The sequence below is a fragment of the Zosterops lateralis genome (assembly GCF_965231275.1).
Source record: "Zosterops lateralis genome assembly, chromosome: 1".
NCBI classification, from domain to species: Eukaryota; Metazoa; Chordata; class Aves; order Passeriformes; family Zosteropidae; genus Zosterops; species Zosterops lateralis.
Genome location: NC_139762.1, coordinates 59,960,538 through 60,065,611, shown reverse-complemented (window position 1 = coordinate 60,065,611; position 105,074 = coordinate 59,960,538). Strand labels below are relative to the sequence as shown.

Sequence of the window (105,074 nt, the reverse complement as noted above, 5' to 3'; positions counted from 1 at the left end):
TACCAGAGCACTGCTCACCTTAAAGCAGCCTAAAATTGGTGGAGAAAATCTTTGTTTTCCATCTCACCTAAGTACAACCACTGAGCAAAAGCTAAGAAAAGGTAAGACCCTTCAGTCCATAATAGCAGTGCCTTGAACTATGACAATTTGCTCCTCCTAGCTTTTCCAAGGTCTGACCTTTTATTCCCACTGTTGTTTCACTTTGTTAGCAATCTCCTGTCACATTCTCAACAGCAAGAAGACAAGCTGCTGAACCTACTGACATGATTAAGATGAATGCAAAGACACATAATCTCTTTATGATGGAGCAACATGAGACCTGTCATCTTGCATGAGGTTGGTGCATGACTCGTCATCTGTCAGGTTGTGTGTCAGGATCCCCTGAGGTCACATAAGGAGCAAAACATACCATAATGTTGGGGGATGTGATGAGAGCAGAGCCATGGCATGGTGTAGCATCAAACAGGGTCACTTTTTCTGCACCAGAATGTCATCAGGCCTCTGCCATTTCAGAACCAGGAAGGATTTTGGAGCTTGTTGCAGGGCCTTGCCAGCTATGCTCAGTGACAGCAAACATGAAGTCATGAAGACAGAAATGTCCTAGTGTTGAAGAAAAGACCAACAAAATGGACAGAATGGAAAAGGATAAAGCTTCTAAGCACAGAATGAAATTCAGCTAATTCTATTGCACACAGTGCTGTGAATCACACTTAATAACTGCACATCTGTGCAGTTTATCAGAAAAATCAGACTAAGCAATAGCAGCTACTTTAGTCCCAGCTGTAAGTCTGAAGTAGCCAAACTGTCTGCACTGGCAGTTTAAAGCACATAAATACCAAGTGGTTCAGCTCACATGCACACACTAGGAGAAGTAAAATACCGAAGCAGTTGTAAATTTTAAAGCCCATGTTATAGCAAATTCATCTACTTGTTCAATTGCCAGATGGAAAACTCCTTAGAATACCATGATCAAGTATTTTTGCTTTAAAAAATACCTTAGACAATCACAGTTTAAGCTACAGCTTTTGATCACACAGGTCCTGTCAACAGTATTCTTGATACAGCCAAGATACTGAAGGATTACATAGGGAAAAGGCTTTAGCAAACCCTTAGAGGCACAAAAGGAAATAATTCTCTGTGGCAAAACAAATTCCAGTGGGTTACCTTAAGTAAGGAAAAGGTTGAAAGATACCTTCCATGTGGTCTTGGTATAGAGTAATGAAAGTGAAGTCATCCTTCTTAAGCAAAGATTTTTCAGTGTGTTACTGTAGCTACCTTTGATCCAGGGACCTGAGATTATCACTCTCTGATTCATTCATGTAAGAGCAATTACTGTAAACATGAGTGGAGTTTTTTTGGTAAGTTTTATATGGGGTCTTTTCTATCTCTTTCTTCTTGTGTTGAGCTTCGCTCATCATCCACTAAACACTTATGTACTGTCTGGTAGTAATCGTGGGGTTTTTCTTAATCTGGCTTTTTGCTTGTTTGTTGTTCTGGTTCTTATGTTTTTCTCAATGTGAATAAAATTGGAAATTTCTTCTAGGAGAATAAACAGGTCATAGGTATGGGCACATATTTATATATCAAAAAAAAGATTGATCAAATGGACAAGTTATACACTGAGAATTGTCTGTAGACTGAGATGTCTTTTTACCATAATTTTACCAAAAAGTTCTCTGTGCTTTTCTTCAGTAGAGATCTATTAGGACCCCTCTGATGATACCTATGATTTCCTTCTCTTTCTGTGTATTTTTCCTTGGTGTTTCTCCTCCTTTGCACAAAGCCCAGCTGCAATCAGAGCAATCCCCCACGTCTGCCCTGACATTCAGCTGGCAGTGGAACTAGTTGCTCATGTCATTCAACCTCACAAATAGCTTCTGGTTTGGATGGCAGTTTCATAACCAAGCAAGTCATGATAGCTGGAGCTATCCTTTCATTTTTTGGCTGAATGAGGAACAGCCATCATGCCTGTCCTTGTCAGTGAGCCTCTTCAACAAACAGCAGATGAGCTTGGCCCACTATTTCTTTGATGAAATTCAGCAAACCACTCCCAAAGGTCAGCACTGCAGGACAGATACCTGATATGTGCTTAAGTGGAATACCCAAGCAGCTCATTGGTATTTAGAGCTACAATAAATAGATGTGAGTTCTAGATCTCCAGTTATCTTTTGCCAGCAGCAGTGTAAAATCAGACATTGTGTGTGTGCTTTATGACTTGTCCCTGGCTGCCAGTGCACACTGATGTGCTGCCTTCACCTCAGAAGACAGAGGTGACACTTGGTCACCCTCCCAGGCAGTTCCAGTGGTGGCTGATAATGCAGCTGTAATGAGATACAATGCCAGTGCTTACTGATACTTTGGCCTGTTGGATCTTACATAGTGCAGTTGCTATCAGTACAGATTCAGTGTGAAGTTACATCACCTTATTTCCAACACTTCTGTTGTCTTAGCAGCCGGAAAAACAGATAAGCAAAGGAAAACAAATAGATCAACCCAGCAGCTTTTCCCTTTTTACTGAAGAGTGTGAAATGTCAGCTGTGTAAGACTTACTGCACATTCATTAAATGTAAATTTCTGTCAGATATCCTTTAGATGCTTCCCTAGTTTTTGTATTCCAACATGCAGAGCCATTAATTGCCAGCAGTGGTTGCACTGGTTTTCTGCCTTCCTGAGGTATTTTCTGTGCTGCCTGGTTTTCAGATATTACATATCTCTGCCATCAAAGAGATTGAATTAGTGTCGCACATACTGCCACCTGCTGAGATTAATCAAAACTAGAGCTAAAATACTCAATTTAGAATAGATTTCAGCTTTTTATCAAGTATGAATAGGGACAACATTTGTAGACAGGCGTGGTTACCCTGAAACTGAAAACCTCTGATGGCTTCAGTCAACATATACATTCTGTCCATAACTACTAAGGAACTTTTTCATTGAATTATTTCCTTGTGAGCTCCTTCACCTTTATGCAAGGTGTGCATAAACCATCCTTCTGATTCTGTGCATGTCAATCCACTTGGAACAAAGGCTCATCTATGTATGTTAATGTATGTGTGTACACACAAACATACAAATGCACAGGTCATCTGGAAACAAAAGGACAGTGTTGTTATAGATATTCTGATGAAATAATTGATTTAATCACATAAAAGAGCTATGATTACTAGTAGAAAATAGTAAAATATTAGGTATAGCAATGTTAGGAGTGCTGTGTTTAAAATATGCAACCATAGAAACTTCACCAAGAAGTTACTGGATTTCTTATGTTGTGTTCAAGAAACTATGGAGACTGTCATGCACACCAGTTATGCTGCTTGGAAATCCCCTCTCCTTCCCATCTTGGTTTGAATGTCAAGGATTCCAATCAGTAGAGCTCAGTAGAGATGATCAGTGATTGTCTTAGGGTAGGAATATTAATGAAGTTATGTGACTAGCAAAACCAATTATTGTAAAGATTAAATTTAAGAGCAGACGTATTATACGTAGTACATAAAACAACTTATGTAACGATGACTTGGCAGAAAAAGTATATAAAATGGATGGATTTTGTTTACTACGTGGGACACATTTGGAGGAGTAATCCTGTGTGTTCCCAGCGCCAAAAAAAAAGAAGTGTCTGCTTATTCACATCAAATTGGTGTTGGATAAGTTCTTTTATCCTGTTTGGTGACACCCTTGTTTTCGAAACTCAGACTGGTGTTTAGATTTGTGCCTTCCTCTTGGAGCAGCTACGCTTCATGGATCATTTCATTAATCACTTCCTTTTTTACTTCCACGCTGAGGATTAATGAGTACTCTAAGTACATTCTGATAACAGGTCCCCCTGCAGGGTTTGGACACAGGCTTTGCCTCCAGGCCAATTTACACACTTCAGCAGGACCAGTCAAAGGAAGGATAGATACCTCTGCTACCTGCATTGCCCTTTTGCACATGAAAGCTGCAGTTTCATAGGAATATAGAACAGTGCAAGCTGGTATGCTGCTAATGAAACTTTTACCTCTCAACCACCCAGGTTGTCTCTATCTTAGATACAGAAGTAGGGCAAGGAAATTTAATTCCAAGACATTTGCTGGGTACAAAATTGTACTTCACTTGGGAAAAAAAAAAGAAAAAAAGAAAGAAAAAAAAAAAAAAAAAAAAAAAAAAAAAAAAAAAAAAAACAAAAAAAAAACCACACCACCACTTGTTTTAATATTTTATAAGATCATCAGGAAGGGGCCGAATATGGCAGGGAAAATCCCAGCCCCAGTCAGGTATGCTGGCATTATTGAGTACTGCTGAGTGGAAACCATTTATTTGGTTTCCAGTTTGGACCTACATCCTTAGAGAAGCTTGGGTGAGCTTTATGGATTTCTTGGTTTTTTAGGTTTTTTATTTTCCCATTCTCACAAACCATATGATGTGCAAAACCCAGTTAATTTCAGTGGGGTTGAACATAGGCTCAGTGAGACGGTGGTGAGAAAGATCATGACTCTGTACACATACAAAACAATAGCTACGAACTTCCAGGGCGCCACTGAGTTATCTCAGAGCGATCAGAAATACAGAAGCGGGTCAGGAGCCGGCGAGGCCCAGACCGGCCCCACCGCTGGGTCGCCATGGCCGCGCTCCTCCCAGGCCCAGACGGGGCTCCCGTCACCGGGCCGGCCTCCTGCTCCTCCCCTTCACCGGGCCGGGCTCCTCCTCCTTTCCGTCACCCGGGCCGGGCTCCTCCTCCTTTCCGTCACCCGGCCGGCCTCCTGCTCCTCCCCTTCACCGGGCCGGGCTCCTCCTCCTTTCCGTCACCCGGGCCGGGCTCCTCCTCCTTTCCGTCACCCGGCCGGCCTCCTGCTCCTCCCGTCACCGGGCCGGGCTCCTCCTCCTCCTCCCCGTCCCCGTCCGGTCTCCTCGCAGTCCGGGGCTGTGCGCCGGGAGCGGTGCGGGCCGAGGGGCCGATGCTGCGGGGGGCGGCGCTGCTCCCCCGCGCTCTGGGCGCTGGCTGCTGCTGCTGCTCTGCCCGGGGCTGGGCTGGCGGCGCCTCCCGCCCTCGGGCCGCCCTGGGGCTGCCGCCGGGCCGCGCCCGGGACCGTCCCGCGGCCGTGCTGGCGGTGCCGCCCGGAGCCCGCGGGCTGCTGTGCCGGGCCGGTGAGCGGCGGGCCCCGACACTCGGGCGGGGCGGCAGGGCCGGGCCGGGCCGGGCCGGGCAGGGCCGGGCGGTGTCGGGCGGTTCGCGGCCTTGCCGTGACCGGCGCTCCCTGCCCTGTGTCACCGCGCGGCCCAGGGCCAAGGGCGGTGTGCTGGCAGTAGAGCCGTGTTCTCTCCCCGCAGGTAGATTTTACCAGCATGCCCCCACCGAGGCCTCCCAAGCCACCCTGGCCAGCGTGTCTCCTGTGTTTGCCGTGGTAAGTGCCTGCAGGCCTTTCCGCCAGCGAGGGCGCCTGGCGCGGGATGGTGGAGCTTTCTCCCTGTTAGTTATTTGGTTGTTTTTTAATCTTAAGGCGTCATAAAAACAGATGGATTTGTGTCTCGCAGAACATCTCTAGTTCTAAATTGTTGCTTTGAGCTACTCTGATACGAGGACCAGTTAGAGTACATAGTGTTGATAAAGATGCTTTTCTTAGGCCCAGCATCTGCTGGAAGTTTTCTGGCTCTAATTGTGAAGGCAAGTTAAGCCTTGGAAGTGCTGATGTCAGAAGTTTTTTCTTAAGTTTATCAAGGCTTGATAAATAGGCTTTTAGAAATAATAGTCCTGTGTCTTGATAGCTGCAATTCTAAACCAAGAGTTTGGTGAAAAACAAGCTCTCTCTAAGTGTTTTTAAAGGAGACTGAAAGGTGTTTGCACGCTGTTTGGTTTGCATGTATTTTTCTTTTAAATACATATATTGTGAAAAAATCATTTTTAGTGGCAGTGAAGGAAGCTGTGGTCTCTTTGTTGATAACAAAAAGCAGTCATTCTGCAACAAGGTGCCATGTAACCTCCACTGCACCTCTACTGGCATGCATAGGCTTAATTCACTGAAAGTTTAAAAGTCAGTAATGTTGGATTAAGCTACATTGTTAATGAGCAAAATAATAAACCTCATGATTAATCCAGACAGTGCAGTCTTTCCAAGAAAATGATTTTACTAGGAAATACAAGTGTTAAATGAATAATGTGAGTGACAGATGCCAAGACAAGTATTTGGGTGCAGGCTACAAGCTAAATAGCATGTCTTTGCAATGCTTGATGTGGGCACAAAGCCTAACTGTACAATCCGTGGTACTCTCCACTTTTTAAGTTTTATTTGTAAATTGCTCAGAGTGTTCCAGAGCCAATAGCTGAATTTCTAATCCCAGATATAAGATTCCCTGCTGGTCTCCCTGTGAGATCCAGTGATGGGATGCATGGGAATAGCTCAAAGCTGTGCCATGGGAAGTTCAGACTGGACATTAGGAAGCAATTCTTTATCAAGAGGGTAGTCAGACTCTGGGACAGGCTTCCTGGAGAGGTGGTCAATATCCCAAGCCTGTCAGCATTTGAGGCATTTGGACAGTGTCCTCAATATCAGGCTTTAACTTCTGGTCAGCCCTGAACTGGTCAAGCAGCTGGACTCAGATCACTGTAGGTCTCTTCCAACAGAAATAGTCTGTTCCAAGTCTGATCCTCTGTAAATCACCTTAACAACGTTTGTGGAGGAGCACAGTCATGCAGATGACACTGGTCACAAACAGAGTGAAATGTGGCCATTTCATGCAATTATTTTGCTTAATTGCGAATAGAGAGCATAAGGGTTGCTTTCTTTTCATAATGTGCTTTCCATTTGGCTTCTAGGGAAGTGCAAATAATTTTAGAAATTGATTTCTTGTTTTATAGTGGCTCTGTGAAAAAAAATATTTCTTTTTTCCATTCCTCCAGATGAAGTTTGACAAAGAAGGAAATACTACATATTTTGGTAAGTTTTCATTGTAGCTTTGTGTGGAGTTTGCTTGAGTTTTTTCCTTATCCAATACAGAAAAGCCCAATGGGAAATCTACTTGGTTAAAAACCCTATGTTTTCGATACTTCAGTGTATTTATTTGGGATGCTGCAGCATTTCTTCTGTTTTGCTGCCTTTCACTGGGGCTTCATTGCATCTTTATTGTTACAGTTTTTGTACATTTTTAAGTAATATTTTGAAAATACTGTATTACCATTTCTCACAGGAAGGTAATTTTTGCTTTGCCTTTTTTCTTTTTGACCAGCATGCTTTTTTCCTGCCTTGTCTGTCCATGTAGGATTACCTGTGCTTTCTCAAAGGAGTCACTTGTTTCTGGTGTGAAATTAATTGTTGTGGCCAACTTTTTCCACTTATATCTAGAATTTTTCCATTCAAGATACAGTCTTTTAAATTTTGTAGAAAACAACTTAGATCGAGGAGTCAGTGGGATGAAAACCTTTAAGAACAGCTGGGTTGTTTTGTTGTGGGACTTGGTAACACACTAGGAAATAATTTCAGAACATAAGTGTTTGTCCTCTAAATGTCTTCATCTAAAAATATTTTCATGATAGAAAAAAAGAAAACAGAATTGTACCAGGAGTTGGGTCTTCAAGCTCGAGATCTAAGATTTCAACACGTGGTGAGCATTGCAACCAGGAACAACAGGATCATCATGAGAATGGAGGTAATGGTTTCCCTACAGCTGAGTGTAAACCCTGTTTCATCCTTGCACTTTGATTTTCTTGCACAGCAAGAAAACAGCAGCTTTCTGTGACGTGCACTCCAGCAGTAAATGTTTCTTTGAGCTCTGCCTAGCAATCAGAGTGTCAGTTCACCAACTGTACACATTAGTGACCACTTTCCTGGTTGAACAGAGGAGTACATTATCACAGAAGTAAAGGCTTGTGAGGAGCTTCTTCTCAGTCCCTGTCACAATGCTGTGCCTGAGCCTCTTTGCTCAGTTAGTGTGAGACTTTGTTATTTTCCTACCTGAAATGACATTTGAAGATTGTTTGTATCAAAGCCCAAATCATCAAATGTGCTACAGAGTTATGAGAAATCTTCAGCGAGTTTTTTTCAGACTCCTTACATGCACTGTCTTTTTCAGTTCTTGAAGGCTGTCATAACACCAGAGTTTCTTCTGATACTAGATTATCGTAATTTAAGTCTGGAACCCTGGCTCCTCAATGAACTAGCATCTCAGCTGGCTGGGGAAGGTCAACTAGTCACATATTCCCTGCCCTTTGAATTCCGAGCCATAGAAGCAATCCTGCAGTACTGGGTGAGCTATCTTATTTTTTCAAATGTTTGAGAAGTTCTTGCTACACAGAAAGGGCAGTATGACTTTAGTCATGTGTTAATATTTACTTGTACATATTTTTAAATGTATTCTGCACTTTCTCTCTTTTTGTTTTGAGCCTTGTTTCTTTAGTTTTTACAGTTTCTTGTGTATGTGTTTTCATTCCCTTTCCAATAAAGTGCTGTTTGAATATGACAGCTTCACTACCATTTGGATAGTTAAGAAACAAGTCATAATTCCTTTCTAGAGACATGTTGTAGCTGAAATGAAAAACACAGAAGTGCTGAGGTTTTGGCCTCTTGAGCAGGAGTCAGATAAGATTTCTAGCTATCATTAGAAATCTGTGCTTGCTAATTCTAGTATAGCATTTATAGACAGTAGTGATTAGCTTTATCAGCCTTATTGGTGTGGTTGTCACTGGGTTTTGGTTCACTTTTTATTGAATACTGTATTGTGCACTGGCTTTGTGTTTATGGGGTATCCGTATAGGAAGTATTTCTCAGGCATTGGAAAGCAGGTTGTGTTAACTACCTATTACTGTGAATTCTGTGTTGAGAGACAGGAGTCAGTTGCCCTAATCATTCTAAATGAATTATTTTAATTCTTATGAAGGATCATGTTGTTATCTAGATCAGCAAACTGCAGGGAAGACTTAACACTTTGCAGCCTCAGATCCTTGAGACACTCGAAGCCCTAGTGGATCCAAAGCTTTTATCTGTGGATAGGAGTAAACTACACGTTCTTCTGCAAAATGGCAAGAGGTAACTAAGAATAAGCTGTGAAGACACTAGAAGATGATCATAGAAAATGGCATGGCATGCATTAAGGTGTTAGAAAAATGGTATCTGATGTTAATTTCTTAGATGACTGTAATGCTGAGTTGTGCATCTTATTTGGAAATGTAAAAATCAGTATATGAATCACCTAGTAATACGGGGAGAAGGGAAAGAAATTCTGAATAGTCAGAAATACTGTCATGCTCCTTAAATAGCATATGACAAAACAAAATAATACCAAAGAGAATCAAAGAATGTGAAAATGTTCCCCTTAATGTAAACCTTTGTAAATCTATGTACATCTGTGTTTTGACATTACTCATACAGTGCTACCTTCATGTATTGGCCTCTCTCATATGACAGTGCAAACATGCGCTTGCTATGTGCTCAAAGAGTGCTTGTTTCTTCTGGCTTACCAGTGCATCCAGAAACACACCTGGATGGCTTTTGGTGTGTGTCAGTGCCTCACTGGTCCCCAGACAGATCACTGCCACAGCAAAGTATGTGGCTTGTAGACCATATTTTGAAGGAGCTCTTACAATCCTGCAAGGAAGTCTTCCCTGGCCACTCCCATCTGGCGAGGGTGCTGAGTGGCAGACACGTGTAGAGATTACCTTTGGGCACTAGTGCCACCGGGGATTACTTGACCTTTTGCCTGTTCTTTCTTCAGCTTGTCAGAACTGGAAACAGATGTTAAAGTTTTCAAAGAAACGATTCTGGAGATCTTAGATGAAGAAGAAGTAATAGAAGAACTTTGTCTGTCTAAATGGACTGATGAACAAGTATTGTATGTATATTTTGAAACCACATACATTTTGATAACCATGTTTTATTTGAGGAGAACTTGAACACTAAACTGGATATTTACTGCTAAAAACCAGAAAGAAAAAGTATTCCTAATTTTTTTAACCCTAATGCTTGCTGCTTTAGAAACCCTTGTAGTTGCCATTTTGGAGAGGAACTCCATTGTTACACAGTTGCAAATAGTTCTTGACATAACAGGTTGGCACATCTAGTATGTGATGGGATGGGAGCAGGATGGCAGAAAAAGCAAATGTTATTTTTCAATATAAATCAACACATTCTGTGAGCGTTTTCCCCAGTTTCACCAAAATAAAAACCAGAGGCAGGTTTTAAAGCCTGTGTTGAATAGATCAGACTCCACACTTCCTTTACTAGAAGTGTTCTGAACACCTTATTCCTAGCTTTTTGCTCACCAGGAGAACCTGAAGGAAAGAGGCCTCAGAGCAATCTTGGGCACCTGAAGAATAGCATTACAGGAGATGCATGTGCAGAAACAATCCTATTGCACTCTGGGGTTCTGGTGAAAGATAGCACACAGCAACAGCAGCACTGGTCACTTTAATAAAAACTAAAAATCTGAAAGATAATGTATACAATTTACAAATATGTTTTGGGCTAAATTGTATTTAAACCTTGGGTGTAGAGATGTGTTTTGTATGTAAGCAGATAACAGAAGTTACCTTCCAGGGTACTTTGTGAAGTGCTGAATGATACTTTTGCTTAACTGCATTGCATGTACGTGTTAGTACTGTTCACACAGTAGTGTGGGTTTGCAATCTTGCCCTGCAGAGCTTTATCTAATAGTGCAGCAGAAACAAAGTGTTCCAGAAGTGGGATGTGGTTTGCATTTCTAAGGCATCTTCTGAGCAGTATCAGAGGTAGCTCTAAAACCAGCAGCTGGTCTTTTCCTGGTTTTGCTCACAGCCTTCCTTTAGACTTTAATATTACAGTCTGCTGGTAAAGCCTGTATTGCCTCATGGTAGACAGTGTGTAGGGGATCTAGGAAAGATCCTAATGTCTCCTTAATGCTCATGTCAAGAGAAACCCACAGGCATCCTTTCTTTCAGACGCCATTGCACAAGGGTAGGAGAAGTAGTAAGAGTCTGTGTGAAGAGCTGTGCTGCAGAATGCAGTGAGGCAGTCTGTGCACAAGGCACACCAGGAAACACAAGCCATGACAACACATTTGCAGGCACATTGGGCCATGTGTCAACACTCTTTTTTGATCCAGTATTGATACAGCTGGTAGGTGGTATTTGATGACTTGGGAATCCTGAAAGGATGTGTAGGAGCCCAGTTAGGCACATAGGTACCATCAGAGGTCTTTTGCAGCAAAATGGTGAGTTTAGCTCCGAGAGACAAGGCAGACCTCTTAATTTTGTGTGAAGGAAAGTCAGAATGTGGAGGAGTCATGAGACAGATGGAGGCTAGTTAATGAAAGTACATCCAGTGGCAGTTGTTCTCACGTCTTTATGGCTGTCTTTATTTTGTATATCCCCAGAGGAGCTGAGGTAAATATAAAGATCCTCATCAAATATGGCCTTGAGCTGAATCTCTTAGTAGTGCAGCTAGTACTCTAGAACTCAAGTCTGCAGCTCCTCTCATCTCCATGCAGTGAAAACCTCCAGGTCTGGAGGGCTTTCAAATCAGGTTGGCTAACTCAGTTTCTGCCTCAGAAGAGAGAAACTAGGTTCTCTGTTAAAGGTCCTCAGGGAGCTTACATGAGTAGATTTGTAAGACATACCACTTATTTTAATGGAAAACCATTTCAGAGATGTTCCTTTAGCAGTCAATAATGCCAGGAGGAGATTAATTAAAAACTTCAGCCTCTCTAGAGAAATGAGATCATACCACAAAACAAAGAAATTATGAACAATATTCCTGGCTTTGCTGCTTAGTTTTCAAGCTCTTGTGGACCTCAGATGCCTCAGTTTCATCTACACAGTGCTGGAAACATGTCAGAGGAAGGCTGCTGCGCCAGCAGTAGCACTCTGAAGATGAAAGTCTCTGACTTAAGAGAGAAGCATCTTTCATTAAGATGGTCACTCCTTGCCTGCTTTGGGATTCAAAAATGCTTTGCAGAAATTGCTGGGTGTAAGTCCAGTGCTTATCTACGAAGCCATTTTGATGTAACCTAAACCATCTCCATCACTCTGTAATTGTGTTTCGACTTTTGATTGTTTTATTGTTGGGAGTTTTGACTGCACTGTTACCAGCTCTCACCACTTGAGGGCACCAAAAAGTTACTGTCATAATGGTTAGCATTTTATAATCATACATTATTTTAAATTTCTATAACTTTTTAACTTTGTAATATTTGAAAAACTTAAGATTTGTGGTGGTGTGCTTACTTTGAGCACATCAGATGTTAACTTCATTACTTAAAATAATTGACTGCCTATGCTGAGGTGCTGATAAATATGAAAGTATTGGTTTTATTTTATGCTCTTGGAACTGATGGAAGTTCCTCACCAAAAGGTTGGATTTTGTGGTGTAGTGTCTAACAGCACTCTTGTTCCCCACAACTCCTATATGCCTTAACAAATCAGTAATACACTTCTATACAATATGTAGCTAACCAGGAAAATATAAATTGTTGCTCACAGTGAAGAGAGTACGTCTGGGATTGACCATGCAGAGGAAATGGAGCTGCTGTTGGAGAATTATTACAGACAAGCAGAAGATCTTTTAAATGAAGCTCGTGAACTCAGAGTACTGATTGACGACTCAGAAAGCATCATATTTATCAACCTGGACAGGTTAGCTACCATTTGTTAGATTACAAAAAACTGAATGGAATTTAGACTTTCTTGGCCTAGACTTTCTCAAATCTTTCTTCAGGGCAAGTTGTGGAATTCTGTCTTAGTGAGGGTCAAATGGACTTGGACAGCTGCATTGCACTTTTCTAATCATGAACTGGATAAAGCAAAGCAAGAAGATAGCCTGATTACTGTGTGTAATTAATAGGTATCTCTGCAGCTGGGCATCAGTCTTCCCTAGCAGAGAAGCCCAGCCTCTCCTAGACCCTTCAGGGGAGCTATTCAATATAGGAAATGTCTGCAAATTGAGAGGCATATTAAAATTCAGTTCAGAAAAGATTACTAGCCAGTCTGGCTAGGCTACTCAGGTTTCCAGTACAAGTTAAATTATTACTCTGTAGAATGATACAAAAATTAATAACTAGGTAGCGAGTTTTCTCTTTATCTCTGTATCCTACATTTTTCTGACTTTTAGTCAGATTTATTACTGAAAAAGAGTTGTAGCTTGCATTTGCAAGAACATGCCCCTCTGAGGTCGGTGTTTAATATTCTTTCTCCTCTACTGTGAGGAGTATCTGTAGAAGCACATAGTGGATGCTGTATCAGGAAACCACAAAAATCTTTTTGTGGAAGACTTGAATATGGAATTCACCCAAAAGGACTGAAGTTTGTAGTCTGCAGCATTTAGCAACTCAATTTTTTTGTAAAATCTATTAGTTTTCAAGGTAACAATAGATTTTTGTCTGTTGTGAATACAGACATAGAAATTCCAGCCAGATGATAGTAAGAGGTCACAAATTTCAGCAGAAATGTACTGTTTCTCTTTATATACGCACCTCTGAGAAGTGAGCAATGCTGGAAAGTCTGATGAAGATTAAGCAGAACCTGCTGCCTTTAGAGGTGTCCAGATGTAGCAATGTCAAAACTATAATCTCTTGGTACTGTTATTCCATGGTCTTTTCAACTGGTTTACCTAATTTCAGCATGAGTTCCTCTCTTTCACTATTTGTTTTTAGTGCATGCTCTATGGAATTTAAGAATTTAGGCAGCAAATAAATTGTTGGGTTCCCCTTACAGATGTTTCTCCCTTCTTTAGCCACCGTAATGTGATGATGAGGCTGAATTTGCAGCTGACCATGGGGACTTTCTCTGTCTCTCTCTTTGGACTCATAGGAGTTGCATTTGGTATGAACTTGGAGTCATCTCTTGAAGAGGTAAGGAACAAGTCCTGCATTTATCATAAAATGTGGGTCCTGCTCTTACAGCTTATCTCATATTTGATACAGCTTCATTCTTTCCATATACAAAGCTCCAGGAATTCATGTGTTCATACAGTCACTTCTTTTGTAAGCAAACTACTACACGGCAAACTGCACAGTATTGCAGGCTTTTTTCTATGTCATGTCCATGGAAAAGAAATGGGAAGACAAATTTTTGGTGGTATAAGTAGTTGATTATAAAGAGTATTAAAGTTTTTTTAATGATCATCTATTCTGACAAGAGCAGCTTTGTCTTCCAGATACAAGGGTATTTTCCAGCACATAAGAGGAAGTACTCTACTGCCAGTAATTGTTTATACCTAAACAGGGGAGGAAGGGGTACAGGCTGGGGGGCTACAACTTTAAAACTGCACATGACACCTTTAAAACAAACAAACAAAGCAAAGACTTCTTCCTTTTCAAATCAGTTAAATATAAGGGTTGAATCCTCAAACTTCCTAGTGAAGGAAGGAAAACTGCATGGAACAGTAACAGAATACAGTGATCCTAAATAAAATGCTTTGCTATGAAACAGCCCTTTTCCTAATGGAGAGCTTTGAATGATGAAGATGATGGTGAAGAGTTTACTGCTTCTTCCCATAAAGGAAGCAAACACTGGTGGGGAGTGAGAGATTATCTTTGGGTATCCATTTTCTGGAGAGATAGTTGGATGACTAATGGGAGTGTTCTGTCGGTAGGACCCCAGGATATTTTGGTTGGTGACAGGGATTATGTTTCTGGGAAGTGGTCTGATCTGGCGGCGCTTACTTTCCTTCCTTGGGCGGCACCTGGATCCTCCGCTACCTCCTCACGTACGTATGGCTGGCTGGGGCTCCTGCCTCACACTCTGTATGTACACTGCATTCCTAAGGCAGAAAATAGATGGCTTAGAGGGGTAGGCCACAAAGCACTGCAGAATTCAGCTCGGGGTCTGCTCCATGACAGAGAAGGTGCTCCCTAGCTGGATTGAAGGAGGTAGGGAGCCCCAGCACTGGGCAGAAGTGAAGCTACAGGCTGTCCCATGAGAAGTGCTGTATTTACTTTCACCTGGAAGCCCAGGGAAAGCTGAGGCTAATGGTAGAAGCTGTCTTCATCCTCCCACCCACATAATAACTTTGGATCCATAGTCCCTATCTTGTAACTGAGTAAGCAGAGCTAAGAGGATGATGAGGACAAGCACTAGCTGTAACATCTCTCTGAAGAACGATGCTGTGGTTGTGATGTCCTGACTCTCAGTCTGAAGTTTCTAATAGTTTCTCACATGCACACCAGTTATCTTTGTCATTGATGGTACTGAGCTGTAGAAAGAATTCCAAAGAGACCATGTTCAGATTAGCATGTGTGGGTCATTTTCCCTATTGACTACCCTTTCCTGGACTTGTGGGACTGTATTGTCTACCTCATCTCTGCACTGTAATATTTATAGCAGACATATCATTAGAATCAAAAGTTAAGTTGCTACAAGTGACAAAGGGAGGCTCAGATAAACTGCCCTTCTTCCCTCTCCTCTTACTACTAAGTGGCAGATGGAAGTAGTTTGTTGTGGATTGTTGACTATGGCTACAATTAACTAGAATATCCTGAAGTGTAGCTCAAAACCAAGTTGAGCACATACTGACTGACTTGGAGAAAGATACTAGAACATGTTAGGGAGGGCGAAGCCAAAGACACTTCTGAAAATAAGGGGAGCAAAATCAGGGTTCAGGCCTCTGTGGAGCCTTATTTCCTTCTGTCACATGTAGAGCAGCTTCTTATGTAATCACAGGCTATTTTGTTTCTTGCCTAGGTTCCTGCGGTTTTGAAAAAATCCCAACCAGCAGCTGGAAAAGTGGAGATAAAGACCACCCTTAAAGGAGAGACATTTGGGCTGAACAGAAGCACATTAACAAACCAGTAGGAACAGCAGGAAAGAAGAGACTTTCATTGTTACAGGGTGGACTTTGGACACTTTTATTTGTTCTTCCTTACTGAAAACTGCAAGAATTTCTAAACTTGCTAATTTAATCTATATTTTGTGCCAAAAACCTACAATGAAATTTATGTGCTCAAGCACATAAAGAGAGAAACACAAGGGGAAATAGCAAAATGCTTTCTACAGTAGTTTCACCTCCACCCCATGTATGTGCCTTCAGTTTTCTGTATCACATACATGTACTTACTTTTTGGGCATTCTCATTTTTAGTGTTTCTGTCAAATACTGCTTTGCTTAATGGCCTTTCTTAGAGAGAACAGAATTTTTGGCTTAAAGAAGAACAGCATTCAGCCTTCATCAGTAATTCTGGTTCTGAACTGCAGATTTAGGAATCCGACTTCAAAGAAAAATCCACCCCAAGAGTGGCTTCTTGAGTAGAGTTTAAGGCCCTATTTAATTGCAGAGAACAGGTTTTCCAAAGCAAAAAGCATACCAGCATCTCTTGTAAAGCATGACTTCTAGATTGGCAGCAGTGAGAAAAAAGGAGCAATAAAAGGCTTTGAAATGTAGCTGCTAATCTTGTATATTCCTTAACAATTAATTTAGGCCCAAAACAGGAGTTCTAGGAACAGGGCAAGCTGGCCTATGGATAATGCCCACTTGTGTTTTTCCATCTGACACTATTTCAACACACACTGATACAGCTGCAGTTTAATAATTCCTCATGTTGTCATAATTCAAATTCTGGTAAAAAAATCAACAGTCCAGTTGTTGGTTTTTCTTAAGGTGGGCTCTGCTTTGTCTCTTCCCTCCAACAAAAAGCATGGACTAGCCTGCACCACAGTAAGTAGCTAGGTTAGTTAAAGGTGTGGAAGCCTGATGTGCTGTGATAGGCTGAAGGGAGGCACAAAAGCCTTATGCCAACTATTTCTGTTTGTTCTTAGGACTTCTCTTTAAGGATGTAGTTCTCCACTGGTTTCTCTCAGGTTGTAGAGGGAGCATGAAACGTCTAAATCACGTATACACTGTCCATTTCTTTGGGATTTTTAATCTTTGTAATGCAGTGAGCAGCTCCTTAGGTGCCACCAAATAAATCATTGTACTGGCAGGGGTTGAAAAGACAGTAGCTGTAGCTGTGAACATTCTTCTCAGGACTAATGAGTCAAAGATGGAAATAAAAAGGTTCATAAATTAAAGTTGTCCAGGCCTGTGATTGTGGTTTGGTTAAAGTCAGTTGTACGTAGTTACTTTCCAGCAGTTCTTCTGTATTTGACTTCAAGTACAGATACTAATCGCATGAGAAGGTGAGAAAGATAATGGGGCTTGTAATACTTTTGAGTTTTTTAGCTATTGTTTTTTTTTTTTTGCAGCCTTCAAGTTTAGCAGGTAAAGTAGTAAAAAATCCCCAAACCGAGCAATCCAATGGAAAATAACAATGGCTCACATACCTTAGCTGATAAACCCCAGGAACATCTGTGTGTGAAAGGAGATGGATGTTGATGTTTTCAAATGAGCTGTAGTTGCTTTAGGCCAGCACTGATATGTGTTGGTGCAGCTGTTTGGGGAAGCTTTCTTGTAAACTTTTTTGCAGGGAGGCTTCTGTGAACTCGTTTTGACTCTTTACCAGTACATAGCTGACTCAAAGCAGAATAAAAACATGGAGCAACAGACATCTTCTACAAGACTGCTTTTTTATATAGACATATGCAAATGTTCAAGTTTTTCTTACAATTCAAGTAATCAAAATGCAGTCAAGTGCAATAAAATTGCATGGAGTTCATGCCTAGAAAAAAGCCAATGGAGAATGTATGTTCAGAATGGAATTGCTACAGAATATACTGGGTTTGTCAATTTTGATTGAAGAGAAAACCTTTATTCTGCCCTTAAAAGCACACTGTTTTGGCTCATACCACAGTTAACAGATTGGTAATGTAAGTACTGCAATCCCAGCTGCATCTAGTTACCTCTTTCATGAAGGTCAGATTTAACTTCTTTTTAAAAGTGTTTTGCTATTTGGGCAAGTCCTCAAAATAGATACCAGAATGCATTGTACATCAAGCTAATGTTCACCTTGCCTTTTTTGATTTGTTTAAAAAAATCCTTGAGAGAGAATTCCTAGGAAGGTGAGTTGAGGTGTTTATTTTTGGAGTATGACCTTTAAAATTCTGTGCAATTTTATTTAAAACAAAAATTATGCTTTGCCTTTGTGAAGAAGGCAAGAGAGAGAAAACACATGTGTCTACAGATTAGCATTGATAATAATAGTATCAACACATTCTGCTGCTCAAGTTGTTTAATAGATAATTTATGCACACTGTTAAACCTGCATCTTACAGAATTAGTGTTAGTTAGTTAAAGACAATACTGTTAATGATAAAAGCCATTAACAACTCTATGTTACCATGGAATTTTACAAAAAGCAGAAAGGATGTCAGAGTATAATCAGCCAAATTGTAAAAATATTTCCTAAAACTTCATCAGTCTTGCTTGTTCTTTTTTCCCTGGGAGATCTGAGCTGCACTACACCCTCAAGGCAGGCCTCAAGACTTGAGAGAGAGACAGTCCTGTTGATCAGCACCCACCTTTCTGTCAGTTTTAAAGCTGCCCCTGCTCCATGCTTCTTATTTTGACAGTAACTTTCCATAACTCAGAATCCTTATCACAGTATGTAAGGAAACTGTAAATGCTGTGCTGCAGTTTTCCCAGTTTTGTCAAGAAGATACTCAAATCTGGCCAGTAAAGAAGGTGGCCAGTGAACATTCCTTATACAGACAAATACTACAAAAATGCAGCTGCCTGCTCATTTCAACCTCTGAAAGGTTTTCAGACCAGCTTGCCTGTTCTAGATAAGCGATACTGTTGCCCACCACAGAATTCAGCAAAAGCTTGCTGCCACTGTTTGTTGGTTTGTGTGGGTTCAGGAAAGTAGCACAAAGATTCTTCAACAGAAGACCAGGTGTGTCTTTAAGGCTACTGTGAACTTTTACAGTGAGTAGACAAAAAGCCTTCCACTGAGTCGAGCTTTCGCGGAACTTCTCTCTGCTGCCACTACAACTTGTTTCTGCAGGGATAAAGAGCAAAGGTTAGCAAAATGCAACTGCAGGTGCATGGCTGCCTTAAGCTTCCCTTGTGAATTTTGACCATCTAATTACTGTCATATAGAAACGTGATGGGAAATGAGACAGCCCACCTCATCAGAGTAGCATTTAAGAAAATAGTTTGGCAAATAGTTATCATTTGGGGAACTGGAGCAAGCTGGAACTAAATGAAATTAGTCTCTTGCCCATACAAACTGCTTCTCAGGGCTAAGATCAATAGGGATGAAGCAGGAGTGTGGACTAGATGGTGCTGCAGCAACAGAACACAACTGCTTGGAGAATGAGCTCACTTGTACTTAGCAGTGCCTGTGTTTCAGGTGTTGTATTATGTACCCTAATCTAGCTGAGAAGAATCCCAGGTGTTTCTCCAATGCATGTTTTATCACAAAAAGTCAAACAGCATTTGCTGAAGACCACCTCATCCTGGTACTGAAGCTTCCTCTGTACTCACACAGATAACCCCAGTCCTCATGGAGTTGATGTTAGAGTGAGCAGAACATTGGAACTCAGCTGAACAAGCACTAAGTAACCTTCCAGATGAAAAAAAAAAAAGGCTGCTCAGTGCATCATAAAAATGTAGCAATTGGTGTTTGGTAAACAAATGGGCATGTGAGGGAAGCAAAGAGAAACAGGTACACAAATACATCCTAAATCAGTCAGGTAGGAACTGAACTTCTGTGCTTAGAAACACATGACATATGAACAGCATTCACTACAGGTGATAGCCAGGGCAGCAAGCCTGTAAAGACTAAATGAGACGGGTGGTTTTGGGTGCCTGGTTTGCTCCACAGCTGAGCATCCACTTTGCACACAGGTTGGCATAAGCAGTAAAGCTGGGAGGCACCTATGCTGCATTTCCCATGGAACCTTTCAGCCTACTCCTTAGCAGTTTAGAATTCAGGCTGCTTTAAAGTGATTGAATTTTTTAAATTTAGGTGCCAAAATTTTGGCAACTCCATAGGTCATGAGTCTATAAAATGGGTTTAGTCATCAGTTCAGAGAGTGACTTAATTAACTATGTAAAGAACTTAAGACTTGAAAATACATAAGATACATCTGAGGTGCTAGCTAGTATATGCAAGTGAGGTAGAAGGATGTTCTGAAACAACCAACCACAGTAATTTTTCTCACCTTCTTTTCAGATTTCACAGTGGTAATGGAACTCCCAAATTTTGATAGTTCCTGTAAAATAACATTGCTAGTTATAACACTGCTTGGGTTTTTTTAAGCAGGACTTTTTAGTGTCTCTCAGTAGTTCATTTTCTGGTTACTTACTTCAGGAGAAATCAGGACATACTGTGCCTAAAGAAAAAAAAAAAGAGGAAATAAAAAGTCAGTGGAAGAATGTAGAAGACCAGTATGATAACCCTGACTCCTAAACAGTAATTTAAGAACATGAGGAGCCAAACTGCAGACATTCGGAAACCTGAGAAAACCTTTACTTTTCTGGAACGAAGGCAGAACACACTTGGTATTTGTACTGGATATAATTAATTAGTTGTCATTCTAAAGTTATGTCCAGAATTCACTTTCATGTATTCTTACCCAGTCCTCAGGACAGGGAGATGTCCATGATGTGCAGTGGCTTGTCACATTCCCTGAGGATGCCTGTCTGCCATTGTAAATATAAACCCGGCCAGCAGCCCCACCGGACAGGACTGAGGTGACACCGTTAGATCGCAGTGGGGATGCCACAATCATTTCATCTACACATGTTACAAAGAGGACATAACACAGCAGAAGTGAATTAATGGTAGACGAAAACATGGGAGAGCTGGCATTTACATGTCTCTAGATGCCACAATTCCTATTAATGATGGCAACTAAAATATTTCAATTTCTGATTGAGTTGCTTGGGATTTTAGAGAGCCTCCCTGTAAGGCACAGTGGAATAGTGGTAAAATTCAATTGAGAAAGTTGACTGTGTTTAGCACTTGTATGAATATGTAGGTGATTAGTTTTCTTGTTTGTTGCCAAAAGTTAAACACTTCACTTCTGGTCTAGATTCATCAAGCTTTACCTAGCCCATCGCTATCCAGATCACTTAAGTATATGTCTCCTCCAAAACGAGAAAACCTCTTGTCCCCACTGAATGCACTGAGCAGAGAAGGCTTGGTGCTGTTTGACAGGTCATATACCAGAGCCAGTCCAGCTTGATGCAGCACTGAGGACACAAATAAAAACCTAGACAGGCTGTCTGGGAAAAAAAAACAACAGATGTTGAGCATTGGACATAGGAACTCAGGATTAATAGTTACAAATACAGGTAATACTGGCATTACATAAAATAAACAAAATTAATATAATGTATCAGAAAACATCAACAATTATTTGGGATTAACACTAATTAGCAAAAGAAAAAAATCTTTTAGTCCTAGTACCAGGGGAGAAATGCATTCAAGTTAGACTTCTGCAGTTTGACGTCCTCAATTTCTTACTGTCTACTGCCAGAGTGAGAATAAAATACTGTGTTGTTTCAGTTCTGAGAAATATGCAGTCTACTAGAAAATCACTGTTACATAAAAAATGCAAAGTAGTAATGCTGTTAAGCCCATTTTAAGGAAGGAAAAAGACCCGCAAGTTGAGGCACAGTAGAGAGGACTCTACATATAAGGCATATACAGGTGAATACAGTGATTTCTAATTTTTTTCTTTTAATTACATGGCAATTAAAAGGTCTCTTTTCCCTTAAACATTGTATCTCTCCTCAAGTCATGCAGAAACAAACATCCTAAAGAGAAATGGTCTCCAATTCTCAAGACATACCTGCAGTAGGTGCACCCACCACCAAAACTTTCCTTGTATTCCCGGTCACAGACAGTACACCACTGGCCAGAGACAAACCCATTCTGCCCATCTCCTGTTAGATTTTTAAAACACCTATGTAATTTCTACAGAATGCCACTTTACTTCAAATTATTCACAAGGTCCCATACTAAAGAAGCAGCCCTACCTTGTCTCCAGTTATCTCAAACCGGCGCTTTGTACTCGGTGGGTTGTACCCGTACACCTTCCCAACACTCTGTCTGACATCCGGCAAGAGGGGATCGCAGCTTGAATTACAATGCAAAATAAATTTGTATTTAACAACATATAATTGTACATGTTCTCCCCTTTTACTTTGGAATAATAGTGCCGACAAATTCTAGAAATCTGCTTTAGTAATTCCCACACTTGTTCTAACTAATTACACAATATTTAAAGCACAGATTTGGTGTGTCTATCCACTTTTTTATCATCCAATACATCTTCATGTTTAATTTGCTTTTAAAAATGCTATCTCAAAGTAAGAGCTATCCAAATGGTTATTGGCACACTTACCCATCAGCATTTTTCTGACCTCTCTCCCTCCCCAAGGAAACACAAGAAATTCTTAGGTGTCTTTAAATAGGGTCTAATAACTCGTCTTCATAAGGAAGGATGAGGACATAAAAATATTAATGTAACAAAAATATTCTAAGCAGAACAAAAAGGAAACTTCTAAAAAGCTGGAAGTCTAATCCATGGCAAATCATAAACCTTGCAGAAGTAGAGCAGAGTGGAGAAGACAGCAAGCTGTCACATGCAACACACCTAGAACAAGTCTTCCATGTAGGGCTACCAATCAGCAGTAATGTCCCATTCTCCAGCTGGCAGCTGGCAAGTGAAAATCCAAACCAAGCATAGTTTTCTTCCCCCTCCACCATCCAGTTGGCATCCTGTACTGACAGAAGTCCTGAGAGACCAGAAAAAAAAATGAACTAAATCTTGGTGTGCCCTGGCATTGAAAAACTCATTTGCAATCCTCCACTGAAGCACCCTATGACAGCAAGTTTCTCTGTGCAAAGTTACACTGTCCATGACATGGCATCAATAATTGTTGACTTTGCTTGCTCACCCTGCAGCTCTGCTGGCTGGTGAAAGCTTTTATTTGACACAGCCTGTTTCTCAATCCTTCCAATAGCCTACATGAAGTACATGAAAGCTACCACTCAAGCCCACCCTAAACTACTTACTGTTTATCAGAACTTGTAATTCTTCAAGGGTGCTGGGTGGGAGAGCTTCAGATCATTCTGGCTATAATTTAAATAACTCATTCTGTGCTTTGGTTTTACAAAAATGTCAGCAGTGTTTTGAAACCCATATTCTTGTGGTTTCTAAGTTTACATGAATTAGAATAAACTGCAAAAACTAAGCATTATTGTAAATCTCAATTGCATGATTCTGACAAAGCTGCTCATGCTTTATTATTTAGTTCCATATATGACATTTCCTCCCTCATTCACTAGAAACTTCATCACCTTTACTCATTAACTGTATTCACTTGCAGCATTCCTCTTTAGCCACATGAAGGAATGTACAGAATGATTAAGATTCATTTGTTGAGGTTCATTTTCAATTTTCCAAGAAAGAGCAGTGAGCCTACACTGGACTCACAATACATAGTTGAATCCATTGCTTTAGCAAGATTTTCAGCAGTTTCCCACAATTGTTCTTGCATCCAAGCTGGGACGCTGAAGTTCGGGTGGACAGAAAATCAAATGGGAAAAAACTGGTTGAGATGATCTGTCTGACAGGAGCAGAGAACCATATGTTATTATCTGAATGCCTGCAACAAGTGGAGTGCCTTCAGGGATCAATTTTTTGACTCATCCTGTTGGACACTTTATTATAGATTATTTAGACAAGGCAACAAGATGCTCTTTTGTGAAGCTGGATGATAACAGGAGATTTCAGGGGGCTGGTCTCATTCAGAGGCACACAGGCAGGCTGGAGTAACAGGCTGACAGGAACCTCACACAATTCAGTGAGGACGAATGCAAAAGCTGACTCTGGGAAAAGAGATGCCCTTGCACTGATACAGCTGAGGACAGACTGGCTGAGGAGCTGTCGTGTGGAAAAGGCCCTGAAGATCCTGGTGGGCAAAGAGCTGAGTGTGAGGCTCTGACAGCAGACAGCCAACAGCCCCTCAGACTACATAAGCAGGAGCATGGCAAAGAGACTGAGAAGTGATTGTTCCCTAGATCACACCTATAATATGTTGTTCTGTAACAGGAAAGATGTCGACAAACTGGAGCAAGCTTAGTAGGGGTGTTCCATGCTTTCTGTGCCTATGAGGTCACTATGCATGGTGGGAGGACAATGAATATAAACTGAAACAAGAAAGGTTCATACTGGCTGTAACAAGAGATTTTTTTCTTCAAGAGAACTTCCAAGAAGTAGAACAGCTGTCCAGAGTTGCTGTGCAATTTCTATGGAGGTTTTAAGATGTAACTGGACAAAGCCCTAAGCAATCTGGTCTGGCTTCCCAGCTTACTGAGTAGGAGGGACATCCTTTGAGATCACTTCAGACCTGAATTATGCCATGATTAATTAGGAACAAATAACTGGTCACATAAAATATGGGAAGGTTAATTTATTCAACAAATATTACCTTGGCCACTCCTGTTGAAATGAGAGTAAAATGCAACCACAAATCCTCTCTGCTTCCCACCACCGGGTGCATATGGAGAGCCCACAACCAGATCAGCATTTCCATTTCCATCAACATCAGCTGCCAGGAGGGACCATCCAAGATTACAGTAGGAATACTGCAATAAACAGTTAGTTTAAGCCTGAAATAGAACTGAAACCATCAATTCTGTAGCAAAACAGACCAACTTAATTCTAAAGAGCTAACTTTACTTCTGACCAAATTACCCTCCCACTTCCTGGCTTTTGGTTTTTTTTGGTTTAGGGTTTTTTGGTGGCTTTTTTTGGTTTTGAGGGCTATGCACCTTTCTATTCACCCTGCTGCCTTCCTGCACTGGGGTATAAATGCCTTTCCCAAATACAATCTAAACAAGCACCTGTTTGCTCCATCCCCATCAGTCTAAATTTCCTTCCTAATAAGTCGAATTTCAATATTCTTTTTTAAGCCCATAAGCTCTTTTCCTCTTCATCTCACTTCCTGCTTGTGTAGCCCTGTGGTAGCCTGGCTAACAGGATAGTATAAACAGGATATTACATTATCAATATACCTGACAGGTTATGGTAATATTTGGCTGAGGTGCCAAGCCTCTTCCTTCAGTTCCAAAGTAGACATACACAGCACCCTAAACAGCAGAAAAAGAAAATAAGGCATGAGAGCATCTGGAGGTCAGTATCAAGTATTAAATCCAAGGCAAATCACAAAGAGTGGAGCAGTTCTGCAAGGGTTATTTATGCAACTCCATTTTCTCTCTCAGAGCCTTCCCATAATACTTTCTTTCCCACCCCAAATCTAAGAATATCCATGGGTAATGGGTACTGCTGTAGCCAAGCAACAAAGTAGAGAAGTACATTTTCATCATACTGTGAATAAGGAACAAGGGCAGTACATTTATACTCATAATACACATGTTCAGATGCCTCAAATTTTGGTAATTATTATTTAATGCAATGGCAAACAGTGCCAGGCACAATAGATGCACACAATTTTCCAAGTCGTGAGTCCAAATAAAAGCAACTTAATTCTTATTTAGACAGGTAAATTAGTATCTAAAATTCTGAAGAGTTTTAAGCTTAATGTTTATCATTTCAATCAAAACATTTTACCCGTCAGTTTGCATGGTCTAAAAATACTCTGGGACCATTACACAGGTTTATCTGGTAAGCTGTAAGTCATTAACCCTCTGTAACTTGATTATTTTGGCAAGTGTGTCTGTGTTCATATCACATTTTAGCTATCATTTGTTGGCCTTGTGACAGCATATGACAAAGCTCATTGACCCATGAGGTCCATTCCAGACTCTCTGCTCCTAAACAAAAAGGGTATATTTGTATTTCATGAGTGGCCCCTTACATTTCCAGCATGTCAATGACGCAAAGTTGCAACCTAGTTTGGATTTCTAGTGTGCAAAAAGGCCACTGAAAGAGAAATACAGGTACCTGTCATTGCTCTAGTCAAAGTGCTCACAAAGGTTATAAACTTCTGTTTAAATTACAGTGCCACCTTGAGCAACAACAGAAATGCTCTTTTTCATTTCAGTGTTAAAAAAAAAAAGTATCAATAAAAACAGTCAGTTTGGAGAGTTTAAAAAGAGCAACGAACCCATGTTTGTAGCTTACTTTGTACGTAAGAAACTGAGATCCCACAGAAGGTGCTCCAATTGCCAGATCTGGCACTCCATCCTCATTGAAGTCCAGGACTGCCAAGGCAGAACCAAATCTTCCTGAGGGCTAAAAGAAAAGGGATTGCTCTCATGTTTTCAAGTCAAAACCATGAAAACCAAATGTACATTTGCACAGGGAAGAACTGGAAACAGATGACAAAAGTCTATCCAAACAATTTTTTTTCTTCTAAGTAACAACCCCCTTGACAATACACTAATTCAAAGTCAACTGTGTTAAAATGAAGGACAACTGAATATAATATGGTGCTGCTTTGTCATTTCCTCTTCTGAGTCCAGTGCACCATTGATGTTAAGTTTATGATCTTTTCTGTCGACAGCATTATGACTGGGAACCACTAAAACACTCTTTAAGAAGACAGCAGCTGTTAATCCACCATTTATAACCACAGAAACAAATTAAAAGGAAATGTATCTCATTTCTCCCTATAATTTTCTTTCTGAATAAAGGTATTTTCTACAGAGGATCATATTTAACACTCAAAAGGGTCATTTGCTCCTACTTCTTGGTTACAAACCAGCCACATTCATGTCAAATCAGAGTTTTCTCTCTTTTTTTTTTCCCAATACCCTTAATGCAAAATTATTTGGGGAGAAGTTAGCAATTAATGAAGAAATGTAGCCTCAAAGGAAATAAAACATATCAAATTAATAATTTTAGATTTAAAAGGACAGGAAACACAATATTTTCTTAAATGCAGGGACCAGAATGAACCATACTGTGATTTACAGAGACACAACCTGAGTTTTATTTAAGGGCACTTTATTTAAGGGCACTAATACTCACTTATCTGGTACAGTAATGGAAGTGGACCTACAGATTACCATCACTTCAATTGTTCCTAGGAGTTTAATAATGATTATTTTTCTTGAAATGCATATGACATCACATGACATCAGGAGTGTCTCAGGAATAACACTCATCCACATTAATGATACCACTGCTCATTCAAAACTCACCAATTTTCAGGCAAAAAAAAAAAATTAACTGACAAACATCTGCTTTGACCCCTTACCTGATGACCCTGCAGTACTTGGTCAGCTTTCCCATCCAGGTCCATGTCCTCTGCTGGTAAACCTGACTGGTTGCCATAGACCACATACACCCTTCCTGTCTGAACATGGCCCATGGTGCTGTACCCTGGTGCTCCAGCCACCAGATCTTCATATCCATCCTGGTTTAGGTCAGCTGAGATCAGTGCCCTGTACAGCAAGGGAGTCAACAAAATCAGTATTTCCAGACTTCCATAATATTAGTGGAAAAAATATCCCATAAACCAGGACCTGTGCTTCCCCATATTGTTTTGTAAAGATCTATACAGCATGTTTTATATCATATATTTATTTGTGTTTTCTTGAATTGAGTGAAACCAGAAGAATCATCTTCTATAAATGCATCTGAGATCTGTGGGAGCTGCTTTTTACTGACGGAGAGCAATCAGAGCAAGGAGCATGAAAAAGGGCCACTTGCATATGACAAAGAACATGGAAAAAAAGGAAATCAAGTATCTTTTAAACTGAACATCTGATTTAATTGATGGCCTTAACAAGAGAAAAGCAAAAGGATCACAGATGTCAGTAACATGCTGGAGTTTAGAGAGGGACCATGAAAAGAACTAACTACTGTTAATTTAGCCAGTGTGAAGTAAAATCTAAATTTTGAGACAGAATAAGGGAAATTAGATAAGCAGCAATGGAAATCCATTTTATTACTCTTCTTTGTAGCAGGTCAAAGTAGAACCTTATTGCCAAGGAGAGAGAATATGCCTCTCTCTGTCTTGAATCTATCTACTAGTCTATAGTATTTCCAAGAAGTCTCACTAGACATCATCAGTCATCAACTCATGATAGATGATGAATTTTGCACAAACATCATCCAACAATCAAAAAAAGGGTAGCAATGATCCTTCTCTGTTCAGAACTAGAGCCAATGTTAGTTCTAATGTTGGTTCCTTCCATTCCGAGCTTAATCAACATCTGGAAGAAAAATCTTAGAGTTAACTTGCTGTTCTGGACATACAATATAAGCCATTCCCCCAGATTTGTACCACTAATTGATTTGCACTGTCACCTTTGAAAAGTATCCAAAAGACTAACACTAATATTTTGGTAGGTACTCAAAATTTTCAGAAATAAAGAGGAAGGTGGAATGAAAAAAAATTACCAACCATCCAAGTCTAGCATAGGGTGAAGTCAGAAAATATGAAGCTGCTGGCTTGGAGATGTGCTTAGAAGATTTCTGATTTGCAGCTCCTAATGCTCTCCAGACATTGGTTTTAAAAGCATGGTTTATCAAGCGGAGGGATTTCTGAAATAAAAATAATAGAGGGACATGACAGTGGTTAAAACACAGGTTGAAACTCTACACCATTTTGGGACACTTCAAAAATCAAGTCACCGACAGTGGAAATCACCACTGGGATTTAAGAGGAGTTTGACTCAGATCATGAGCACCATTTCAGAAGGACAAAAATCTGTATGCTCTAAAGAGAGCACTACTAATCATTCACTGCCATACTTAGCTGGGAGTTCTTAACCCAAAAAAACCCTATCATATGTCTGTAAAATTAAAATACTAAATTCACATGTCTTTTTTGGCACTGCAGGATTTGTTCTAACTTCACTCTACAATGAGCAAAGTTTAAAAATTGAGTATTTATTGTAGAAGAGTTTTTAGAGGAGAGAGGCCACGATTTATTGATCGAAGATTCGAACAATCTTTGCTTTCAGGGAACAGGTTTTGTACTGTGCCTACTGCGTGCTGTGCTGTTCTTACTTTGCCTTGAAATAGCAAAAAAGTAGCAAATGTGATAGCTAGTTGGTCCCTTTCACCTACGCCTCCTCACCTCACGAAAGTTGAAGACATGTAACAAGTTGCTGTGCTTTCTCATAGATGCTTAATACAGAGATGCTGATCATAAAACAGAACAAAGAAGAATATTCTGCCAAAAGACATGAGCCAATGAACAATTGTTTAATGTAAGATTTTAACCAATCACAATTGTTTAATGTAAGATTTTAACCAATCACAAGTTGTTTAGCTGTGTCTGCTTCTACCTTGTAACCACATAAATATAGGGAATAAAGAATAAACAAGGAGATCAAACCTAATCATATTGGTGTTCATTTGATACTCGGACTCCTTCTTTGCAACATTTATGATGTACTTATATAGATTAACAATGGTACTGGAATGTCCATGAAGTCAGCTACTGTTAACATCCAGAGACCCTGCTCCATAACGCAGCATTTGAGATAGAAACAAAACAATTTTCTGTAGTGATGAATTTTACCCGACACATCTGTTACTTCTCACTTACTGTTGCCCAAGGCTGTATGCTGAATTGAACTCCTCTCTCTGTATAGTTTATATTCTTCTCAAGTGTTTCTGTAAGCAAAGAAGTTGTATTCTCGTGACGTTCATGTTTTGATTGTTTGTTTCCGCTAAAATAAAGAAGGCAGTGATAAGAATTAATATAACCGAAATAATGACTCGAGGTAAAAGCTGCTCTTAGGTCCTCAGTTCCTTTAGTTATTTATGCTAAAAGAATCCCTAATTCATACACAAAAAGATTACCCAAAATATCTCTAATTTTCAGTAGGTCATTTAGCAGAAGACTCTCCTTTCATCACTGAAGCTTTAAACCATCAGAGCTATACTTACATGTGGTTGTCCTTGTGCTCCTTTGTGCAGTTTATGAACAGAGGGTTCTCAGGTAGGTAGCAGTCACTAAAGAAAAATACACAGAATGCACTTTAAAGAATTTACCATACTGGAAGTGAAGCTAAAAATTCAACTTTTATCCTTACTGATTCTTCTGTTAAAAGTCATCTGTTTTCTCAAGAAAATCAAAATCAGAGCATCATCATAACCTTTAGAAACCCCTATGATGTTTATTTGATGATCTTGATTAGGTTCTGTATGAGTATCACATGTCTTTATAGAGATCCTGAAGGAAAGTTATTGTAAATTGCATGTACATGAATCTAAAGTGTTTTTAATGAAAATGCCATTCTGGAACAAAGAATGTAACAGATTGTATTTCATTTTGTATTTCAAATATAATTTCCCAAAATAGCAACAGCAATATTTTCCATATAAATGGATGGATTAATTGCCGCTGTTGGTCTTCTAAAGTTATTTACAGAAAGATTGTGTTTGTAAGAGAGCTGTACAGAGTTAAATTTCTATAAAAAAATGAAATTGTGATTAGAAGCCTGAGTTTAAACATTAGAATATATACTCCTACTCTTTCTAATCCTATTTGCCTGCAGAGTCTGAAGGTAATATCTGACTTCTCCTCAAAAGGGACATCTTTGCTGACTGATGGCAGCAGCCAAAAAGTGCAGGCTCAGGTTGCTAGGCAGAACCTTAGGGCATGGCTATGCAACATTTAAGCAATTTCTTGAGGATATCTTAAAGAATGTCCTAAATTTTCCCTGCTAAGTATCACCTGGGCATGCCAGAGGTGTGCCAGGGCAAAGGGGCATGAACATGTAAAAAGTACAAACTCAAGGCCTGTGTAATCCTGTGCACGCAGGTAAAAGACAGCCATGGAAATCCCCTTGTCCAAGTGAGGATCTAAAGCTCGGCACCTCTTCTAGGAAAGATCCTGCCTTAAGAAAAACAGGTAAGTGGGTATCAGGACTTGACTACTGCATTTCATAGTTCAGGACACACACTATACCTGGTTCCATTCTCTAGCATATGGCTCGTCAGCTCAAAAATGTTGTTGGTCCAGAATGCCATGTCATCCACTCCTCCAAGGAAATATTCATGGAACTTCTCCACCAGAAATGGAGATTTACTAGCAAATGTTGGAAAAAGCTAAGAGATAGGGAACATCCTCAGTAAGATGGATCACATTGTCTCCATGCTATGTGTTCATTTTTATAAAGTAAACAGAAAACCAACCTTGCCAACAAGAAGCCTTTCACCATGCCTGAAAAAAAATCAGAAATAAAACTTGCTTCATTTAATACCCAATTATTTAAATAGTTCTTTTCAAAAGTCCTATATGGTAAATACTATGTAAGTCATTACATTTCCGTGTAGGCTGTTAATGTATTTTTAAAGTTGTAATGCAAAAAGTAATGCTATAAACCTTATTGCCCTTAATTTTGAAGGATTCACAGTTTTTGTAAATATTGTGTGACTATTGTTAATTAACTGAAATACAGGATACAGCTAAGCTGTTCAGGATATTCAAAAGCAGACACTGCCAGATATCCAAAGTCTCTTTTGAATTATTCTTGGACTTGAAGGGATGTACATAAAGTCTAGATAAGGCATGTATCTAGAGACTCCTTCAGTGCATGATAATTATACTGCTAACTCAACACACTGCAATGGTATTTGAAGACACAGCTGTTCTCAAATAAATAGGTGTAAATACATTAAATGTATAAAATAGCCAATTAATTATTGCATCACCATCTGTGATGTAATAATTAATTTAACAGTCATTAAGTAGTCCAAATTTGAATCCCAGTCATTAAAAAATTCAGATGTGCTGTGATTTTGGGGTCTAGAAGGGAGTCTTCCTCGCTGACATCAATGTGTAAGGCATTTCAAATACAATTTCAAATACAATTATCATATTTCTCCAACATATGTTTCACTTACAAAAGCTCAGGCAGATATATTCAACTTACAGTTCAAAAAACAGCAGATAAGTGCATTCAGCAATTGTTCTTTCAGTTATGATCTCTTTTCCATAAAATTCCTTATAGATAGCTGCTAGGTCTTTGACAGGTACATACCTAAAAAAAAAAGAATATATTACAACAAAAGATGTTCCACATCACCCAAAAGACTGCAGTTCTTGTAATAACAACAGCCTAAAAAATATCCCAAATTTCAAAAGACTACATAAGATCATGAAAATTTACAAATACCAGAATCGCACATGCAACTGTGAGGAAAAATAAAAAAGGGGGATATCTAAATCTTCTACTCATTTTTATGCCTTTAAAACTTCTGAATTCAACATCTTCAATTTCCAAAACTTTAAATAAATCTGAGGTTGCCACTTAACTGACATTCCAGCAAAAGGTTTTCACTAGCTATTTTATATATAACTACTTTTAATTTAAGACATAAATAATTTAATATTTTTTGCTGTGTTCCTTTACATAAAACTCTCTTCTGCTTTCCAGTTTTTCGTGTCAGGGAACAGGGAATATGCATATAAGAAACACCAAACTCATAGCATTTAAAATAGTTGCAAAGGTTTCTTTTGACAGAAAAACAAAGGACAGCATTTTGTTAAAACAGTTTAATACAGAATTATGTGACATTATATGTAATATAATTATATATGATTTTACAAAAATACACATTAAATATTAAGGAAGGCAACCTCATTATCTTACCAACTCGATGCCAGATAACTGAAGTCCAGCTCATACTGACTTACTACATCTCCTCCTGAGGATGAAAGAATGAAAAAAACTCCACATAGCACAACAAACAAAACCTGTTAAGTATCTGTCATGGATAACAGTGTGCATGAAGCTATGTATGGCTCTTCTATATGCATTTATATGGCAGATCTTCCAGCTATATATTTAGAATAAACAAATAGTTCACCTGAAAGTATGCTGCACATTTTGTGCCTCTGGAGAATAATGTGCAATTTAAAATCACAGTAGTGACTCCATAAAAATCTTAGCATCCTTTGGTCTGCATTTTGGCTTTAATCCAGATGTTCATATGCCTTATCACATCTCCTGAAACCTGAGGAAAGGTACAGCAGGGATTTTCAAGCCATGGGGGAGGGCAAGAAAACAGTGTCCACAAGCTGTTCTTAACTCCTGCATTGTACAGGACAAGAGGCAGAATCCAGCACCATGGGTTTGAAGAGAACTAGGTATTCTAATACAAAGATCTATGACTGGCAAACAGAAACATTACCAAAATCTCCAACACTGTGAGCTTCTGAGTATGAACCATGAAAATCAATCTGGAGAAAGAGAAAAACAAGAGAACTGCCTGTTTCTTTTAATATGAGCAGAAACAAATTATCCAAGCAATACTTATGTTTACAGGTCCCAAAACTGACCAACTTCACTCTTATGAAATTTGTGACATCATGTCTCTCCAAAAATCTTCTTGAAACAGGGCTCCAGCTTTTCTCTTTCCTCCCCACCACAGTCCAAAGCGAAGCTGTCCATTCCAATAAATCCACTTGTATCAATAAACAAAATAATACATGCTTACTTCTCCCATGGCCTTTAGAAATCCTTGGTCGATGCCCAGGCTATGCCAGCTAACATCTGCCACCATATGTGAAGCAATTCCAAACAGGAAAGCCACCAGCTTCTCTGTAGCCTATACAACAACAATCCACTTGTCCATCATTTTATTCCTGCCTTTAAAAAAACGTTAGCATTTTCTGTATGTGCATTATGCAAGGACACAGGCGAGACGCTCTTACAGCCCAAGAGTTTACCAGGACTAAGTGCTGACTGCTCATTGCTTGATGCTGTGGTCAACCTTTGTAACTTCAGAAGCTTTAAGCAGTTTGTACAGCCCAAGACCATAGAATCATGGTTGATGTGAGGGCAATTTGCATGCTTCAAGTTAAATGTGTACTAAACTGTTTTTCTGGACCAAAGATAAACTTCCAAGGACTGAACTCCCTCTGTCACCATGGTTGTTGTGTAGGCAGATAGAGGAGAGAAATACATTCCTCTGCATGCTTACTTTTGACAGATTGTTTCTCCTTTCCTCCTACATAGCTCACAGACCGTTAACAAGAGCAAATCTGGACCAAGTTCAAGATTTCACAAGTGAGAAGTCTAAAAGGTGTCTGGTTTGCAATGGCAAACTCTCAACCAGATCTCACAGGAACACAAGACCACCAATCATATTTAAAAGTTTGGACCTATGAAATGTGTCATAAGCACCACACCACAGTCAAGAAAACTTACAGACTTTATATGGAAACTGTAAATTTTTTGTACGGTAAAGATTAAAACAGGATTTCAAGTGTTCCTACATAAGCAGCGACTTTAATATAAAAATGTTGGGTTTTTTCTACATCTCACAAAGGATGAAATTACAGCTAGTGAAGGTGAAGAAAACAGTTGAAAAGAAAGTCAATCAAGCAAAAGTTAATCAATTTTCTTACCTCTTCCCAAGGCTGAGGATAATTCCTTCTGATATAGTCAATACTTGCTTTGAGAAATGGTGACCAGTGAGTGTCTTCAGACACATCATGGAACATTCCTATTGCAATAAAATTTATATCAATATTTGATTTATTCTTTGGGGAAAATGAAATAGAAAAAAGAAAAAGAAAGGATTTTCTCCATTAAAAGCCTTACAGATTTTGTTCAATTTCATGTCAGAGAGATAATACTTTTTGCACTCCAGCTAATGAAAAGAGCCAAAAGAGACTTACTTTTACCTGATTTATACTATCAAAACAGATACTAGATTTACTATCTATGATTTTGGCTTGAAGCATCTGAAAATTTTGTGCCTGTTCCTTTTCTCTGTGCCTGTGAGTTGGTACAGTACAATGAAAAGCTGCCTCTCAAGCAGGAAGATAAAGAGAGCTGACAGAGAATCTGTTGACTAAATTAATGCATCCACTTGTATAGCAGAAAAGCTGCAGGGAATGGCAGGCAACTCAAAATGTCATGTTTTCTGGCAGGTATCAGTTTCCACAGGGCAGTGGAGGGCTATGTTATCATTATCACCACTATCATTTTCAACAGAAAGGCAAATTAACCAAGATACAATCAGTGTGGGAGGAGAAAAAAGTAGGAAAGCAGGAAAAAAATCAGGTTTTCATTTGAAGAATCAATTGCTACTCTCACCTGAATTTAGGCAGAAAAGATTGTGTAGGATCTAACACAAGTGACCTTGCCTAAAAATTTCTGTGTACCTACATAAAGCTAAGTGAAAAAGGATGTTGACATAAAGGGATCAAGCAGCACACAATATTGAATTCTCTCAGGGGAAAGAAGGCAATCAGGAGATTTTTCAGACCATCAGTACTCTTGGAGGAAGAGTGTATGTTTGTTGACACAGCAGTGTGAAACTGCACAGTGTTAGGGTAGATTTAACACTGAGAGAGCAGACCTTGGGGATAATTCAGTTACCTCTTGGCCTCTTGACGCTTTACAGTGCAGCTAAATTAGATAAAAGAAGGATGGTACTTGCTTGGCCAAAATCAGAGTAGCCTTCTACATCTAAGCTTGTCTCCTTTCCAAAGAGGCAATCTGCATGGCTTTGTTCTTCATGGCTTTGTTCTTGATCTTGTCACACTCAGTTAAAACACCTCAGGTCTGAAGGGGTACCTATTTCTTCCATATTGACTAAAGAGACTGCTGACAAGTGGTCCAACTCTAACAAGGCAAGATGGACTCCAACGTTAGTGAAGGAATGAAGATTGGATATTGCAGATAGAGAAGCTCTGACCTGGTATAAGGCAGGTCAAAACGGTTAGAAGAGAAAGATGAGGTAGATGGATATAACCAAGCTGAAGTAGGAACTGAAAAAAAATCCCAGGATAACATCAGTCATGAAAACAAGGAAAGCAAGACTGAAGTTTGGGACAAGAAGTTGGCAGAAAAACCGAGACCAGTGACCCAATGAGGGACAGAAGACAAAACCAATATTAAATGCCAGAAGAGAGAAGTGATCTGGATGTGAACTGAGCACATCAGGATATGAATCAAGCTGTAGTTGGCATAACCAACAGGCAGCATCAACAACCTCTGTCTAAGAAAAATGAGAACACTTAGGGTGCAACTGTGTGATTTGGCTCTAAACCAAACAAAGATCTTAAGCACACTTCAAATTTAATGGAATTTGCATGGCCCACTAAAATAAGTTACTTCCAATACTTTAAACTTCCACTAATATCTCCACAATACTGAAGCCAGTAAGGCCAGGTATCCTCACACAAAGTATTTATCACTGCCCTGTCTCTGGTATCTGCCTAAACACCCTAATAGATCGTAGCTGGAGGATAGGCTCTTTATACCATTTGCTAACTGCTCATTATCCAGATTTACTCTTTCAATAGCAAATATCCTACAGCAAGGCCTAGCTGGATGTTTTATAGCTCTAATGTTGCTGGAGAAGCTGATTATGATCAAGAGCTAACCTTCCAGAGCTGAAAAATCAGGGGACCACTTGCAAGTCAAGACATACTTTTTACAGCTATTGCAAGAGGGTGCTAATTTTGTAGTGCTGTCGTTTGATCTGCAAGCAGCAAAATTAAGACTGGCATTAATTTCCAACCAGAAGAGTAAAAGGCAAAAGACTTCACTCTGGAAAAAAAAGGCTATAAACTGGGATGTTATTAACACTTGCCTACCCACCCCCAGCAAGTCCTACACTATTTTGTTGCTGTGGGATTTTTAGATTCTCTTATCCTCATTTTGACTGATCTGATAGAACATAATGATTTAAATACAGAAATAGCTTTAGGCCTTCCCTAAGATTTATATAAAAAAAGATCTCTGAACTCAGCAACCTGACCTAATTTAGTCAAACAGCATCCTTTTATCAAATTTCTCTACTCATCAAATAGTTAAATTTACCAAAGAGGTACTTTCCAAAACATTTTCAAATGTGTTATTTCATTATAAAGTTCTACAAAAAGACTTCAACAAAAATGGTGGATAGTTTTTGCAGGAAAGTATTTTTGGCCACACTTCAATTCTTACAACATAACCATTTTTAGCCCACTAAATTCTGTACAATTTCCACATAAAAAAGCAGTTGCTATAATATTGGACTTATAAAGCTTCTCTTACCATGTTTGCAGATTGGAGGATAAAAGGCATCAGGATAAATGCTCCCAGCCTGAAAAGCATCTTGGTGATTCAGTAATAACTGGGGAAAGGATAGAGGGGAAAGGAATCAGAACGTTATTGCACAGAACAAAATCACATTTTACTGCCAACATCAAAGATACATTCTAAACAGCTAGCAAAATGTAACTATAATCTTGGAAAAATACAGCATAGTGCACAAAACCTTGCTGTCAAGTCTTCTACTGATTCTTCTAAAACAACTGCTCACATAGAACATGACTAAAGAAGATAGGAAAACATGCAAGAAACCACACAAAGTATATATATACACATTGGTGTAATTGCTATATTTCTGTAATAATACTTAGAAGGAGTCAAATTATTTTTAATAAAAAAGGTAAAAATATAGTCTGGGCACAATATTGATATACACATTACTGAGAATAATAAAGAAAGGCAAGAAGACAGAAAGAAAAATGTTCAGAAGAAAGGTGTACAAAATTAAGCAATAATATGCTTCCTACCTGTCTATAATTAACACTCCCTTCACGCTTAATGAAAAATTCCAGAGCTCTATGTGCTGAAAAACAATATATCAAAGTGTTGATTTATAGGTATTGTGTTCAGGCCCATGTTCTGTCAGAAGCACCAGCAGAACCAGAAGACACCACGTTTTCATACCTAAGCCAAGTGCCACATGCATGAAACATCATTTCCCACAGAACTTTGTACCTGTGAGAGGCTGTTTTCTCCCCTAGGGAGTTAATGAGGAAGTTCTCTTTCTGTGGCACATCTTCAGTCCCTCTCTAATCCTCAGCTCCCAAGCTGACCAAACTGAAATCACAGGGAAATGAATTCCTCGTGTCCAGAAATGAGCTACAGCAGTGAACTGACGCGACCACACCCAGCACATGTCAAGTGTGGACCATAAAGTTCTAGCTGTACTGTAGTCAAGCTTCATTGTTGCCCTTAACAGTGAAAAAGGTATGTTGGGAATCAATGTGGGTGCTTAACAGTTTGATTAATTTTTAACAGGCATGAAAAGTAACAAAAATCAAAAGTCAGCAAGGTAAATAACACTAATTATTCACTGAATTGGCAGATATTCTTACTGTCAAAATCTTTATTTAGCTGGCATAACAAGTGAATGAAATGAACGGACGTTCTTTTCTTTAATGAGGCCTCCTAATTAATATTAGATCTCAGGTATAATATATTAACACTATTCTAAAATTACCCAACATTTCCTTTAAAGCTATTTACAAAGATTGAAGTTAATTTGTTCCTTACCAAATAAATCACATCACAAAAAAACTCAAAAAACCAAACAGCAAAACAAACAAACAAAAACCTCCCTCCACCAAATCCAAAACAATCCCTATTACTATTCTGGAACAAGATCAGACAAAACTGTGGGAGTTTGAATGCTCTTTCACTTTGAATTTTACCCAATAATCTGAATCATCCTTATACAAATAAGATACCTTAAAGACCAGCCTTGCACCAGAAGAGAAACAACAACAAAGTAATAAGAAAAAAAGTAAAATTTTAAGGCTCAGACATTTCTACACACATCACATCTCTGATTCCAGTGTGGGAGAGCCTGAGTTTGGCAGTTTGCTTTTCCTGCCTCACACCTCCCCCACGCTTCTCTCACTACTCGAGTGGGTCCAGATTCTACAACTCCACCTCTACAAGGAATTTTATGCCAGATCCCCACAGTCCCACAGAGCCTCACAAGTCTGACAGGAACCCCCAGGGGCAAAGAGCCTCCCCACCCAGAGCTGTACTGCACGGGCCATGCAAGTAGGACACAGCACAGCTCTGCCAAGCACACTGAATGTGATCAACATTCTGAACAGGCAGAGCTTTTCACCATTTTAAAAGTACTTTCAAAACTCTGTCCAGGATTTCTTTGGTGCTGGCTTTGAGTGAGAGGAAATCTTTCCTATGGTTTGTTGTTTGTTTGTTTTTGTTTTTTGTTCTTTTTTTTTTTTTTTTTTTTAAATATTTTCGGGTGTTGTTTTTGTTTGGTTGGGGTTTTTTGCTTGTTTTTGTTTTCCTGGAGTACTCAGTGTCTGCATTTTGGAAATATTTTCATCTTATCGTCACAGATTTTTATCTGAACAACAATAAGAGCAGTCATTTTAGCAGCATCAGAAGTGATCAGTTTAGATTTCCAACAAATGGACAAAACTTGTTGTAAACTATGACCCAATAGTTCAGTGTACACACAACTCCCCAGACAACCAAGATTGTATAAATATATTATATTATATTATATTATATTATATTATATTATATTATCACAAGTTTTCTGCAACATGCTGCCTCGATTAGAAAAAGAGAAAAAAAAATACTGTTTTGGGACAGAGCTGTAAGCTTGTTTCTGTCTTCAGACTTTTTTTTTTTTTCAAACACACTCTATTCTGGCAAATCTGTTATTTCAAGTCCTCAGAAGCTCATACTCAGTAATTAGAGCCCTGAGCTTGCAGAGTTGTGTGCACTTGCCTAACCTCAGGCAGCATGACTTCTCCTACAGATTATTATGGGTTTCTTGACACATTGTTAGGAAAAACAAATTGTTCCAGGATGCTGACCATGGGTACAACATTCAGCAAGGGAACACACTCCAGTCTCAAACACCATGAACAATCCCAGTCTTTAAATTGTTCAAAGTTGCATGTATTCAGTACTTAAAGTCTGAGAAAATTACCTGAATAAAGCCAACATCCTACATTTTACCATCTGTTTGAGCAATGGATTTAGAAAAAACCCCAGAAGAATAAACAATTAAAACTGTCAGTTATTGTGAGCAGCTGTTTCAGAATAACCTCACACTGCTCATGTTTGTGCTTGCAATAACTGCAGAAGAAACCAGATTTTAAAAATAGCACAGGCAAACAAGGAATTCAAAACAGAAATATTTCTCCATTTTGATGTTCACTCAGTTCTCTTCCTCGTTCTCTACAAATTTAGACTGTTCTGGCTACAGAAAGAGACACAGAACAAAATTTTTTATTATGTTAGTTACAGATAGAAACAAATTACAGAATTTTATCTACTTTTGCAGGTATGGCATTATTGTTACAGGGAGATTTGTAAACAGAGTTACCACAAAGGACTTGTGTTATTCTTCAGTTTAAACATAACAATCCCACGAATTGCCTAAAGTATTCCTTTTCTATCTCCAAACCAAACTCTGTGTGCGTACAACTCACAGACAAAAACATTCCAGTTACATAATGACTGTGTCTTAGGAGACGGAAAAATACACAACCCAAGTCAATTCAAGCATTTTACTTACAAAAACAGTAAAATTTCAAACTCCAAAATCAAACAACTCATTAATCCTGCTTTCACATTTTTAAAATGATGCAGACTGCTCGTTACTTTAACATTACTTCCTCCCTCTGCTTTCCAGCTGAATCTGAATTTACTTCTCTTCACGAGAAATTCAAAACACAAGAAAATCCATTTTGAACATGTCTTACCTATTTCGACATGTGTTGAAATTCCACACGGGATACATCTTTGACAGAAATGGTAGAGGATAACCAGCAAGACAGACCAAGTGTTCAGCCCAACCATGATGCTGGCTCCAACTGTGGTTTTCAGAAGCCTGGAGCAGTAGCACTGTGACCTTTGAAACGTAGGTTACGGAGCATGCCTTTTCTTTCACACGTATTGCTGACACAGCAAGCAGACGACTGCCAAATTTGAAAGGCTATTTTATACCAATGCTTTATTTTACTGCAAATAAAGTAATTTATAGAAAGAAAGAAAGAAACTGTGGGTATTCTCCCCACTTGAATTCTGTAATATCTCCGGGATTTGAGCAGGGTAATCAGTGTATCACTGCACAGCAGCAGTGAGATTTCTGCTAAATCCAACAGCATGGCAAAGAGTGTTATCCTCTCAGAGTTTGTCCAGATCATGGTGCGCTTGCTTTGCAGCAACTACGTCCCATTTCATAAAAGAAATTAAAGTCAATTACCAAAGCAGTATTAATAGAAAAACTCTAGCTCCTGAGTTGCAGGTAATACACATTCATAACCTTTGGTGAGCTGATAGGATAATACGCACTTAAGTCTGGGTCTGATGATCAGTATTGAAAGCCCAGCTGATACGTGGGAGACTCATGGAAGTGGTCCTGGCAACTTCTGGCTGCAGAGGCTGGGCATCCTGCCTTCCCCAGCCACCCTTCATGCATGTGGCACAGCCACGCCAGTCCCCAGGGCGGTGGTGGCACTGGGCAGCGGCTTCACATGGCCCCGGTGCCAGAGACTGCCATGGACCCCTGTGGCCCCCAGGCCCCCATGGGCCAGTGCTCCTGCAGTAAAGCACAAGTCAGCCTGGGGAAGAGGAGACCGAGAGCCGGGAGACCTTATCACAGTCTGCAACCCCCTCACCAAGGGAAGAGGAGGGGCAGGTGCTGATATTTGCAGTGATCGGTGACAGGGCCCGAGGGAACGGCATGAAACCGCGTCAGGAGTGGTTTGGGCGGGGTATTGGGTGAAGGTTCTCCACGCAGAGGGTGTTTGGGCACTGGAACAGGCTCCCCAAGGAAGCGGTCAGACCACCAAGCCTGACAGAGCTCAAGAAGCATTTGGACACCGCCCTCAGGCACCCGGTGTGACACGGCCAGGAGCTGGACTTCGGTGATCCCTGTGGGTTCCTCTAACACAGGATATTCTGTGACTATAAATCTCCCCTCTCCCTATGCAGCGCAGGTCTCGATGGGGCGCAGGGAACGAGGCTCCGGGAAGCAGAAGCCTCCTCTCCCAGCCCCAGCCCCAGCCCCAGCCCCAGCCCCAGCCCCAGCCCCAGCCCGGGCAGGCCGGATGCCCCTGGCCCGACGCCATTCCCCCCTGCCCGGCGAGGCGCCGCTCCTGGCCCGGCCCCCGGCGGCAGCTCCTCCTCCGGGGCGGTGCGGGGGCGGGCCGTGCCGTGCCGGGGCCGCTCGGGGCTGTGCGGGCCCTGTCGCCGAGGCGCGGCCATGGCCACCCTCCTGCCGCGGGCCGCCGCCGCCGCCCGCCGCCGCCTCCTGCTGCGCCCCGCGCCGCGGGCCCCGGGGCCGGGGAGGGCCGCCAGCCAGGCCCTGTCCGCCGCCCTGCTGCGCCGCGGGGGCCTGGTGGGCGGCCGGTGGGTGGAGACGGCCGCCGCTTTCCCCGTGCGGGACCCGGCCAGCGGCGAGGAGCTGGGCCGGGTGTCGGACTGCGGCGCGGCCGAGGCGAGGGCGGCGGTGCGGGCCGCGCACGAAGCCGGTGCCGCCTGGGGCCGCGTCCCCGCCAAGGTGAGCGGGGCGGGAGGCGGCGGTGAGGGGCCCGGGGCGGGGCGGTCCGGCCGGGGGTCCCTGGGCCTCGCTTCCCCCTCCCTGCGTGCCGCAGCAGCCTTGTCTCTCCCTCCTGCCAGGAGAGGAGCGCCCGCCTCCGCAGATGGTACGAGCTGATGATGGAGAACAAGGAGGAGCTGGCGCGGATCATCACGGCCGAGAACGTGAGTGGGGCCGCGGGGCGGGCACGGGCGCTCGCCAGGGGAAACCCAGCACAGGCAGCCAGCACTGGCACCAAGTAAAACTGACAGGCGCCAAGCCTCTCCCTGTGCGCTTCACCACTTAGCCTTACTGTCCTTTTTAATAACTTCGGGCATATTGTGCACGCACATTGCTCTGCTAGGTCAGTGGGGGACCTTCCAAACATTCCTTGTCCGGACACACATAAAGTGCATTGGTTCGATGACGGTAGTACCTAATCAGAGGAAACCAGACCCACGTTGTACTCATGGCATGCAAAAGTATACATCCACCTAAACCACGGTCCTCAGGGCAGAAGTGTTTGTGACTGGGAAAAATCATGCAAGTCTTCAAGTTGGATTGACACAGTCTGTATCACTGAGTAGCCTGGGAGCTCACAAGCTGGTATCCTTTTGAACAAAACCCTGGTGGAAGATACTTCAGCAGCTCCTCTGTGGTGTGGTGTGGTGTCACAGCTGCTAATGGTCATTCAGTCCACGGGATCAGACCTGGGGGTAGTCCAAAGCAATACTCCTGAAAAAAATGAGCGCGGCATAAACTTGTAACTGTTTTTGTTACAGTTCTTTCTTCAGAGTGGTAATAGCAGCTAACCCTGAGTTTGTAAATAAATGCATACTACATTTGTGATTTTTCTTTCTTGTCCTAGGCAGGTATGAATCCAGGCACAGAATACAAATGATTGACTATACAATGATGGTATATTAAATCCACACAACTATTGCTGCTGCAATCATATAATCCTTGTTGGAGAGCACAGTGTATGGCAGAGGGAAAGGATCATAAAGTACTCAGAAAAGAAGAGAAACTCCAAAATTACTTGAATTTGTTTATATTGCTTCCATTTGCTGTTTATGTTGCTGCATTTGATGCAATGTATCTTCAATCTGGTTTAATCAAAGGGGAAGCCTCTGAAAGAAGCACAGGGTGAAATCGTGTATTCAGCCTCGTTTCTGGAGTGGTTTGCAGAGGAGGCTCGACGGATTTATGGTGATGTTATTCCAGCATCTGCAAAAGACAGAAGAGTCCTGGTGCTGAAGCAGCCCGTAGGAGTGGCAGCCATTATAACCCCAGTAAGCATAGCTGAACTCTTCTGAGTCACGTCAAGGATTTCAGCTCAACCCCCTGTTCAAAATGTCACTTACGTCTGCAAAAACAGGAGGCTAAATTTTCCCAGCTTTGATTGTACTATTTTCTCTTTCCTCAGTGGAATTTTCCCAGCGCTATGATCACCCGGAAGGTTGGTGCAGCTCTGGCAGCTGGCTGTACAGTGGTGGTGAAACCTGCAGAGGACACACCTTTATCAGCATTAGCTCTTGGGGAGGTGAGCTTTCAGTGCTAAGCTTTACCTCAGCAATGGACTGATACTGTAAACAGGGAGTCAGATGGGCTTGGAAGGTCGCTCTGGCCAGCTTCGTATGTGAAGAAAGGACAATTTGACTTGATGCAGGTGTTCTAGTTTAGTGAGAATCTTTGCATATTGCATCTACTGTGGTCTAGGGATTGGGCCATTTTGATACGCAAAATATCCTTATATCTTTAATTTGGTTTTTTGAACAGACAGCTTAAACTGAAGGTAAGCTGCTCTCTCAGGTACCTGTGGCTGAGAACAACCTGTTCCTGGTTGTGGTGACTCCTTTTGGCTTCTGTTGACTTACAGACTGTTTTCTTCAAAACATTGAACAATCATTAAGTAACTATTCCTCTTACAAAATGCACTAATAATGCAGTTTCTGTTTCTCTTTTGTTGCAGCTTGCAAACCAGGCTGGAATCCCAGCAGGAGTGTATAATGTTGTCCCTTGTTCCAGACAACAGACAGCAGCTGTAGGGGAAGTTCTATGCACTGATCCACTGGTATCTAAAATATCTTTTACTGGCTCTACAGCAACAGGAAAGGTACATACGTGGACAGAATACCCTTGAAGAGTATTACTGTGGTTATACTAGAAAGGTAGGGAGAAAGTGTGTGCCTTTATACAGAGCCTTCTTTTCTGGCTACTGTACACAGATTGTCCAAATAATTGTGTACCTCTTGAGATGCTGCTTATATGTTTCAGAAACAGTACTTCACAGAAGGAAGCCTGTCTGCAATTCTTGATAATTGCCCATTACTAAACTATAATGTGAACAGTCCTGTACAAGATATTCTTGGTTTATATCATAAGGTGACAGCATACTAATGAGAACACTGAAACTGAGTTTAAAGGTGCCACTCAAGAATGGCTTCAGCAGATGAGAGAAAGTATTAGAGGAGTGAGGCCTGGAATCTCTGCTGTCAGCCTTAGTCAATAAGCAATTTTGTAACCATCTCTAATTGAATCACTAAAGCTGCGGAGTTTGACAAAATGACAGAATTCTCTAGGATGGCTGTATGTAGAATGAAGAAAATGTCTGGTATCAAGGCAAATCATAATACCAAATTCTGTCAGATCTTGGAAAATTTTTGTAAAAGTAATCAAGATTTTATTATAAAAAAAAAAAAAAAAAAAAAAAAAAAAAAAAAAAAAAAAAGTTGACAATATTAGTGTATAAAAGCTTGACCTGATCTGAAGTTGATCAAAATCTTTCTCTGCATTAGTCCTTGGCCAGAATTTCATCTTTAAGGATTTTAATGGATGAAATTTGTTTTTGTCAAAGGAGATGGTCTAGCATTGTAGAGAAGATGCCGATTATTTCCTTGTCAGAGTTATTTTTTCACTGCCTTGCATCCATGATTCCACTGTTCACATCTGTTAGAGGTACAGACGTGTGTGTCTATTCTGTTGCCTGCAGATCTTGCTGAAACACGCAGCTGGCACTGTGAAGAGAGTTTCCATGGAGCTTGGAGGACATGCTCCTTTTATTGTGTTTGACAGCGCCAATGTGGACCTGGCTGTCGCAGGAGCCCTTGCTTCTAAGTATAGAAACTCGGGACAGGTGAGAATTTTTGTCCATGTTTCTAGACAATGAAGAGCTGTACATAAAGTTTAAGCTGTAAATAAGCTATTTTATGTAACAGGAGAGCACAGAACTCTTCATTGTGAAGAGAAAGGTGCAGCACTCGCATGGCTCTGGACACTAAAGCCAGTCACCAGCAAGTCTTAATACCAACACTGAAATCCCATATGTTTTCACAACATACATGGCAGTCAGTAGCATCACTATTAGAGAAGATGATGTTCTCTAGGACCCCTAGCAAAAGCTTGAGAAGTGACAAGGCATTTTTTCATATGTTTTGTTAACATTAAATCTGTTGGAGAACTAGAGCTGTGATTGACACTATCTTATTCAGTCTGTTAAGACACTCAGAGATAGTTTTTTCTACAATGAGTACCTTTAAAAAATTGGTAGACAAGATTCGAGAGTGTGTTGCTTCAGATGTATTTTATTTAGAGTAAAAAATATTTTAAGAGCATCACTTTCCAGAACAGTCAGCTGAGAAGGGTTGTGTGGAGGCTGTTCTAGCCTTACAAGTACGTGTGAACATGAAGTTGATGAACTCCAGCTTTTGAGAAGCACCAAATTTTCAGTGGTCTGGGAGGTCATTTGATAGGGAAAACTTTGCTTGAGTAACATAAGAAGACATGACTATGCTTGGGAAGAAAGAAGGAAAGAAAGGAAACAAAAGTGGACAAGGACCGCTAAGGGATCAGACCCAGACCGGACAAGATCTATCATAAAAGGCACCTCTGCTGCTGTAGAGAAACATAAGTAGGTGTTAATTTTCACATACTGTAGCAATTAAAATAGGATGCAGTCAGAGCAAAGGGTAGCACAAATAAATAGACCACTGAAAGCACTTAGAAACAACTTTCAGGAAGAAAACAAACTCAAACTCTATTAAGATAATGAAGAAGTTAGAAAAAAAGACCTCAGATCACTAATTATGATTTGAGTTTTTGCTGCCCAGTCGAGCATTCTGCAGTCTAACTAGAAAGGATTTCATGCAGCTTCTGGGCTTTGGTTGATACATGTATCTGAGTCCATAAAACTCACAAAACATTTCTCCAGTGTAAGCAACTTAGAAGTGTGATGTATTTCACACACCCACTAACAGCTTGTTGAAGTTGTATTTCTAAAGCGAAATGGGTGGTGAAAGAAATGGCATAGCTAGGTAACAGTTTGGAATGAGGGAGAAGAGGCAGGGGACATCAGTGTAGTAATCCAGTTCTGTGGCATGAAGGCCAGAAGGAATTCATGGATGGATTAAATACAGTATAAACTAATGGGGTTTTGTCTTGTTTGTTTTCAGACTTGTGTTTGCACAAACCGTTTCCTGGTGCAAAAGGGAATTCATGATGAATTTGTGGAAAAGTTTGCTAAAGCTATAAAGAAAGAACTACATGTTGGAAATGGATTTGATGCAAAAACTACCCAAGGACCACTAATAAATGAAAAAGCAGTGGAGAAGGTATAAGTAAATAGTTAATTTTTAACATCCTAATTTTCTTTTTATGATCCATAAAATAACTTTACATTTATGTTTAACATTTTTTCCCTTGTTTTATTAGAACATAATGCAGTGTGGCTGGAAATGTGTTCTGTCCCCCAAGTCCATGTGTACATACAGACAAACAGATGTGGACAGTTCATGTATCATCCCCCTGTTTCCATTAAGGGAAGGAGAGGCCTCCTTTAGGAGAAACTGATTCCTCCTGATTACTCCCTAGCTCTTCTCAAGTCCATTCACTGAAATTGGATACACTGTGAGAGCTGTACAGTGATCCTGCAGGTCTGAAGCACTGTGATTGACAATTTCTTTTGAGGAACAGTGTTTCTTTTTGGCAAAATCTAGGCAGAATAATTTATTTGGGTTAAAAAATCAGAACTCTGGATGTTGTAATCACTTAAAACTTCATGTGCAAGGTTTGGGTCTTCTGTTTTGGGTGACCTGCAACTCCAGGAATATTTCTCTTTTAAAAAATCCTAATAAGTTACAAGCTCTATAATATTTCACTCTTCCTAAGGTTAAAGATTATTGAGTCAAGTGGCTCATACTTTTGTAAGATATTACAGCTCAGCTGTATGCAGGCTTGGTTTGAATCCATTATACATGAATGCTGCCAGATTCTCTTTATGAAAGAATGGGAAAATATTCAGTTATTTGGGAGGCAAAGGATACAGTCTTGAATTTCTTTCCTTCATGCCTTCCCTTCTTGCATCAGAACAGTGTAGTATGTGTATCAGGTACAACGTTATGTACAAATAAACACCGTATAAAGTCACTTTCTATAATTTCTGTAATTTCAAAGGACAGTATGTCCTAGGTGGGGATTGCTACTTTAGTTTCCTTCTTACTTTGTTGTCTTTAGATGAATTGTAAATATAGGGGGTAGGTAGAGTCATAGATGCAGGAAAATTTCTTGCCAGTTCCATCTTGAGAGTTGTTTCTCTTTCTATGGCAGTGATATGTTTCCATTTCCATAGTGCTTGATCACTGATACATGATGTAGTTTTTAGTCCTGCAAAGACTTTTTCTCCCATTAGGTGCAGGCTTTTAATTTCTACAGAAAAGGGAGCTGGGGACCACGTTCACAGTTTATCCCTCTGAAATTATGTCAGACTGAGACAAAAAAAGAATTGAATAGAAATTAGATAATATTGCAGATGGTCCTCTGCAAAGTGTAAACCTCTCTTCAAAATTTTCTCTTAAATATTGGGAGAGTATTATTTCTTCATTGGGAAATGTATTATTGCTCACTCTTAAATGACTTTAAGATTTTGTTATGCATACCTCAGGTAGAGAAACACATTAAGGATGCAGTTTCTCAAGGAGCGTCTATTGTGACTGGAGGGAAGCGACACAGCTTGGGGAAGAATTTCTTTGAGCCAACATTACTTAGTAATGTTACAACAAAAATGCTTTGCACCCAAGAGGAGACATTTGGCCCTTTAGCACCAGTTATCAAGTAAGATTATTAATTCTACAGATTAAAATTAACAATTTTAAAAAAATGAAAGATTATTTTGAATAAACAAGATTTGAAAGACAGAAAATATTTTGTATGATCACACAAGTCTTGTAAAAAGACTGGGGTTACACATGTGAAAACATACTTTGGATATATAGCTTGTTTGTTTCTTTTTCTTGACCTGATTTTAGCATCTATGCAACTTTTTGAAAGTTAAAGTATCTCAATGGCTAAGCGAGGCTCGGTAGCAGCAAAATCTGTATCAGCTTCATGATCTGTGTTATAAAATAGGAGACAGGACTTTTGTCATGTGATTTGCTAGTCTTTAAGCTTTTCTGACACATGATGAATTGGAGCTGTCTGTTCTCCTTAAAGCCTTCCCTGCCTTTGTGCAGAGCAGTTGGATGTGATGGAGGAACACAGAGTTATCTGTGAGCTGAGAGTGCTGTGTAGTTGGGGAAATAGGTAGGCTTACCCATATGAAGTAAATGTCTTGGTACCATCCAGCTGTCTAGGGGGAATAAAGGCAATCTTGACTACTTAACTGCCATTTAAATTAAGAGAAGAGGTAGACACTTCAGTATTTCAAAATGAAAGTTAAATTAGCTTTTTACTGTACACTTTTAGAAAAAATAAATTGACATTTTAATCCCTGATAAGACTGCTTCTTGCCAGTAAGTCCACAAGACAGCAGGTGAACTGCGGGTCTCATTTTTATTTTATTCTCTTTCTATTGACAGATTTGAGACTGAAGCAGAAGCCGTTGCTATAGCAAATGCAGCTAATGTGGGTTTAGCAGGTATGCTTCTCTGTCAGATAAGTGTATTTCTGTGGTTTTGTGAGCTGTAGTGTTATGTGTTGATGATTTGAAATGTCATTAAGTCTCTTTTTCACAGTCTTCTGCAATTGCTCTTACTGATTTTCGCTCCTGTATCTCTGTGTCTGCACAACAGGCTATTTCTACTCCCAAGATCCAGCTCAGATCTGGAGAGTTGCAGAACAGCTGGAAGTTGGAATGGTTGGTGTTAATGAAGGCATAATCTCATCAGTGGAGTGTCCTTTTGGTGGGGTAAAGGAGTCTGGCTTAGGGCGAGAAGGTTCAAAGTATGGCATTGATGAATACTTAGAAATAAAATATGTCTGCATTGGGGGATTATAGAAGCCTTCAAACAGCACAATCCTCACAACTTGGGAAAGAGTGCTGTTGTTTTAATAAGCTTATTGAGCCAGAAATATGTATGAATGCAACTTCTACCTTCTTTGGAATTAATCAACCCTGTCTTGTGTGTGTATACAGGTATCTACAGTATTCTGTGCTGCCAAATGTTTTTACATGGTCTTTGTTTATACATCCAGTTTTTCAGCAATGTGATCAAATAATGTGTCCATTATTTTTAGTAATGAGTAGGGATGTACATTTATTGGTTTTGGATTATCCCTGTGTAACTGGGAGAACTTTGAGACTTGTGCATAATGAAAACAGATTGTAACCTACAGTAAGGGAAACTAGATCACCATTTTTTTACTACCTTTAGTATTTCAGTGTGGATAAGGGAGGCTTTGGGATGGCAGTCTCCCTGTAGAATTTTGTGTAAATACTCACACTTTCTACTGTGGTTATGTGACCTCCTTTAGAAGCAAGTGTGTGGAGGGGGTTTTTTGCTGGTGTTTTTTTTGTTTTGTTTTGTTTTTGTTTTTGTTTTTTTTAATTGTGGGAGAACTTGCTGCTTACTAAAGGTGAGGAACTGTTTTGAGCCATATCTAGGCATCCACATAGGCTAACAGACAGCTTTTTCAGCACTGATAATCCTCACTGCAAGGCTGCTGCCTGTTCAGCTTCAGGTTTTTGAGCAAAGAGGTGTACTTTGTGCCTAACAGCTTGCCTGTCTAGGATGAAATATAGCCCTTGTTTGATGCCTGTTAGCCCCAGCAGTCCTGGGAACAGGACAGTCCAGGACAAAGAATTGCTGTCTTAGTGAGAAGCAGGAGGAAGGTAAGATACTTACAAGAACAACTTGCAGAATTTTAAGGCCTGGTGAATAAAGCACAAGTGGTGACATGATGATACAGGTAAACTCCCTTCCTTCCATGAAAAGACCATGACCCTCCTTGGGTAGAAGTACAGTCCCTGATGTAAATATTGCTCAGTGTCTAAAGCTCACCCTCTTCAAAGAATAGGAGCAGATATCCATCTCTCTGGGCTTTGTGGCTTGAATTGTGTTTGTGGTTACACAGGTGAAGGTCCATTTGGGAGGAAGGTTTAAAAAACTTTGAACATGGCTCATTTGTGATCTAATGAAGACTTAAATAGTGGTAGTTAGAAGTGAGGCTTTGATACATCACTTCACTATTCTGTCATCTTCAAAAGATGATGTAAGGCTTCCTTAGTATGAAATAAACAATGTTGTTTAAACATTATTTTAATGGCAGTCAAACAAAGCACTTTAAAAAATGTGCAATGTCAATTTGGTGAATAAATCAGCATGGCAGAAGTTAAGTGGAGTATATTTTGTTTCTAGTGGTCATTATTAAAATAAATAAAGGAAGACAATGGAGTCCTTCTTCCTATAAAGTAATGAATGTACTCTGTAAAATGAAATATTTTAAAATATTTTATCCCATCAGGCAAAGAAGTACCAGGTAACACAAAACTTGGGAAAGGAGGGAAAAGCAAGCTGAAACTGAGTTTCACAGGGTTTTTGTTTAAAGTGCACATAAAGTAGCATTGATTGCTACTCCTTATTTTTAAATATTTTTTTATGGTTGTATTTGTGTGTAGCAGTTGAGACCAGGTGGGTCTGGAGCACATTATCTGTCAGTACTGTGTGCATCATGCCAACCGAAGGGCAGTTAAAGGGCATTTACTGCCCTTCCGGTAATTCCCAATGCACCAAACCCGCGTATTTGTGGTACTGAGGACTTAGTACTGTTATTTGTGCTTGTTGTCAAGAACACAAAAAGGATGGCCTCTTTCTACACTAGTTGCAAGAAACTTTCCTATAGCCAGCTTCTAAGATTACACTATTGATCACAGGCTGCCTAAATTTGGGAAATACAGTGTTGTGGGAGAAAGTTGTTTGCCAGCCTTGGCTGCCTTCTTTTACCCAGCTGAAAAAAATGGGTAAAAGAAGGTCATGCCTTGGTTCCCAGCTTCCACAACACAATGATGCAGGCAGAGTTACAGGTATTATACACAGGTAGAATATTTACCACTGAAATTCAATTATGTCTGCCTGTGAACTGCAGTATAAGGTCAAAATTAAAATCATCTTATTTACGGCTGTATGACAGTGTAGTATTTAATGTGAGTGTTCTTGGAACAGTGCAGTTGGAGGATAAATTATTTAACCCTTGCTCTCTTCACTGCAAAGTCACTGATCTGATGCATTGGTACATTTAAAATCTTAATTTCTTTTCTGATAATAGCAGTTTGAATGAGTGTTTACTTTTTTTTAACAAATAATACCTTTTACAATGCCTGATAAAAAGCACAAACAATAATTAATGTTTGTAAGAAACTTAAAAAATACCTTTTTCTAGCTTGGATTGTGGTTGGATTCCAGCATAATATCCTCATGTCAGTAAAGTCTATATCAGTTAAGCACAGAATAATCAAAGTTGTCTTCATAGCAAAAGCTGGGATTCTTCAACAAAAGACTTACTTGAATTCTCACACCTCAGTTGTGTTGATTGCACTTGTGATAGTTTAGCAATCTCTGGATATTAAAACTGTGATTAAAAAAATGTTTTCAGTTAATAAATCATTTCTGTGAAAGAACCGGATTTTGTGGTTTATTACCCTCTTCAATGCTGAACTGACAAATTGACAGCAGCCACATTAAGTTCAGTCTCTCAGATTTGCCCGGATTTTGTTCTGACAGCTTTATTACTGGAAAAGACACCACTTCTTTGCATCCACATGTTCATACAGTGTAAGATTTTGGTACCCTCAATTACAGTCCCTTGTCTGTATCTAAATTAAACAGATGAGACTACTTGGGCATAGTAATATGCCATCAGTTATTTTGTATGCCAGTCTTTTATGCTGAATCAAACATTTTATCACAAAATAGATCAGAGTGTCTTCTCTGCTTTTGTAATGTGATTACTTGCATAGTTCTTTATTTCATTCATTACGATTTAAAATAGAGTTTTGGGAGCTCTTTTATTTCTATTTATTCAATACAGTCTCAAAGCTTGAGAAACTCTTTTAATTTCAAACTTGACACAGTCATGGCCAATTTTCATTTTATTTTCTTAAGTTACTCTTTAAACAGTTGTTTCACACATACACACCCACCCCCACTGCCTCCACTGCCTGTCTTCTCTGTGTAACATGCTTTCAAGAAACTGTTTTACATGTTCTACTAGATATTAACAACTTAGCTATCTCAAAGTTTTAAGTGTGGTGTTCAGAAGCTCTAAGTTACAGTTTAGCACTTGTTTAAAGGGTTTCCAGGTCAAAACTTTCGCTTAGGTCCTTCCAAGGAGAACCATGCGAAGTTGGTGATTAGTCACTTCATCAGTGAATGCCAAAGCTGCTTAGTACAACTGGCTGAAGTTGTTTTGGAATCATGCCAATTATCTTCTATTGCACCACCTACTCACAGGGATGGACAAAGGCTACTGCTGTTACCAAAATGTACAGTTCAATAAGGGGCAGGTTCCATCCTTCAGCAAAGGACACATGTATCTCATCAGCTCATTCGGCTGCCAGTATTCCTTTGCAGTTCAGTGGCAGAGTTTTAAAGTACCACCTCTAGACTGGCACCATGTATCCAAAGACTTAAAAAGTTGCTTTCATGGTGTATAATTTTTTCGTTACAGAATTGTATCTCATAGCACCTTTTAGTATCACTATTCAGCACAAACATAATACACAATGGTGGAAAGATTTTTCTTTTCTGATTCAGAAACAAGCAGCACAATCTACCCCTCTCTAACAGCATATTTTGGGTTATATTGCACACCTGTATCTGTGATTACTGCTAAGCAGCTGACTCAAGTATGGAATCTGTTATAGAGTAAGCCACAACACCTGTGAAACCGCCACACTTGGCATGACAGCTGGAGATTACGTAAACACTGCCAATTAAACCAAGTAAGGACAAGCACCACATGACAACTTATCGTGAAGTGCAGTAAATTAATTTTTTCCCTGCTCTCTGATCTACTGAATTATGTCACATCTCTAGTAAAAGATGCTTCTGTCAGTAGGAAGGAATAAGCTACTGCATTGCTTTTATGTTTGAGTACAGACAAGCTATGGAAGACAACATATGTCAATTAGCCTGGCCTGACTGTTGGATCCAATACAGATTACCATGCTTAAAAGAGTACCTGACAAGCTTCTAAAAGGAAAGACAAAACTTTATTAATAGTTACATAAATGTAGTAATTTCAGCTCAGAAATGGTTCCAGTTACAATACAATAGCATTTGCAATAAATAACATTTTCTAGAAACAGATTCCTAATATAAATTCTGTAATAACTCACCCATCCACCCACAGGGAGAAGTGCTTTCATACAGAGACAAAATACAGATGCGCAGCTCATCTGCACCTTATTCATAACCTGTGAAAAAATCAATTGCCTTTGTTGCCTCCCTCTTAAAATTTTATTTCTAAACTTTATATTTCCTCCTTTGCCTTGGGGAGTTAAGGATATAAAAGGTACATGAAATGGGTTTTTCTTTGCTGCAGAAGTATGGGATTAGTACTCAAGTTGGAGGTCCCTGATAAGCAATAACTTACATTAAGAAACTATTTCACCTCTATCCTGTTTCCCTTCTCCTGGAGGAACGTTTTCCTCTCTCAAACCTCACCTAAATGTCAGAAGACCACATTTACTGTAATTTTATTACTACCATCCTGAAGCTCCACCTGACTACTGTCCATTACCAGTATACTGGAGGGCAAAAATAGTTTCACTTGAGGTTAAAAGCACAAATTGAACATTTGCCTAGGAACTCAATTATTTCAAAAACATCAGACTATATGAGGAAAGTTTGCACCAGCACAGAGAACACACACATGCATGCTCTCACTGTTAAGTTCCTTGCATGTGTGTGCACTTCTGTTTGCCCACAGGAGACCAAGGAAAGGAAAATTGACATCACATAAGCAAACAGCTGACAGCACAAAACAGAGGCTTGAACAGTACTTTTATCTGATGCATCTGACAGAGGGAGAGTAAGACTGTTTACTCAAAGGACAGAGTTGATAATCTATTCTTACACACAAAACAAGAATAACCTTTTTCCCTATGCAAATAAACAATTATCTGTAATTAGACATTTTGCATTTTGCTTTGTTTTCTCTACTTAATATGACAGGTTGAACCACAGGACAGAGAATTCGGATGTCGATCTCAACAGATTTGCCAAGGTAAACTTTGTTCCATACTGCAGTACAATTTTGGTTAGGAAAATAAAACCCACAAGACAATTACCTGTTTGCAGCCAGGGCAGTTTCATGCTGTGTATGTACTGTATTGAATACTACAATTGAATACTGAACCTGTTTAATGCTTAGGAAGTTTTTTCCAAAGTACACTCCTTCCTTAAAATGCAAACAAAAGCAGTTCTTTTACATAGCTGGACAGTCCCCACTTGTGCGTGTAAAAAACCAAGATGCAAATGACAATCCAGTGCTTACACTTCAAGGCAATGAGGCACTGCAAGTATCACCACACTCTCTGCCTTCAACAAGAGGCAGTATCTTAGCAGTGCCAAACTGAAATATTCTTTATTTTCAGTAGACTCTGAGCCACACAGGACAAACTATCTGATCTCCTCTGCTTTTCAGTGCAGATGAGTCTTTTGGGAATAGCCTCATCCCTATTTTACAAATCAGCTGCCAGTACTCTTTGTGTATTTGAAGGAAAACAGTCTGCAGAAGTAAATGTGAGGACTGAGAACCTGCTTGAAACCTATAATAACCCAAACCGAAGGGTTAGAATCCAAATTCTGCAATTGTGTTTGCACTGTTACAGCCAGTTTTCTGACCCTTTCATTCATAGTATGAGCTGACATTCTGTAAGAAAGCAGTAGTTCTAGAAGTAACAATTATACTGAATAAAGATACAAGGCTTGCTATAGTCTCTCATAAATTCCTGACACACATGCTTGGCCAAGTGACACAAATGTGATACCACAAATACACAGAGCCAGAAATTATTGCTTTCAGCTTCTGTGCAAGTGTCATATATTAAAAGCAAGCCTGCTCTTATGATAAAAGGAGTAACTTCTCTTTCCAAGCAGCTGGAATAACCAAACTAGTAGAATCAGAAGCAGCTGAAAATTTTAAACTATATTCAACTTTGAAAACATAGCTAAAATACTGTTAGCAACAAAGATGTAAAAGTATCATCTAGAGAACTGAATTTACCAATTCAACCAAACTTCCACTTGCTCGGGCCTTATACAATGAGAAATTGATCTAATATTTCTTATTTGTTAGTGTGAGAAACACTTAGCCAAATCATGCATACATTCTCATGGCCCATGAACTTACCAGAGACCCAAAGACCTGGGCCCACCAGTGTCCATCTGTGGGCAGGGAAATAGTTCTGGAAATTCTGCAGCATTAAGGAATGCAGGTTTATGATTTCTGGAGTTGTTTTACTAGAGAAACAGTTTTTCATTTTGGTGGGGTTTGTTTGTTTGTTTATTTTTTAAAAAAAGATATTCATTACCTTCAAAGAAGAACATCCTAGGTTTCAGCACTGGCTTTAAAACAGTAAATAAACCCAAAAGACATAAGCCACTAATTTCACAAAACTGACAGATGCTGCTGACTTCACTGACATATCCTAGAAGGTAAGCTTATAGATAAAGGCACACTGGAGACAGTATTTAGCAGAAGCATCGATGGCAGCATGGCACATACAAGCTTGAAATTATTTAAGCAACTTATTTGCTTGTTTAAAAAGGCATGTTTTCAAGAGAATAATTCCTGCTAGAACATTCTGTGTAGTTGTTCATAATGGATTAAGCCCAACATTTGGATTTCAAAGGAAAAAATAAATTACTATTCTGAATGGGCTTTAACTTTTTTCAGGAATGCTTTAGAGTGAACACTGTTTTTATTATGTTAACACATCTGGAGCAGGAACTGAAAGACATCAGAAGCTTTTGTTGACCAAGTTATTTAAAAAAATATATATATACATACACACACACTCTCAAGAAGAGGGAGAGTGCGATAGATTTGTTTCAAGAAATAGCCTAAACCCCCCATACACAAAGTTGAAACGTGGTTACTGAAGAAAGCAAATCATACCATTCATACTGCATTTTGCTGGTGCATATGGGAAAAACAGAGACAACACCTGTATTAGCCCTTTTTAGCTCTTCACAGCCTCTCCCACCACAATGACTCCTGCAGCCACACAAAGATCTCCAGAAAAATGCAGGGCTGGACACAGGGTAAATACTCCTCAGTGCTGAATTAGTAGCCTTAGGGACTGTTGTTGACTGCACTTGAGAATCAAAAGTAGTAAGTTATGAGCACGCTATGTTGCTGCAACTTTTGACCACTGATTTCTTCCAGCCTAGACAGTTCTGACTGTTGCCCAAGTCCATTAATAAGAGAAGCACAGAAGCCACAGTGTTCAACCCAGCTACTTCGTTGTGTCAGACTTCTAAGAAAGGATGGAAAAAGCCCCAAAATTCCCTACTACATTATTCCTCATGATGGAAATGGGCTATGTCCTCTTTCCACCCCTTCTAAACTGCTCCCCTTGATCTCTATACTGCTCCACCCTCTGATAATGGGCTCTCTACCACTGGATTAAAAAAAAAAAAAAAAAAAAAAAAAAAACTACCAACAATACAAGACCCCAAAACATAAAAAAACCCCCAACTCTTCAAAAATGCTCCCAGAGGAGCTATTTCTCCATCAAAACACATCATTCCTCCATCTCAGCCCTAGACTTCAGTACATCAGTAGAGGACCCCCAGGAAAAGCTGACATCATGGCTCAACAGTACCACTGACACAGATGTCCCCACAAGTGGGGCATGTGTATAAAAGCCAGGTCTGCAGTTACAGATTTCAAAAGCAGTACTGGGGCCATGATTTCAAAGCCTAACAAAGCAGACTGTAAAGAAATTACCCAGACTGTGAACAAGAATACACCTACCCTTGCCAAAGACCTACAAGGATCTCTTTAGGTCAACATATCTAGTCACTCAATAGCCAGAGAGGAAAAAGTCAAACAATCTAATTTTCAAGCTGAAACATTGCTTAGTACTGATTACAACAACAATGAAAGTACAGTGAACCTCCTGCTCCAGACAGGGTATTTGCCACAAACATTTCCTTGCAAAAGTGCCCAGCACATTGTTTAGTTGAGCACTTGATGCTGACAGATGTAAACTCACCTCAGCTGAGCACTCAGTCTTAAAATGTCCAGAGCTTCTCAAAGTGATCTAAAAAGGTTGTTTGGGATGCTCAAAATGCTTCTCAAGGTGCATCACACCAAGTCCTTTCTGCTACAGTTTCCTGGATGGACATGGCAGAGCCAAAGCAACTTGATCATTACAGAAGCAACCTAAGGCTGGATTTCCCTGCAGACACCACACCTCCTATGTGAATACAGGGAACGTTGCATCCTACAGGACACAGGTATGCCATGTTACACTACAGCTGATCCAGTGCAACTGCTCTAGTTGTTAACTTTCTCTGAAAACAAGAATGTTTTTACCCAATGAACACTACCCTAGAAAAGGCAGTCACAAAGTACAGTTGGATAAAGACAATGCACTAAAAATGCTCTTGGTGTTTCCATCCTAAACTGAAAATTAAGATGGAGCCTGTGGCCATATATTGCTCTCTATGGTCGTAAGGAACTTCATCTATATTGACTTTTGCTGTTGTAAACCACACCACTTCTCAAAGACAGCATCAGGAGCTCATATGAATCTGTATGCCACTGTTAGTTACCATAGTTTGTAGCAGAACAGCTCTGGCTAGTTTTGTAGCAGTGACAGAAGAAAAGGCCTTCTGAAGTTCAAACATTCAGCACAGAACATACAAAGACGCAAGATGTGCTTTTTCTTGTTCCTATAATGATGAAAAGAGGAGTTAGCTGACCATCTAATCCTTTCTCCCTCCTTCTGCCTTTCCCTACCTGTGCTAAAAATGTCTCCTTTAATCTGCAATTAGTTGATATTTTAGGAAGATTTTGGTTCTGGAAAAACAGAGGTGGGCCAACATGTCTCAGATGTGTCACACCAGTGTGTTCTGTGCTTTCACCCTCATTCAGTTATCTGTCTTTGGAGCTGTAGTTGAAGGAAACTCCATTTCTGATGGATCCATTTATAAGTGTTCTAGAATTCTCTCTTTCAATCTTTTCTCTGCTGAAGATAGTGTCCTGATCACTGTCAAACTCTGACTCAGAGACCATCAGACTGGAGTTGTGTTCTGTACTTCTGTGTTTTATACCTGACAATAAAAAGGCAAAACAAACTTATTAGAAAGGCTTGGATTTTTAGTAACACCTAACCATCTTCTCCCCAGCTGTGATATGAAAGGTAAGTGAAAACATTCTCTGCAGTGCAATGTAACAGGATACACCAATACAAAAACTGGCTTAAGAAGTATCATATACCATTTCAGATACTCTCATGACTTCATTGCAGACCCATCAGTTTATGACTCTGAAATGTGAATATATGTACTTAAATTTAAATGTATTTAAACAACTAGATTATCTTAGCACACACCCGATGTATTTTTAATATCTAGAATCTGGAAATCAGTCTGTCCACTCAATGTCCTTATTAACATGAGTGGCAATGAAAGATCATGGTTTTGACAGAAACATTATCTCTGTCTTTCTAGGACAGCAATTTCTCAGAATGATTTTAGTTCCCTGGATTTGAACATTTCCCCTGCTAAAAACTGAAAGGTAAATTAAAAGACATGTAAACAGCAGCTGAAATCTACTGATGTCTAACAGGACACTGATGGGTCAGGAGTGCTGCTGCTGCGCAGCAACAAAAACAGCTCCAAATTAAAGCATGTGCAGAGGACGAAAGCTTACACGTACCATATTTGGGCCGTAGCTCCATCCTCTCCTGTTCGTCTATGTTATCAAGGATAGTATATTTTGTTTTCTTTCTTATCTTTGTCCTCTTCCTGCTAAAAAGACAGTGACCAAAAAGACGTTTAGTTCTCATGTACACACATAAATCTGCCCTCCCTTCCTTTTCACATACATACCTCAATATACAGAATGTCATTGTATTTTCTCACCTCCACTTAAAAAAAATTACAGATTATACCTGCATAAGGCAGTTGTACAATATGGACAAGACAGTATAGTTAATTTTCACTGATATAGAAAGAAAGCAAGGCAGATTTGCTCTCCTAAGCCACAGTTTGTTCCATTTCAACATAGTAACTACGAACACAGTAGATGAATATTCATGTGTCCCCATAGCTCACAGTGGAGAAGCTACCTTACTGCTCAGCCAGCATTACAGTAACAGCCAGCCTTGGCCTCCCATCCATGACCTTCTGTAGAATTCATCTGGCAACTCAAAGTTTTTAAAACCCCCACATCTCCAGCCAAGTCTTGAGTCTACACTGTCTTTTTCACATAGCTTCCACAAGGCAAAGGGAATCTCTTGATATTGTTTCCCATGCTGTAATTCCCTCCTCTTTTTCACATGGATCTACATCAACCAGCCCTCACTCTCAGGCACAAGCCACATGAGGACAAAGGACAGAAGCAGCTGAACTCACTAAAAAAATCCCTCAAATAATCATCCAATACACACGAGCCTGTGAGGCTCCACCCCACACTGTGGGAGTAGAATGGAATATACTTTACTATTTAAAGTTTTCTACTAATAGCACTGTTCCTTCAACCATAAAAATAAAATTGGTATCGACTCCTACACATCCTTTACATATTGCAAAGACACCCTAGAAAAATATGAAAATCCAGAAAGATTTTGATGGCATTTTATTTTTGCTAACATCTGAACAAGCTATCTATTTGCTGAGCTGTTTGAGCTGCAGCAAAAACACTTGCTCTAGTGACAGAACTTACAAAGGCTTGTCACTTGAAAGAGAATTTCTTATCAGCACAGCTAGGAAAGACTGGAGGGGAGGCAGGGAGGGAAACAACATTCAGTAGTATGAATGCTCTCGTTTAAGGAATGAGAAAGCAAGAAGTCTGCATGACTGAGATCACTAGAGTACTCCTTGCCTGTGAGCCACATGCAGTCTGGCCACCCACCTTTCTTGTCCAAGGGAGAAACCAGACTGGGAGCAGATCCTTTCCCATGGCCTAGAACATTCCTACTTCAGTGACCTTCAGGGTGTGCCTTTTTTTTCTTAGCATGGAGTATCTGCAGGACTCAGTAGGAGACTGAAGATCTGCAGTATACTCTCAGCATTTTAACATTAATTATCACTTAATATGAAGGATACTGTAACATTAACTTTTTGGTTTTCATAATGCAGAAGAGCACAGACACACAAATGGATACTCCTTTTCTTCAAAAGAAGTGTGTGTCTACAGAAACAACTACAGGAAGCTCCTCGCATGTCCTAAAATGTTGGGTGCAAATGTTGTGTGCAATTTTTGGGCATACCTCATCAAAAAGAAAGACAAATCATGTACCTTTTACAGCAGCAGACGCAGAACCAGGCAAGCCCTACCATGACCACAATCAAAATAAAAATAGATAAAGTCACATAGAGTATACTCCACTCTGAAAAAAAAAACACAACAGTGCTTTGTAAGGTCATATGAATAGAATAACTTCTAATACAACTCTGTTAAAATAACCAGTCCTGAGGAATGGTGAGTGGCAAAAGGCATGTAGGAAAACTCATCATCAACATATTCTTTGATGAATTCCTAAAAATTTTTAGGCTTTAAGATTAGAAGTGCACATTAGAAAATTCTCTTCCTGTCAAATACCTTTTACCATCCCAAGATACCTGAAGTCTATGCGGGAACTGACAGTTCTGCAAAGGGTCATGGTTACCACCTCAGTTATCATTTCCTAGCTTAAATAAACAGAGGTACTCAGCATATGGCACTTTAGTGCTTGAAAAGAGACACTGATTAGAGGCAGATCCTACCTTTCACATTCATATTTATAAATCCAGGAAAACAGGAAAAGATACAGAGAGATGTGCAATATTTTGAACTCCAACATGTGTATACTCACAGTTGTAAGTGTTATCAGGTTCTAAAGGTCAGTATTGGTCAATCCAGAACACTAATGTTTTCTTTGCTTAGATCAGATCATACTTCTGGCACAGAAGCACCAACCACCCACTCAGAAAAACTGAAAATGCTCTCTCTTTCCCAGGTTTGCAACAGTCCTACTCAAAAGCTTTGCAATGCCCATGTTATTCAACAATCCCTCCAAGTGGCCCCGAATTACTGCAAAACCTCCTTCCCATGACCAAGTTTTCACTTTTTTTTCATCATATAGCAATTCTCTGTAAAAATTAGGCTACTACTGTTAAGACATAATTTCAAGAAATTATTTAAATATCTTTCTATAGGAAGGTATTGTTGGGCTGGAAAACAAAGACTTCTTTTAGTCCTCTCTCAGTATCTACCTCTTAAGTATTCCCCATTCTGAGAAAAAATAATCAACAGTCTCACAGGACAACTAGTTACTCTTGAAAGTCAACCCACAACACCCAAACTCACCACAATTACTCTCTCCATCATTCAGATAACGATGAATCAAGTTTTCCATCCACAGCTGGTAGCAAATGCAGCGCTTTGTTATGGGGTCACAGTGCCCATGTCCAGAGCATTTCAAAAGACAGGCTAAGAACAGAACCAAATACAGGGTCAGTTGTGTAAAGGGACAACTTGTCATACATCCTCTTAATGCTGGACTAGATTGGTGGCAAAGCATCTGGCTCATAACACTGTGATATGTTTTGAAACTTCCTTTCCTTTGGAATTATGTGTCAAATAGATTTACAGTCTAGCAGACTGCTGGCTGTGAGGAGAAAGAATGTAATCAGAATATACTTACAATAGAACAACAACCTTTTCAACCATAATAAAGACAGAATTTACTACACAATCAGTGACTATTTTATCACCAGAGCTTGCTTACTTTGTTTGTACTTTAATTGTTGTGTTCTGATTTTAAATTATGGAGAGGTCATGTCTCTCATATCTAAGGATCATAAAGGGTTGACATTACTAGTGAAGCTTAAAATAAGCCTAGAAGTCCAAGCATCTTTTTGGGCAAAATGAAGAGTTTGTTATATTAAACTCCAGTGGCCTGTGTACATTGCAAAGATTAGAAGACTAGGGGATAACACAACAATTATGCATTTTGCCTGATACAGGCAGACAAGAACAAGTCACTTTACAAGCCTATTTACTGAACTCTAGAAGTCCTGAAGGAAGCAGAGACATGAAACATATCTACTTTATGGCCATATTAAGTTTTGCACATCTTCTAAGAAAAGGTAGTGTGTAAGGTATCTTTATCCTCATTCCACAGGCCTTCCTGATGCACAGCAGATAAGGATGTGCTTTTGCCTGCTGATACAGATGATGCCTTTTAATGAAAAAGCACCAGTCTACCTACCACAAATCGTGAAGCATTTCAAGTATTGTCCTCAATATCATCTTTTGTAAAGCTACACCCACCAAGCCCAGACACCAGATGGCAGACAGAAAGACTTCATGCAGTGTTTCCAGGTGCTGTGTTAGCCAAATGCCTGCAAAGTTCTGAGATGAGCAAACACAATCCAAAACGTACCAGCCGTGTCAACTCTCAGGACTTTAAAAAGCAGAAAGTCAGCCTTCTGCTTCAAAAGCTGCATGTGCAGAGTCCGTGAGACATCCGATGCCTTGATCACAGTGGAGGGATGCCCGTTCTGCACATAGAACACAACCGCGGTGCTGCAGGAAGAACAGCCAAGGTCAGGACTGCTGTCACAGAGCACTTCTGTCAGGCACTCAGCAATAAGGGATAAAGGTGTACAGTGTTTAGTCTTTTTTACTTCTGGAAAGCCAACGTCACCACTGATAAAGATTAGGGAACTCTGTCTATGGAGACAACTGATCTTCGTTCTGAGCTGGGAGCACCAGCAGTTCTTGGGATTCTCATTTTCACAGAAGACAGAGGAGGATAACAGCAAATATAATTCCCTCCTTGGTCTTCCTGACTTTTGCTTGAAGAAGTATGTATATGTTGTCTTTTTCCACTCTCATGCAGAGCCTGTCACAAAACACTCTGAAGCAATTTCACTAACTTTAGGAAACTGAATTTAATAGAAGGAAAAGCTCAGAAGCAAGGGATCCAGAGAACTTCACGTGTAAGCCCTCCTGCCCTGTCATCCACAACTTTTAAGTTGGGTGGTGTTGATCTCACCTTGTATCGGTCACTTCAGGGAACATTTTAATTTGAAAAGCTGTGATTAAAAATATCATAGCTACAAATAGTAGACTTCCCACACTGTGTTTTTAGATTTTAAGAGGTTCCTCAAGAGCTAAATAAACAGCAAAGTGGGTTTTAAATTACCAAGTAGTTGACAAGAAGTAATTTAAGGCTAACTCATGTAAACAGATTCTACCACGCATGCTGAGAAGTTTCTTGGGGTACACACAGCCATCTCAAGCACTCTACACCAAGCAGAAGGAGCATTTCTTCTTCACAGAAATACTATGTTTAAGATAATCCACTGTGGAGTTTTCTGTGCAAAAATTGATTTTTTGTCACCAGTTACCTGGGAAAATGTTTTAAAAATATTAAGAATATCAAAACCATGGAGAAGAAAATAAGGGGAAATAAAATAGGTTTGATTAAATAGAGCTGGAACCTTATTTTGAATACATGCTTCACTGTGAGAAAGTCTGTTTATCTTGTTCCATACAGCATTTGGAAAAAATAGCAGCACTGTATGGAACAAAGACATTGAAATATACATGCATGCACTTCTTTTAAAGGAAAAAGAATAAATCTGTACAGAAAAAAAGGGATTTTTAAAAAACAAAATACTTCAGTTCTGAGCCTCCACAGAGTTTACTTCATCAATTTTCTACTGCAGAAGAAATTCACCTTCAGAAGTATATTCTGTTGAGAAGTATAGCATTTTTTGTAATCCCAGGAAAGATTATTTTAATAATTATTAATGGCAACTAATTATGAGCTGTGAGAGAGGCAAAGAAAATCACAGTTGTTCTGGCACAGCAGGAAATCTTTTTACCTTATGTCTGAGTAGGCTTGTATCTTCTGAACTTTGATATCTGAATCCAAAACATTCAGCAGTACAGCCAACTGTCTCACCAGAGTGTCCTTCTGCTGCTCACTTAGCTGCCCCACTCCAACCTGCAGGATCAGCTCCACCAGACCACTCCTTTTGGGATCTGACAGAAGAAGAAGATGTTATTCCTCAGAGCCTGGCAAATATTTCAGTACCAACATGCAGTACTTGAAAGAATTTATTAATACTACAGTTTTCTGTATGAGACCATATCATGATAAGCCAACTCTTTTGTGTTCTTAGAGAAATACTCAGCTTATTTTGTCACATTCTCTATGAAACAAACCTGGTGGGTCCTAAGATAGTGACCCATCTTATCAATAGAAATAAAGTACTTCAGGATGAACTTTCAGCATTTACACATTTCCATGCACAAGAGCAGCTTCTGGTCCCCTAAATGCTGCCATCCTAAAGTCAGAGGTAAGCATTAGATGAGTCCAATTACCAAGTTCCCTGCTAGTTATCTACTACTGACTACCACCCAGGAAAAGGGAGCCAAAGATGGACTTGTATTGTAGCATGCAAGACTATGAGCAGGTCTAAATGAGGATGGTAAATTTGAGAAATATCAGGTATGTCTACTCTGCCTACCCTTACAAACTGAGGTTCCTGTTATATGCTGCTTGAGCTTCCTGAGTGCCTAGCAAGCAAAACGAATTTCACAGATATCTCTGAGAATCATGATCCAATTACTATAACTACGTTCAACAGTAAACTGAGGAACAGAAATAAAATCATTGCCAAGGAGACAGATCAAACAAGGTATTTCTAACAGACCCAAGATTTCAGATTTTTTTCCTAGGATTTTAACTTTCATCATTTAGCTATTCCACCTGCATTTACAACCCCCTGAACTTCTTTGAGAATTTTTTTGGTGTTTCAGGATGAAAGAAGAAAACCAAACAAAGGCACACTTTCAACTATCAAACAGCAGCACTTGTACTTAAATTTAATGGTCAGCTCCCATCTCTTTCTATAGGCCAAACTAATTAACAACCAGAAAAAGAAACAAAAAACCTACAATGAATGAGAAACAACAACAGCCTAATGAAAATATTAACTACTAAGTATATATTTTATTTATTTATGGTCCCAACTACGGTGACAGTAGTAGCTAAGAATCCTGATGTCATCTTTTAACACACTTGGGCCTGGTCACACAACAGTAAGAAGGCAGAAAGAGAGACACCTGTTTTCTCTGTGTTTTAACTTGAGAGATGCTCATCAACATCTGAATAAGTAAGTGAAAAGGAAGACAAAGATGTGGTATTCACAACATGTCGATGACCTTTTAATTGTCATACCAGGCCGCACTTCAACAGTTGCTGAATCAACATCTGAGTCTCCCTTAGCATCCGTCACCTTCAAGTGGAAAATATAGGTTCCTTCCACAAGATTAGTTAGCTGTAGTACTGCCTCGTGGTCTGAGCCATGGATCACATCCTGCAAAAACAATGTCCTGAATTGTTACACCCTCAGAGAAAGATGCAGGTTTCATTATCAAGTCATCTACCGGGTATGATGCTGTGTGTTCTTGCTTTAACTTTTGGGACAAATGTGATCTACCCAGAGTTTATAGCAGAGTAATGAAATTTGGAAGCAACAGTTAATGAGGGTGTCTGCACACTATGGGTATTTTCATCAAAAATACCCAAAGAGAGAACAGCTGACAATCTGAAGAACTCATCTTCTTGACAATCCAAGGCAGTTAAATTGCTATTTCTCAATTTTATTCCGTATCTTTAGTTCTGCTTTCTTAAGTCCTAATTTCTTCTCCTTGAAGTTCATGCATTTTCAACTATCAACTCTTCCAGCTATATTTAAGCTAAACCTCTTCAATTCTTACACTGTCATGTGAATTGCTTCTGGAAGGTTTTTTTATGACTTTGCTTTTTTCTCCTCTCCCAGTACTTGCTGATTTATCACTATCTTCCCGAGACCAAAGAGCTGTCCACAATATATTTTGCAAATAGGGAAAAAACTTATCCAAGTTTTATCAGCTAACACATAATTGAAGTTTATCCTCAGGTATTTATGCTGTCTGCCCCACTCAGAGCAGAATTCCCTGCTCAGTGCCCCAGGCTAACCACCATCATCTGCCAGAAAAGGTACCTACACATGTAATGCCAAACATTTTTTTTTTACCTTAAAGTTTAAGTTTTATCTCATATGTCTACCAGACAGGATTGCTTAATCTTTATTGGTACTTGCTCTCTCAGACACTTCTTCCTTTGGAATATCTGGATTTCAGATACTGCTTTTTCTCTCAAACACGTTTGCTTCATACTATCACAAATTACTCTGTATTGCTGCACTTCTTAGTTACTATATTCTCTAGCTGTACCTAAAATATTACCAGCCTCTTGAACCACAGCCTTAGAGAGCAGGGGAGACAAACTAGAAACAGGCACCACACCTGAGAGCATCTTATGGGTTGTACTTGCTCTCCCTGCTGCAGTTACATGCATAACAAAAGCCAAATTTTGTTAAAACCTTCAAGAAACTTACCCCAGCTGCTGGACTTTGACCATCCCGAATCCACAAATATGACACAATTCCCTGGTCATCAGCAGACCCTGAGCCATCCAAGGTAACAGAGTTGTTTGGAAGCACTAGAACATGCTTCCCACCAGCATGTGCCCGGGGTGGACTGTTGTTTTCTAGCCATAAAAATAGTGGAGAAGGATTTGCTTTCAAAACACATGACATGCCATTGCCAATACACCCACACTGCAATTGCACCTGATGACTACAGACAACAATAGAACCTCATGTCAAAGCTACAGGGAAAGGATGAGTGGGTATACAAAATCTGGCTCTGAGCATATTGCTTTTGAGGAGAAAGATCTTTTTTTCAAAAGGCATTGTGGGATATTCTATTTACAGTCTCACAATAACCTAAGCATCAGATCTTCTCAGTCAAGCAAAAAGATTTTCTGCCTACTTAGAAACACAGCCCAGCGTGAGATCACCATGCTGGGACATTTTCATCTGGAAAATCACTTATTATCCAATAGAAGCTTGTGCAAGATCTTGTATCTTCAAAATGCCTGTATTTAGGCAAAATGCTATCAGGAAACTTAAGAGCAAGTCTAATTCCCAAATGTTTTTTGCTCACCACTAGCAGTTAAACTAAGGCATGCATTGGGCATATGGTGAAAAAAAGCCAAAGAAATATGAACATGTTCTCTTTCTAGAAACCAGGCATCACAGATTTTTTTTTTTTCAGAGCACAACTAGTAAGCCAGGGCTCAAGGAAGCTGTGGGGCTGAGTGAAATACCCCACTGGACACCAATAGTTGGACATAAATAATTCAGTCCTGGGCAGATCTCAAGGGCATTGCCTGTAGCAGCAGAGGGCTGTGTCTCTTCCAAGTAAAACCAGTTGACTAAACTTAGTTATTGGAAAATTATTATTTTTTATATCAAACCTGCAACTGCAGACAGAACTTACTGTGGCTACACTTCCCAGCACAAGCAAGATCATGGACACATTTGGGCAGAGCTGTTGCCGCATATTTCTAACTGAACAATAACTGAAACTCTGAAACAGTTCAAGCAATGACGCATCTGAGTAAAACAAAGTCCAGCTTCTTCTCCAAGATGCACATGGGTCACAGCAATCCCAATCCCATGTACAAGTTGGGTAGAGACTGGATTTGGAGTAGTCAGCATAACACCACTAAGCCTTGAAGAGAAGGACTTGGGGTGCTGGCTGACAAGAAGTTCAGCATGACCCAGCAATGTGCACTTGCAGTCCAGAAAGCCAACTGCATCCTGGGCTTGCTCAAGTCAACACATCACTGGAAGTGTCCAGGGCCAGGTTGATGGAGCTTTGAGCTACCTGTTCTAGTCGAAGGCCTCCCAGCCTGTGGCAGGAAGATTTGGAACAAGATGATTTTCAAAGTCCCTTCAAACCCAAACCATTCTGTGATAACATGATTATCCTAAAGCCTCTTCCACAGCATGCATGTTGGGAAAAAAAACCTAAAAAACCTAAATTACTCTGCACTACAGCAACTGTTTCTCTGCAAAATTTTTAAAAAACCCCAACCAACCAACCAAACAAAAACAAACACACCACAACAACACAACACCAAATTTAAAAACAAACAAACAAACAAACAAACAAACAACCCAGGTCTTCTAAGTGGAACTTGGTTCACTGAGATGTCACGTCTTGGATGTTACTTTAATAGCCACAGTAAAACTGCTTTTCTGCTCAAATTTCAAAAAAAACCCTGCTTTTTTTCTTAATTTCAAAAGTAAAATAAAAATGTATCTTCTTAATGATGTAGACATACAATTGTCAAAAACATTATTTTGGAGCATGTTTATTACAACTGATTTTGCATATATTGAACACTAAAACAGCTTGCATCAAATGAAATTAATTCTGCCAGTCACTCACAATACTACTTTACTACAAAAGAGCAGTTTTCTTTAAACACATTTGAAATATAACAACAATCATGTTACACCTTTCTGTTCTGATCTCCTCCACATTCCATCAGCGACTGAATGAATTGTCCAGCTGCCCACCATGCCCTAAGAAGCAGCAGCCAGGCTTACCTTCCTTCACAGTAATGGAGAGCACAGATGCACTGCTCAAGCCCTGCTGGTCTTTCACAGTCAGCCTGAAGTGATAGGTACCAACCTGGAGACCAGTCACAGTTGCTATTGCCTTGTCATCATTTTCCATCTGTACAGAGCTTGGCCCACTGAAACAAAATATATCACAAAAATAATTACGCCCCACCAGCCAAACTGTGAGTTCAGCAGCATTGCTCAGGCGTTTTGATTTTATGTGTCGTAGTTCTACTACTGTTATAAGCACTGATGGCTAAAGAACTATTTGAGACATGAGTTTAGTTTAGGGAATTCACTAATTCACTTTTTTCAAGACATTCAAAGCACCCAAGGACACATCCCCACCTATCAGAAGAGTAGAAAATAACCCCCAGAAGACCAGCCTCACCATGGTTCTATTTCATAAGAGCACGAAAATAGAACTGTAACTAATAGCTATTTTGTGCAAATTATGTTGCTCTAAGAGCTAGTCATAACCTGTACAGGCTACCAGCAGACCTCTGTACCAGGTACAACAGCTGCATGAGCTAAAAAACCTTGCCCTTTTATTAAGAATCAGTTAGGTTTGCAAATAAACATACAATTATAAGTTTTGTAAAATATTTTCAATCATCATTCAAGAGTGATTTATTCACCCACTACCGGAAGTTCAGGGCAAAGTGACCAACAGTTGTTCAATACACAAGTGACTGAGAAAACCTAGTTCTAAGCACGAATGGAAAAACTTTGTATATTACAGGATGCAACCCAAGCTTGCTACTTGCTTTTTAACAGGAAACACAGAAGTTCCTGTCATTTTCTCTGAATTTTATAAAAGTAGGCCTCAAAATGAAATATTGCAAAACATAGGCAGAGACTGCCTAAGCTTTTCAAGTTCAACTTAAAATTGCTATTTCTTATGCATCCAAGTGGAACTGTCCTGAAAGCAATTCTCAAACATCATTCATGATTCATCATTCAACATGACTGGATTAGAGGCTCTAGAAACAAATCACTTTTACTTTGTTCTCTATTTTAATGAGGATTAGTAAAATCTTTGGATACCTGATATTTTCCCAGTGATAGAAGACAATGCCTTGGTCATCTTGGCTTTTGCTTCCATCTAGTGTAGTACTTTCTACTGGGAAGGTCAATTCCTTGTCAGGGCCAGCCACTGCTACTGGAGGACTGTTATTTTCTGCAAAATTAGTATTTAGTGTATGACATTTTCTAGGTAACCACTACCAAGGCTTGCCAACCAGATTTTGCACAAAGTATTTTCATAAAATTTTGATATATTGGCTCAAAAGGTACAATCCACAAGTAGAACATGCGCAAGCCAGCAGGTGAAAGAGGTCAGCTCTGCAGCACGCCAAATTCCACAGCAACTGGGATCTCAAATCCCACATCAAGTACCTCCTTTTTTCATAGTCCTATCTGAAGGCACAATCACACTCCTGAAAATCTTGCTGTGTGCTCAATGCATTATATGAAATGTTACAAAACATGCATGGTGGGGTATTCTCCTGGTTCCACCAGGCCATCCTTTTCAAAACCTCCCACACAAATATGATTCTTTGCACACGGAGAAGATACTGACCCATTCTGTCTGCTGCTCAAGGCCACTAAGTTAATGCCAATTCAGAGCCTTTGAGAATTTAGTGCAGAAACATAACCTGTTACTCTGTTGTCAGCCTCTACTTTTGTGGTAAAACTGGCAACGCTAACATTTTCCTGGCTATTTATTTACCCTTGGGCCTGACTTCAGCAATAGCATCTTTCTAACTTCACACTATAGAGGGTCTAAAAGGCACCACCACACACCACACTTCCAATTCATGTTCTTGGTTTCTGCAGTGAATGACTGCTGTAAAGTTGCCCCAGAAGGGATCATCTACAAAAGATGTGTATTAAGCGGCAACAGGAAAATAAAATATTTCCCCATGGTGGAATGCACACGGGCACAAAAGGCTACTGTGGATGTAAAAGGCAAAAAAACTGTGAAAAAAAAAAGGCATTTAAAAAATCACAGGAGGCCCAGATCACTTGGGCTTATTCATCATTTGGCTCCCAAATGTCAATAAACATGTGAAAGATGCAGCTTTTGAAAAGTCCTTGGTTGACACTTTTTTCTAGGAAACACAATGCACTTTGAGTGAATTCAAATCACACAAGGACTCCAGCAGGAACATTGCAAAACAATAAGAAAACTGAGCAAAGCACTGATTGATACTCTGAGCAGCTTCCAGAACAGACTTTGTAGGACATTAAACTCAAGACCTACAATTTGGGTTTTAGAAGCACATTCAAACAGATCTCTGTTGCCTTACATAACCAGGCTGGTGTGAACCCTCAGGATCACCACCTGGATTTTGTTTGATTGATTCTACACTTAACTGCCTGCTTTGACAGAAAATGGAGGTGGAGAAGTCCTTGATCCAAGGGTACCAGGCATAGGGGCTGCCATATCAGTGGTGCAATGAGGGGAGGTCTCTCAGCCCTGAGGGACCCAGCTGTGGCTGCAGTGCCTTACCAGGCTGCACGATGAGCGTGACCTCGGCTGTGGAGCGCTGCCGCGCGGAGTCTGTCACAGTCAGCTGGAACGTGTAATCTCCTTCCTGCATTGCAGAGAGCTGCAGGTACGGCGTCCGCACTCCCTTCGCAGCATCCATAAGGACAGAGCATGAGACACAACAGAAAAGGTGCTGGGTAATGAAAGGTCTTACAGAGCAAATGTAAGGAAAAAGAAATGCTTAAATACAGTGTTTGAGGAAGGAGTTTATGCACCTTGCAGATAAGGAAGAGGCTTAAAATTTAGTGCACAGACAGCAGTAATGTGTTCACTATTGTAAGCATTCCTACCAACCCAGAGAAATATCTATAGGCAATAAATCCTAATTTCTTCTGTTGGTATAACTACTGCATTATTTTTCCACAACAATAATTGTGAAACACATGGAACACTACCATTAGAAATTAAAAACTGATGAGAATTCCTACAGTTTAATCAATTTCCTTAGGGATATTTTAAAAAGAAACATCATGACATCCTTTAGTACTTAAAAAAAACTGTTAAATGCAAAACCAAGCCTGACTTGAACCCAGACAAATAGGGTTATGGAAAACCATATTAAACAAGATAACTCTGTCCTGACTTTACTCTTCCAACAGCATTTGCTGATACCTGTAGAGGCTTATTAAATGACTGGGCCCAGCTACAGGTCCTTTTGCTAATAAAATGAACATTTGTGGCATCTCTCATATGAGGAATACCAAATCACAGTGCCATAATGCAAATAGGTTTGGCTTGCCTTTCTTTTTGGATAAAGATGACAATAAGAACAAATAGACTTGATATATGATTAACTAACCACCAGAGGTACTTGTTACATTTCATTCTAACTACTGGATATCATATAATACACCACAGACCACCATCCTCTGGAGTGGTCCAGAGAAGGGTCATGAAGATAGGTCAGAGAGCTGGAGCACCTCTCCAAAAAAAGGCTGAGAAAGTTGGGATTGTTCAGCCTTGAGAAGAGAAGGCTCTGGGGAGACCTCATTGCAGTCTTCCAGTTCCTAAAGGGGGCTTATAAAAGGAGAGGGAGGGACTTTTTATATGGGCAGATATAAACAAGACAAGAGGGAATAGTTTCAAAGTGAAAGGGGGCAGGCTTACATTAGATATTAGAAGAAATTATTTACTCAGAAGGTGGTGAAGCACTAGCACAGGTTGCCAGAGAAGCTGTGGATACTCCCATCACTGGAACTGTTAAAGGCCAAATTGGATGGGGCCCTGAACAATCTGGTCTAGTGAGTGATGTCTCTGCCCACGGCAAGGTGTTGGAACAAGATGACCTTCAATGTCCCTTCCAACCCAAACTATTCTATGATCCTCAGCTTCAGGCACATGAAAAAGATCACTAGTCTGTTGAAAAGAAACTGTAACATGCACTTGCATTTCCACATTAAATGCCCAGTGAATCCATTGGATATCTCAAGCAGTTACTCCCTTCCTTCAGGAAGGTTGCTTTAATATTGAACAGCTCTCAAAACTACAAGTTCAGTTTGTTTGGGTGCTTTTGAAAAGTTTTTGTCTTGGTGAATGATCAGAAGAAGTCATTATGTTATAAGTCCTTCTATAATTTTTAATTTCCTCTATGGTGTAGTCTTGCATTAATAATATTAGTTCTTTCCTAAATAGATCTACAGTGATCTCTTTTCAGTTCTGAAGGTCTAAAGCATTTGCCAACATGGTAGAAATCAAGCCTCATAAAAAATAACTGCTGAGTTTCAGCTGGATTCATTACATTAATTATCTCAACCACCTAGAGAGCTGTAAGAATCTCCAACTTGCTAAATGCAAATCCAATGAAAATATTTCTAACTTCTCAAATTAAAAAAAAAACGAAACAACAGAAACAGTAATGAAAATTATAGAGAATAAGTTCTCTAAGGCCTCACTGAAAATCCCTGTTTTAGTGAGCATAAAAATCCACCATAGAGCATGGCTGCATAAACAGTGCCAAAAGATTTTGTCATCTTTCACTCAGAAAATTAAGTTTCTGTTTGTGTTCTACTCTCTCCAGGAGAAAGTGTTTCAAGAAAACTCTGACTATCCCCACATTCTCCTATAACCAGTTTTCAGCCTGCACAGAGCCTCAGAAGATGGCTGAGAAACAGCCTCTAGGGTTCAAGGACAGACAATGTCAACTTGAAGTCTTTCCAAACCACCAGGGAACAAGCAAGTTTGTTTGCCCCCAAAGAATTTGAAAAAAATATGAAAAGGAATTAAAAGTAGTATCTAAAATAAGAGCTGAATACATGTGAGAGAAAAACAAAAAAGTAATAACATCACTCTAGGTATTTCATGTTTCTGAGCAGTTACTTAGGTATGTGTTTGCTTGTGTTAGAGGCAAAGATAAAAGAGCTTTTCAATCCTATGCAAGGAGAAATACACATACCTGCATTGCTACAACCTTGCCTTTGCTTCTGGGACTGAGTGACCACTCATAGCTGACAATTTCATGGTCATCACTGCTCTGGTTTCCATTCAGTGTGATGAAGTTCTGGGGCAAAGTGACTGCCTGATTGGGTCCTGCATTAGCAATAGGTGGATAATCCACGGGCTTGTTGACAGTCAGAGATGCAATGGTGGAGTTGGCTGCTCCATCTGAATCAATCACTGTGAGTCTACAAGAGGAAAAACAGTATCTGTTAAGATGAACTTCTGCCAACTTCTAAACTGAAATATTAATCTTCTTCTGGCACTTTTTCAAACACCACCAAAACAGAAGCCACTGATTATATGATATGAACTTCTGCTTCAGACACACATATCCCTCAACTAAGGCAGGAAAAAAATTCTTTCCTTTCCTTTAAGAAATACAAAAAATACCCAACCTAGTTATTCGGGGTCCCAGATTAAACCCTTTACCTGCTGTCAACGGTAACTTCACCATTCACTATAATTTTTTTTAGCAATCTGCTCAGTAAAAAACAGGGATTTTATTCATCACATATAGTGAAACAGTATCATGAAACATCTAAAACTACTCTGGATGTTCAGAAGCTCTGCTTATAGAACAGCAGCAGATCCTCATTTCTTATTTCTTTGTTGCACACCATTACTAATTTTAATGGAACTTAATATCAATATCAAGTTACAAAACTAAAAATGTACAGGGTTTTAAAAAAGTCCAGATATTACTGCCTCTCAGAAGCATAAAATAATCTTAAAATGAGACTACTTGCAGGCACTGCAAAGGGATGAAAGCTGACCTCTGCATTGTGGTGACCAACTAATCTCTAATCTACCTCTGTTATGAAAACTGCATACAGCTGACCACATGGAAAGGAACCTGAGCAGGAACAAAACTAGTGCTTACTACCTCAGGCACATAGGGAACACATACATTTTGCAATGGGTGCACATCCATGTGTATCAAGGGCACCGGAATTTTTGGCAGCTAATTTCTTGTAATCTTCAACACACTGCTCTACTGTTCAGGTAAGTCAGCCTCCCCCAAAGGTGCAGAGATGTAACTGACTTCTTAATTGCCTAGGGCTTGGAACACACTTAAAGCATTGCTTGCAAGCAAGACTGCCATTTTCAACATGGAAAAAAAATAACACTCATTTCTGCTACTGCCCGATATGGAACAATTCCAGCAAAAAATACAGAATTAGAGTAGAAGCTGCAAAACTTTTGGTGGAACTTAGGCAAAGCACCACAGTTAATGTATATGTATGCTGGCTTCAACAATCTGCTGATGCTACATTGGTACATAATATACTGACTGATAGGCAACCCACTGGCAGCCAGAGAACCCAAGCTGGGCCAGTGGGAAGTCTGCCTCTGTACAGACTGGGTTTTAATTAAACAGTTCAGAAAAAGGACTGATTTTTACTACAGCACCTTTAACTACAAACATTGCTTCCACTGTCTGGGCAACCTCCAGCTTCAGCAATGCATAAATGGAGGAAACCAGTAGCAAGGCAAATGATTTTTTAAAGAACAGAATGACTCTTAGTAAAATCAGCGCATAACAATGTCTTGTGACAATCAGTCTGCCAATATTCTGTCTGTCACCACCCTTCAGAGGATGACTTTCACAGCCTGACTCATAGCTTCTTTCAGGGCACTAGCCGACTTCTAAGCTGGGAAAAAAATATAGTCTGTCACAGTTTTTATTGCTGGAAGTGGGGACATATTTAATTTACGATACCTTCTTCTCTGTAATTTTGTGTTATAAAGGATCACTGCAAGCATTTTTTAATAAAACCGCTCTGTATGTTTCTCCACTGTGCAAAATGAAGAGTAACAGTACACAGAAGAAAAATTAAGTTTTTTGTTTGAGGAGATACACGTGAGCACAGAAAAAACCCAATATTTAGCTAGTATCACAGATAAGCCCCCAAAAAAGTCATCATGCCAGTACCTGAAGGTGTAGTTTCCAGGAACAAGGTTAGACAAGTGCAAGACAGGTGTGTCAGCAGATGCCTTCTGCTCTCGCAGGGGACCTTTAATTTCCTCCCAGTGGTAACTCACTATCTTCACATCATCTATGCTTTCTACATTCATTAAAGAAAAACACATCAGTTTCTTGTAGCAATTGCTGGAATGAATACTTAAGTCGTTCATACGCTCACTCCTAACTAGTTTTCTACAATTGTCTCTACAAGTATAGTTGAATAAGCTTCATGAACCACAGAGTCACACCAGGTTACCTTTGGTATGATTTATCTAAACAATTCTTCACACATATGAATTAAAAAAAAAAATTGTATCAGTCTTGGACTCTGTACATTCTGACTTGTCTGCACTCAGTAATTATGAATGTAATTACAACACCTCATCACACCCTATCTGACAGCTCTCTACTATGGCCCCAGCTATACTGGCACAGAGGCTCTCTGGGCAGGACAGGAAGAAGCTGTAAGAGTAGCTCCTGTCTGGATGCAGCAGTCTCTGATGCACTGCAGCTCAATCTCCAAGTGAAAGGTTGTGTTTTATACTTTTTTAATTTATTAAAATAATTTATAACTGGACACATATTCCCAAAATAAATCATTATTCAGGGGACTTCTGAGAAAAGTGAAAAGAAGAAATTCCACTTGTAATTGACAAACAATAATGTTGTAACTGTATATTAAAGATATAGGCTATAAGCACAGTACATACGACTGCCATCGATGAAGGTAGAAGTTGTAGGCAAGGAAACTTCTTGCACTTTGGGTGAAGCAACAGCAACAGGTGGCTGGTTAATTCTGACTGCTGTGAGAAAGACGGGGGGTGGGGGGGAAAGGGAAGGAAAAAATATTAGTGAAAGCCCAGGCAAAACTTTTGTTAAGTCTACAGATCAATAGTCCCCAGTGATTAAATCTAGGACACACAGCTTTGCAGCATCTCCTGTCCTTTTTGGACAAGGCAAAGAAGAGGTTACTGATGAGCAGTGTGCTGACACAGCAGTGTTCCAGGTGGTGTAATTCAGAGCAGAGCTGTGCACTGTAACCTGCAGATAGAGCTGGATCAGCACGATTGCTGTCCCTAGCTGGAGAACAGGACCAGGAAAGGAGGCATGATGATATCTCAGGCTTTGCCTGAGGCTGGGGAAAGACTACAGAGCACATAAACACAGTGAGCAAGACCCTCAGCTCTACTTCCTTAAAACCCCTTGTAGATACCAACATATTCAACACATCAGCATGACTGGATGTCAGATGTCCTTGACAAAGAGTAACTGAGAGACTGTTTGGTAAGTATGCTGTACTTGTGTCAGAGAAATTAATTACATCAGTCAACTGATTTACCTGGTTTGACCGTGACATTTACAAAACCTTCGCCAAAGGCATTTTCACCAGAAACTGTCACTTTGAAGGCATAAAGTCCCACTGATAACTGAGACAAACAGAGAACAAACAGGGTTACATGTTCAATTATACAAAAGAAATACGCTTAAATCTGACAATCATATCACAAAAGAATAAATCTGGATGTCTGAATCCTCAAACTACTTTGATAAACACATACATAAAAGGCAACTAGTCACTGCCTGGGAGTGGGGAATATGCAAACACTGAGGAATTTTTACTCTCAGAAAATTAGAGTACTCTAGGATACTGGTATAAATTCGGGGACACAAACAAGTGAACTCAGAATGGCTTGAAGCCTTTTGAACTTCTTAAATCAAGGTGCCCTCCCCCACAGGTTACAATTCTGTGAAAGGACCACACAAACAATGAGCCTGAGCTTACAGCTCACTTACATGAGAGAGCTTCAAAGTCTGGCTGTGCCTGTGCTCCATTTCCCCACTATAGTCAGCAGGGTGGCTGATTAAGCTCCACTCATAGGTGTAGGCTGTTTCTAAGAGCAATAACACAGCATAAGAACAACCAGTTTTGTTTCAAGATAAGCCCAGAAAACAATGAAATCAAGTTCACCACTCATCAGATAAAATGCTACAGTAAGAAATCATGACTGCTACTGCTTAAGCCTGTAAAATGAAGCAGTATGACCACATATTACACTCTCAGTGTGTTGCAACTTGGTAAAGCAGCAAGGATGTAATGGACTTCACAAATAATCGACCTCTTCACAAAAAACAGCTTCATGTGAAGCCAATATATTTTACATAGCTACTTATGAAACATCTTTTACTTGCCCCTGCAATTCAGAAGCTGGCAGTTTTAGGGCAAATGTTGCATTCAAAACCTACTTTCCTGCCTCCCCTGAGCTTTGCCACAAGATGCTGAAAACTAGGCCACATCATCTTTTGGTAGAAATTATAGGCTTTCTATTGAACCATCTGGCTAATGAGTTCAGGTTCTGAAAGTAAAAGCCACTTAAAAAAAATTCCTTTTTAAAATCCAACAGAGGAAATCCTCTCTGCAGTTACAGCCACAGAAGAGGCAGTATTAGAAATGAGAAAAATTGTTTTATCCCAAGTGGTGGATGTTCACGTAACTCATGATTAACTCTGCATTTAAAAGTTGGTAGTGTGTGCATCTCCTTGTGTACCAAGGCATTCAACTCACCTGTAGATGGTGGTGGGACAGCAAAGGCATTCAGTTCAACCTCATTTTTGGGTAACACCACTTGTATGTTATCTCCAGCAGACACAGTAAGTTCTTTAACTGAATATAAGACAGGATGAGTACACAATGTTATAACAGATGGAACTGATATAAATTTAGTATCTTCAAATATTATTTGCAACAGACTAAGTAAGATTTGACAAGTACTCTACAGAGAATAACAATAACTAAAAAAACCCCAAAACTCCCTAATGCATTATAAAATAATGATCTATTTAATCATGACTGTGATTCCCTCACCTTTTACTAAACCAAACATTTTTTTCTTCTCCAGGTATGAAGTGTCATTTTCCCTACTTCTGTTTCAGACAAAAGCATTCTCATTATTCATTTATATCAGAGGTAACAGTGCATAAAGAGTATTTTTCTCAGTAACTGGAAGTGCAGGAATTAAAAAAAATACCGTTACAGAAGACAAAAAAGCATAGTAGAATTTTTATATCATACTTTCTTTCACCATACTTCTATGTTCGTGTGGCACTTGTAAGGCAGGTTCCAATGTCCATCTTGTGTTCCTTTTTAAAAAATCCACTTGCATAGCAGGGCAAATGGTTACTTCTTATCTGAACTGCCCATTCAATCCATTTGCTATCCAGTCTTTGTCTGTGAAAACTTTTCTCTTTCAAAAAACGTCAAGGTACACAAAAAATAGCTCCCAATAGAAACATATCAAAGCACAGCTTAGGGAAAGTTCACTTTGTCCTGTATTTCAAATGTTTTAAATATCTTACTTTTAATACTGGGAAACCACAGAACAAAAGTTCTCCAAAGGCAGCATTTGCTAGTGTCTAAATGTCCAACTTACAAACTCAGAAGAGATGCCAAAGAAGCTACTCAGCAGTGGCAGCTGATGGGTCTAAAAATGGATGAAGTGAAGACACTGACAGTACACTTTCTGTTACTGCTACTTAAATTCACCCAAGGCTTCAAAATTGATCATGGAAGTTGTCTTAGACACCTGTGGAATGAAGGTTTGCACTTGGACCTTCACATGAGATGATAATAAAATGGCTAGAATAGGGTGATGGCCAAAAGAGAAAAGGAGGGACTGTCATTGAGACTTTCTAGACAGTCTGGCTGAGAACACACAAACTTTAGGCAATCCTTGTATAAAGCAGTATCTACAAAGAGATTCATCACAACCTTCCTTCCCTTCAGCTTCTTCCAAACCTGTTTTTGTGCCCTCTTCAACCTCCTTCTTTGCAGGATGATGAGGAAGAGCTGCCTAGTCAACAGTCAGTGGTAATGATGATCCATTGTCTTGGCGAGGAATTTCTTGTAGCTCATCTCTTCCTGTTACCTTCTATTGCTGTCCTGGCTGGCAGGTTGCATTTTGGTAGAGAATGTCCCAAACCAGACTTTCTCTACCAGGAAGCAAAAGGCTTAGCTCTCCACATCTCTCGGTACATTAGGAGTGCAGAAAAACACACATCTGTGCTTCTCCGCTTCTTGTGGCCCTTCTAACCCTTTGTCAGTGTGCACAGGAAGGCAGGAAAGTCAGCAGGAGAAAGGAGATACACAAACATACACAAAGAATTTAACACAGCTACAGAGAACATGGTGGTTAGAAGTCCCTTTCAAAATAAAACCATTTGTTCTGCAGCTGTAAGTGTGATAAGCTTCTCCACAGTTTTGAAATTAGAGTAAAATTTTGTTTTCCTAGGATTTGGAGGCCACGTTCTCCACTGCTAAGGGCTGAGCTTCCTCAGGTCACACCTATGCTGCTGCAGAGTATCGGGCAACTCAGATAGGCTTCTGCTGCAGAGTTTCTGAGAGGGAACAATGCTCTGAAGAGTCACACCAAAAATAACAATATGGCTAGAAGAGACTATTCTGAAACCCCAGAAAGCCTCAGGTATTGCTTACCAAGTGAAAAAAAAGTACTTAAAACAGGTCTTAATCTCTGCTTTTTCTTTGCTGTATTTCTTCAAGTTGTCATTTCCCACTAATGGTGGACTTGGTCAGGGTTTTGCCTCAGAATTAAGTGATTTCAGGGTCTGGGGTTTGAAGTGTTGCTGTAGGTCTGCAGGTTTAAAGTGGGATTATGTAACATTTGGATAAAGAATGAGCTCTTACTCTAATAACAGGTTAGAAACCTGACAGTAGAAAAGCCATGCCCACTCTCTGTCCAACCTGCAGGTACTTCTCAGATCGCCAGCTATGTTGAAACATTACCTGCTTTGGCAGCAGTAGCAGGTGGTGTGAACTGCTGCATGGGCTCAGATGGTGCAGTATTAGTGGGAAGTAGTATGATCCCACCTTCAGTGGCATTCTCTGGGGCCACTGTGGGAGTCTGGGCTTTCTCTGACATGCCTGGGGAGAAATTTGACTTATCTGAAGAAGAGGAAGGTGAAGCAGCCTGAAAAAAGAAATTATAGGGAAAGAGTTGTTGTGAGACATTTTTCACTTTCATTTTTCATTTTCATTTCTAGATTTAGAGGTATGCTTTTTTTGTGGGTTTTTTTTTTTTGTTTGTTTTGGTGGGGTTTTTTTGGGGTTTTTTTGGGGTTTTTTTTTTTTTTTTTTTAATGGCATGTAGGATGACCCTAGAGATTTATGTTACTAGATTTTATTCATGTACAAAATACACATCAACCAAGGACTGGGTTTTTTTTCCAGGCTTTGTAACAAATGCTAATAATTTTATAAGTTTCAGATGTTGAACAGTCATGAGGTAACCTGGAATACATCTAAGGCTACCAGTTATCAAAATATTTAAGAAAATCAGCACAATAGGTCTAAATATAGTCATAAACCTTTAAAAGACAATGTCAGAAAGTATGTGTGGTATTATTGTCATTATGCCATACACAAACATAACACAGTCCTTGATTCTTACTACATCTGCTCGGTACACAAGTTGCCCATGCCTTTGTATTTTCTCAACAGTAACAAAACACCATACGTATCTCTACTTCAGGCATCAAGCAGCACTGCCTCACGTCGTTAGAAAATCAGAACTGCAAAAGACATGGCAAGAGTGGCACGAATAACTCAGCACTGCCTTTCAACAACACATTATCCTCAGTGGGCCAGCAGGTTTTCCTTTATATTCTTAAGACTTATTTCTGATCTAATGATATGAGAAAAGCATTTTTTCATGGCTACTGTATTTGGCATGTGAAGGTAGAGCAAAATACTATCATACATTGTCTACTAACTGAAGAATAGGATTATGAAGGTTGGCAAACTTCATAATGTGTACACTTATATCACAAATGGGCTGAGGTGGAAAGGGACCCCTGGAGATAGCCCAGTTCAGCCCCCACCCCCAAAGCATGGTCAGATTACAGCAGACTGCTCAGGGACCAAGTTCAGTCAGGTTATGAGCACCACCAAGGATCCACCTCTCTGGAAAACCTCCAGTGTTTGACCATTCTCACTAGAAAAAATATGGGGTTTAGTGTTTAAATATTCCCTGTACTTCATTTTGTGTCCATTGTATCTTGTCCTGCCACTGAACAGCACTGAGAAGAGCCTGGCTCCATCTTCTTCACACCCATCAGAGTTATTTATACACATCTGTAAAATCCCCTGAACCCTCTCTGCTCAAGGCTGAACAGTCCCTACTCTCTACTCTTTGCATTTTAGATGCTCTACTTTCCCTTTGCAGTCTGCCTCCCTAGCAAATAAGAGCAGCCCTGCCTTCTGGACAGGAGAAAAATCTCCCTGTGCAGCTGGGAATGTGAAAGCAATGCCAGGAACTGTTCCTTCCCAGCCTGCAAGAAAACAGAGAGAACAGAAATCATCTGCAACTCCATCTCAACCTTCAACAATGGACACACGGAAAAGATCCCTGTGCAGGGATTGTGGCTGCCCACCCCTGAGGCCACCAACTACAACACCAAGAGATGCACTTTTGGGTGAGTCCATAACACAGACAACAGAAGCACTTTTGTGGTCACACCTCCAGCTCTGCTACACATGCAGACAGTACTCTCTGAGCAGCTGGACACTGATTTCAGGCTCAGGAACTGCAGCTCCCCTAAAGCAGTGCCTTCAGGAATCTCACCCTTGACAGCATCATGTAGAGGGAGAACTTCAAACCCACCCTGCTCTGTATCTTGACAAAAGCTCTTTTCTCCAGATAGGTCTCCTTTACATACTAACTCCACCCCTCATCTTTATAAAGGATTTTCTTCCCACACTTGGGCAAACCAGTGTTCTTTTGCCTTCTGAATTTGAGGGACGTCTACTTTCCTTGGCTTCCTCTGGCTTCTGTCTTCATCCTTTGCCAATCCAGCAGCTGAAAAGCAGCCATCATGGCTTCGTAGGACAGACAGAGACAGTCACCTCAAATGTACCTTTCCAGTGTGCCTCTTCTGCAGTGGCACCAAGCATCACTTCGGTCAGCAAGCCTAGGCAAGACACTGCAGTCAAAAAAAGGTGCCCTGTGACACTGTCACATCTGAAGTGGTGTCACAGCCAAAAAGACAAACTAAAAATGTTAGAAGACAGCAGACGACTGGGGCAGAGACAATATCAGAAATTAAGTTCCCAGACAGAAACTATTACTGAGAGATTTGCTGGAACCAATGTGGAGGGCAAGATTAACCTAAATTCCAACTTGGGAAGTGAACACTAAAGGAAAGAAAAGAATTCTTTCTGGGAGTGAGTCTGATAGGCAGTTCTGTTGGTAGGGGCTTTGTGGGTTGTTTGTTTTTATCATTTTTTACAGCCACTATTGCTTGATACAAACGCACCAATGGTGAGGACCCAGATCCTCAAGTTCTCCGGGTTTGACCTGTGTACAAATCTCTTGAGAATTCCTACAGAAAATGAGAACAATCATATAACATGAAGTACATACTTCAAAATAGAAAGAAAGGTAAATCTAAATATCAAAACATCTTTCAGGGGTTTTATACATCCTCTATGGATCAAGTCAATGTATTCTTAACCAAACAGAACCATTCAGCTTCTGCAGCCTTCAAAACTGAAACAAAGCCAGGACGAGATAAATATCTATGATATTCAACCACATTCTAAGTCTTAAATATGAATTCTGAAGGCAAGCCACTCAGACACTAAAAGGCTCACCATCAAATAGAGTCTGTCAGACATTTTCAGGTTTCTTAGGTAGAGATTTACGCATTTTGACTGCACCATTATCCCTGCAAATACAATAAGCACAAGGATTAAGTCAGGCCTTTGCTATTGAGTAAATGTTTGGAACACTGCAGCATCAACGTAGCAGCAGCTAGACTCTGACTAAGACATGAAAAACCTTACTTGGCTTAGCAGATCAGCAGTTAACTGAAAATTTAAAAAAGAAAATAAATTCTTTGCAGATATCTCACTTCAAGGATGAGCAGCACTGCAAATTTCTGTTCTGGGCAGCTGGACAGCAAATCCTCTGTACAGATTTCTGAATGTACTCATGTTATTGAGCTGCCAGAGACTGACAGTCCAAAAGATCCCTCTGAGCTCTGATGTAAACACAACAGTCAGGTGACTCACTTAAATGACAAAACCCATATTCTCTCCCCCAAATCACATACATAAACTCCCTGCATCTGGCTGCATTTAAGGCAGGGATGCTTCAACAGCACCAACTCCAGAGGTCTGTGTTTGGTTGGTTTCTCAGTTTAAAATCTCTGTGCAGGTCCTTGTTCAAAGAACACAGCACCTGAGGACAACATCCTGCTGACAACTGTGAAGGGCAGAAATCAGGGAATCACAGTTTCACCACCTTGCTCTGTCTGGCTTGTCAAAACAGCTTTGTCTGGAAGCTGCAGAAGGGAGTGCGTCAGCACAGATGCAGGAACAGAGATAGAGAATTGCCGTGGCAGAATTGAGAGGATGATAGGAAAACATTGTATAATACACAATAAACAGGGCAATTCATTAAACCTAGAAGCAAGCATGATTTTAAGACCTTCATATTTTCATAACCTCTACAAAAACACCACAATTTGAGAGGTTGTTTGGATTATATACCAATGAAAAAGCTATTTGGAGATGCCTTGGTGTTTTTAATTCAGTGTAAAAAATTTAAGATTTCCTTCATAACAAAATTTGGTTTTCAAAAACCAACCTTTTTCAGAAGCAAACACAAATATGTGCTAAACAATCCATATGAGATTTGATGAAAATGTCTGCTTGCTGGAGAAAGATACACATAAGAAGGAAATCTTACCACCAGAATATATCACAGGCAGCTTCTATTTCACTAGGATCACAAATGAAGTTCCCAAACCAGAAAAACTTGAAGCCAAGCTGAAAATTTGTGTTAGGCATACCTGGCAGGGCTTAGGTGGCAGAGGACTGGCTGCAGGGGCCACTCTGGTGGTCCCAGTCAGTTTGGCAGTGAAGGGAATCAAGCCACCATGTACCAACTCCACAACCTCTCAAACCTAGTTAAAAAAGGGCAATAGCCACTGTGGGCAGGGGACACAGGAGGATGTGGGGGGATGCACAACAGGAGACATGAGAGGAAACATCTGGAAGCAAACATTATTGTGCACAGGGCTGGAGACACCCTCAAGGAAACATGCACTCTGTGCCACCTCCCAGGGAAATGAGGCCACAGAGAAGCCCACACTAGTGCTGATGAAACAAAAAGGAAGGAACAGTGGCAGAAAAGAGAAAGAAGTGACAAGTGGCAAAAAGGAGAGTGCCATGCACTGACCCCAACCTCCTGTGCCACCTACTTCCACACCAAAGCGACCAAGCATAATCTGCCGTGAAAGGAAGGGCAGTGGAGACTAGGAAGGAGAGAGGAGATGTGTCTGGACTGAAGCTGATTCTAGGGAAGGCCATGGGAAACTATTTGCTATAACCGCTCATCATCTCCATTTCTCCACACATGTCCAAATTCAAAGGATTCCCACCTAGAAAACAAAGGTTGCTTAAGCTTTGGCAGTTTCTGAAAGCCTTCCTCTTCCCCAGATTCCTTCCTTACATGAATAGAGAGCCATTAGAGCCATTTCTCAATACCTGTCATGAACAGCTTTTGATGTTATCCCATTAACACGCTTTCTAACTACACCTGTCTCATCAGTTCTCCAGCACCATTATCAGCTGTGGCTAAAAAACAACCCACGTTTGGAGTTTCATCCCTTCTGCACTGGAAGCAGCAAGCTCATTCCTCAGCCTTTCTATTGGAATTTCAGTAGCTGTGCTAGCATAATGTTAGCATAATATAAAATCACACAAGAATGACTCCTCTGTGTCCTGGTGAGAAATAGGTTTCTCTCAATTTCACTTTACAATAAACTCCCATCTACACAATGTACGAAGAGAAAGCAAAATCTTTATATTCGGGCTGAGGTAGGAAAATCAAAGTAGAGATCTACAAAGTAGGCTTGGCCATATATATTTATCATTGCTTCAGGATGTGAAATCTTAACTTTCATAAAATGGTATTCACATGATCCCTTAGAGACAGGGAACAAACCTGCTCAGCTCTGACACATAGCTTAGGTGTTAGGTTTTATGACTACTCTAAGGCCAAGGCATAAGCAGTTCAGTCAGCAGGGATCCTGACAATTGGCTAAAGATTAGCACCATGCTAACGGGTCTTCCATTAGACAGCAAAATGCAATGGAAACAAGTTTCAAACCTTACTGCACATCTAAAGTGAACAAGTTTGGTGGAGCACGGAGCTACTGAAGGTTCTTGATGTGGCTTGATTTCCAGCACACGACACAGGCAGTAATTAGAAGATGCTTGCAAGCTTCCCCTAGCAGATGGAAGGACACCCAGTGGCTGGGTGTCCTTAATTTTAATTTTGTAAGAACAGTTCAGCTATTGCCCTGTATTAGAACTAACTGCAGCATTAGTGCATGACAGAATGTCACTCTAAATTTGATTAGCAGGGACAGTCTACTTTGGCATTATATTCTTCATATGTACATATATACATACTTTTTGCATACTAAGAAAAAACAACCAATATCTACTTCTCTCACCTAAACCCTCACATTAATTATACTCATTTTGAGGTGTGCATGGTAGGAACTTTTTAAAACAACTCTCCCATCATCAACTCTGCTTGCAGAAGCAGTATCTAATTTTCAGCTTGCCACAGCACTTGTTCTGTTGTCAAGTGTTCTTCCACAAACATTAAGATGAGTTCTAATCTCTTCTCACTTGTGCCAATACACTCCAGACCAATTTAGTCATAAAAGTCACAGGCTACCTTGTCTCTACAGGAGGTGTCTTTGAAAAGCAACCTGCTGTCATGGCCTCCACTTAACTCCAGGGCAATCTCCCTTGCAATTCTTCCAAACAGATCCCACAACAGGCCAAAGACTGCTCTACTGCAGCCCATGGTTGTGGCCTTGCTTCCTTACTTATTCCTGCCCCTCTTAGGAGCTTCTGCCTCATGCCTGCATCCCTAATCCTTTGTTTCCTGCAAGGGTGAGGTCCATTGGAGTCTCTCTCCTTCTCAATCCTTAGAAGCAACTCAAAGGAACTCCTTGAAGTTATCAACAACCTTCAGAAACCTTCTGCACAACTTTTGGCCTGCTCTCTTGCACTCCCAGTAGGTATCGGGGTGTCTTAAATCAACCATGAGGACCAGGGCTGTTAACAGGAGGTTCCTTCCAGTTACCTGAAGTCTTTATCTGTTTCTTATCACTTGCTGCTCTCCACACATAAGTCATCCCCTCCCAGAACTGCAGTTGTCACACATTTCACGCAACTTTCTTATTTGCTTGCATTTTTCTTCCCTACAGTACAGCAATAAATTACCATTTTTACAGCAAGAGATACTTGCTGGTTACAAAATCTTGTGGAACTTAGAACAAGTCAGCTAACATTGATCAATTTCCTCTTTCCTCTGGCAAGAGTAGCCAAACCCAGGGAATGTTGAATTTACAGCCTGTTTAAACTTTCCAACTGAACCCACCCTGTTCTTAAGAAACCAAGGCCCCTTTAGTCTCAACTGATCAAACTAGCTGGCATAAATAGCGAACAGGTGCACCTTACATAAATAGAGAACAGGTGAATCTTACTTATACTGACTTATATATTGGATTTTAAGCAATTAACTTATTTTTCTAATCATCAGACTCAAGCATTCTGAGAACAGAAATACCTTACCCACTTTATCCTGCTGCAGATCATGGTCCAAAACTGCTATCATCTCTCCTTAAGTTCCATGCCCCTCTCATGTTTTAAAGGCATTATAAAAATTAACTTGGCACTTATATCAGTAATATCACTGTGCATTAGTAGCATGAAACCATGAAGCAGGCCCAATTTTATTGATGGAGGAGCTTATGTTCCCCCATCTTGGCCTTTGGATACCAGAGGTTCTACTAGTACTGCTCTAACTTCTTCCAATGGGTCACCAGGGGTCAGAAGTGAAGACCACCGTAACACTGTTATACCAGGTCCAGGTTCACTCATTTGTACACTATCAAGGAAACCTCACAGTGCCCTAAAAGGAACTTTATTTCTTATCATCTGATGAAAAAAAAAAAAAGTCCTTTAGCAGTTCACGTCTTAAGACAATCCCATCCCCTTCAGCCTCTTCTACACGGTAACATGAGAGTAAGTAATTTGAAAGTTGTAACATTACAAAGCAATAACCTCAGACTTTCAAAGATTTGAAAACTAAAATAATTTCCAAGTAGTATCAACATACTTTGGCTTCTTCCTGAGGGGCAAACATACCTCTTTTTGCAAAGCAGGTTGTGCAAGTGGAACAGCTGCTTCCCTTTCAACTGTCGTCGCAGGGAGTGGTGTAATCTCTGGAAGGGATGACCTCTCTGTGGAGTGTTCATTGATGGAAGTCAGTTCAGAGCTGTTTTTACGCAGAAAGTTTTCCACCTTCCCAGCCTCCCCTTTCTTTTCAGCAAAATCTTCCTGGTTATCTCCATCATCACCCGTGGAAGTGTTGAAGCCATTTTCACCTGCCACCATCAGGCCCCAGTCAGCATAATCCATACTGTCCTTCTGCTCATGTTTGATGCCCACCTGAAAGGGGTCCTGCTCCAAATCTTTATAATCATCAATGTATTCAGGTATCTCCTCAAGGCTGGGATCTTTTCCAAGCAGAGACAGCTTCTTTAGGCTACTCACTTCCTCTGATGGCTCATTCTGGAGTCCCACAGAGTGGACCATGCTTGGGATCACTTGCCCAAACCCTAGCAGTGAGGCTGGCCTCTGAGAAGGCCTCAGCACAAAGATAAGGTAGGACTTCACAGTTTCAATTTTTTTAGGTTCACAATTGTCCTTGTGTTGGCAGTTCACGATGTAACAGCGCCGTTCAAACATCCAGGACAAGTCACAACCAGAGAGGTCACAACACGCCGCGATGCAGTCGGACACTGACAAAGCGTGAGGAACGCGCATGATTTTAGTGGTTTCTAAGTTGGGAGATATTACTGCACCTGAGTACGTGGCTCCTTCTCTGCACTGCTCACAGCTGGAACCTGCAACAACACCACCAGCATAAGGCACAGCACTAGAACCAAGTCATAACATAGTTTACTGTGACCATAAATGACTTACAAGATAGAGACAGGTGGTACCCTGCTTAAAAAAGCTCATTTCCTTTCACTAACATCATCACTATCTTTTTTAAGCATCTCCCTTTGCAGCAATTTTTCAGTGTAGGACATTGACATATTTTGCAGAAGTACCTTTTACTCCTGTGCTACAAATTCAAATACATAGTGATGAAAGCAAATTGCCAATACTTTAAAACAAGAACAGAGCAGAGCAGCAGAGCATGCCAAATAAAAAAAAAAAAAAAAAAAAAAAAAAAAAAAAAAAAAAAAAAAAAAAAAAAAAAAAAATGGGGCTCCTCCATTACTTTCTTTCACAGCATGTTCCTTCCAGGATCTCTAAAAACAAGTTTTAAAACAAAACTCAAATAAGATGCTGTAGCATGTCATTGTTTCACTTGAGGGAGAAAGGAGCAAAACTCTAAATAGGAGAAAGATTTACCACCTCATCTGAATATCATGAACAGTTCCTCACTCCAACATACTTACTGGTCTTAATATAAAACCTGGATCAATTTCTTAAACTTTTGCTTAACATGAACTTAAACAAGTTCATGGGAAAAACCAAGAGCTTGCTTCAGTATGGAGCTCTTTTCTTCATTTGCAGTAAAGCTGCAATCTTTTAACATGACATCCAAATTATTTTCATAGCACATTACAGACAGAGTGTGAAATGGTCAAAAAAAGCATGAATCAAGATAGGATATATTCCAGTCAATTTTTAACATCTTTTCTAGGTGTTTCTTCCCTGGTTATAGCTGCTCTTCAGAATTCCTCTTCCTAAAATCTGATTATGCTTCAAGAAAGTTGAGTAACACCGGAAAATTATTCTCTTTGGTTTTTAACTGGACTTGCTAACTCAATGAGTGGAAACAAACATGCCCCCACTGTGGAGCTAAGACAGGAATGGAAGACAAAGCTGACTTTGCCTGCTTTGTAACTCATTATTCACAATAGTTAGGTCAGGAAAAATGAAATCCAGGAGTAGGCAATAGGGGTTAGGTCTGAATATGAGATGCAGAGATTCTCCAATACATGCAGTGTGTCCAGCACCCCACTACAGTTTCACCACCTCATCTGGGCTGAACTGCAGCACACTCCTTCACAATACGTGGTCTGAATACAGCTATCAAAATATATGTGAGGAATTGAACTGCCCGGGAAGAATGTAAAGCTTGCAAAGTAGCTTAGTTCAATGCAAAAAACCCCAAATCAATCAATCAAACAAACAAACAAAAAAAATTGCACCACATACTGAGGGATAGAGTGGACAAGATGGTAGGATGGTTTTGCAGAGCTGGCTGTGTGGGGTAAAGAAAAACATGAAATGAAAGCAAATTTTAAAGAAGACTGATGACTTGCAAATAGGTATAGCTGAATAGGAAGCTGACAAAAAGGATAAAGAGCTTCAAGTATCATTTTTCTGACTGCAGCTACTCCTTCACACAGAGCTAGGATGCTGTCAACTGTTCCACTTTACACTTTCAGTGAAAAAAATCTATCCAGGGAAACATGCACTTAAAACAACCTATCCTGTTCTTACACAGCCCAGACATTAAGTATCCTCATCTGTACCCAGAAGACGCTCAAGATTTTTTTTTTCTGTTACACTGCATATAAACATTTCCTCTATATTCCCTTTTACCTCCAAGAACAGAAGGCCCTGGTAGAGACTCGGAATTGTCATCACAAGTCTTTCCTTTAAGTTCCTGCACAACTTAGAACAAGGGAGCCAGAAAAACTCTGGGTTAAAATGAAATACAGGAGTCAGGCATCCCATTAAACCAACCTGTCTTTTTGCAACTCATATGCATTTAGTTAATCCTATAAATCAGTAGAGACATGAGAAACAGGCCTTTAAAAAGGGAAAACAGAAACGTGACTGTACAATTGTGTAATATTAGGCCAGTAACAAATTATCACAATGAATACTTTAGGAAAAGCACTATTAATGTAGGCCAAAAAACTCCTTTGATGGCTGTTTTCATCACCCCCTTTCTTTAACTTATTCCTGAAACAGAAAGTGAAGAGTGTGTTAAAAAAAACCCAACAAAACCTGAAGGTTTCACTGTTTATTGTTCAGAACAGAATGGCCAACAGTTCTTGTTTTAGAGACAGGCTACACAACTGGAACACTCCACAGCTCTTACCTGAGGCCAGACTTCAACTCCTCAATCAGCTTCAAATCTCACTCTGCCACTTTCAGTTTGACACATCAGTTATCATACTGCAGAGTCAACATCCCACAAAATTCATGGTGCTTCTTTAGCTCTTTCTTTAGAGAGAAACAAGTCCAGTACATTCCTAAGATGATACATGACTTTGAACCTAGATCTCCCAAGCACACAACCTAGCCACAAACCTTGGCTACCTGCTTTTGCAAATGTCAGACGGCCTTGGTTTAATCCCAACAAGGAATGGGAAAAAAAAAAAACCTCAAAGTAATGGACGTTTCATCGCTTGCTTTATCTAGCACTACACCTGAGCTGAATTGTAGCAGGAGGTGTGCAAGAAAGGATGAATTCATAAAGTTATCTCGGCCTCACACTGAGTGTGTCCACTAGTTTTCTTCATATGAAAAATATGTAAGATCTACTTAGAGTAAATTTGATCTGACCTTTAATTTCATATTCTCTTTCATCTAATCTTCAGTCTGCAGTGGACTCAAATAGAGAAAGTGAGGTCACTTATTTACAGAACATTTATTGAAGATGTGCCACACGAAAGGTCACTTAGTAACATTTGTATCTGCTCCAGTATTACCCACAGTGCGAGGTCATAGCACAGCTATTTTATTTTAGTTAACTGATCTCAGGAATTAAATCAATGTTCTAGTCTGACCAGTAATGGCAAAATCCAGCATCATGCAATTCTCTTTGTTTCAGAAGTACTCATTCAAGTTACCAACAGGAAGACTGATTCCCTTTATTAAAAGCCCTGAAAACCCTCTGAACATGAGTCAATAGCCTAAAACTTCTGTAAGCTAAGTGTTTCTCTTCCTCTTAGCTGCACCCTGTTACATCTACAGTAGGACAACACTGACATATCCAGACATCTAGTCAGGCAAGTTGGTTACTGTGAAAAAACCACCCAACTTATATCCCCCACCAAAAATCATAATAGAATCACAGTGTGGAATACAGTTTCATTGTAAAGAGATTCCCTCCTTTAATGAGGGAAGATCTTTCTTTGGGCTTCACACTTCTGCTCCTTCACATCTTGGAGCATGAGTCCATTGATGTCAAGAGCCCATCAGGGACACAGCTGTTCTCCTGTTGCAGTTGGCTGGAAATTTTTCCTCAAGTGCACATGGAAACCTAAGAGTTGTTCTCCCCTGTGGTCACACAGCCATGAGCACTTGAATGACTTGGTGGCAAGTATTCTTTAGTCAGACAGTAGCAAACTGTGACCATGTACTAACACTGAGGTCATCACACCTAATCACCCCACCAGGAAACCCTGCAAGGACAGAACTATCCACTCTGTTTGCTTTCCTTAGCAGCAAGCACTGTAAGAAGAAGTAGAAAGAAGGGGCAAGAGGAAATGTACAGTAATAGAGAAAATCTCAGATTCAGACCTTGCACCTAAAAAAGTCACATTTGACCACAATCCCATTACCTTTTTGCTGGCAGCACAGCATTGAGAGCCCACATAGCACATTATTCTCACAACCTAAAAGCCTCTGAACTACCTGAGCATGGAAGATCCCATAGCAGTTTGCTACAAGAGAAGTAGGATTGTCCCTGTTTTCTTGCCATAAGCTCCATACACTCTTTTTTAGCAGCAAACTAGTTCTATTCTGGTTTTAGGCTTAGTGATTTTTTTAAAATCTATCCAAGTAACTTTTACTTCATTTGGTGAATTTTGAGATGAAAGTATCAGTATCAGTAAAAAATAATTTCTGTTTTTTCCTACTACCATAATAACACACTGAAACAATTTTGATAAGGTTCTGGAAGCAAAATTAAAATAAGGTTTTATTTTTAGTTACAGTCATCTGAGGGGAGAAATTAAAATTCCAATTTTCAAGCTAGAGAGAATTTCCACAGCAGAGCTATAAACCCCTGCAAAGCACACTTCATATCATAAATGATGAAAAAGGCTTATACTCCATCAGCTTTGGTAATGCCCTACAGAAGGTCCTGTCCTGGAAGCCAGAAAAGTCTTATCACTGACATCTGAACATTTCAGCATTGGTTCCTCTAACAGCAGCTAACATTTCTCCAGACCACAAAAGCATTTTAGTTCTTTTACTGTAGGTTGTCCTGAGGTTGTTTGGACCCTGAGATCTCTCAGGTCTTTAAACACAGATACACATGCAATAACAAAGTACTCTTTTGGGTGTTAGTAAAGGTGTTGACCGAGGAACAAACAGATTTAAAAAATGCTCAGTTACATAAAAGGAAATCCTCAACACAAGCTACCAACAGTAATCTAGTTACATCTGCAAATATATAACGATCGGCAAAGCCTTTATGGTCATTACAGCAGTCTTCACACTTCTTTTGTCCAGGATCTGTCAAGGCGTTATGATGAGTTCAGTAGGTCTGATGATCCTTTCCAAGTATAGTTTTCATTCTGTGAAGTGTCATCATCCCTGTCTGTCACTGATAAACCAACTAAGTGCTATTTAAAAACAAAGAAAAAAAAAAAGAAAAAAAGAAAAAAGAGAAGGGTAGATGCACGGCTGCAACTACTGCTTCCCTCTACATGGAAATACCAGCCCCTTCCAACAGAGGTACAGAAAATGTGAACTAACCTGGCATACGGCATAACTCACTATAATCTCAGAGATTCTAATCAAGCACTACACCACCTTGTATCTCTGGAAAGACCTGTGTGAGCCAGGACACTAGAACATCTAGGCATGGTAGTATAAGTAACAAAGAATGCACCCCGATCCCAGGGCAGTGGTTCCACTGTCATTTCAAAGGCACACCTACATCTTCAACTGTCCCTTGACACTCCTGGCCTGGGCTTTACATGCTAGACATGTGGGAAGAAAAGGTATTAATCTTTTTCAAATTCCAAGACCAGCAATAGTGAAATGTGTTGAAAATAGAGGGTCTGTAATGTATTTAGAAATACCTTCCTCTAGAGCAAAGAAAAGAACATTGCTGTCAAAGAACCTGGGAGATCATATAATCTACATCTGGGCTATGTGGACTTGAAAACAGGAGACAAGATGGCACAACACCTGTGACTGCAATTACCTGGTAACTGCTGTTTATATTTTTGTTGGAGTGGCTAATCTCAAAACAGAGCACACAACACACACACACACACAATATGACAAAACTGAGAGTCACCCATGAGAACACTATTCATAACATTTGCATTTTAAGAAATGCATTTTAAGAAATGCATTTTAACAGCAGTATTTCCAAGGTCTGCTTCAAATGCCAAATTAGAATATGCGTGCTCAAGATGAGAATTAGACTTCATTGCTTTCAAGATACTGGACTCCCAGTTGCAAAGCAAACTCATGTTTCTCTGCTGGAAAAGTGTCTCCTCTCTCTCACAGAGAAAAAAGAAATTAATACATCAGCAAAAAAAATTAATTATCGGCCAGAATAATTGAAATGTATTTCAATTTATGTGGCTTTCATTAATGAATGGATTCAAAAAAGGGGATGAGATTATAAGCACAGTAAGGAATGTCTATAAAGATAAATTAGGAGCTGCATCCAGAGATTTTGGCAATCAGTCACCCAAAATGCATGAGATGTTGAGTGATAGAAGCAGGGCACACATTCATACCTATTGCTACACTCAGCTCAAACCTCCTGAGAAGCATGAACATTAGTCAGTGATGGATATCTGTATCAATTAGGTTTATGTGGCAAATCTTGGTAGTTGGGGGTGGGGGAAAATGGACTGCCAGAATGTCTTTGTGAGAAGACACCAGAAAATGCCCCATGTCAGGACAGAATTTGTTACAAAACTGACACCAAACTGGCCAAGGCTGAGCCAAACAGGGACAGTGGCAGCTCCTCTGTGATAAGGTTTTAGAAAGGGGCAAAAAGCCTGGCACAATCACAGCAGGCAGGAGAGAGGAGTAATAAAATGTGAGAAAAGCCATCCTGTATACAGTAAGGTCAGTGAAGAAGGGGTAGGAAGAGCTCTAGCACCAGTGCAGGAATTGCCCTGCAGCTGTGGTGAAAACCATGGTGAAGCACATTGTCCTGCTGCAGTCCATGGAGATCCACAGTGAAGCAGATACCTCCCCCAGTAGCCCATGGAGGACTCCACCTCGAAGCAGGTGGATAAGCCCTGAAGGAAGTTGTGGACCCTTGAAAAACCCAGGCTAGAGCAGGCTCCTGGCCTGAATTGCAACCCAATGAAGAGGAGTTCACATGGAAACACATTATTGCGTGACCCCACAGGGGATCCACACAGGAGCAGCCTGTTCCTGATGGACTTTCATGTGAAAAGGACCCATGGTGGTATAGTTCTTGAAGAATTTGAGCCCATGAGAAAGACCTCATGCTGGTCTAGGGAAAGAGTATGAGAAGAAAGGTGCATCAGAGAGGAAGCATTATGAACTAATTGCAATCTTCATTCCCTGGCTCTCTGAGCTGCTCAGGGGAAGAAAGAAGAAGAATTGGGAGTAAAGTTGAATATAGAAAGATGAGAGAAGTGAGGGCAAGGTGTTTTTATAGTAGTTCTTACTTCTCATTATCCTGCTCTGCTTAATTGACAATAAATTAAATAAACTTCGCTAAGTCAAGTCCTGTCAGCTCTTGACTGTAACTGGTACATGACCTCCCTGTCTTGATTTCAATCCATTGGAGATTTTAATCTTATTTTTCCTCTCCCATTTTGATGAGAAAAGGAACTGATAGAGTGACTTGCTGTGCGCCTGGCAGCCAGCAAAGGTCAACCTTCACATTCATTAAAAGCAGTAAAACACTATTAGTCAAAAACCATCATGCCCAAAGTAAAACTAAATAAACATCACATAAACAGGACAGAGTAGCCCACCTCAATTTCTTTTAATGAACCAGAGCATATTTTTCAATATCATTCCAACATTATTCATCAGTGAGGCTGTTTCTCTCTTTTCTCAGTGATGGAACGTCAAACCTTTTCTTTCCTATATTAAGTCGGTCTTCTCATTATCTTAAATCAAAACAAGTGTTGAGATAACTGGGGAGTTTTTTAAGAAAAGGTAGCCTTTAAAAGCATAAGCTCATGTGCAGAAAAAACTACAGAATGATCATCTAGCAAATTCCTGAGTCTCAGTCAATTCACCCTAAAGCCTGCACTAAAAAGAAGTCTTTTTTTACTTAGAAGAGGTGAGCATTTACTGTAGCAAACATATCCTGGAAATTAGCAGGAACCTCTCAGTTTAATTAAATATTAATTGTATTAAGAATACTACAGATTATTGAGGTGAAAATAAATGCTAACATTTTTACTAAAATAATATGAGTTATTAGATTATATTATCCTCTAAACACTGCAGGCTGGTAATTGAGATACAGGTAGAGGCTTGAAATACAGCCAACATTTTGACAGCAATGGTCTTATTCTCAGAAAAGCCAAGAGAGCATAGAAAATTTGCAACTAAAAATAGATAACTTCCTATACATATGTGGAAGATGTTCTAATCTGCTAACAATTAACAGCAGTTTCAAAAGAATGACACTGTAACATTCTCTACAGACAAATTTCAGTATTTACTGCACATTACTATCTTCTGTTGAAGTTGCTGTGGGTTTTTTTTCCAGAAGATACTAGCATAGACCCTACAGCAGGTACTCAGTATCACATAGGAGAGGATTTTATTTACAAAAGCATATTGTTCACTACAGGAACAAAAAACTCAGCTCCGTGTTCTCTTCAAAAAGCTTGGCACTACGAGATCCTCATGGATGTGATCCTCCTTGATGACTGCCTCGAACCATCTATGAGCTCAGACATAGTTAATGCCTATCCCCCTCAGCTGTGGGCTAACATCCATCCCTTTTCATCCAACTTTTCCAAACTTAGCAATCAATTAAAGCCTTAGCACACTAAGCAAGTCTCTCCTTCATGAAACAGCCCATTCTGTTGATACTACAAGAGTCAAAAGTCAGACAATGGTGCATTATTTATCTCAATTTCTGCTAATATGGATACTACCAGTACCACCACAGACAGAATTCAAACAATATTTTTTAAGGAAATAAACCTCACTTCTTCATATATTTTTCTTCAGTTGCTTTATCAAAACTACCTGCACCATAACAAGTCTCTCTCTGACAGAGGCAGTATTAACTACCATTCTTCATCTGTCTGGTTATGGAAATAAATTACTGATTCCTGTGGCTGAAGCAGAAACTTACAGAACTTTCCTGTGTTTTTTGAAAGGACAGATATGTTTGCAGAGAGTATGATGAAGTGAGAGGTATGAACCAAAGCACTCATGCTACTCATATATAAACCACCTTATGACAATTCAGAAAAAAAAATGTAGCTCACAATGCAAGCAACACATTATTCTTTAATTGCTCTCCTGCAATAGAAAAAGAGGGAAAACTCTTTGAACCCTCCCACCACCCACTCTTGCCCCATGTATCTCCTCCAAAACAACCTGCTGAAATTAGCTTCAAACATCTACTCACAACTGCCTTCCTCCACTGCAAACTACCAAAGCTTTTTGCACTGAGCAGTCACAAGATTTCCCAGCTTTTGCCTTATTCATATTTATTTCACAGCTGCATACACACTCCAGGAGCATTTAATTCACTTGTTCTGTCTGGGTGACTCAGAAGTAAACTCCTACCTGTTATTGTCCATAGGAACAGGCAGAGAACACCAAGTCCAAATGCCATGCTGCACCAGGGAGGCAGTGACAACTGCTTTTCCAGCCGGTCGTTTTGGAAATTATAGGTCTTAATCCTGGTGGGTTTTTTTTCCTAATATTATTTAGTGCCCTGCTGTGGCCATCAAGCACTGAAACAGACAGCAGAGGAAAAAATAGGTCAGATGTGAGCATTAATTAGAATGTCACAGTAAAAGACAATAGACAGGTGACATGCAGGCTTTATCATTACTTCCTGACTTCTTGATGGCTGACATAGGAGATCAGGCATGTTGAAGATACAGAACAAATTACCCACCTGGAAATCTCTTTCTCTAGAGATACAGAAACATCCCAGAAATATTTGCACTCTTGGGCTCCAGTACCTCAAACCTCACAAATACTCAGTCTGCAGCTATCCAGACCCTGGTTTATCTGTGACTTTAAACTAGCAGGTACTTTTAACCCAGGAATCACAGACAGCATTGTCTGTGCTAAAATCCATGCAGTGTTAAAAGTCAGCTTTTGAAGCAGTGTTCAAGCTATTCTTTCCCAGCTAACAAGGCAATGCAAACAGACACTACTCCAGAATTTCTAGGGGGACATTCCTTGTCAGGACAGTTAATTCCCCAAGTAGGGTATCCTAAGCAACAAATAGATGTAAGGAATGAATAGTTCAAAGCAGCATTACTCATGCAAGACTCGTGCAAGGAAAAAACTAGTTTAGCCAAACTCCCCCCACATAAAGGTTCCTAAATGGATGCTTGACCAAGAAACATTTCTGCAAATGAAAACACAAGTAGTGGGTTTTTTTCAGTGAACAGCCCTTCTCAAGGCAGAGTATCCTATGTTCATTACATGACTTTCATATTTCAGCTGCCTACATCTACATATAATAGAAATGCTAACTGGCTGCTCTAGGCAGGTTCCTTGCCATACATAATTTTAAATGATGAAAGGCCATCTAGGTTTTTTTTCCCTTGCAAAAGGAAAAGTAAGTTACTTACTTACAAGCCAGGACTGACTGAGCTACAGTATAAATCTTGTATCCTCAGCAGTTGGACTTTTGCTCTCCTAGAAGGGATCCTTTATAGGTGGCATGAAATCACATGAACAATGGCACCCTGATCTGCAGCTTGTACTTCTGTGACTGACCACAGCTTCTCCAAAGCAAGACATGTATTTATCTCAAGACAAAAGGGACCAGAGGTTTGTTTTAGATGTTGGGAACTCTATCAACAGCTGAGTGGATCAACTGATGGAGTAAATATTTCCCCCAGTTAGTTCATTATAGAGTGTGGCTGCCTCCCTGAGGAAGTCAGATCAACATGAGCCAAGTGAACAGGTGGCTTAACCCAGTACAGAGTATGAAAATTAAACAATTAACAAAAAAAAAAAAATTCAAAGACAGCAAAGAGCATCAGCTACCTTCAACCCACACATTCCTTCCCAGTGACAGAAGATACCCCGTGCTGTGATGCTGGGATTATAAAGACCGGTGATGGGAATCATATTGGCATTGAGATAGAATTGTATATTGCCACTGCTACATTTTGCCAAATATAAGGGATAATTGCACTGTGATTTCAGTATACTTCACTAAATCAGAAATCCCATGTCACAGTAAGTATCTCCAAATAATTAAATCCGGCATTAGACAATGCATGCTCTACACATGGAATATCTAAATGAGTCTGGGCAAAGAATACTGAACTCTGACAATTTCTCCTCAAGCCTGTGGTCCAATCACTAACTTTGCTCAAAACACAAACAAAATTACTACAGAACGTGATAAGAACAAGGACTGTCCCAAGTACAAAAAGATAAGGCTTTGGGCAAGCTCCCTGTAAAACTAGGAAAGACTATTACTAACTTTTCAAAAGCCTGATACTTGACTGCTGTGACCTTTATTCTAGCCAACATAAAACAATATTTTTTTTAATTATTATTTTTTATTTTATTTATTTATTTATTTATAGCCACTGAAATAGCCACTGAGCAGTGTCAGGGTACAGGACTGTTGGCAACTGAAGAGAAAGGAGCACTTTTGCACAAGATGGAAAGAGTCAGTCCTGAAGGTCCCACAACATGGAGCCTTGTATTTCGATTTCACTGTAAAGGTGAAGTGAACGGGATTGTTTAATTTCACACTGAAATGAACTATGGAGATTAACACAACCCATCCAGAGAATGACTGAGGTTAGAAGGGACTTCTGGAAGTCACCTTATCTACCCCTCAGCTCAAGTGGGGGATCCTAGAGCTGGCTCCCAAGGACCATGTCCAGACAGATCCAATATCTCCAAGGATGGAGACTCCACAACCTTCATGCACAATCTGACAGTATATGGTCATCCTCACCACGAGAAAGTCTATTTATCTGGATCTCAGTTACGCAGACAGGGATCTCCAGCTGAAAAGAGATTTCTTAAGCCTTTCCTGAAACCAGCAGCATACACTTGCCCGTGCACATTTACTCTAACATAATACTCAAAGTGATTGGTTTCATTTGGTGCTTTATTTCAGAACATTCAAACTAAACCAGAGAGATGTACAAAGCATACAATTTTTAGACTTCATCTTTCATTGGTTTTTGAAACGTTCCTGTGTCTTTTGAGAAAAAACCAGAGGAGCAGAAGTGTGCTATGTTCCTACTAAATATTTCCAACTTACTAGCACAAACCCCAAATACTTCATCCTTGAAGGACAGAAGAGATATTATTACGGTAAGACCACAATTTCACATACAGTCTTTCTTGTTTCTATGGAAATCCTTCTAGACTTAGAAATGTTGTTAGCCACAAAAAAATATGATTTGCAGAAGAACTTACTACTGCAGATCAAGGTTTCTAAGATACTGTGCATTTGCTGTAACCTTCACCCATTCCCAGAAACAGCCAAATGGACCAGATGCCTAAGAGAGACTTTTAGTTCTTTAGCCTAAGGAAAAATGTATCAGGCTTGGTATCAGAACATCACGAGGTCAAAATAAACCAAATCAGAAGCGGAAAAATAATTTGTTTTATAGGCCTTCTCTGCAAGGCCAACTTTACAATCTCACTGTCACTAAAAAGAGACAAGTAGCAGCTTCTATTTCCTACAAAAAAGTTCCCTGAGGAGTCCACATGATTACTTTTAGCAACACTAGGAAAAACACTGAGAGATGGTCCAAATGATCCAGACTTGTTCAATGTTACTTGTCCCAGGACCAGAAACAAACCTTCTTGAAGCAAATGGTCGTGGATTTAGTTTTGTTTGGTTTTCTGGTTGTTTGGAGGGGTTGGTTTGTTTTTTGCTTTTGTTCTGGGTTGTTTTGGAGGTTTTTGGGGTTTTGTGGGTTTTTAAATTTATATTAAGAAAACATGACTTAACAAAGCTGCAAAATGCCAGACTCTGGACTGCATGTACAATCTTCATTGAATCCTGATGGGACACCCCATGTGAGGATACAGTGAATGCACAAAAGCAGCACTGTGCTCTCCCATGCTCCTTTGTGGCTCCACAGCTATTGATGTTTAATTTCCACATAATAAAAGAGCTCGCATTCACTGCAACACTAGCCTGTGCTTCCTGATATTAGGATCAAGCTCAGACACAAAGCAAACCCAGTCACAATTCAGTGCACAGCTTCTGACCCACAGATGAGAACAAAGCCCCCAGACACTGCACGCCTTCTTAAACTGTTAAAACAGTAAACAGTGCTGCAGTGTGTGCATGCAGTGCTCCTCTTATCCTCCCCATGATACTCTTCTGTTCCACACAAGTGCAAGTTTCATCACACAAACACAACACACATTAAAATTTAAGGTGGCCAGCCCTAAGATCCCAGCAGTTAAAAATAAGTAAAGACATAAGATTAATTTGCTAGCTGAATCGCTATCCTTCACATTTAACAAAAAGCTTGCTATTTTTATAACAACACAAGCAGACAGCATTGCTGGTAATTGGCATTTCTTGGCTCTTAAGAGTTCAAGTCTGACTTGCACTCTTAGCTAAAAGAGGGATGGCAGCCTTGAGCAGCAGGTATGGTCAAAATAGGTAGGTATTATACAGATATTGCTTTACTCTGAAAAATATGTTTTTCTGTTCCAGCTGGCAGCTTTTGGCACTGCTCTAGCCAACAGGATAAGGAGAAATTCTGTACTGATCCCTCTACACAAACATTTTGACTTCATGACCTTTTAAACATATGCAGTTGCTGATCAGGACTATAACATTTTTCATAGATAACACATGAGGTACAAGAGATTTCCAAGGAAAGTAATCACCTTTATATTCCTCTCTCCTCCACCCCAAATCTCACTCTGCATTTTGGTTCACCTTAATTTTAATGCAGACTCAAGTAATTTTCTCCCATTGAGAGAAAGGGGTTAGCCAAGTAGAACTGTATTGCCACTTCCTACACATAATTAGGCCACGGCCATTAACAGTAAGAACGTGTACAGACTGAATTACCTGTGTCTGGGAATACATTCAAATCCTTCAGCTGCAAAACTGCAAATAGAGCATAAGGCAGTATGCTGGTGCTCCACAAAAGGGGTAGCAGAATCCCTGCATGCCAACAAAATCAGAGACAGGGACAAATGGTGTCATGATGGCAGTCAGAGAGCACTGCCAGGCAGCAGAAACCTCCAGGAGAATGGGGGCTCTGAACACCAGGCCCAGCCACACTGGCATCAGTGGGAAAGGCAGGCAGGAGCTCCTTGCCTTTCTGGTCATTAGCACAGCTAGGGAACATGACAAAAGAAATACTGAAACAGCATCTGAAACTCACTCCACAGTAAAGTGAAATCTCTATTTTTGAACTGACAGCATTTCCTTTAAAAAGCAGGCTGCCTTAGCAAATGAACATATAACCACACCTAATCAAAGTGTCTATACACCTAAACACACACACATATATTTGCCAGCATTTCTATTAAATGCAATACAAGATAATCCTTCAGGAAATCCACCTCTCATGAAGAATTCAAATTTGCTATTTTATCAGTCATGATATCTGCATTAATACCTGAGACAGTTACTTAATTGCTGAGCATTAACATTGCATAAATACTGAAGAAGGAAAGAAAATTACACTTCATGCCAGTAGTATTTGTCCCTAGTAATAGAGAGAAAAACTCAGGACATGTGAAGACACAAGGACTTTTAACAGTAACACATGCTGTATGAACACACATCATCAAAACAGCCACAAGTTAGACATCTAAATAAAGGGGATAATTTTCAATTCCTTCAGCAGATGTGGAAGATATTGCAGAGTCATCAATGCTTATAACCTGTGCAAAGTCACCTTCCTCTCACACAATTTTCTAACAATAGGTACCTATACTTGAAAACAAAACCATGACTTCTGATGGAATGTTATTGCAGCTGCAGGATATAGTTATAATTGCAAATGTCTCTCTGCTTTATTAACAGGGTCTCCCACAGGTCTTAGTGAAGGCTGACATTAGATTGGTATTCCATCCAAACTCTGTATCAATTTCCTCAGTCAGATCCAGGGCACAAACAGCAAGTTAATGGTGATAAAACAACAAACTGAATAGCTGAATATATTCTGCCATGTTGAGCTGGATTGGATACATGCTCCACCAGCTCCACTGGTAACCACAGCTCTGTCAACTGCTAAGTGACACCAACAGCCAGATAAAGAGAAAAGAGCAATGCTGCACAGAAAAAGCAATTTTATTCTACAAGATTTCAGCAGCCCTGATTACAACTGCCATGGAGAGTGCAAACAATAGTGGCAATCCTAAAGGTGAAAGAGTTAGCAGGGGTATATTTGGTCAAGAGCTATTGATGAGGAAGGAAAGAATATTTTAAACCCACCAATGAACATTGGAATTGCTCTTTGTCTAAGATGTAAAAACATTATAATTAGTCTTAGGATTGACATGTTTCAGGATTGTTACTACTTAATTGTCAGTACAGACATTTGCATAGCCTTGAGGTCAGACAGCCCAGCAAGGAGAGAAGGCTAATCAAAAACTAACCCTTAGGAAAATTAGTAGCACAGAGTGAGACCACTAGACACCTGAGAGCCTTTCCCTCCCCAGGACAGACCAGACAAATCAAAATATCTCCCTTCAGAAGGCAGTCAAACTGTTGGGCAACTCCTCTAAACCATTATACTCAGTCTCCATTTGTTTTCCATTTTCACAAGGGCATAGAGGAGAGAGAGAACTGATAAGTGAGGCAATCTTCAAATATGTACTCCACAATGAAAATTAAGTGAGACCCATAAAGGGAGAGCTTGAAGGAACAAGATGATATCTTGTGCCTTCCGCAGCACAGAGGCAAGACAAAGCAACCTTGCATCATCCCCTGGATTTTCATCTGGTCTGTCATTAGCCTGCCATGAAGGGTAATTCAGAATCTATCTATCTATCTATCTATCTATCTATCTAATCTATCATTTTCTAGTATTTAACTACCTTTTTTTCAGCTGGAAAATAGGTCACAGAAGAAAACTATCCATTGAGTGTACATAACATCAGTTTTGAGCTTTGGATGGAAAAGGCAAAAAGAGATTTAGCAAACTGCCTGCAAAAAAGACATGTACAACTGCAGAGAAGGTGGTAGAAATCTTCTTCAGTTTGCAGAATCCAAATTTGCTACTGCCCAACTGCTGACTGAAGGCCTGTGTCACAGAGCTGTGTGGTCTCAGCCGAGTGCCTAGCTCCTTCCAGTGCCATTGTGGCAGAAAGCAATTACACACAGCAAGCTGCACTGCACGGCAGGCTCCAGATAGCTGCTGAGGCATCCCTGTGCAGCAGAGGGACAATTTGCAAGTGCAGGTTGATGCTTCTGGAGGAACTTCAGGAAATTAAAAGGAGAAGTGGAAGAAAGAATCTCACTCTACTGAAGAGAAAATTGCACAATTTAAATCCACAAGTTTCACAGTTTTCATAGATTGTTCAATTAACCTTTTCTTAAAAAAAAAAAAAAAAAAGAGGGGGGGGCAGTATTTAAAGTCTTGACCAAAGTCAAGACCACATTTAAATCAGTGCTAGAATTTAGAAGATCTCTTTTATGATAACTTAAACGGCTGCAATTGTTAATAGTGCTATTTAACATCTAATACTTAGAAAAAAAAAAGTTAAAAATTAAAGAGGACTCTTCCTGTAACATGATCTCTTCATAAGCATCAAATCTAGTATTTGCAGACTGGAGACCAAGTTTGCAAACATACCATGCAGGAACCCCCG

The 105,074-nt window shown here is 40.0% G+C and overlaps 4 protein-coding genes across 4 annotated transcripts; 2 read left to right on the top strand and 2 right to left on the bottom strand.

Annotated features, from left to right (window-relative positions):
- Positions 1–4,934: 4,934 nt before the first annotated feature.
- Positions 4,935–16,916, top strand: MRS2 (magnesium transporter MRS2; the record flags this gene model as incomplete). The annotated part of the gene is made up of 11 exons (XM_083861652.1): positions 4,935–5,124; positions 5,308–5,381; positions 6,875–6,911; positions 7,508–7,620; positions 8,044–8,217; positions 8,866–8,996; positions 9,682–9,798; positions 12,422–12,574; positions 13,671–13,788; positions 14,532–14,645; positions 15,620–16,916. 11 exons carry the CDS (start codon positions 4,935–4,937, stop codon positions 15,728–15,730), a joined length of 1,332 nt encoding a protein of 443 aa, XP_083717778.1. The 3' UTR covers positions 15,731–16,916.
- Positions 16,917–17,045: 129 nt separating this feature from the next.
- On the bottom strand, positions 17,046–40,385 carry GPLD1 (glycosylphosphatidylinositol specific phospholipase D1). Its single transcript, XM_083861642.1, has 25 exons — positions 40,247–40,385; positions 37,277–37,332; positions 36,753–36,831; positions 34,109–34,206; positions 33,196–33,306; positions 32,890–32,938; positions 32,349–32,403; positions 31,629–31,736; positions 30,889–30,916; positions 30,662–30,801; positions 29,638–29,703; positions 29,294–29,417; positions 28,142–28,281; positions 26,990–27,176; positions 25,912–26,022; positions 24,843–24,917; positions 24,257–24,413; positions 22,417–22,558; positions 21,797–21,896; positions 21,610–21,703; positions 20,864–21,040; positions 20,389–20,549; positions 20,119–20,145; positions 19,975–20,025; positions 17,046–18,806 (listed from the first exon to the last, which is right to left on the bottom strand). Exons 1-25 carry the CDS (start codon positions 40,341–40,343, stop codon positions 18,729–18,731), a joined length of 2,511 nt encoding a protein of 836 aa, XP_083717768.1. The 5' UTR covers positions 40,344–40,385; the 3' UTR covers positions 17,046–18,728.
- Positions 40,386–41,751: 1,366 nt separating this feature from the next.
- On the top strand, positions 41,752–51,955 carry ALDH5A1 (aldehyde dehydrogenase 5 family member A1; the record flags this gene model as incomplete). Its single annotated transcript, XM_083869939.1, has 10 exons — positions 41,752–42,048; positions 42,168–42,251; positions 43,188–43,358; positions 43,493–43,609; positions 44,039–44,182; positions 45,059–45,202; positions 46,518–46,676; positions 48,005–48,174; positions 48,918–48,976; positions 49,131–51,955. The coding sequence occupies 10 exons, from the start codon at positions 41,752–41,754 to the stop codon at positions 49,334–49,336; spliced, it is 1,551 nt and encodes a 516-aa protein (XP_083726065.1). The 3' UTR covers positions 49,337–51,955.
- A 5,193-nt stretch (positions 51,956–57,148) lies between these two features.
- KIAA0319 lies at positions 57,149–88,937 on the bottom strand. Its single transcript, XM_083855541.1, has 19 exons — positions 88,242–88,937; positions 80,793–80,976; positions 78,558–78,656; positions 77,789–77,886; positions 77,334–77,421; positions 76,705–76,797; positions 75,962–76,094; positions 73,985–74,213; positions 71,554–71,677; positions 70,086–70,218; positions 69,024–69,172; positions 66,960–67,111; positions 65,756–65,894; positions 64,395–64,554; positions 62,945–63,087; positions 61,867–61,989; positions 60,817–60,907; positions 59,233–59,324; positions 57,149–58,625 (listed from the first exon to the last, which is right to left on the bottom strand). The coding sequence occupies exons 1-19, from the start codon at positions 88,920–88,922 to the stop codon at positions 58,447–58,449; spliced, it is 3,090 nt and encodes a 1,029-aa protein (XP_083711667.1). The 5' UTR covers positions 88,923–88,937; the 3' UTR covers positions 57,149–58,446.
- Positions 88,938–105,074: the final 16,137 nt, after the last annotated feature.

Coding starts and splice junctions, on each gene's coding strand:
- GPLD1 (XM_083861642.1), bottom strand. CDS start 40,343: ATGGTTGGGCTGAACACTTGGTCTGTCTTGCTGGTTATCCTCTACCAT. Junction 29,704..30,661: donor ATGCTAGAGAATGGAACCAG/GTATAGTGTGTG, acceptor ATTTTTCTTTAG/TGACTGCTACCTACCTGAGA. Junction 21,704..21,796: donor TTGAGATAACTGGAGACAAG/GTAGGGCTGCTT, acceptor AAAATCTAACAG/GAGATGGGCAGAATGGGTTT.
- KIAA0319 (XM_083855541.1), bottom strand. CDS start 88,922: ATGCGCGTTCCTCACGCTTTGTCAGTGTCCGACTGCATCGCGGCGTGT. Junction 78,657..80,792: donor TGCTACTGCTGCCAAAGCAG/GTAATGTTTCAA, acceptor TCTTATATTCAG/TTAAAGAACTTACTGTGTCT. Junction 74,214..75,961: donor CCTGGAAACTACACCTTCAG/GTACTGGCATGA, acceptor TTCCTCTTGTAG/ACTCACAGTGATTGATTCAG.